General features: G+C 46.8%; 2 protein-coding genes and 1 pseudogene across 2 annotated transcripts; 2 read left to right on the top strand and 1 right to left on the bottom strand.

Annotated features, from left to right (window-relative positions):
• Window positions 1-11,577: 11,577 nt before the first annotated feature.
• On the bottom strand, window positions 11,578-95,398 carry LOC144097333 (thromboxane-A synthase-like). Its single transcript, XM_077630075.1, has 15 exons — window positions 95,312-95,398; window positions 54,380-54,454; window positions 51,713-51,809; window positions 48,138-48,190; window positions 44,737-44,833; window positions 40,753-40,878; window positions 39,255-39,489; window positions 33,335-33,474; window positions 31,548-31,680; window positions 28,915-29,008; window positions 22,798-22,906; window positions 21,100-21,188; window positions 20,140-20,280; window positions 18,306-18,471; window positions 11,578-12,253 (listed from the first exon to the last, which is right to left on the bottom strand). The coding sequence occupies exons 1-15, from the start codon at window positions 95,320-95,322 to the stop codon at window positions 12,176-12,178; spliced, it is 1,644 nt and encodes a 547-aa protein (XP_077486201.1). The 5' UTR covers window positions 95,323-95,398; the 3' UTR covers window positions 11,578-12,175.
• Window positions 70,975-72,816, top strand: LOC144096826 (uncharacterized). The gene has a single exon (XM_077629691.1). It carries the CDS (start codon window positions 70,975-70,977, stop codon window positions 72,814-72,816), a length of 1,842 nt encoding a protein of 613 aa, XP_077485817.1.
• On the top strand, window positions 74,885-76,297 carry LOC144096825 (uncharacterized; annotated as a pseudogene).
• Window positions 95,399-128,742: the final 33,344 nt, after the last annotated feature.

The following is a 128,742-nucleotide window of genomic DNA, read 5'->3' as shown; positions in this document are numbered from 1 at the left end:
GGCACGAGGGGCTCGAGGGAAACGAGGCCGCGGACAGTCTAGCTCGAGGATATACTAACCGAGCGACTAACCTCCCCGACCTCACCCCTCTCCCCTCTACGTACGGCGAGCGCCTCCTCCTTCTCCGAACACAAAGACAAGACTATCCCCCACCACACCGTAAGCTAACGGCGGCAGAGGCGAGGGAATGGCGACAACTACAGACGAATACCTTTCCTAACCTACACAAGTACCGCATCATATTCCCCGACAGATATGACAGCATCTGCCTCTGGTGTGGCGGAATTCCAACAACATATCATGTAACATGGGGCTGCTCCGGTCCCAAGCCCCCCGAACTAGACAAACATCACTCCGAGGAACAGTGGGAGGCTGCCCTGCTCAGCTCTGACTTGGCGACGCAGCGAAAGCTGATATCCCAAGCAAGAGCAACTGCGGTGGACATTGGGGTCCTGAAATAAGGACTCCACCCGAAATCTGTATTTTCGCCTCTCTATCCTACCTTTTTGGGATAAATGTTTTCTGCTACTACTACTACTGACGGCGAACAAAAGGGCTCGCATTGTTAGTCGGTGTGGAAGAATGGGGTTGAGAAAGATAAACTGGGAGGAGGGGGCAGGCTTGATAGCGCGTGCTTTGTGTGCCTTGTTTGACAGGATATTTGCGTAATAAAGTTCTTGATAAGGGCACATAAGAACTTAACGTAAGGACAACGCAGCATCATCACAGCAAGCTCCACTACAAGCTTAGGATTGAGGTACACAGGGTGTCTAATCTAAAATTTTACACAATTTTTAAAGATAGGCTTTTGAGTTAGAAGAGCGCTTTTTTCGGTATAGCGTTGCCAGCGGTGTAGTACATCAGAATTCAGCTATGATGTGCTAACTAGCAGGCTGGTTAACTATTAATGAATCGTTAACCGTTTAGCTAATACTGTCAGGCTCCTTAATTACTGAGAGGCGTGTAGGCCACCTCAAGTAATATCCATATCAGTGTAAAGCGTTAGGTGAAACACCCTGTATATATGGTACGGTTTGGTATCTCATGGTGTTCTATGGTATGGTGTGGTATGGTATGGTATGGTATTCTATCTTATGGTATACAGAGTTTAATAACCAAGAGCGGTTCGTGCAGTGTGCGGGGCACCACAAAGGCTAGCTGCGGATTAGTTTTGAGCATCTGACTTTTTTTAACGTGCACTGACGTCGCAAAGTACACGGGCGTATTTTCATTTGGGGCCATGGAGGCCAGTTTTCGGTCCTACGACGTTGGGCTACGCCGTAGAAAGCCAGAACATTCAGCTGATAATGAGTCTTTATTGCGAAAGAGGCGTCACCGCTCCCTTGAACCCCCCCCCCCCCCCGTTCACGTTCTTGCTAAGCCTTGTGACGTAGTTGCAGCATTTTGGTACGGCTTCTTGGCAGACAACAGTTAGTACGTGGACAAAATAGAAGGCATACCAATATGGGAACAACATTCTTAAGACCACCTAACTTGTACAATGATGGCCGGTGCAAACAGGATTTCTGCAGCGTTTTCGAGATCGCGGTGATGGCGGAGCATCAGCAGAAAGCAGAATAAACCAGCAGCAGAAACCAGCAGTAGCATGCATCAAACAGCGGCAGTACCGAGCAGGAGCAGCAAGCAGTTGCTGCTGCGCCGCTGCTTGTTCCTTATCTTTCGCTTGCGCTGTCCTCGGTGTGTGTGTGTCGTCCGCTGCAGACCACACCGGGAGAGCAGTGCAAGCCCTTCACACGATCTTCCAGGTCCGAGTGCACTTGGCCGCAACGCCACGAATCCCAACTTGACCATGCCTCGAGGCGAGGGCCTGACACTACAACTGCCCTGCTCCCTTAGCCTCCACAACCTCATGCACTCTATCATATAGAATCTTCAACCGGCACCTCCTCACGCGCGTTATGCTCGTGTGGAGGCTCTCCACCGCAGCCCGCAACAGTGGAGCATTGCGAGCCCTTTCGTGGTCTGCCTGATTGAAGTGTGCTGGACTGCCACGCCGCGAACTCGCCTTCGACCATGCCTCGTGACAAAGATGGCAAAGACGCGACTGTGATGCGCGATCCGCTACCGTGATACGCTTTTGCGGGACTCAGCCACGTACGCGCTGATTGGTCCCGACGCGGTAGGCGCGCACGCAGCTGACGGGAACGTTGCGCCATCTGGAACCTCCATGGCGTTCTGCGCACGCGCAGTGGCGCCTCGCGGAAACGGATCACGGTAGCGCTTCGCGAATCGCGTTGTTCTATAACTCTCCATTGCGAACTACCCTCCCTGCATAGCCTCCACAACCCCATGCACGCTTTGGCCTAGAAGCTACCGCCGGCTCTTCCTCACCCTCACGAGGCTGTGGGTGGAAGAACTCATTAAATATCCCGTGCGCTATTTCGTCTCCGCGCGTCAACAGTCATCAGCGAGATTCCTTGGAAGCACCACGGATCTGCATTGCGCTCAAAGGGTCTACTAATGGCACCGTGAATTTGTTAAGAGCTTCGGAGTATTTTACAGCGATAGCGGTTAGGCGCCCGTCCCTGGCTTGCGCATCGTGGTCATCCGGCGTCATCGCCGTCAACGTCGGCGTAACCACCTCCCAGTGCAGGGGTGCATCACTTGACCACACCTGTGCGATATGAGATCACTGTATCTTTTCCGCCTCAAAATATCCGCATAACTAAACGCCTAAACAGCTATCGCTGAATCTCACGTCACTTAGTCGTAACCATCCTGTGAATTATTTAACAGCTCCTGCTGTAAAAAAATGATGCCGCCACCGTCTATAGACGTTGAAGGAACAAGCCTTAGCCATTTGATAAGTTGCGTCGCCAATAAATCACAAATTGGATACATCGGTGACATTACCAATCAATAACCAATTGGGTTGCTATTGATTTCCTATGGCGGCCGCCATCTTGAATTTATTGGTGACGTCACCAATTAGCGGCCATCATCGATTTATCAGTGACGTCACCAATCAATCGCCAATTCGATATAATAATGACGTCACCAATCAATCGACAATTGGGTTGCTATATCAATTTACTATGAAGGCCGCCATATGGGATTCCTCCGACTTAGAAAATTTCACGCCGGAGGTAGGTGGTAGCAGACTCCAAGAAATCGAGAAACCTGGTGAGTAAGAGCTAACGCTCTTAAAAAACAACTATTTCGAACCCAGCTGACAGCTCATTTGTGCCCTCCGTCGACCTGACCTATAGCTTGTGGGAAACAGGCGCTGTCTCCTACCGATGCATGGCCGCAAGCGGCCGGTTTCAGAAACACAGTGCGATGACGTTGTGCGTTTTTATTGTGCGTGGATCTCTGATAGTAATCTACGCCGGCATACTCTCTCGGACCGCTATCACGGAGTCCATGATAGTCAGAGCGTTATCATCAACGTCACGAGTTTGGATAGAGTGGCGGGGAAAAGAAAAATATCTATCTTGAACACCAAATTTCCCAGGGACGAATAGATCTTTTGATTCCGAACGAGCCCTGAGAAAGCAAAAAAGAGCTCACAGGGTGTTTACGGCAGTCAGTAAAGCGTGATTGCAGTGAACCTTTGGTTGATGATTTCTGCGATTTTATGGAGAAGTGTTGTTCCTTTTTATGCTTATTGTAGTTGCAAAGACACTTCATTAAGACGTTGCAGATATTTTCGCATTCAATTTATTATTTGTGTTTTTTTTATAGACTTGAAGGAATTCCTTTTCAGGAAAGTTCTGCAGAGTGAACAGGGCCGCCTTGTGGTCTGTGAATGAGCATTCGGGCGCTCTTAGCGGACGTACAACGTTCGATCCAAACTATCTAAATTTGAACCAGATTCTCAATAGTTTGCCTTGAGTGTCGCATCATGTACAGTCGTGCCTAGTTAACATTTGCAGCTTCGTCCCAGAGGAAAAATGTTCATAAAAGGGGCCTTCGTAATAAAGGATCGCGGAAACAAATGTACAAAAAACACTTAGTAATTAAGGTCTGCTTCTGTGCATAGTGGCCCGGTCGTATAGTGGAAAATAAACGAAATATTTGTAGCTGCATGTGAATTATTCTGGTTGCTATTATCTTTTAAATGATTCGGCTTAGTATGAAGCGCCTAGCTGTACCTCAGAAGCGTGATGGCGTCTCATGGCGCGATGGCGCATGGTTTACTGTTTACTGCTGCTCGCATCCCATGAACCCCTAGCACATGTCTGTACTCAGTCGGCTGATAGCTGTTTAATGCAGCTTACAACTAGCTTAAGCTGCACAGAAAGTTTTCTTCATATCAATGGATGCAATACGTTGAAAATTAAGGCAGACCGACTCGACATCCTATAACACATGAAAGCACGAAAAAAAGGGCTCTAAGGCATTTGTACTTTAGAAATGCTTTCGCTGGTGCCCTGCTTTCTTAGATATTGGAAAGAGAGTACCTGTTTGGAGCTCTTGAAATTATGTTCCCATCGCTGCCAATATTAACGCGAAAGAAATGACAGAAATACATCGGGCTCATAGGCTCTGTGCATTTTGACCTCGTCCATTATTCGCACACCGAGTTTCCATTTTCACCAGGCCCAAATACACTGGAAAAGTTTGGTCTGCAAAAAACTGTCCATAGTTCCAGCCATCGATATTGACGGGGCGAGATTTTTTGTCTCAAGTGTCACACCGTACTGTTAACCGAGTCAGTCACATCCTCGGTAGCCATGCGAGGTTTCCTTTATCAGTGCCTTATGAGTGTCTTATCAGGCTTTCTCAGTGCCTTGCCGCGCAGCGTCAACTGTGAACTGCAAAGGCGAAGCTGCCACTGGTGCGCGATTTTCGCTTGGCCTGGTAACGCGATCTGCTTAAATGCCACCGCCAACACAGACGCTCAACCAGCAAATGAGCCTATAACAGGATCGCTGGAAAATACAAGGATTCGAATTGTACTCGCAACAACAAAATTTCGCGAAGTCGTTCTCACTCTGCCTTTAAGAGCCATGCGTACTGTAGACTGGGCTGTTTTCACAATACGGCGGCCGTATTCCGATATTCCGAAGGAGGCGACATGATAGAAGCCCGTGTGCTGTGTGATGTCAGTGCAAGTTAAAGAAACCCAGGGAGTCGTATTTTCCGGAGCCCTTCACTGCGGCGTCCCTTATAGGCTGAGTCGCTTTGAGACGTTAAACCACCATAAACCAAATTCACAATTGTATAACGCGTTTTATAGTATGGGCCTTTTATACAGGTCGACTTGGGCGAGAATTCTTTAGGGGACGGAGGAGGTGAGACATCATTACGGCTGCCCGTCGTTCTTCTTCCCCCGGAAAGCGGGGAAAAGTTGTGGAGATTGTGGAGGTAAGCTGGTGCAACACACACGCCGCTGTGTTTCGTGCGAGAGCACTACTTCACGAGGTCAAACCGGCTCACCGAGTTTTCATGAAGCTCGACCTTGGTCAAACCATAAATAAATAAAATAAACACTGCCGCGACTGGGATTCGAACCCTCTGTGCGAACAGATAAGCCTCGTTAATTGGCCACTGCAAGAGTGCATTATGCGTTCGTCTCAGCCGATCACCCATCGTGTTAAACTGCAGAACTCTCGCGCTCTGCATTGCACCTGGCCTTCATCAACTATTACTACTATCGAGCTAATATCGTCACCAGACGTGCCGACGAGTCAGCAATGCAAAACCATCAGCCAACCAGGCTAAACACACGCTCTTGCACGTCTACTCAGTTTAACTACGTTAAAACCCTACCACTTTTTTGTCGAAAGATATTGCGTAATGCTTGTCATTATGGTTTTTATCCAGCAGGGATTTTTAATAGTTAGCGATTTGTCCTCGTCTACTTTTCGAGGCACGCTCGCGGTGACGTCACGGTGTGGGGGCCACGTGGGCATTTGAGTGAACTCTGCACCAGACGGCCCCGTTTAAGTTGTCAAATCGATCTGTCACGCGGCCGGCGCGAGACAAGTTGACTCCACGGTAGCTTGGAGCGCTCGCTGTGGTGACATCATGATGCTGGTTACATGAACAGGCTTGCTACTACGCTAGCGGTGACGCGTACAATAGGAACGATCCAACAGCTATGCTGTAAGAACAAAGGTCAAGTTTTATAATCGCCTTGGAGCCTGAGTTATTAGTACAGGCAGGAGCAGACTGTACTGCGCTGTTTTTAACGCGACAGCGTTAAGGGATCCATGTCAGAGAAATGCCGACGTCGTCGATCGTGTCGGCGTCGTTGGTCGTGAGCGAGAAATGCACGAAAAATCCCCACAGGAGCAACCTAGGGGGCAGGTCGGCCACCTAGGTGACGTGATCTCGTGGCGTCGTCAAAACCTGCCCACCGGCTTGTAACCAAACTGACCATCGTGGCAGGTGGCAGTTAAACTAATGATTGGTCGCGGAGGTTCCTCCGGAAAAGCAAGCAACCTAGGTCTCACAAGCCCCTCGGATGGCTGCACCTACCGTCACAGGGCAGTGGGGCATCGGTATTTAACCGCTGTACCACTGCGCCAGGAGTGGTATGAGGACTCCCAGCGATCTATGAATGTAGTTCGCACTTATAGGTATTAACCCATCGGTGAACTCGTTTTAACTTTCACGATGAGTTGATTTTAGTGGCTCAAAGGTGTCTTTACTACATGCGTTTGGCCTGGACGAGTTTTGGTCGAAGACATACTTTTTCAATCATTTCACTGCAGACAAGGCAATAATAATAATAATAATAATTGGTTTTTGGGGAAAGGAAATGGCGCAGTATCTGTCTCATATATCGTTGGACACCTGAACCACGCCGTAAGGGAAGGGATAAAGGAGGGAGTGAAAGAAGAAAGGAAGAAGGGGTGCCGTAGTGGAGGGCTCCGGAATAATTTCGACCACCTGGGGATCTTTAACGGGCACTGACATCGCACAGCACACGGGCGCCTTAGCGTTTTTCCTCCATAAAAACGCAGCCGCCGCGGTCGGGTTCGAACCAGGGAACTCCGGATCAGTAGTTGAGCGCCCTAACCACTGTGCCACCGCGGCGGGTAGACAAGGGAAGCAAGCGCCGGTCTAGGGAAAAGCGTCCACCCATTTGAAAAGCGGGGCGTACACGGTGGCATTGGAAATAGAATCCAGCACTGTTCTATTCCAGTTTGCTCGCTTCGATTGAAGCACAACACGCTAGCTAAAAAATATAGACAATTAATGCTAGCTGGTACGTAATGTTGAATGGAACAGTGCAGAGTCTGCGACCCTTTGAATTTTGTGTCGTGCTAAGAAGTCGTCCAAATTGTAGCCTCTGTCTTTCATCCTGTTTTGTCAAAATTAACGCTGTCCCATTCAACAAAACTGGGCTCCTTTTATTGCCTTTCCTCCTGCAACAGCATTGTTGACTAGCAGCAAACACTCGCCCTATCGCCTGTTAAAAGAAAAGGCGCCTCTGCGGACAAGTTTGCACTCACTTATCAGTGTGCGTTTTCCCTCATTCAAAAAGGGGGCACGCAAGAGGTGGAAAGCTAGACGAATGATATCGATGACGTGCTTTGATAATGACCAGTTCCGTCGAGACCCAAAAAGAAAAAGAGGTGGCAGAGAGTGCAGTTGTACCTTCTCACCTCTTGTGCCCCGGCACCCCAAGTGAATGCAATCAGTGTAAACAGCATGTCGCTGTCACTACGCGTCCACGCACAGGTCTTATTTCCACGCCCATTCTCGCATTGTGACTACACGTTAATCTGAATGGGTGTGTGCACAGGCGTGTTGCGTCACGTGTGACGTCAGTAGATGAGTGACAAGCGTTATCTGTTAGCAGAGCTATATCCTGGGCTCTATTGTTGTTTCCGTCCCAAAAAAGAACGCGCTGGGAGCGCAACTCATGTTTATCGACGCACACGCATCTGACACATGAACCGTGTTTGGCGGCGCCTATCTTCTTCCCGCTGAGATAATGCCAAAGCAATGTCACATGCAACCTCGAATGGGCAGTTTTATTGTGTAAATGCCATCTGCAAGTCGTTGTGCTCAATTTACGATACGGTGGTCCCGTTTCGATGGAGGCGAAATGCAGAAACAACGCTCTTTAGTTGGGTTCTGCGATTCAGTGCACATTAAAAGAACTCCAGGTGGTCGAAATAATCCGGAGCTCTTCATTGCGGTGCCTTTTCCTCCTTCCTTTTTTCAGCTCCATGCTCATCCCTTCCCTCACGGCTAGGTTGAGTTGTCCACCAAGAGTGAGGCAGTTCTGCACCTTTCATTTCCTCACGCCAATTTATTATACTGTCATTGTAAACAAAAGAGTGGAAGCTATTTGACTGGCGAACGTTTTTTTTTTGTTGCCGAGCACTCTAATTGGTAGGAGAACGCTAGCAATTATGTACATCCTGTGTTGAAACTTTAGGAACTCTCCTCCTGTTTTATTTAAAAATGCACAGGTGTCGTTGTCATTATGTCCTATTGGCGGAGCGCTAATCTTCCAAACCACCCTTCTGATAATCTAGATTGCTGCGGTGGCTCCGTGTTTTGCGTGTTTCGACAACCTCGAAGTGCAGCCTGAACGGTGTGTGGACTCCCAAATGTGACAGCTTTTGATAACAGATTGATGCAGCCATGCTCATTTCGTGATATAGTAAAACATTTTACGGTTTTATGGGGTTTAAAGGGACTATGCAAATAATTCAATGTCGCTTGTAAATGTTTTCTACGTTTAGAAATGATGCTAATGAGCATTCACACCAAGCATAAGTCTTCGAAACTGAGCCGGCAATTTATTGTAAATAAAAGAAAACGTGTTTTTTAAAATTCGCGGGCCGATTGGTCTGCTCGTAGATACCGATTTTGGAGCTAAAATCGTGGAAGAAAGACGTCACTGTACCATGACTTCGCCAGGCCACCACACGCTGTCATTCGCTGGAGCCACGGCAGCCACGAAGTCACGGGCACACTTCCGGTAGCCGTGAAAATCGTCTGCTCGTGCCGCCGCGCGACCCTCTCGGGCAAGCGTGGGCCAAGGCATTGCCTTCGCGCATATGGTTTCAATTTTCCTCTGCCGCCTCCTTATGTCGGGAGTTCCGGAGCCACTCGCACGGCTCTTCGTGGGCACGCATAGGGCTCGATGCCCATCGCGGCCGTAAGAGCGAGGAGTCGCACCTCGAGGTCCGGGTTTATTACTGCTAACTACAACAGACGACAAGCAAAGAAACCCGACGCACGCCGCAATCCAGGAAGGCGAAGAGAGACCGGAAAGATACCGCCACACCGCCGACGCTGCTGCTGGGGGGCTTGGAGCGACAACCAAAAGTTGCAAAGCGAACGTCATCTGATGATGTATTCAAAGGCGGGGCCCAGTCCCAGACCTGTTTTCTTTATTTTTGTCTGGTGCCCCGCGTGTACGAGTCGAGGGGGGAGAGGAGGAGCATAATTTTTATACGTCTATATTTTCGTTGTTATTGATGCTAGCTTAAAAATCCTTGCGTTGGGGTGACGAGTGATGAAATGCCTATCTCTCGTCTGCTTTACGTAATCTCAATTAATTTATTGCATAGTCCCTTTAACGTCCCAAAGCTGCTCAGGTTATTACAGACGCCTTAATGGAGGACTCTGGATAATATCTACCACCTGGGGTTCTTATGCGTGTACTGACATCGCACAGTACACGGGCCTGTAGCATTTCGCCTCCACCGAAATGCGACTGGGAAAGCCAAGGTCAAATCCGTGTCTTTCGGGTCAGCAGCCGAGCACCATAACCACTGAGCCACCGCGGCGGCTTTACAGTGCAAGCATTCGATACCAGAACGGGAATTGGGCACCTTCTGTTCGGAAGCCTTCTTTGGCGTATGACATGAAATAGTTAAGTGCCTTGAGAGAACCCACCCTTTGCACTTCTCAAGGTCGGGTCGTTTTATTAACCTGTCCAGAAAATTCCTTTAAAGCGAAAGCTTTAATAGCCTAACGGCGCAGAATTCGTTGTGTCTGCACGAATGACCTTGAACAGAAGGGGCGAAGCTGCGTAAGCAACGACGTGGCGTACCAAGTGACTCGCCGCAGCTGCAGCCGCTGCGGACCGCTGCGCGCTGCCTATCCAGTGTCTCGCTATGGACGAAGCAAGTCAGCCGGAGCCGACGTCCTCGAGAGTGGGTACTCACGAACGTCGGGCCGAGTCTGATAATCCGGTCGGCATTGCCAACCGTGCGAGGGATTCAGCAATCGATAGGGAGCGTATAAATTTGCCAAACTGGCAGCCGAAACCGATTAAGAGCGGCAGCTTCGCCTGGCTCAACGGCGAGCGAAAGATGCCGAAAGAAGACAGCGACGAGCATTGCAAGCAGCCGCGGCGGAGACTGGCGAGCCACTGAAAGTGAGTTTTCGCAGTGCGGAACGGACAACGAACCACGTGGTTATGCAAGCGTAAGCTTGCATAACCAGGTTACCTGAGCTAAGCCACAGCCATTTTTTTTATTTGGTCATTATGGTGTTTGTTTTCGTCATCTTCATGTTTTTCTTCTTTTTATTTCGCCCAGCCGGAATAAACTTCGTCAACTTCTGGTAGCTGTTTGTGTTGCTACCGTTTTTGTCCTTGTCTATTATTCTTCGAAATAATGGGCGTAAATCAGTCACCAAGAATTAGCAACTTGCCGAGGTCCTCAGTTCGTCAAGAATTAGTTACAATATCCTCTGGCAGGCTAGACAAGGCCTAGCACACCAAGTGTACTTCATTTTCATCACCTAAGTGTGGCCTGCGTCGAGGTAAGAAGGGCTCAAATGTAACAGTAAAAATGTGGCTCACTATACTGCACCACTCTTTCTTGCCGGACTATATTCCAAGTGAATGAAATCTTGAGCAACGCGGGATAAAATGCACTGCGCTGAAAGCACTGCATTGCTATACTGCACATCTGTCTTCCCACACAAATCACTCACCTGAAGATAGATATCACTGCTCTGAAAAGCATAAACAAGAACCCTACACACCATCCGCAAAACCCGCAATATAAGGCCCTCCAGGGAGCCAACATGAGATATACAATTGCTACACACAGCTTTTGGCCTCCTCACATGTTCTGTGGAATAACCCAGAATCCAAATACCTACTGCCAGAATAAGCAATGGCGTATTACTCCTCGTATTCGAAACTCTCTGACTCGTGGTACAACTTTGAGAGACCGCTAACCTTAGCCAAACGCATGAAGCAAGTATAATGATCAAGCGCTAGGTCTCAAACCAGCTAGACATATAACGCTGCCTGTATACGGTATCTCACGTCACTTATACTTTTCAATGTATTTGCATCTTGTTCTTTTGCAACTGTTTTTGCATCTGTTTTGTCCAGAGACTTACCGTCGCACGGCAGAACGACACTTGAGAAAATGTTACCCTGGCAACTGAATTTGAATGAAAAATAAAACGTGTATTTCACAGCATAAGGTTCAAAACTTAATTTAAAAACGGCTGGACAATTTACCGACACCCGCTGCAAAATGTATTTGCAATGGCGTCTCTCGTATCATGGGACAGAGGTCCCTCTCACGGCGAAAACTTTGCTTCGTTATTTAATTGAACTTCACTACATAGTCATTGTTTTTCTTTTTATTGATTTGCAGAAAGTGGCTTCTGCCACACTGCGGAACCATCATCTATTACAAGGTTATTTTCAAAAGTATATTACACACTATTATGGCCATATGAGCTGTCGCAATGCACAGCTGTCTGCAACTGGCGCTTCTCTGTTGCCATGACCCTAAAGAGGCGACAGAGCCCGAAAAAATCAGATGACGGGCACAAAAGCAGTTTTGCGCGCTGTCACCAACTCACTTTCACACCAGTTTGCAAACCGCGTGGGTCAAGAAATAGCGGCTTGCCCACATGAGATTTTCATGCTCGAGACGAGGGTTACTATTCTAGGAATGCGATTTAATTTAGCATTTATACACTCGGCAGATTTTGTGGCGTTGGGAGAGCTATAGGCACAGTTACTCTTAGGGGGCTGCATAAAAAGGGCTAAGGAAGAGAAACGAAGGGGAACATAAGCACGAATATTCCTTGAAATTCTTCGGTCCGGGTGCGCGCATGGAAGATGTACCCGCTATTGTATAGTGGTGCTCAGAGTAACGCCAAAGAGAAGAAAAAGCAAATTTGGCGCACATAGACAACTAGGCAGCGATGCATAGAGATCCACGCTGAAGATGTGACGTCTTTAAGCTGCCAGTCTCTGAGGTCACAGGGGCACTGCCCGGACTTTGACGCCGTTTTTGATCTTCAGGATGATCGGGTTCATCTCAATACGAGGCGGGTCCTGGAAGAAAGATAAAACATGGTAGCTATGTTTCAACGTCAGTAATGGAGCACAAGATTCAATATCTAGATCCAGATCAGCTTATGAAATGGCGAGGTAGCGTATTATATGGCATGCACACAGAAGAACAGCCGCGACCGCAAACCCTAATACGGGGAATGCAAAGTATTCACCGCAATCTTCAAGGATACGGGCCGAGCCGACAGATAACTTTCAAGAAACAGTGCTTGTCATAAGAAAAGGGACAACCTAGATAGCAGTGCCAATGGCTAATAATTTGCAGGAACACCAAATTTCTTTATGCGCGGGCAGCGCGATAGCATTTGAAGCTGTTGATGCCTTTAGTGGGAATTATTTCACTTCCGGTCTGGTGACGTCACTTCTTATTGCCAATGGGCGAGTTTTATGACATGGACATTTTTCTCTCCATGAGGCTTTTATATATATAGCTGTCGTATGAAAATACACTATTGCGGGAAGTATATCAAGTAAAAGCTTGCCGCCAGCCCAAAAGTCGAATAAGCGCAGACAGTCATTAGAGCTATTGTACTGTCGTGTCCGAAATTAGCAACACTTTTATTTGGTCCACGATGTTGTGCAATCAGTGATCATTATAGATGATAACAGAGTGCGAATCTCGGAAGAGGAGCACACGACGTCGAGGCCTGTGGCTGCATGAATCGCGACGAAAGAGCCATCTCACACAGCAGAGAGACAGGGACAAAGATGCAGGGTACATTCTTCATAAAGCCCGTATACCGCAGTAGACAAAGTACTCACAAAACGAGTCAAAGAGCTTGCGTTTGGTAATTATTCCTTTTGAGTGTGTAAAATGCACGCGCAGTTCAAGTTATCTTTTCTGAACTGATAGTTCAGTCAAACACGAATCGCTAGATTGCTACTATGAAATGCTTAGATGCATAGGCTGTACGTCACATTGCAGGCACGGCATGAGGTAATGAGAACCAGCCACCTACGTCTCGAAATGATAGCTAGGGTCGTCACTTGGCGGGTGGCCGAAACGGTGCATCCGAGTGTGACGGGAATAGCATTCGTCACTTGCGGTGGCTCTCTTAAAATGTACTGTCTTGTAAATTAAATAGGCGAATTTGAAGCTCTGCTTTAGCTTTATGGCCTTTACCCACGCGTTAAGCTGCTAACGGAGACCTGGTTGCATGATGCAGTGTTTGACAACAAAATTATCCCGCGTCGTACAAAATTCTGAGAGGTGACTGACGCTTTCAAGGGAGGGCAGTTGCAAGTGTCGTTAGCATAAATGCGACAATATTGCCTGCTATATCTAACTATGAAAGACTCTCTCGTTAAATAGATTCCTTACTACATAAAGGCTGGCTAGTTGGTTGTGAATACTTAAGACTACAGCGCAGCTCCAACGCGGACAAGACAACACGGGCAGGTATTTTGTACGACAGGATGTAATTTTGTTGTCACACACTGCAGCATGCAACCAGGTCTCCGTCACCAACATCAACCGTGGGTAAAGCCCATAAAGCAGTGCTTCAAATTCCACTATATAATTTACAAGACTGCACATTTTAAAGAGTAACAGCGAGTGCTTGTGTTTGCGTCCTTTCCTCGTCTTGTCCATGTTTCAACGGTGCTGTGGTCATTACAATAAATTTCTGCGGTAATTGCATTGCTTCGATGTGATATACGTGCCTCATACGGCCGACGTTCGTTTTCCATGATTATGTTCAGCGTTTCTGGGGAGAGCAGAGCACGCTAAATTAATTTTAATCAGAGATTTTTGTCTTCCCAACATCGATTTGGTCAACCACGAACGCAATTGGTATGAACGCTACCATTCCTGCTATTGTTTTGCACACTGCATTCTCCTTTAATATAACTCAAGTTGTTGCTGCACTAACCAAAATTACTGTCAGAGCTAGCCATATTCTTGAATAAATGTTTATGAGCTCCGCAAGAAGGTGCACTTCTGCTGAGCTAATGAAAGGGCCATCAGATCACAAGATAATATTTGGCTCCTTTTCAGTTGTGCGCTGGCAAAGCCAAGGCCGTGATTGTCGCAAAATATTTCAATCGGAATGTTCTGTGGCGCAAACTGAGAGAAAATTGTCTTCATTGTGTTACTACGGCTGTTCCTGACAAGATAAAAAAGAAACATAACCCTTAGGTTACAAGGAAGATAACTGACATGAAACGAAAACTGAAGAGAATGAGGCGCTCAAGCTAGTCTCGATATTCAGCTACCAAAAGACTAAGCACTGCGCTCAAGTTTAAGGCTAAATAAGCAAATTTCTCCATTATCACTTTAGACAACGTACTTCATCACAGATGCATCAGGCAAATTTTGGAGGCGCATGAGCGGCAACAAACCTAACTGTATTTTGTTTACAGATGACAGCTTAAAGTTCGAAATGATAACTGTTGCAGATAATAAAATCAACATTTTCAATCTGTATCGACTCGTTACTTAGCCAGAGGTGTCCTTTTTTTTGCCTGACGTCGTAGTGGGCCGGGAGGGCATTTTTTAACTTGCTGCTTAATTTGGATGTTAAAAAAGCAGATGACCCCTATAACATACCTGCGGTTACCCGTATTGCGCTGGTACTCCGAATGCATCGCGCTCTACTATTTTGTCATTCGTAGCGATTCGCTAACCCAATGCGCTTTTCCGCTGGACTGGAGGACTTCTCGCATGATACCAATATTGATGCACAATCATCGATAATATGCTTCTTACAATCATCCACTTTTCTTTGCCTCAGTAAGCTGCAGAACATTAGCGTACATAAATAATCTGCTTGCTCTTGACCGTATTACTGGAGGAAACCGAAATGCTATAAGACGCCCAGCATGGGTTTCGGTGGAATTTGTCGACTGTGACGCAGCTGCTTACCACATGTCGTGGCTTTCCATACGCGATTATTAACAAATAACGCGTCAGTGAGTTGATTTTGATAAAGTCCTAGTGACAAATTATTGCAGAAACTTCACACCATCTGGATAAACAGTACACGAATCGACTTTAATAGGGCCTGCTTATAAAAAAAAAAGGTATCAATATGTTCAAGTTCACAACTACTGCTCAAAGACTGTGCAGGTTAAATCAGGGGTACCACAAGGTTCAGTATTAGGGCCAATTTTATTCCTTATTTATGCTAGTGATATCGTAAATGTCGTAGACACTAATGTTAATATGAAGCTTTTCGGTGATTACTGCGCCATTTGTACCTTTGTAAAATATGTAGTGAACCTGGGAGAAGTTTCAAGTTGGTGCAATAAATGGGGCATGTTCTTAAACGCTGGTAAGTGCTTAGTCCTCGATATTTGCTAGAATAAATCCGTTTTGCGACATTCATTCTTATTTTGTAGTTAACATTACAGTTTAAGAATCTCGGGCTGTTAAATAAAGTTACTTTTACAGAAATTCTAAGTGGAGATGTCTACATTAGTGATATCTGTACCGAAGCTTTTAAGTTTTTTTTTTAAATAACGCTCACTGCTTCATTGCTCCTCACAACTCACATACATGCTCACATTTTGACAAACAGAAAATGTTTCGGAAAAACAGGACCGTGAAGAATACATTAAATTTTTCATTTATTTCAATAAAATGAATGAAATAAATTACCGACCCATACTGCTGGCACTTCCAGTGTTGTTTCGTTTAATGCAAACTTGAAGAAAATGCATATGCGAAGCTGTTCGTATATTTTGTTTTATTGCAGCTGTTTATGTGTTTATTTGCTGTATTTCGTGCCTATTGTTGTTGTGGACATGTTTTTTATGCTTGTGATTTTTATTCGTGCTCACTCCTTGTCTGACTCAAGCGATACTGCAGCATTTTGTAATAAATATCCTGGCTGTAAGTGAAGAGCTGCTGACAACTGCGTCAGAAACCAATATTTTATCCTCGTGGTAATTCAGATGAGATTTTGCATTTTCTTACTTACTTTTTCCTCTGTCATTTCACTGCTTCCTTCTCCAGGCACTGATGACACGATACATTGATTTACGGATTGAAAAGCAAGTGTACTGATGAAGAGCAGGAACGTGATTAGAGTTAAAACATTCAACTTGCATAAAGCACGAGTATAAGTTTAGCAGTTGTCAGTTTTCTCCTTCCTGTAGCTAACTTCCTAATTTCTTTTTACCGTACGTTTTTGAACAACCAAAGTTAGCGGCGCTATAATTTCTAGAAAAAGTTATCCTCTACTGCCTAAAAATAGCGAACACTGTCGAAGGATGCTAAAGTGCAGTCGTGGGGCCTGTAATGTAATGTAGCAAATAAGTGATCAAAGCCCAGTCCACCTTTAAGTGGCACCACAGTACTCTTAAGAGTGGCCATAAAAACTCGTGTGTGTCTGCTCCTCCTTCGTCTCATCTTTTTGCGCTGTTTTTGTCGAAAATGTTCTGTCACCAACTCGCCCAGCAATATACTTTGATGCCTCAAAACTCACTCTGGAAAACAGCCGAATTCTTCGTTAGAGCAGTTTCCAAGTGTATTGTAAACCATTACACTACTTTTCTTAAGCTTCGGAGGTCGAAGTATTGAAACAGTACCGCGACGTCGTGCCATGCGTGTGCTGACACAAATGCCAGGGAGCCACGTAGCTCGCATACGTGAATAACAAGGCATTCTGTAAGTCGCCACCTTATCTGGCGAATAGAACCTAAATAAGTTGAGCTCCCAGGCCACTATCTAATGCAGCCGCTAAAGCAACTTGGTGATGGGCATCTGGCAGACTGCGCCTACTACCGAGTTCCACACCTGCTTTAGAATGCATATCAACTCGCACGAGCTCCTCGAGCTCGGAATCCACAAGCAGTAGCCAAGGTGAAGAAAATATAGAAGATTCTTTCCATTTTACAGAAGGACGGTGGTACTCTCACCAAATGAAGCGAAGCACCTGCTGATGGGCGTCCGACACAGACTATTAGGTAAATTGTCTGTAACAGCACCGCAGTTTGGCATGGTTGGAGGCAGCTTCATGTAAATAAATTATTTTTCCGTCCAAAAAATCAAGTGGACACGGTCGTGGCATAAAGAGATATGATTTATGAACTTTCTTTGTTCGTTTAGTTTTTTAAATTAATAATTTATTCGCGGCATCAAAATTAAACACGTGGATGTGCGCGATGTGCAGTGATATGTAGTGGAGTAAGACTTTTTCACGGCCTAGTAGGTTCATGATCTTTGAAATAGGTGTGCGCTTAATAGATGAAGATAGAAATGGACAGAAAATATGGTACAAAGGCGTAACCTCACTTGAAACTTCAATGACGCCACATGAAGCTAGCTATCCGTTTAAAACAGCCGAGGAAAGAATGGCGATGGACTTACAAAGTGGTGGATAAGCAAAAAAAAAAAAAAGAACGGTAAATGGGCGTGTCTGAGGAAAACTTTCTTATTTGTTATTTGCTAGCGATGTTATGAAGTTTTCACCGCATAAATATGTTTTGCGGCGAAATGTTTCGTTTTATCTTCACCTTTGTACATGTCGTTTCAGCCCGCCTTTGCTCATTCTCCATTGGATACGCCCATCACGTGATTTTTTTTCAGCTGCTATAAAACCACGCATGGCTTCATACGACATCAGTAAAGTTGAAAGTTGATCCCCTGTCCCACCTTTCTGTATTTTCTGTCTTCGTCCATTAAGCGTTTCGCACTTTGCGAAACTTTTACGTTATATTTTATTTTGCCATTTGTCTGTGCATCAATTACATTTGATTTTTGTCTCTTCATTTTTATGGTGAGAGCCGTTACTGAGACCCCACCCCGAGCGGTCGTGTAACGGAAGCCCGTTGTAGTAGCAGTATCTCGTGTACAGATCCGCAATCCAAGTGAAGAGCCAATCCAAGAGACAGAACAGGTAGAAGAAGAAGGCGGAGGAGAAGGAAATGAGTAGAAGCGAAGAAGGAAAGAGAACGGAGGGATATCTTGGTTCTCGTTGAATATTTCACCTAAGCCGTAGCCCAGTTTAGCCAATATTTTTTTTTTTCACGCAGCATCCGGACGTGTGCAGTGCCGCAACGCCTTTCTGCCGACGACAACCACACCACCCACCTTTTCGCTGTTCTCTGTCTTCTCCAGCCGGTACTTGCGCAAGATGTGGGCGAACGTGTACCGCAGCTCTATTTGTGCGAAGCGCATGCCGATGCAGTTGCGCGGCCCGTTGCCAAAGGCTTGCATGGCCATGGGGTTGATCTTAGACTTGTTTTCAGGCATGAATCTGCGAGACAGAGCGACAGTTGCGTCGAAAGTTTGTATGCGTGTCCAGGGTTTATTTGAATGTTTGTTTATAAGCAATGATATAAACTGAATTGTAATTGTACAACTGGCAATACGAAAGTCAAGCTGTAGTTGGCACGTAATGACGAGTACCCAGGGAGAGATACAGCTCGTCCAAGATGCCCGTGCAGGGTCCCTGACCTCATCCTCCAAGTCATGCTCAGCGGCACAGACAGTTTTCTGCTGCTACTACTACTACTACTACTACCACTACTACTACGACGACGAGGAACATGCGTCGCCCGGAAACCTTCGCACTAACAGCTAGCGCTGTGAAATTCTCAAGTTTGCATCCTACAAATTATAGCTCTCTGCACACTCGCTAGGAGCCGTCAATCCTACATCATCATGAACAGATAGATCAATTGTTTACTAAGCATGAACTTATCGACGTACCGAAAACGCTAGAAGCATTGCATTAGTGGAGCAGTGTGCTTGGTAAAGAAAAAGAAACTATCGTGTATATGAACGGAAAACAAAAACTGTGCATTCGTACGCCTCCTGCGCCAGAACAAGTGAACATTTTGTTTTTCTAAAATAAAATGGGCTACAGACTGGGTGGGAAATGGCAGCATGTAGCCATACTAACATGCAGCGCATAGCAATAAGTGCTTTTGCTCGGCGTAGGTTGTGAGGTCCTTCCCAGGGGTAATGAATGTCGTCCGCTGCATACTATGAAATAATCACGTTACCGGTGACAAGTATTAAGTTCAATTGTCTGGGAGGATATCAGAATTCGGGCGCATAACCGCCTCTTTGGATAGATGTCAAGAAATTTATCATTAACGTCAATAAGACTAGGTGACGGATTCTCAGTACTGAAGCGCACCAGTACTACAGGCTGCCGTTTCGGAGGCGTCGGGACGCTCGGCAGTAACCAAAAGTTAAACCAACCACTTGCAATAATCTTTCCGAGGAAATTAAGACCACTTAGCGCCCACAACACACCACACGCGTGGGCACGAAGTGTCCCCTGGGTTACAGCTCTGTAGTTAACTGCAGAAAACTGCGACCCACATTTACACGATAAGTGAACGGCCGACATGCCATTCGAAAGGCCTGATATAATTAACAAATTCAATTTATCTCGTGCTATGGCACATACCCAAGTGAGTCCTCAAGCGTCGAGCTTCGGCACACGCTTTAGAAGATTCATGTTATGCAAGCCGGGAAGCCGGCCTCTACGCCAGCTCTGAGCCTGCACTCGTGTGCGGTTGCTCGAGACGTGGGTGTGCGCAATGCGAATGGGCTTTCACTCCAAGTCCGTGCTAGTAATTGATCTAGGACCGGGCTCCTACTGTCTGTTGCTGCTGCCGATGCCCTAGCACCAACTGGAGGGGCGCCCGTTGACAGCCCCAGGAACGCTCTTACAGTGTCGCCAAAAACTCAGCGACGACTAGACCCTCTCGTTCAGCGTGTCTTGTGATAACTAATGCGCACACTTTTCTAGCCACGCGTTGAATAAAATACACTTCTTTCACGGTCTTCAAGCATGCAGTGAAGTAGCTCCGGCGTGATCGATAGCCTGTAAGGACTAAAATGTTCCCAGTGGGTTTTAATTAACTATGTCTTACAAGCAAAGGCGCCCAAGACTTCAGCTGCCCCCTACCTGTCCGGGTTGAATTTCTCCGGCTCATCCCAGTGTCGGGGATCCCTGTGGATGTATTCAGAGGCCGCCATAATAGCAGTGCCGGCTGGGATGCGTATTTTGTCGTATTGTTTGTCCACCACGGCTTCACGTGTCACGAACCTGCATAATAAAATGAGGTAGAAGGTCATCGCTGACACGATGGTGAAGGTGGCTTAGATCGTATGGCGTACGTAGGTAGGCGCAGTGTAGAAAACAATCAATGCAAATTGAATATAAGTCTGCGTTCTACAACTCAAAACATTATTTGCAACCGGTCTGCGCAGAGCTGGTTCCAAGTTGGACGAAGCCCTTTTGTGAAGCCTGCCGGACTGCACTAGAAGCTGGGACAAAGACGCCATTTTAGTAATACTAGAGACGCGTCCGGCAGCTAAGTGGCTCGTACGTTTGGGATGCTTCGTATACACGGTTTAAGCCGGCTCAATATAGTTAACGTTGCCAGCCGGAGGCAAACTACTTCCCGTGTAGGAAGCAGTTGCCGCCGCTTGCAGCAGTGCAAAGGCCCTTGGTCCTTCCGCAATACCCGGCACGCCTTGCAGGAAAAGCAGCTGCTGGTCGCTACGCATGTGGCCAAGGGCTCATGCAACACCAGAGGCATCGAAAACTTGTTAAATGCAATGACCTTATACAACGCATTCGAACGCCCGTCCGACACCAACCTGGATTTTACAAATTCTACCGGTGGCAGAGCCTGCCAACTTACGCCGTACTTTCGCACTGTGTACGAATGTTGTAAACATTCTTTCTCATTTTTTCTTTTGGTTTCAACTTTTCATTTTATACCAAGTTTTCAAGCAAAACAGAGGGCATTCGAAAGAAACATTCCGCATTCCTACGCCATTTATACATGTTCAGTTAAAAAATGTGCTACTCAGCGCCACAACCATGAATGCGCTCTGCATGCGTCATGTTAACACTCACGCGAAGGCTGGTGGGTAGAGACGCATGGTCTCTTGTATAACGCTGTTCATGTAAGGGAGATCTTGAATGGTGCTGTACGTAATTTGTTCCTGAAAAGAAAGCAGAAAAGACGCGAGCACATCGCACAATATTGTAAGCGCCTTCAGCCATGCAAAACACTGGCTCAAACTTTATTGAAGCAGGCTTAGGAGGCACCCACGTATTCACAATACACTCTACACACAAATACGGCTATATGGGAGTAAAAAGGGGGTAAGATGTCCTCTACTCGTTTTTTTCTCTTTTTAATCCTTTCTTTTTAGAGTGGTAAAGGGTTAAGAAATCCTACCAGAAGTTGAAGCTTGTCTCGTGCTTAAATTTTGCTCCCTGAAATATGTTCACTGAAAACTTGTTAGGTTATTGGGTGCATTTGAACGAAGCGTTGACGGGTTTTTGTTCGCAGAAGTTAATTGAGCTACATGTGTGATGCGTGCTATAGTGTGCTACCTTAAATTCTGCGAACAAGAACTCGTCAACGCTTCGTCAGAATGAAGCACGCAGCCTAAAACGCAACAAAAGCAGATTAAAATTATCCCCATGGGCAGTGATAGATGCTAATGTTGAGATGTCCGAAAAGCATTATGAAAATTTGTTTTTCTTACTGGAGCCTTTCTCTTCATGTGCCATTGGTTCTAGGTGGGCGGGTTATCTTCTTTTTATAGGTCCTGACTTGAGCGTTAGGCACAAATAACCTGTGCCTACTAGACTTAATAGAATACTGAGGTATTGCGTGCAACAGTACAGTCGCAAGTAACCGGACGATTTTACAGTGAGCGCAGAATCCACACCGTGCCGTGCACCTGCTTGAATATAATCTCCATAAAGTAACCTGATTTGTGTTAACGAGATTTCAAAGCCTTTGCATCGGGATCATGAGCGCTGCGACTTTCTTATTTGGTATGGTCTCATTGTGTAAGCTACAATGATGTCCATGATTGCAACGAAAACAGGATTAGCAGCCAGTCTGAAACATACCTAGAAATTCTGGATTAAAGCATTTTTGAACAGGAATTTTTTTATGAACACAGTCTTTTTTTATATCGTAAGATTCCCCTATAAAGATCAATACATCCGCAGAACTCCCTTCTCAGGCTTGCATTTTTTTCGCTATAAACGTTTTTTAAATCGTCCAAAACGTCCCCCATCGGTTTCTTTTTTATCTACTCGATGCGACCGCTGGACACACTTTAAAAGCTTATTGCCTAGAAATAGCCCATTTAATGGCCCATTACCTGCAATAATTTAATAACAGCACCCTGCAATATTCCGCGGTTTCCTCGCAATTAAAATTGATGTCAAAGAATTCTGGACTCGATTACTAGTTTATTCAACAAATACCCCATCAAGTGAGCTTAGATTAACAAAAATTGTAAACTGTCGGGTTGAACGCACCGAAGCAACACATCGGTTATAAGCGGCGCTTTAGTGGAAGGCTCCAGTATAATTTCGACCAACTAGGGTTTTTTAACCTGCGCCGACTTCGCGCAGCACACGGGCGCCTTTTTATGGTTTGCTTGGATCTAAACGGCCGCCTCAGCCCGGATTGAACGCGGGTCCTTCTGTTTAGTAGCAGAGCTCCCAAACCACTTTGCCACCGGGGCGGGTTTGCTTATCAGAAACAAAAAGGAAAGAAGCAGAGTGTAAAGACAGGCTACGGACGTAGGGTCCCAGAACCGAGAGCAGCTCCTCCCTCATCTTCTCCTGCACTTCCGGGTGGTGCGTCATCGCGTGCGTCACCAGCGCCATGGTGTTGCTCGTTGTCTCGAACCTGTGCAGGAAGGGTAGCAAGAATGGAAAGACGGTCAGGTCAGTGACGAATGCGTAAAGAACGGTAGTAACGATTGTGGTTCTCATTACCCATTTAGCTTCATTCGTGTAAAAAGGCCATTGTTTCACGATATCACCATTTAAAAGATAGTCTCTCTTGTCTAAGTATGAAATGCTTTTAGTTTCATTGCCAGCTAATTCAGCCAAACATCGCCCGGAAACTGCCGCGAAACTAATGCCGAACGTAAAGCTGAATCCGAGGCCGAATATGTACCCGAATCAGAGGCCGGCCAGACATGAAGCTGAACCAGAGGCCAAGAGTGAATTCGAATCCGAGGCCAAACATTTCCGAAGAATTTAGAAATTTTCAGTTAGATTTTAGCATTCAGCGGAAGAAAACTTCAGTCTCGCTTGAGGATCAAGCCAGCGCCGGCGCAAACACAGAACTTTCGTTTAATGATGCCTAGACGTACTCATCAGTTCTGGACAAAAGCATTAATTGGTAGGAAACCAGTAATGAACTCAGTTTTTTCATATACTGTAATATTTCACTATAACGATCAATATATCTTCAGATCACCCGACGGCAGTCTTGTATTTTTTTTCCATTACCGTTTTTGCTATCGTCAAAAGCGATACCCATTGGTTTTCTATGGCAGTCGTAACTTTTCGATTCGACCGATGGAAACACGTTAAAAGAAGCACTTTGCTACATATGAGAAGAATGCACCAGTAACTTTATTACTTTCATAATAGTGTCTTACAATTTTGCAATTCTCGAAATTTTTCTCCGAGAATGTTGTACATGACTACTCGGCCACTGCCGCAAGCGTTCGCTCTGTGTGTTCTAAATAGCAGCCTGATGCGCTGGTTCCGCAGAAAAGCTGCTGTCATCGTCGTCGGCGTCGCTGACCGTAAGCGACAAATCCACGAAAAATCCCCACAGAAGCATCGGAGGGAGCAAGAGAGCTGCCTAGGTTACGTCATTTTGTGGCGTCATCTCAACGTGCCCACCGGATTGTGAGCTAGCTGCCCACCGTTGCAGGGTGCAGTTAAATTAATGATTGGTCGCTCGGAAAGAGCTACTTAGGTCGCACAATCCCCACGGATGGCTGCACCTGCCATCGCAGGGCAGGTGCGAATCGCTTAACCGCTGCGCCATTGCGGAAGGAGTGGTGTGCGGACTCCCAGGGATCCAAGAAAGTGAAATAGAGTATGACCAGTCTCGCATACATGGCCATTAACCTATTAAAGCTACCGCGTCACACCTATAAGTTGGAGCTTAGGTGTCCCCTCCAATCTTTATTCGTCGTCTTCGTAATGTTTCATTCCCTAATTATGGTCTTCCAAACAATCGTGGACAGTAGTGACAGAAAAGCTCGCCTGTGTCTCCAAAGGCAGCTTTGTGTAGCCACGTGCGAAGGTGGGAAAGTAGCCAAGGTGGCCTACTGCATTCATAAGAGCATAGAAGAGCGGGCAAGCGCTCCTCAAGCAGCGAGAAACGCCGAGTGCGCAGGCTACGGCGCTAGAAAGCTAAACTCTGAACGCAACTGCTCGTAAAGCGGCAAAAAAGGCACAGGAAACCGGGCGTGACTTCCGGCTGGACGACAAGTGGCTGATGGCGGCGGCTCGGAAGCGGCCAAAGAGGCCCATGCACTCCGCCGTGGTCGGAGAATAGAAGCGGGCGAATGCGGAGCCCCGTTCAGAATTGAAAGCGCCTGTCGAATATCCGAGAGCCTCAACCATCTGCGACACGTCCTAGAATGTTCTACGGCTTTACTGCTATTCATTTCATTGTTACGGTTATCCTCGGCGAGATAGTCTACAATATTAACGCGATAGCGTTAATGGCCCCATTTTCCGAAAAATCCGGTCACGCCGTTGTGATCGAAAAATCGCGAGCATGACTCTGGCAGGTGGTGCCCAGAGAGCAACCTAGGAGGCAGGTGGACCACCTAGGTCACGTGACCGTGCAGCGTCAGCCCAACCTGGCCGCCGGATGGTGAGAAAATTGCCCACTGTGGCAGGTGGCAGGAAAAATAATAAGGCGCTCGGGAAGAGCAACCTGTGTCGCACAAGGCGCATCGCTGGAAGTGCCTGCCATCGCAGGGCAGTGATGCATCACTTAACTGCTGCACCACTGCGCCAGGAAGGGTATGAGGACTCAGGGGAATCTATGAATGCACAGTAGAGAATGACCTTCCGCATATATGAGATGTAACGCATTACTATATCACGTCATACAATTAAGGTACAGCTTAAGTGTTCCCTCAAATTTCTTTTTACAACTAAGCCCCACCCAAGGAGGAAGACTATAAGGAGTGGAAACTCCCCCATCTGCTGCGACCAGAAAAGGTCACATCCCGCGGCGCCACTATCCTGCTGGCGGCGCCTGGCGCCTGGAAAGAAACTACTGAAATACAACGTCACGGCGTGCCCGCTGAAGCAAACACCCGTTTCGTCTTGCTTTGAGCGCGCGCCGCCGGAGAGCGCGCCGGAGCCGCCTACCTGGGTGCTGCATTTTTTTTTCCCTGCTGCTTCTACGAGGCGCCGCAAGGCGCCGCCACTGCATGCGCCCCCGTCAGCGCATACGTTTAATTGTGACTTTATCTGGTCGCCTGCGCTCGCTCGCGCAGACGGGAGTTTCACCTCCTGTATAAGCTTGCTCCGTGGCCCCACCATTTAATAGCTACGAAATATGTTCCACTCTGCAAGGCCCACAATGGCTGGAAGGGAGGGTGGTACAAAAACGGTCTTATTGTGGTTCGAAGCAGAAGTTGCCACAGCTGTAGAGGACCGCAGGTTTCTATCAGAGAATCTATATGAATACGCGAACACCACAAAAACAGTTTCACTTCTGTAGGGCAATCACATAACTTTAAGGCGAACTTCCATTTCGATCTATATATCAAGCCGTAGAAACATCGCTGCGTATTTCAGGTTGCCTCCACGGCCGACAAGGCGCTTACTACCTACATTTAAAAAAATTAGTCTGTTAACAGTGGCGAAGAGTAGAATGGGCAGGAAAAAAATCTAAGAGGGGGAACTCCGGGGCGATAACGTTGTTTCGTCCCTTTTTAACATGTAAATTCTACTACTTACAGAACCATTCTCTGGACCTGTTGCAACTGCAAGGTTTGATTAAGTGTATTTATGCAGGCTATGTGACAACCGGGGAAGGGCGGTTTGTCCTTTATGCAGTGCTTGCGCACGCGGTATACATTTTGGTGAACGTTGCAATTTTTGTAAAGATGAAAGAGCATGACGCCCCATGCCTATGTTATAAGTCGCAATCATAGCCTGGCTGGGCTTCAGGCAAGTCGTTTAATGGCGTCCGTGTCATTACCTGACATTAATTCACTGCCAGCGATTTCACGGTATCCCCGTTATCAAGAGCTTTCGTTGCGTTGCAGTTCACTGTATGATTGGCAGCTACATAGACGCCGAAGGTGAGAAAATTGCATTTGTCCCTTGAAATTCGTCTTTTAGATAAAAATAGCAATTATAATGCATGCCTCCAATATTTTCACTTATTCTAGTGGTTATGCTGCATGACAGTGCTTTTACGTAGCCTTAAATCCGCTTAACCTTTCTGCTGATTACTGTTTTCCAACATGTACTGTCTACTGGAATAATCTCAGCGATAATGATGTCCCGCAGAAATCATTATATTTCGTTTAAAGCAACTTTACTAATTCTTGTTAAATTCCCGGTCGTGGTACTGTCTTTACTGTGTGTCTAAATTTTTATTCTTTCTGTGATAGGGCTATGTGCTACTAGCATACTGTTATTCAGTAATAACAGCGTCGTGTATACAAAAATATCAGTAACCTTCCCAAAGCTTGTCTTTTAGCCGACGAACTGTTCGAGCTGTCGCTGCATAGGGGAAAAATATGCTGCCTATTGTCAAGTCATCAACTACGTAAAGCTTTAGAGACTACTCAGGGAGAATTATTTTCAGCGCGAAACAACTACTTAACGGGGTCAAAACCAACCGACAATCTTGTGTGAAGCCTTGGAGTAACTCGGATAAGCTCGGGTTAGTTCGGAGGAGCGTCGCGCCAGCTGTAGCCAATGGATGTGCTTCGCGCCAGCTGCCACCGAGTAGAGAGAGGGTGTGAAGATGAAGAGCGAGAAACGCGGTTGCGTGCACATGCAGAAGCCGAAAAGGAGAGGCGAAGAACGGACACATGCTTTCGCACGCCTACTTGGCTTAACTACGTCAAAACCCTACCACCTTCTTTTGTACGATTAGAAATTTCATAAATTTAGTTTTCCTTCCTAGGATCCGAACTAAAGCATTGCTCCATGATTTGCGCACAGTGGATGTTTGCAGCACGTTTTAGCTCCTCCATTGTGTTAGGTTGGGCACTCGTAAGCAATTGTCAAAATGTAGAACCCACTGGGATTGCTTCTTGTCCCTCCGGTGCGATTCGTTCTTTGCATCGTTAGCGTTAAAAATTTCTCAGCACCTTGACACCTTCGAAGCGCAGGACTCCCAAGGGTACCAGGAGAGTCCCAGAACGCAGATTAGACGCAAGCCTCTTGGCTGGACATTTTTGTCCAAGGGAGAGCTTGTCGGCAAAAACGCATGCGCTTTTTCCACGATTCCTAAAATTTACGCATGGAAGATGGTTGCGATGACATTCGTTAAATGCGCACTTTGATAGCCTATCTGCAGTCCTAATGAGTAGGCGGAGCTCTGTTAATGCTGCTGTCAATTTAAATTTTTCAGTACGCGACAAAACCCGAGAGGAGCCTTCCCCTGGGCATCGAAGATGCGAAATTTCTTTAGGTCGCGCCCTCCTACACCTTTCCTTCGCGGATGGGGCCCGTATTCAAACATTCAGGGCCAAGCATGCTATGAAGTTAACAGAGTAGCTTGCGATGCTGCCACAAATTGGCATCCAAGGGTTTGGTTTCTGCTTCGATGGTGGTCCTTAGACATTAAACTTGCAGAAAAAGTGAACCATTGAGACATTAGTACGGTGAAAAGGCGCGGCTCAAAAGCCACTTCAACAGTCCTAATGCATTTAGCCCGTTATACCTCTTGGCACTGGCGGGGGTATTTTTTGTGCGAAATTACTTCTAGCCGCGCTCCCCGCGTTTCAGCGGTACACCCCGTTATTTTTACTATTTTTTGGCCGTGCGCCTTTGCGCTTGAAAACTATGACCTGAAGTCTACAATACCAACTAGCCCAACTACTAACCCTACTCAAGTGTCTGTGTATGTGTGTGAAGCCTCTGAGTAGCAAGTGTAACTGGCTCACTAGATTGGTGGACACCTCAGTCTCGCTCTGTGTAGGCGGTGGCGTCCACCTAAGAATTGAGGTTTTTATCCGCCTTCTTTATTTCTAGTTCTTTTTCTGAGCCCTAACACACACACACACACACACACACACACACACACACACACACACACACACACACACACACACACACACACACACACACACACACACACACACACACAACACACACACACACACACACACACACACACACACACACACACACACACACACACACACACACACACACACACACACACACACACACACACACACACACACACACACACACACGCACGCACGCACGCACGCACGCACGCACGCACGCACGCACGCACGCACGCACACACACACACACACACACACACACACACACACACACACACACACACACACACACACACACACACACACACACACACACACACACACACACACACACACACACACACACACACACACACACACACACACACACACACACACACACACACACACACACACACACACACACACACACACACACACACACACACACACACACACACACACACACACACACCACACCACACACACACACACACACACAGTGTTTGTCCCAATGCAATGACCTTCTGTGCCTAGGCTTTGAGAGGATAACAAGATGTTCTGTGATTTAGTACAAGGGTAATACTACGCAAACGGCATTTAGTCCTCAAGGGCAGCTAAAACGCCTCACCCGGCAACGAGGACGTTGAACGCATTCTGCGTGATGTCGTCGTCATCCAGGACACCCTTGCTGAAGGCCGACTGGTTCCCGCCGCTGGAGGTTTCTGTGGAAGCGAAAAGGGGCGTAACACAGGAATTAGGCGAAATCGTAATGAAGCAAATGAACGAGAAACCGACTTCGCGCACATCGTGCATACTCAACAATTCTGGACAGAACGATTTTTGAACGGAAAAGAGTTTATGAACGCAATTTTTTTCGTATATTGTAAGATTTCACTATAACAATCAATATATTCACATATCTCTCGTCACAGGCTTGCATTTTTTTGATGCTAACGTTTATGCTATCGTCAAAAGCGTGGCCCATCGTTTTTCTATGGGGGTCTTAACTGCCTGATGCAAGCGATAGAAACACTACGAAAGAAAGATTGTGCTACATATAAGAGAAATGGGCCATTATCTTCAATAGTTCTCTATAGCGCCTTACAGTTTTTCAATATTCAAAGTTTTTGTCCAAGAATTCTGGAAAAGTGGGAAACGGAAGCCGAAAGTGGAAGAACCTCTCGAAGGAAAGGGTGCAACCGTAGCAGCCAGCGTTCTTCGGGTGCATTTTCAATTTTTTCGGAGGTAAAGTAGTTTTATAGTGTATGGGCAAAGTTCTTATGGTAGTTAGCCCAGATTAATTTCCTTTGAAAATGAGAAGCGGTGTTTATTTTCCGCAAGAGGGCGAAATAGATTTCGCGCTAAAAACCGGTTTAGGCTGCTATTCGCTGCAGGAAGAAAGGATATATTTCTCTAATTTGAGTTTTTACTGCAACTTAACATGTAGCACCGAGTGGCATTCGTTATAGTATAAAACGCGGATACGAAAGTCCAGCTTTCTCAGACAAAATTTTTGAAAACTGGAAAATTGTAAGACACTGTTACGGAAATATTGAAGGTAATGATCCATTATTCTGACACATACCAAAATCTTTCTTTTAAAGTGTTTCCAGAGATCGTACCGAACGGTTAATTCTGCCATAGAAAACCAATGGAGAAGGCATTTGAGGATAGCAAAAACGTGAATTGAAAAAAAAAAAAACAAGACTGCCGTAGGGTGCCCTGCGGATATATTGATTGTTATAGTGAAATCTTACATTATACGAAAACATTGCGTTCATAAACGGTCTAACGCTGAAAAACGGTTTTGTCCCGAATTGCTGGGTATGTTACAGCACGTATTACACTTTATTTTGTGCTCTGAAGCGGAATACCTCGGTTTATGGACAACTCGAATTCTTTGGTGCTTAACTCCAAGCTCATCTGGTGTCACTCATGAGATGGTACTGCGCAGACACAGACCTTTACCTGATCAGTTAGCATGAAAGGAAAATACGTTTAGGGTACTTGGCGACTTGACTGCATGTTTTGATTATGAGCCTCACTAAAATTACGCAACACTATGTCACGCAACATTCTACCGTCTTCGCGTGGGAGCACCCGCGGCAACAGGTCTCTCTGCACGGGGATTTACGCGACATAGCCCAAACATTAGCAAACCTGCGAGGAAACAGGTGATGTAGGCGTCATGCGCCACTACTTATGTAACTTGGACCCTCTGCCTTTTGACACTTGCGCTCACGGGATCAGCGGGACCGGATGCACACGTCACCGTCGGGGCAAATCGTAGTTAAGGTCCTAGCTGTAGAAATCTTGACTTCCGAGACTTGCATTCCATCTTTTAAGGTAAAACAGTCGCGTAACCTTGCACTATTGTAGAGAATGGCTTGAACATTACGTGTTTCTTTTTTTTTTTGAAGCGGCATTGTTCTTCATTCTTTTGGTTTCGTTGTTGAAATGCGAATTTTCTGGCGTGATGTAGAACCAAGCCATGACCAAACTTGCCTCTTATACAGCGTTGTAGAATCGAACTGGTGAATTTAAACCCGCGATATTACTTTACACGGATCAGGAAAATGACTCAGTACCGAGAAAGCAGCAGTGGTTCCCTTTTATGGTTTACTGCAATTACTGCGCAGAAGTTCTTTTAAGTGAAACTATCGTAAACGTTGTAAAGTGTTTGTAAGATGCACTTGTGTTTCTCCAAAAGTTAGCTGTCATCAATCATTAAAGAGGCACAGAGGGTTAAGGAAAAAAACATGGCCAATGAAAAATGCACATTTCATGCATTTTCTGTCTTCTGAAGGAGACCATTGATGAAAACTAGTGTTGAATAAGTACGTAACCGAGTGCAGGAAATCCAAAGAAACCACACGTGATTCCTGCGTCACTGTATGGCACGTGTATAACTATTTTACAGCCCCAGTTGCCTGAAATACTCAATACGAATTCGAATTTACCACTGGGCAACAATATTTCATCGAATCTACAAAACAACTTAATCGCGGTTCACCACAGTGAGGACATGTGGACACGTTTGGCGAAGAACTCAGGTGCTGCACAAAGTAAGCTCGGAGTCAAAAGATGTGGAAGAAATTAGTAAACTCCCATAAACACACTGTAATATATAAATAATTTTATAGAAATCACAGAGATCACCAATGAGAGCAGTCAAGTTGCCACGCACGGCAGACTATCCAAAACTGCACTGAATGTGAATGCACTCTTTCAGATTTATTGTTAGCATTTTTGCAAACTTACCGGTTTTCATTGTGTCAGGCAGCTCATGGTCATTGTCTTCGGCAGCCATGAGTTGACTTGTCTGCACCGATCCCATGTCAACGCGGGTGTGCTTCGCATCGATCATCAGCTGCAGCAGGTCCTTTCGGCGGAGCTTTTTGGTTCGGAAGAAGTAGAAAGACGTCTATGCATCAAAAGTCTGGACGAGCTTATTGACCGTACGGGTAAAACTAACCGCAATGCTGCATAGCGCTTCTACCTACCCTTTAAGTATAAGTTATTTGCAAGCTAACAGAGGTTCAAACATTGATATCGCTTGCCAGCCACCTCACAGACCCTGAAGGAAATGATTGGCAGTCTTTTATGTGTGTGCAATTGCAGGAAAACTTGTTTGTTAAACGACAACGTTTGCACCTTTATTCTCTACAGCTGTCATCAGTTTTTCTCTGCAGCAAGTCAAGCCAGGAGACGATGCTTTGTTTGCAGGGAAATGGCAATCCATGTCTTGGGTCAACTACTGGGCTTAGTCCGATAGAAGTTGCTTTGCTTCCATCCCTGAGCGAATTGCTGTCTCACGGTAACTTATACATAAGCGGATCGAGGAGATGCCAATATGGACGCTTCATTCCGGTGTAAGCAACTGCCCTTGTTGGCATGTTGGTGCCAGTGTGCCCTGACCTCCCTCCCCGTTTACTTTGATCCAATTATCCCAGTGTTTTCGTAAGGAGGCGCTGTTTCCTACTCTTGACAAATTCCGTTTGGGTGATGATTTACTGGGGCTGAAACGTAGGTACAGGTAAGTGAGCTGGTATCTAGCAGGTCTGTCAGGCATAATATGATTAGTCTAATGTCTGCAAGAAATGCGGGCCCTCCCCAAAAAAACACCTTCATGCGCGTCTCAAGAAGGCCGAAATCGAACGCGTGGCACTCTCACTCGGAGCCACTTTACACCGCAGAGTATTTCTGCCGAGCAGGAAAGATAATCATGTTATACAGGCTATTGAAGCGTTATACAAATCAAGCGGTCACACTCGCAAAGCTGCTCGCATGTTTGCTTACTTAAGTTGGGTTCGGGATTGGTGGATGCCTTAGATGCTGTATTCATGCAGTAGAGTATGTGTTAGCACTAATGTTCCCCGCGGACGGAACAGCCGCTGCTGCTCACAGACTCAGACAATCCGATCGGGAGGTGTGATCCCGTCCGTCAATCACCATGTGACATGCAGTACTTCCACTCCTCTCTCTCTCCATTCACTCCAGCAATCACGGTGTGACATGCAGCACCATGTGTCCCCTCTTCTTAGCCCTTGACTCTCATTGGCGACCTCGGTGTCCTGTTCATCACTGGTCGCCCCTCTCCCTCCAATTTTCCCTTTCCCACTTTTCTTCTCCCTCTCTTCTCCGCTTAACGTGGAGAGGGTGACTTCTCTCCCGTTTGCAGCCTGCCAACCAAGGCTTCACACGCCAAAGCCGGACTCTTTTGGCGATAGTGGGCGTTCTAATGCTAACGCATTAAATCAGAAAACTCAGGGTGCTTGGTGGGCGGAAAATATGCAGTGAACGCAAAGCGGAACGTTAACTGATCTGACTCGCAGGCATTACACGGCAGAGGATCAACACACATAAAGAAACCAGTTCCCCTCATAGGCGGCACAATTTATAAGATATGAAGTATTCTTCGCTTGCTAAAAATAACCGCTGTAGACTGCTTAGCACTGTACGACCAAAAATATGCATGAATTTTTTTATCGGGAGAGTTGATGCAAAGTTACAAAGTTGCAGTTTATCGGGACGAGTCAGCTACTTACCGAGGAGTCGACCTGTCTCTGCTCTACAATGCGCTTGCACTTTTCTTGCACCTCAACGAAGGGGTGCACGCCGTTGTTCTGCCAACGTAGCAGGCGAAAGTTGATGAACTGCAGCAAGCCTGCCGACCCTGGGAACGCGGCTGCGGGTGAAAATGTTATGAATCTGGAGAGCGAGTAAACTTTTTGGCGTTGGCGCAAATTGTAGTTAGCCTGTGAGGAAAAACTGACGCTAGGGAAAAAAGTGAAAAGAGCGCTATCGATCTGCACATGGCCGCAATCAGCAGCAAAATTTTTACAAGGCTTGATATAAGTTTCCATGCATGTCCTGTTTGAAATGCAATGTTGTTTTATTCTAGCATTTGTTTTACGACGTGTACTTCGATGACCCGCTTGGCCTGTAGGTATATCGGCGAAGCAAGTGATTTGGTTTGGAAGAGGGACTGTTTAGATGCCAAAGCACTTAATTAACGAACATTGTTAAACACGTCCCTCGAAGGCACTGGTTTGTGGATGTTTGCCACAGCTCAAAGTTTTCCTGAACGCGAAATTTTCCGAGCGCAAAGTTTTACTTTCCGTAAAAAGCGTGCTGTAAGGAACGGAAGCAGATTATTGACCAGACAGACACGACCCAGGGCCAACTATCCAGTCATTAACAGCAAGTCATTCAGTGCGCGTGTGAACAGCATCGTGTCACGGTTGCATGACAGCATGAGTTTGTTCATGCAGGTTAGTAATGACGCTCCTGTGTTTGCTAAGAAGTCTAGCGATGTTTGTCTTGTGATGTTCTCACGCCCACAAGTGCTATTAGGTTTGGTTGCGCAGTCATTTGATATGTGTGCTCAGCTGATTCTGCAGTCAGGTGACGTCGAGCTTAACCCTGACCCTGGTACGCGCTCTAAGGACAGTGAAACAGATGCCTCTGTTCAGAAAAAGCTTAATGACATGTTAACTTTATTACAGAGCGTTAACTCGCGCACCGCTAGAATGGAAACCGAGCAGTCACATTTATTTGCTTCCATATCTGAAATAAAAGAAAATAAAGAATCTATGAAGAAGAATGTCTCCGATATCAATGCGAGGCTGACGGCAGTTGAAGCTGAAACTTTTGCTTTTGACGATGCTCAACAAGAGCTGCTGACCCTGCGTGAACTCGTTGATAATCTGATGGAAGACAGGCAGCGGAGAGACAATCCATTGTTTTTCGGCTTACGTGATAGTCTAATGAAAACGTGGAAAGGAACGGAAAACAAGCTTTTGGACGTGATCTCAAACTGCTTTAGTCCGGTGCTTACGAAGGATGCGTTTGAACGTGCTCATATGATTGGTACATTTTCGGATGATAAATGCCGCCCGGTTATCGTGAAGCTCTGCTCCTTCAAAACAAAGCAACTAATTCTATCTCAGTCAGCCAAACATAAAAATGAGGGTATCAGCGTAAGTGAAGATTACCCGCTAGAAACACGCCAGGCCAGGAAAAAGCTTAGGTAGTGCAACAAACTGTACATTAACAACAAATGCTACACTTATAACCCTGCTGGCGACTGCGCTTTCATGGAGTATAATCTTCGGGCATCAGCAACTTTTATTGATAGTAACTCAAGCCACGTTGTCGCTGCTTCGTCACATACTGAGCAGACTGATCGTTTGTTTCCTTCGCCAGTCCATAATCAGCAGTCACCAATCACCGTATCTCTGGCTTGACATACGCGTCGTAGGGCTGCGCGAGGAGCAGTGTGCCGGTGTGTGATACTGGTAACTTGCTTTCTTTTCTATTTTCCAACATACTAAGCTTACAACGCAAGCGCGACGGACTTAATCCCATCATTGATTCATGTGGTGCTGATGTCATCTCACTGATCGAAACGTGGCTTTCTTCCAAGACAGCGAACATTGAACTATTTGACTGTAAAAAATGCTATAACGTGTTTAGATGCGACAGCAGTGAGAGAAGAGGAGGAGGTGTTTGAATAGCTTTCGCGGAAAACTTTGTAGCATCGCCTATTAATATTCCATCCAGCCTGGAACTGGTTTGGGTGGAACTTTTTGTACGTTTTAAGAGAATGATTTTGGGGTATATGTTACCGTTCCCCGTCCTCGAGCCCAACATTCTTTGATGAATTGCATGATGCCCTTAACATGATCACTGTACGATTTCCGAGTATACTTATTGTCTTAGCTGGCGACTTTAACTACCCTAGTATCGTGCGGACTAATACATCACCTTATCTCAGCTCTTTCTCTACAGTGTAAAACGCCTTTGTCGACTTGTATCAGTTAGTCTCTTAACCAACTCGAACTACATTATCTGCATGTAATGCTTTAGATATTGTTTAAACTAACGTGTCTGATCTCATCTCCTCGATTTCTTACCTACTTGGTCTCAGTGATCATTCTTTGTTGCATTTTGATGTCAAAATTCCTGTGTGTAACCGCGTCAGTCAGACAAAACACATTAGAGATTATAAACGGGCTGACTTTAACGCCATAAACTGCGAGCTAGCTCGTTTTTTTTTTGGAAGATTACTTACCAGGCTTTTCAGAGCGTTCTCTTTACACTAACTTGGAGTTGTTTGAGTATATCGTCGAACATCTCATGACCGTTTTTGTGCCATTAAGATCTTTGAAGTGCGAGAGGGAATCACCTTGGTTTAATAAACATTTAAAAAGACTCGCCAATAAAAAGAAGCGCTTTTTCCGCTCTGCAAAGTTGTTGAATTCTAAACAACGATGGGAGGCCTACTTTTTCGTGTCTGCAGAGTACAAAGCTGCGCTAAAGAACGCAAAGGAGACATTCTTTAACCACACTCTGCCTGCGATGCTGGTCAATAATCCGAAACAATTTTGGATTGTAGTCAACAAGAAAGACCCTTCCACAGTACTACTTACTTCTGACGGTGTTGCTTTTCCTCCAAACGAATATGCTTCTGCTCTAAACAATATATTTGCTGCGGCGTTTTCTAGTAATGTTTCTCTTGTTCATCGCGTGTGCCATGTTTTTGATACTGTGCCTATGGATCCCGTTGTATTACACGCGTCAGGCATCCAGTGCATCATAGAAAATCTTAAGGTTTCCTCTTCCCTGGTGTTGACACCATTAACCCGAAGTTTTTAATTAATACACAGTATTGTTGTTCCATAATTCTTACTAAATTGTTTGAACAGTCTGTTGAAACACGCTGTATTCCCAATGATTGGAAAATTGGAAAGGTGATTCCACAACATATGTCCGGAAGTGAGCATTCTCCTGATAACTTTCGACCTATTACGCTCACTAGTATGCCGTGCAAGATCATGGAACACATCATATACTCTCATCTTATCTGATTTTTAGAATCTAACTTATTTTATAGCATTGCCCAGCATGGTTTCAGTAAGTCTTTTTCAAATGACACTCAGCTAATATGGTTCACACATGACCTTCATTGCACCATTGCACTCGGGTCTCAGGCAGACTGCATATCTTTGGACTTTTCGGAAGCGTTTGACACGGTTCCTCATGAGCTTCTCGTTCTCAAATTAAGCAAACTTAATGTAGACCCTTATGTCCTCGCATGGCTGCAATGCTTTCTTTCTAAACGTTCACAATTCGTAACAGCGAACAATATAAACTCACGTTCTTTGCCTATTTTTTCCGGCGTGCCTCAGGGGTCTGTTCATGGACCCCTCCTCGTTTTCATCTATATAAATTACTTACCAGCCTTCATTTCTTGTTCAATTAATATTTTTGCCGTTGACTGCGTCATTTATCGCGAAACTAAAGATGATAATGATGTCTCTTGTCTTCAATCCGACATTAACGAAGTTCTTGACTGGTGTTATATTTGGAACTTGCAACTAAACATTAATAAGTGTAAGCATGTACGCATTTATCGTCAATCTAATGTTTCTTCTACTTATAATATTAACAACGTGTCTCTCGAGACCGTGTCGTCTTATAAATATCTGGGTGTCTAAGTTTCTTGTAACCTGTCTTGGGAAACTCACGTTAAATACATAATAAATAACGCTGATTGCATGCTTGGTTATCACAGAAATTTCTCACGTTCATCAAGTTGAATAAAATTATTACTTTACAAAACATTGGTACGGTCCAAGTTAGAATATGCTGCATCTGTCTTGAGCCCGGGCTTAGATTCACTTGTTTCAGATTTGGAAGCTGTGCAGAACCGCGCCTGCCGTGTTATTTTTTCTAGTTATCACCGAACAAGCAGTGTAACAGCCATGAAATCAAGCTTGCCCCTACCACATCTTCCCGCCCAGATCAATAACTTCATTGTGTCTTTTTAATAAAATTTACCACAAGAGCTTTCTCAAAGAAAAGTTACTGTCGAGACCATGTTACATATCAGCACGCATTGATCACCGTCATAAAGTTGAAATCCCATCTTGTCACAAAAAATGTTTTCATGACTCATCCGTACCCCGAACTTGTATCAGCTGGAATCACCTTCCCCACGACATCGCAGGTATATCTGACAATTTTACATTTTCAAATGTCATTAATGGTTCTCTCTGAGTATGTATTTGCTTATTACTGTATAATGTTTGCCTTTCACTGTTTACACACTGTCTTAATATATTCCCACTGCATTTCTATGTAATTACCTTCCTGTGTTTGTACTTATTATGTATTCCTGGTTTATTTTTGTTTTCTCTCCTCCTTGTTTTTGCTGTTTATGCTGAATTTGCGTCTCCCCACTCCCCCCTGTAATGCCTTCGGGCCCTGAGGGTAAAATAAATAAATAAATAAATGTTTAAAGCTCAAGTGGAGGCATTAAGAACACTGAAAAAATGATGGATGTTATTGATGCGGCGGAGTATGCGTTAGCATTAGTGTTACCCTCGGAAGGAGCGGTCACTAGAGACATTTAGTATAGCGTATTAGCGCTTACGTACGTTATACGCAAGCATTTAGCGGGAGGTTACAGTGGAATTCGCATGAGCACTTTTATTTTATCGTATGCCCAACCGAGCGCAACGATAGCACTGGCCGCAGTGGCGCCATCTGGTGTTAAAATGTGAAAATATTTTGCGACACATTTTTCGCACTTAGCCAAGGTTATCCAAATTGTAGCGCGCAGATAGCCAGTCCACCATCAGTTCAGTCGAGTCAGGGCCTAATTTCTATTAGCTAATTGAACCCAGCAAGGTTTTAAAAACGTCATGCCAAACGATTGCGTTTGGCAAGACTATGACTACCTTGTAGTAAAAATCCAAGCCAAGCCAATCCACAGTCGGCGGTGTCTTGTTAGGGTTAAGAACAGCGAAATCGTTACACTGAATCTAAAATTGGGCAAGTTTATCCCTCATTCGTTATGCTGTTGGTGAGGGGAGGTAAAGCGAATATCACGTGTGCCATTTAAAGGCAATGAATAATCCTAAAAAACCCAATAACTATGACGAACTTTCTCCGAAGCGGATGACGTGGGCGCCGCCATCTGGACAACGCTATTTTTCGTAGCGTACGCAAGAGGACGCACGCTAAATTCGAGAAACAGCGTACGTAACGCGCACGTACGCTAAACCTCGGTTTGGAATAGCGTTTGGCGCATGCGCAGTACGAAGCACGCTGTTTTATAGCGTACGCTATGCCTTTGCGTATGTCTGAGTACGCTATACTAAACCTCTCTACTGCCACTGAGGTCTTTAGACTGTGCGAGCGAGTCCCGCGATCTCTTCCGTGAATCACCAGTGACATGCCGGGTCCCGTCTCCTCTCTCCCTCACCCGCCAACCGCCGCCTCCTACCCTCTTCGTCTTTCGTCTCTCCACTTGGCCCCCTGCCAACAGAGGCTTCAGACGGACGGTCGCACAGGTTTTTTCAACATTGGGGTTCTAATGCTAACGCACTGAAACTGAAAATTTTCGTCGTATACATGGAGGTGAAGAAGCGAAGGTGGCGGTGTTGTTTTCCTACTTACTGAGCAACACGGCGATGAAGGAGAAAGCGCATCCGAACAGGAGTCTGCAGCAGACCAAGAAGCGGTGCCGCGGCTGTTCCTGTAAGTTGTAGTCGATGCCCATGGCGCTCTTGCAGACCACGTCCAGGGCTAGTGCAGCGTACATCTCTCCGGCTTCGAACTCCTCGCCCGTCTGCGCCTTCCGGTCGATCTTGGAGACCAACATCTCCACGGCTGAGATGATGCCCGGAGACATCTTGGGAACGGAGAGCAACAGTAGGACGTGTGATAAGTGGAACGAGGAAAATATGATTTTATCAGAACGTTGAAAAAGAACTGGTTAAGGCGGAAGAAACTCACAGGGACTCCTGACTACATTGTGTTGCCAGTGCAATAGCATTAGACACTGGTAATGCCTTTATCAGAAGCCACGTCACTTCTGGTTTGGTGGCACCATTTTCTGTCAGTTACGCCATTTTCCCCCAAGCCAATAGACACTATGTGGTTTCGTGACGTCACTTCCCTAGAGCCAATGGCTGAATTTTATGACTGAAGACGCATTTTGGCTTTATGGGGCTTCTAATGCGAGCGAATTAAATCATAACTAGTATTGAGGAATGCTCTTCCGAATGAAAAGGCCGCTGTGGAAACTACCCGAATGCTGCCGTCACTTCAAACATATGCATATGAACGGAAAGCGCACGTGCAGGATTTGCTCATGCTGAGTGTGCGAGTTTTGAAGAGCCGCTAATGCCTGTTGAGATAGCCTGACCGGTTGGTAATCAACGGTGAGGCGTATTTCAAGTGTGGTGCATTAGCAGGAGGTCAAATGTAACATTCCTCCACTGCTGCCGCTCAGCCATCTTACTGAATGTTCATTTCAGTCACGCACTTATTCCAATGGCGTTTATTTGAACAAGAGTTAACTTCCTTATCATTAACTGGTCGACCTAAAAAGTACGGTTTGACTTAAAAGTTACGTTTGCGTCAGGTATTCTGAAGCACGCCTGCAAAAGTTGGTTATTTGCTTTTATTCTGACTGAGGCTTCGGGTAAATATTCAGAATGCGTAAACAGGCTCAACATTTACGAAAAACTGGAGTCCGGAAAGGGACGTGCTCGGAGGAGTCCCAAAGTGCCTTTTGCATATTTGTGCCCGAATTAGAGAGTGATTACTAAGACACGGCAATCATATCACGAAATATTTAGCGATGAGTTTTTTAATCCTCAAATATTCGTGTTTGCAAACGACCACAGTAATTACACTTGAAAACGGGCGCATAATATGTATTGCAGCATGGCCGAGTTAATTTATGACTGAAAACCGTTCTAGGGAAGGATGTGTTATAGGGTAACGTGTGCTTGTGCACTGATCAAATTGGAAAGTTTGTCGAAATGTTGTTGCTCAAAATAAGGCGAAATGTAGATAAGGTGAACACTAACCAAAGAATTGTTTTTAACACCTCAGACTTATTGCAGAGAACTCCAGCGAAACTGATGGCAATGTGATGAGTACTTACAAGTCTAAGTTTGTTGGTGGTAAAAGAAGGCGTCAGGACGCTGCGCACTTCCCTCCAGCGCGTAGAGGTCAACTGAAGGAGGCTTTTGTTGTGGGGACTTGGAGGGCGTTTGGCTTGGAACAGCAACTGCAGAGTGGAAAGGGACGTTAGCTGCACAGAAAAAAAGGCTAAATATTACAGAAAGCGCCCAACCCACCATGAGAACAGTGGCCGCGAAAAAGTAGGCTTCACTGCACATACTTTGTCACTGCATTCCTTTCTTTCTTTCTTTCTTTCTTTCTTTCTTTCTTTCTTTCTTTCTTTCTTTCTTTCTTTCTTTCTTTCTTTCTTTCTTTCTTTCTTTCTTTCTTTCTTTCTTTCTTTCTCTCTTACTTATCTCTCTCTCTCTCTCTCTTTCCTTGTTGTTTCTTTTATTTGTTTCTTTTTATTTCCTTCTCCTTTTTTCCTTTCTTTCTTTCTTTCTTTCCTTCTTTCTTTCTTTCTTTCTATGCCGGTAATCAATAGTTCCAATATTCATGTAACATGGCCGAACTCTCCTCCTTTCCTCTCATTAAAATTCCCTTCTCTCTTTCTCTCTCATGTAACATAGTCTCCGAAAATATTGCGGTCAGCGCTAAATGTAGGTATAAGGATGAATGAATTTAAGTCTTGAAAGATGAGGTCACGGTGCCTGTGCGAAGGCACAATTCATCCATTAATGCATATACGATCACTGTCGTCCATAAAGTTAAGGCTTTGCGGCGTGAAAGAAAACATAACTTCCGTTTCCGGTGACGTGCAGGAGGTGGTCAGGAATGGGTTACTTATGGTATGAGCCCATAACGTAAGTCAGGGAGCAGAAGTAGCCTACCGTTAGTGAAAGCCGCCTGAACGCAGATCGGCTCCTTTCTGGTCACGTGGTTTATGTTTACAGACATATTTGAAAATTATCTGTGATCAGCTTACTGCACAGTTAAATGCATCGGACGACTATGCAAGCGGTTGTGTGATCTGTAGCGTGGAATTGTCGACATTCACTATTAGATTTTCATGAGGATTCATTAGGGAGCCGACCTATGACAAGCCAACATATCTCATGGCCACGGGTCGTATGTGCGCGTAGTGGTGGCCTATGGACAGCATGCATCACGGACGCATTGAAAACGCTACGTCCCTGATGACATGAATGGAATCCTCTGAAATTCAAGATCCTCGTCTTGTCAGCGCCCAGTCGGTTAATAGCCCAAAGAAACACTTCTCAGAGTGCTTTCAACTTTAGCCCGCGGCCTGTGGGCGGACGCGGCCCGTAGGGAAGCGAAAAGACAAGACTATATGATGATACTTTCAGCGATGCTTCTTAACTTTTTGCGAGAACTGCTACGTTTAACTCACATGTTCGGTATCCACGTCTTAAATGCGCTTTCTCACATTCTTCTCCTTCATCTAGTTGCTGTGCCATCTCTTTCCGCTGTTTGCGTCACGCCCGCGATCAGAAATGGCGCTAGGCGCCCAACGACCATGCCGAAGACTGTAGTCTGCTTCACTCCTCTTCGGCTGTTACGCGCTGCGATCGCTCAGAGGCGCTTCGGTTTTGCATCCAGACGGCCGCCGCTCGGGCTCTGGAATGTAGGTCACGCAGCTATTGGTGCAAAATCTGGAGAAGTTATTTCAGTTTTTGGAAATCCTTGGGAATCTTATCGCGGTGATCACTGCTCGATCTGTGCAATGCGCTGTAGGTATTCCTCGGTTAGTATTGGCTTGCGAGTCATTTTCATGCAGCTACACTGCGAATAAAGACAGAAAATTTTAAATAGACCTCGAAAGTACTCAATTACTGTGCACTGGTGTGAGGAAACACTAATTCACAAAACTCAAACAAACTAATCTTGCTACAAAATAAGACAGTACCGGCAATAGAAAATGTCCCATTCAAGGAGCACGCTAAAATGCTCTTCCATAAATGCAAAATAATGAAAGCCGCTAATATATATACAAGTACAAACTAATAAACAGTAATACTAGAACGATACAGGGGTAGCTCTTTCTTTATTGTCCTTTGTAACACATCCCAAAAATAAACCCCTTCCCAGCAATGCAAAAAAACGTGGTCTATTGTTTCGGGCTGTTTACAAATTAAGCAGTTCGATCCCCACGGTAAAAAGAAATCCTTTCCTTCCAAAAACTTTTTAACTGGGAGTGTCCCGGTGTGTAATTTAAAAAAGAAGGTCTTTACTCCTGGTGGCACCTGCATTTTCTTTACCCTTTTTAAAACATCAGCTCCAGGACCTCCACTGTACAAGGCCCTGTACATAAGGAATTCGTTATTTAAGCACAGACAATGAGGATGGGGTACCATTTGATCTCATAATGCTCTTGGGCCTCCACAGTATATGGCGCTCCAGAATGGCAGGCTATTATTGTGACAAACACGCACGACCTGCCCGAATTTATTTTCGGGAAAGAATGGACTGCTTTCTGGCCATCCAGAAAGCAGCTAAGGAGCCTCCCGAGTGGCTCTCGAGGCTAGAGCCGCTTTGTATGCTTCGTGAATTTTAGTATGACGAAGCCAGACTCATGATGGCTGACCACGACAGTGTCGTATGTACATAGCGTTTTGTGTGTTTTTTGTTGAGTGTTTTTTGTGTAAATGTTGTGGGTCAGGGCCGGGCAATAAAGAAAAAAAGAACGATACAGGGGAAGTTAGATTCATTCCTCTTACTCGCTAATCTCCGAAAATAAGAGTACATCTACACTCATCGCCAGCAGCTACCACGGAAAATCCCTTTTACACGCACGGGCTGGGACAGCCATTGCGTTGATTACACTCCACCCCGCACGCTTACACTTTTCGCGGAGCAGCACACAGACGTAACGGCACTGAACAAAAGTGACATAAAGGAGTTATTTCTACAATCGACCTTTTAGCTGTAAATAGAGACTGCTTTTGCTTTGATTGTTCTTTTACATGCTGATTTCCGCGGATGTTTTGTGTACTGTGGCCAGTTTTAGAGTACAACTTTAAACCATTGCAATCCTGTCATTGTTCCCAGAATGTAAACCGCCTGCCAAGCTGCTACGGTACAGCTTTTTTTTCCTGGTCCCCTCTTTCATCAGGTATCTTTTCTTCCGTGGTGAAAATAAAATCGATTGGTTGATTGATTGATTCTAAGGCGTTCGTTAATGCAGAAACATTATATGTCCCATTAGCACAAAAGCCGGCATCCGTTGCCGTCGATGGAACGAAATTTATCAGTGACGTCACCATGTTTCCGCATGACGTCAGCTGTACCCTATAAAGTAGTGACGCTGACGCCGAAAGCAAAAAAAAAATTTTCTTCCGAAGTTGCGGATAATGGAACCAAGGACATTCAGACTGCGAGGTGGGCACAAAAACATGCTACTTCTTGTCGAATAAGGTTGAGCCTAGTGTATGCGTTTCCTTACTACTGTATGCAAATGAGTAGGTGTGCCATTACAACCGAAAGAATTTTAATGAACCTGACAACAGAGGTCATGATGAGACAATGCTTTCGCATTCAAAGCACATAAGCAGTCTTAATTTCCCTGAATAATTTTTACGACCTCCTCTGGCGGGGACGCAAAGCTGAGCTCGCTTTGGCTGACTAGCTTCTTGCTCCTCTACATTCTTCTTCTGCGCTCGTTGTCGACCCAAAGCGCGTGACAGTATTTTCTGGGAGAGAACGATGCATGCATTTTTGCAAAGCAAGGGAAACATGTCCGGCACGCAAATTGCTATAAAAGCTAGAGCATACGCTATCTTCACATCTTTAAATCCAATTTTCTCAGCAATAAATGGGTCTTATGATGCCAGATAAACGTCGATATAGCCACAAACAGTTGCAGAATCGATTTTCACTTACGACAAAAATTGGTTGGAACTGTCTTTAGTGTCCCGTTAAGCATCCTCAGTAATGCCGCACGTAAGTCATGTTTGTCTTTTAGTCGGGTATTTGTCGGTAATAGTTCATTTCATGCTCGACTCACGCCTCTGTCCGAGAAATCATTGAAGTCTTTAATCTGGATCTGGCGCAGCAGGTCCACATCCGCAACCAGGATCACTGGCCGATAGCCGTTGAAGTACCTGCGGGAACATGCAGATAAGAGGCACCCGATCATAACTCACTTTTATGGCAGTTGGTGCTTGCTTTTGGAAACTTTTCACACATCGGTCTTGATATAATGAAGCGGCGAAGTGAAAAGGAAGAGCAAAAAAAAATACGAGATTTTTATCTAGAAAAGGGTGAACAGCTTGGTAGCAAAAAGCACGGGTGTGGTCTACTAAATCGGCGACAGCGTTACACACAAGCGGAAGGCCGGGTAAGGGGTGGGGCAGGGCCTACATTATAAAACTAGAAACGCCTCTCAAATGGTGCCATCTCTATGGAACGCGAAACTTTAGCGCTTGCCAAAAAATGTTCGCAACCAGCTTTGTCGTAATCGGGTGGGATGCGCAGTTGTAAGACGCCGCCAAACGTTTCTACACTCCACGCCGGCGCTGGGCGTTACAGGGAGGTTGTGAGACCGCGAACAAACAGCGGGTCGAACTCACGGAGCACGCGCTAGGAGCTCTGCCCGAAAGCGCGTTGCCCGACATCTTCAAGTGACTGCTCCAAAGATGAGCAAAAATTAACAACGTTTATGCCTTGCTGTGTGCTGCGGGCATGTCCGGCAGTCTCGAACAAAAATTTCGAAAATTGCAAAATTGTAAGACACCGTTAAGGAAATATTGAAGGTAATAATTCATTCGTCTGATACGTAGCAAAATATTTCGTTTAAAGTGTTGCCTTACATCGACTGCATCGAACAGTTAAGACTGCCATAGAAAACCAACCGAGAACGCTTTTGAGAACAGCAAAAGCGTAAATAAAAAAGTAACAAGACTACCGTCGGATGATGTGCGGATATATTGATAATTATTCTGAAATTTTACATTATATGAAAAAAATTGCGATCATAAACGCTTTCCCGCTCAAAAATGCTTTTGTCCGGAATTGATGGGTGTATGACGCCGAGAGAGCTGAATCACCGATCCTCCCTGGGACCGCTTCCCACTTTATCTCTCGCTGAATTTCACAATTGACGAAAGAAGCGGAAACATTGTAAACCGTTACTTACGAACTGACCTGCAGTAAAATGCTAAAAATTAACTGCAATAGGAAATTCTTATTTAGGGTTCGTTCTTCGGGTTCCACCAATAAGGTGCCCCACCGTCTGAGACGGTATAACAGACGAAATCAGGCAACAGTTGACTTGAGGGAAGGTAAACTGAAGCTTTATACAGGAATTTACATATTTACAAAAGAATAAACAGCGATCATGATTACATGGAACTGGCTAAGGGAAAATCTTCCCTCCTTGGCATCGCCGAAGACGCAAGGGATCTAAATCTAGCTCAGAACAATTTTCCAGGCTCCGGAGCCCAGTTTCAAAAGACCTAGGAGCGTGGCCCAAATTTTGCATCTCCCAATTACAACAAACCAACACATGGTTGGTTCACAAAGTGCATGGCACGTCTTCCAGTTTCGGCAAGGTTCAAAACGCTCCCCCTAAAATACCCAGTACGAAAAGAACATCAAAATTGCTTTAAAAAAAAACGGCATTCAGGGAACAGGCCCTCACAATCATTGCCCCACTATATTTACGTGCCACACCCTATATTTGCATCGTATTACTCATTCCCTTCCAAACTAATAAGAGAAACACACGAAAATGCATCAAAGCACTCTCACGTGTCGTCGGCTTCCTGAAAACTTGTGACCCTGGCGCCTCCCAGCATTCGGGCAACTATCGATCTCCACCGAGACCTTACTGCCGCGAGCTACAAAAGGGAGCGTTGAACCATGTTCTTAACTACTCGTCTTCGTTACGACTGCTGACAGGCGTCCTCCGAAATCCGTAAGTGACAAACCCTGCCGTTGCTGCCCTTGAACGTGAAACGCCGTCATTTTGTCCAGCTGCCTTTTGTTATGCCAGCCAGTTTCCCGAGAGCTGTTGGCATACAACGTCCTTGGGCGTTGGAGCCGATGCGTCATCTAGACGCGTCCCGAGCGATACGCTTAATTGCTTCCAGTAAAGAGTGAGCGTCCGGACCCGTCTCGTCCGGCGATGTTGACCCGCCAAAGACTCTGCCGACCTTCCCACATAGAAGGTATTTGTTAGACGCGAAGCAACTCCGTGGAGGGCAAATAGCGAGCCTCGCGACCCATACCGCATCTTCGCGCGCAGCCGCATCGTTCTCTCCAACGGGGACTTGGGGAAGTTCCGGAAAAACGTTCTCCGTTTTTCAACTCTGTCGCGGCCTTCGCTGGTCAACGTCCGCCTGCCTCGCCCTGCACACTTCTTGCCGACACATCGACGGCAATTAACAAGGAAATCGCCGCTTCAAGGCGTCAGGACAGCAAGAAAAGGACGGATGGTCCTAACAAAGAAGCGGGCATCCACCGATTCTTTACATTCTTGATTTCAAAATATTTCGTCGGGCCTCTGTCAACAGGCGTTCTTTGCTGAAATGTTCAGGTTCGTCGATTCCTCCTAGAAACAATCATAAAACCTTAAACCTAGAATTATCAGAGACCAGCAGCGGACCGCCGACAGACGCTACAACCTACGAAGACGCGACGCGAAATATAAGCCAGGAGACAGAGTGTGGGTTTGGACGCACATTCGCCGCCGCAGATTGAGTGAAAAGCTTTTGCGCCGCTATTTCGGCCTGTGCACAGTTCATCGTCGGCTACGTGAACTGGACTGTGAAGTCGTCCCTGCCCAAATGACTGCATCCCAGCGAAGCCGTGTACGACCAGAAATTGTCCCATGTCGACTGTCTAAAGCCCTATTAAGCGCGCCAGAAATTAAGGACGCTGTGTATCAACATTCGATATTTATTTTGTACAATCCGTTTTGTTTCTATTCGCGTTATGTTTTAAAGCATCAGGTCGATACTTCTTTGAGAGGGGAGAAATGCCGCCAACCTTTGCGGTGTTTGTTTGCGATGCAAGACGCGACCAGATTTATCTCGATTGATAGCATCCAGGCGGAGCCGATTCTGCCTCGTTCCAGAATGTTCTAGTAACTTTGCACGGTTTATCTCGAATGTTCGCTATCAGCTTTAAATTGAGCACGGCCGACAGCGGCGGGCTTTCTGTTCGACGATCGTCGCGCACTCTTCTTGCTACGCCGCCACCGAGTGATTCAGTCCATTGTTGGTGCAAGTCTGCCCAAATAAAGAGTTTTGTTTAGACATCATTTTCGCTGTCTTCTGCTCTCCGGACTGCAGTCGCCGCTTCGTGACAAAATACTCTAAAACGAACCTTGTCGTAAGAAATTTCGTCTTTCGCACTCAATGCACAATTGTGATGAACGGAGCCGCCATACGGAAGAATTCATACCCAACAACGTCGCCGTACTTGTCAATCCATTCCCGATAAGCCTTGGCAGGAGACTGGAAGAGGAAAAGTGGAGAGAGAAGTTACTTGCGTATTACTACGTATTAGTAATACGCATTACTACGCATCAGTACGAACCCGAAGACAGAAGATTATGGGATCTGCCAGTACATACTGGTCATATTGTTATCGGAATGAGTGCCGAGTACCTGAAGTGCGCCCGTTGAGGGGATGTATGTTTTCAAGGAATTTATATGTTTTGTTTCAAATTGCCCTGGCGCAGATATTTCAGTGCAATTTGCACGACAGATCAAATTTTGGTGATAAGTCGACAAAGTGAATAGGATCATTTGCCGATGTTTTACAAGAATTAAGATGCTAGAATGCTTTCATTTTTCTATACTTGCCAGGGGTCAGCAAACGGAACAAAATGTTGTTTTCTGACAAAATATATAGAGTTTATGTTCGTTAATATATATATATATATATATATATATATATATATATATATATATATATATATATATATATATATATATATATATATATATATGTCATAAACAAGCCCGTATTTTAAACGCATCTAGACCGGAGATGCGTTTTCCAGTAAATAACGATCACTTTGACAAAAAAAAAGGAACGAACAACAAAACAACGAACGAAAAACAGGATGTCCGTTTTTTTTGTCCCTCGTTATCGCCAAAGTTGACATTATGAATTGCAGAAGGAAGTACTAACCATATAGTCCGAATATTCTCTCTTTTTGACGGACACAGGTGGTTGACCTTGTTTAGAACTGGCCAAAAGCACACAAAAGAGCGAAGAAAAAGCTCCGAATTACGTCATCTGATACGAAACCTCCGTGCGACTACAGTGTCAGGCTTTAGAAAAATCCTACAAGGGTCGAGTTTCGGTCGAGTTGATTGTTCTTGTTAAGGCTTGTGACAGCGCTGAAAGGATAGCGCGACTACCATAACCGGACACAAACTGCGCTGTGTGTCTGTCTGCACGCTGTGCCCGGTTCTCGTGTTCGTGACCAACCGTAAAGAAAACCTTAGCTTGTGCCAAACTCTACTGCAACCACTGGATTACTCAGGAATAGCACGAATAACCGCATTCAACATCGGGTGCAAAAATTTACATCAAGTTGCCGCACTTAGTAGAGTAGACTGCGGGAGGCGCCATCGCGGAGTCGCAGAAATGTGTTACGTGGGGATCGCGCGCATCACGTGCAGCTGCGCCAGGAGGCCCGCGGAAGAGACGGCCTGCGCTCGGATCTTCTCCACTCGACGATACCATGGCGACCATCTCACAGTATAGTGACCCAGGCATCTGGGAGAGGAAGAGACGGCCGGCGCTCGGATCTTCGCCACTCGACGTTACTATGGCGACCATCTCACAGTATAGTGACCCAGGCATCTGGGAGAGGAAGAGACGGCCTGCGCTCGGATCTTCGCCACTCGACGTTACCATGGCGACATTCTCACAGTATAGTGACCCAGGCATCTGGGAGAGGAAGAGACGGCCTGCGCTCGGATCTTCGCCACTCGACGTTACCATGGCGACCACCTCACAGTATAGTGACCCAGGCATCTGGGAGAGGAAGAGACGGCCTGCGCTCGGATCGTCTCCACTCGACGTTACCATGGCGACCATCTCACAGTATAGTGACCCAGGCATCTGGGAGAGGAAGAGACGGCCTGCGCTCGGATCTTCTCCACTCGACGATACCATGGCGACCATCTCACAGTATAGTGACCCAGGCATCTGGGAGAGGAAGAGACGGCCTGCGCTCGGATCTTCTCCACTCGACGTTACCATGGCGACCATCTCACAGTATAGTGACCCAGGCATCTGGGAGAGGAAGAGACGGCCTGCGCTTGGATCTTCGCCACTCGACGTTACCATGGCGACCATCTCACAGTATAGTGACCCAGGCATCTGGGAGAGGAAGAGACGGCCTGCGCTGGGATCTTCTCCACTCGACGTTACCATGGCGACCATCTCACAGTATAGTGACCCAGGCATCTGGGAGAGGAAGAGACGGCCTGCGCTCGGATCTTCGCCACTCGACGTTACCATGGCGACCATCTCACAGTATGGTGACCCAGGCATCTGGGAGAGGAAGAGACGGCCTGCGCTCGGATCTTCGCCACTCGACGATACCATAGCGACCATCTCACAGTATAGTGACCCAGGCATCTGGGAGAGGAAGAGACGGCATGCGCTCGGATCTTCGCCACTCGACGTTACCATGGCGACCATCTCACAGTATAGTGACCCAGGCATCTGGGAGAGGAAGAGACGGCCGGCGCTCGGATCTTCGCCACTCGACGTTACCATGGCGACCATCTCATAGTATAGTGACCCAGGCATCTGGGAGAGGAAGAGATGGCCTGCGCTCGGATCTTCGCCACTCGACGTTACCATGGCGATCATCTCACAGTATAGTGACCCAGGCATCTGGGAGAGGAAGAGACGGCCTGCGCTCGGATCTTCGCCACTCGACGTTACCATGGCAACCATCTCACAGTATAGTGACCCAGGCATCTGGGCGAGGAGGTCGTGCCCGGGCCTCCTTCGTGTTCGCGGCGGTGTTGAACACGTGCAGTATGCGGTTAGATGGCGGCCGCATACAGGAAGTCGGGAGCCCCCGGAGAGTGTGTCGCGATAGGCGGGGTACGTTGAGACAGGGTTGACAAACGCGGAAGCCAGCTACGGTTGATGCTCGAGAGTAGGAACGGCACTAATTACATCATATAGGCAACTCGGATATGCACGGGAGCATTCACTTTCGACAAGATGAAGAATTGTGTTGTTACTTCAACGCTGATTTAGAAAATCGCCCTTGTGCATTATCTGTCTAGAGGAAAAAATATTGTGATAAAAGGGAAAAGCGTGCATTTCTCTTATATCTTTGAAGCAATAAATCGTTGAATGCGGAGGATGTGTTCCCTTCCATACTGGAGGTACCTGTGTTCGTCGGGAAGGAGGTGACGTAAATACTGAATGTAGAAAAAAAAGCAGCGTTAACACACGGTACCACAGAAAGAGAGACGGAACTATAGACACAAGCACTGTTACGCTGTGTTTACTCTCTCGTTCTGTGGTTGCATGTGTTAACGCTGTCATATATTTTAAAGAATAATCATGTGTCAAGTCGTCTAGAAAGAAGTTTTCATGACGTAAAAACACCGGAGAGAATCGCGTAGCGTTCCCTCTCTCAGATGCGGTAGGGAAGCCGGCAAAGACATCCTGCTGCTGCACGAGCGTGACGCGTCCGACGATTTTAGTTGTCGCTAAATGTCGCGTTTCATTGCAGAAATAGCGGTGCCAATTTTCGCATGAGCAGTATCGTAATTTTTTGTCTTCTACCCGCATGACCTAGTGAGTTTTAGAGCGAGGCCGTTTACATGATTCCTTAGAAAAAAAAAACGCTTAAAAAGAACAGAAATGGGATTCTTCAGAGAAAACAAAGCATTGTAATTCCTGTCTCCAGATAATTTTTATCAGAGATTTCGTATCTGCAGTGTGGTTAGTAATCGGGTAAAAATTATACCTTGAAAGAAGAAGCTTACCTTCCTGTACATCTCCAGTATGTTTCCGAAAATGATATTCGGTGTTGGCCCGGGTATGCCTAATTTTCGGAAGAAATTAAAATGTTCTCTTCTTTTCCTGCAAAATAAATGTGCAATTTTTCACTTTCTGAATAAAATTTCGTGTGATTTTTCAGAATGAGAGGGATAAGGCAAAAGATTCAGAACAAATTGTTCGGAAATAATCTCTTTAATGTTTGCAAGATAAAAATGAGCGTAAAAAAGCGGCGGCCTTTGTGGCGGTAATGGAGATATCAGTTTTCTCGAACGCGTGCTTTCTCAAACAGATGGCGTGGCGGTAACTTGAGAGCAGTCGTTTAGAGACGCAAAAATGGCTTTTTTCCTCTAATGGATTCTAACCTAGATTGCAAGAGGGGAAACCAATATATTTCTGACATAAAAGAAACTGCAGTAGCGCGTTCTTCGCTATTTTCTTCACCGGTTAAACAATAACAGTTTCTTTTTGTGCCTGTGAGTTTGTCGGAGTTGCATAGAGGGACACAGGGTGCCGAGATTATTTAACCAAAACGACAAGCTTCTTTCATGCGTATGTTTGCGATATTAAAGGGGGTAACCTTATTAACTGTCTTGTGCTTCCGCAGTATCGACCCACCGGAAGCGCAGAGCGTGCAGTTGAAAAGAACTTCTGTGCGAGGCTATCGAAAAAAGCTGTTTACAACTTGCTGCTTAGAGGACGAAACACTTTAGGTCGAAACTGCTTCAAGACTTTCTCTTTTTAGATAAGTGGTTGTACTTACAATAAAGCCTCGCCATCGCTGCTAGTTATATCTGGGCTAAGAGTCTGTTCATTCATAATATTTCGAATAACAGTATTTGAAACACTTTTGTAGGACAGCAGTACTCGGTCGGTTTTCGTGTAAGAAACTAACTTCATCGTATAAATTCATTACCCGTGTAACTCTTGGCTTTCGAGCAGTAAAAAATTGCGAATTGCGGGTTTAACGTCTAGAAGTGACTTAGGAGCCATGACGAACACCGTAGTGGTTCTCCGTATTCCTGGCATTCTTTAGCGCGCACTGACGACGCCTAGGACCAGGGCGTTTTTGTCCTTCGCCTTCACCAAAATACGGCCACCGCGGCCGGGATCTAACCCGCAATTTTTGAATTAGCAGCCGAAAACCAAAGCCACTGTGTCACCACAACAGGCAAAGTAGCGAAGACCATGTAAACAAATATCATACCGTCTTAACAATTGGTATAAAGGTCAGAGACATGTTCGAATTCATAGGTGATTTTGGAAAACAACAAACTATTTCTTCCTTCTCCAGTTCCTTTCGAGCAAGCAGAAATTTAGGAAAATTAAGCAAGTCTCCTACTCTTTTATTCTTTTAGAAATGAGGAAAATGGAAGGATGGATAGAAGGTAGGAGCGTCCTCTTTGAAACGTGGGGATGGCAGTTGCCACCATACCCAGCTTTTTCCCCTTTATTTTTGTTTAACTGTGTAGTAAGTTGTTATTAAAATTCACCAATTTCTTTAAATACGACTTTTTACACATCTAATCTTATGTCCCCTCTCTGCTTTTGAGCCAGCAATCTTCCAATCGCTTCTTGCTAATTTCCGCCGCAGATTTATTTACATGACCATTGTTATCTCTAAACCCTAGGGCCACAGGAAAAGTGACTGTGCCTGCATGGACATCGGGATGGATACGATCACATTTAAGCATGAGCTGTTCTGTTGTTTCTACCGATTTACCACACACAGAACATCTGTCATCTTCTTCGTTAAATTTCTTTTTTTTTAGCTGCGCGTTCTAAGACATCCTGGCCTAGCTTCAAAGAGTTGGGCACTTCCTCCTGGGTTATCATAAAACGCTTCCTTCCTGATCTGCATTTTCCAGTATCGATATAATTCTAGAGTATCCTTTTTTTTATTGAATTCATCCAATTTTTCACCTTCCGCGTTTTTAACCTGTCGTTTAATGCTCTTTCTCCGTCCTCGTGTCCGACCTACTAACTAATTAGTTTCCTATTTTTTATCCGCCACTGTGAGTCTACGCTCATTCTGTAGAGGTATTTAAATACCTTAGCTGCCCGCCTGTTATCATCCAATTTCCTCAGGCGTTCTTCGTATAGTATTTTACTTTGAGCTTCACATGCTTCGAACGGTGCCCAGCCCGTATCCCCCTGTACTGCCTCGTTTGTGGTTTTGCCGTGGGCACCTAGTGCCAATCTTCCAACAACTCTCTGATTTACTTCTAATCCAGACGGAACTTCCCCTCTGCGCAGTGCCCTCTATAGCTCCGCTTGCAGTTCGAGCTGCCTGTAGTTGTGCTTCTTTGCTGTATAAACTAAAATTTTACAATTTGTACCTGAGCTGTAAGCTAGGTCATTGCTTGTGTGCACGGACATTGTTTTGTGTAAACGGCTGAGCTGAAGCTGCGCAAAGAAAGCCAGCATCAGCAAACATCTAAGCAGCAGACCCATGGTCTTGCTTCAGCCGCGCACTATGCCATCAGAAAACCAAGACTAGGATATGCAAGAAGGAGTTCTGGTATGTGAGGGAGTGTTTCTTTGTTGCGACAGCTCATCAGAATTCACCCGATGAATTTACGGTTTGCCAGGGAACACTCGCGAAATTTGTATCTCTGCTTAAGCTGTAAGAATACGCAAGGGGAGGGACTCACACGAGCCAGCGCCCAATGAGGAGGACCACGGTGGCGATGACCAGCTCCCACATGGTGAGAAAAATTGCTTTTATCCTGCAAAAAATAAGAATAAGCGGCATGACTAGAACAATTAGAACTGCGCCCAAAACAACAAGAGGTGAGAATGTGGGGGACTTCGCTCTTGTATAACCGCGGTCTGCATTGCTGTGAAGGCCGTTTTAAACTTATATTTTCCACACTCACAGTGACCAGGCCGTGTGGGAAGTTACACAGCCTTTTCACGTGTAAAAAGAACGTTGCAGTCTTTTGGATGAGTCATCACCAGTTATGTTTCGGAATTGTTCAATGCCACACTTGGGGGCGATATTTCGTGATGTTTCAGCGCAATCAGCTTGCTGTGAGGTCAGCTATGCACACCGGTATCCGCGAAACCTCTTTGTGTTTGAAACTGCTAACTGGCTGTCAGCGCCCTTTTGTGCCCTCTTTGCGCTGTCTCTTCATTTTATTTTTTTATGCCATGTGTGTCGACTATACTAGGCAACTCGGCCAGCCTTGTGCTCACTGCACTGTAGCTACGAGATTCACATGTTAAAATAGAAGGTCCCCTCTGCATCAATATATTCCACTACACGCACAACCTATGGTTCTTAGAAGTTGTGCGTGGAAAATGTGGCATTTCCTATGGATAAACTTTAATCTGGCGCTGTTTCAAACTAAATTAAAAGTACGAAACGATTTATGTTTGTGAAGAATACATCTACGACGGGTAACTTCGCGCTGCAAGGTGAGGTGGGGTTTATTCGCAGAAGATTCTTAACGGAGAACAGCCAACAGCGGTCTGAGGGCAGCTAGTCCAGCCAGAAACGTGCACCAGGCGATGGCCATGCGCCTCGCGCGTATGCTCGTCGTCTTCCTTACAATTGCCCCCGAACAGAAGCGGCGCCATCCTGGCGACTTAAGGGGCGGACAGGACAGCGGGATCGTCGTATCTCTTGAGGCTCTGGATATGGACAGTCTCACGGCTGCGGCGTCTGAGATCGGGTGACGGAGTGAGGGGCTTCACAATATAGTTGACTGGAGATGTTTGCTCCAAGATGCGATATGGCCCTTGATATTTAACGAGCAGTTTCCAGGAGAGGCCCGGAGCACTGGGAGGTATCCACAGCCAGACAAGAGAGCCAGGCGAGTAATGCTGGGGACGTTGATCTTCATCGTGGCGCGTTTTTTGAAGGAACTGGGTAGCTGTCGTGAGCGACCGGGCGTTATGGCGGCAATCTTCGGCGTGCCTGGCGGCTTCGGAAACGTTAGTGCACTCAGATGTGTCTGTGTGGTAGGAGAGAACAGTATCAATGGGAACGGAGAGATGACCGCCATAAAGGAGGAAGATAGGAGAAAATCCTGTCGTAGACGGTGTAGCAGTATTGTACGCGAACGTAATATATGGGAGAATAAGGTCCCAGGTCGCGTGGTTCGAACCGACGTACATAGCCAGCATGTCACCCAGAGTGCGGTTAAAGCGTTCAGTGAGGCCGTAAGCAGTGAGAGTGGTAAGCAGTGCAAGTCCGATGGATGACGTTGCACTCACGGAGCAGAGATTTGATGGCATCAGATAGGAAGACACGGCCTCTGTCGCTGAGGAGTTCACGAGGGGCACCGTGTCGAAGGATGAACCAAAGCAGAAGATAGGATGCTATATCCTGTGCCGTGGAAGCAGGGAGCGTGGCTATTTCAGCACGCCTCGTGAGGTGATCGACGGCAACAATGATTCATCGTTTGCCAGAAGCAGTATACGGGAAGGTCCCATATAAATCAATGCCAACGCGGTCGAAAGGGCGAGGTGGACAAGATAGCGGCTGCAACTCGCCAGCAGTACGGTTAGAGGGTGTCTTGCGGCGTTGGCAGTCGAGGTACGAGCGGGCGTATTTCAGAACGAAATTGTACATGCCACGCCAGTAGCAGAGGAGGCGGAGGCGCGTGTAAGTCTTGAAAAGGCCCGTGTGACCGCATTGTAAGTAAGCGCGAAAAAATTAGCAGATATAGGCCCGGAGGTGGCGGGGAATGACGAGGTGCCACTTTCGTCCATCAGAATGATAATTAGGGCGATTAAACAGCTTATCTCTGATCTCAAAATGTGAAGCTTGACGGCGCAGCGCGCGGGATGGTGTAACCGCCGATGGGTCGGAGAGAAAGTCGAGAAGAACACGAATCCAGGGATCCTTGCGCTGTTCAGAAGGCAGGTCACTGATGGTGGGAGACGGCACAGGGGCTTCGATTTCGCAGAGGCTGACAAGTTCGGCGGGAAGCGGGGAGCTAGACAAGGCGTCGGCGTCCTGATGCCTACGGCCCGACCGGTAGACGACTCGGCTACTATATTCTTGAAGTCGCAGCGCCCATCGCACCAGGCGGCCGGAAGGATCTTTCAATGAAGAAAGCCAACAAAGGGCGTGATGATCCGTAACGACGTCGAAAGGACGGCCGTACACGTAAGGGCGAAACTTGCCTAATGCCCACACAATGGCGAGACACTCTTTTTCAGTATAAAGTGAGCAGGCGTGAAGAGACGCCGTGAAGATGACACCGGCATCGCGAACACAGTCACAGGAGAGAGGCACAATCACGGAAGAGCACGCAGGAATATCGGTATTGCCGGCGACAAAAGCTTTGGCAAAAACAGGGGCACACCAAATTTCAGTCTCTGGCACGGGATTCGGCAACGTAGAGAGCGCTACTTGAGCCCGAGCACACTCTATGACCGCGTCGTGAGGCGATAGGAAGTCCCAGCCCAAGATGATTGAATGCGAACATGACGGCAGAACGATGAACTCAACCAAATATAGAATGTCTTCTATGACTACTCGAGCAGTACACGCTGCTAATGGCTGAATGAGGTGCGCACTTGCAGGTCGTAAAGACAGGCCAGAAAAAGGCGTCTTCACATTCCTCAAAGACCGGCAAAGGGCTGCATCCACGACAGCAACCGCAGCACCGGCATCGACAAGCGCCATCACAGATACGCCCTCTACAAAAACTTCAATTAAATTAGCGGCAGACAAACGATACCTTTCAAATTTAGATGATTGCGCAGTTCTCGCCTCAGGAACTGGGGCACCTAGTTTTCCCCTTGAGTGGTCGAGGGACGCCGTTGCATTGGAGAGATGGAGCGCCGACGTGGAGAAGGCGAACGGCGTCCAGAGAAGGCGGTGCGCTCAGGAGACAGAGAACGGCTTAGGGGTGGCTCAGCAGGAGGTGTGTACCTGACGCTGGAACCAGTAATCGAAAACTTAAGGAATAGGTCGTGAGGCGTTCATGCGTCGACGGCAAAGCCGCGCCACATGACCTGGCAAGCCGCAGAAGTAGCAGATTGGGCGGTTGTCAGGCTTGCGCCAGGAGTTTCCCAGTTGAGCAGGCGGTAGATTATTATCAGGCGTGCCCCAGGAGGTTCGCAGATGAGCAGGCGGCGGAATAAAAGCAGCGGGCTTTCGAACGGGACCAGGAGGCGGAGCATACGTAGGTGGGCGAGGTCGTGCAACAACGTCCGCCTATGTCAGCGGGGCCGCGATAGGTGTGGGTTGAGGGGCTTGCGGGAGAGCCTCAGCGACCTGTTATTGAATGATTTGCCGCAGATTAGGAGTTATTTGTGGTGATGGCTCTTGATGGCGTCAAATAAGCGAGAGCTGCCGAGCAACTTCTTCACGGCTAAAGCTCTTGATGTGCGGCAGGAGCGATGACTGGTCATTGCATCGTTCAGGCCACCAAGCGGGTCGACGTTCGCGGTGTGTTCGCGTGTCAGAGCCCTCTGCTTGCGCAGTTCGTCGAAGCTCTGACGTAGGGTGACGACTTCTGCGACGGTGTGCAGGTCTCGCGCCAGCAACATCTGAAGGGCGTCGTCATCAATGTTCTTGAGGATATGCCTGATCTTGTCGGCTTCGGACACCTGTGCGTTCACCCTCTTGCACAGATCGACGACTTCCTCGATGCAACTCGTGAAGTTCTCTCCTACCTGCTGCGACCGCGCACGTAAGCGCTTTTCGGCACGGAGCTTTCTGACAGCCGGACGGCCGAATACCTCTGAGAAGTTTGCTTTGAAAACGGACCATGATGTAATGTCCGCCTCGTGGTTCCGATAGCACAGATTCGCAACGCCCGTCAGATAGAAAATCGCATTGGTCAGTTTGATTTCCGTGTCCCAATTGTTGTATGCGCTCACCCGCTCATACGATGTGAGCCAATCCTCAACATCATGGTCTTCCGTGCCGCTGAAGTTAGCGGGGTCACGCTGGTAGCGAGAACCACCACCGACGACGGCGGCCGGGCTCACATGTACGGCTTGGTGGTTGGCATCTGAAAGCATCGCGGTAGGGGTAGCGTTCAGCTACGGAGTTCCAGGGCGAGAGGATATTGTAGCGATAGCTACATTACGGTAGCATTTCGAGCCTTCAGCGTAGCGGCGCCGCCACCCTGTGGCAATGCGCAACCCTGTGGCGGCGCCGCTACGATGTCACGTGGTCGGTCGCGTGGTGCGGAGCAGCTGCCGGCGGCGCGGCGCCGTGGCTGATCGCGTGGTTCGTCACGTGGTTGGTCACGTGACCAAGTTATACTCAGCCAGCTGTAGCTATCGCGTCACTCCAGATTTAACCAAAGCTAAACCACCGCCAATTTTACCCAGCACCTCCACCAAATGTAAAGTGGGGTTTATTCGCAGAAGCTTCTTAACGGGAGCAGAGCCAACAGCAGTGTGAGGGCAGCTGGTCCAGCCAGGAGCGTGCACCAGGCGATGTCCATGCGGCTCGCGCGTATGCTCGTCGTCTTCCTTACAGCGCACATGTTTCTAGGCAGCGCGAATCTCGAAGTTTCTAAACTCGCTTTTAAGAAGGCAATTGACAAAAAACGTTGAGTCGAATTGGCACTCGCGTTCAGCCGAGCGTAATGTTGCGCATTTGCAAAAAAAAAAAAAAACTGAGTGGTTAAAAGGCTACAGCGATTACTGGCAAGGTAAACGCAATGATATACGGCAGCAAGCCTTTTCGTGGCCCTGTGCTACATACTGGCACGCTGTGTTAAGTTGAGGTTAAGCTAAACGAAGATAAGCTATGGTGGTGGATATCCAATTAGGAGCCAAGAATACATTGCCCAAAATGCTGAATTATCCTCGTTATTCGTGCGAATCAGCACTACTCTGGAGCTTCAGAGCCTAGCAAAATCGTGTCATGTATGTGCACTTCGGGAACAAAAAAAAGGGGGGGGGGCAGAAAAAGCAACCGAAACAAACTCCCACGACTGGGAGTCGAACGCGCGACAGCGCGAAAAGATCAGCTTCAAAGACTGCTCTGTGAGATCACTGGGCTATCGCCGCAGGTCTTTTCATCTTTATTGCGTGAAAATAGCGCCGAAAAGGAAGATTTGAGCATGCTTATGCCACAAAACACCGGACTGTGCAGTATGACTCCAGCATACCCCTGCACGTCTCCACCTTCCCAAACATCAAAAGTCTTGGAGGCACCCACGTGCTTCTAAACTGAGAAACCAGCTAAGCGGCTTTTCCAAGGCACCATACACTCTCCGCATCAAAGCTCACTGCTCACGGAACAAAGATTTCTATGACCGCGATAATTCGGCTTGGCGGTCCATCATACTGCTCTTCCAGAGACTAATTAGTCCCATCGACTTAAATAGATCAGATGGCACAACACAGTTTTTCTCAAAAGGCAAAAAAAAAACGGATGCGGTTCTCCTCCCTGTGCATTTTTCTTCATGCTATCGCCGCAACCGAACACGCCTTCTGTTAAAAGGCAGCACACACTCGCGCTACGCAATGCAGAGCGTAATCCAACTTCCATCTGCGGTGCGAACAGTTTTGCGCCTTTCCTTCTCTCCAAACCAGCGCAAGGTTGAGACTCCGTTGATTCTGAGTAAAGGAAAAGCTTATAACTCACTGCCGTAGGTCAGTGGACACTTCACCCGGGCTTTGAGCTAAGTGGCGGTGGTGTCCACCAGCAGAAAACCGTGCTTTCGCGCAGTATGTCGTGCATAACAATGCTAAAGCGCCAGTCATTGTTTAATGGAAAGGACGCGAAAAGTATAGAAAATCACCTACATGCCGGTTGGATGACAGTCTGAAATGAGGAAAGATGAGACATTTGAGGGTAAAGGGAGGAGGGGGGGTGCAGAAAGCGACCAATGGTGCTCGTGAAGTGACGAGAACAAACGCTTCTAACTTGAATACGTATGTAGTACTTTCCGTTATTAATGCATCCAAAAAAAGACGAAACTTATTTGATGACGTGGTCCAACCTGCGTCCGCTTGCTCAGAGAAGAGCAAAAGATGAGGGAGGAATGTAACAAGTGAGAAGCGGATGTATGAATACCCACGCATGTCACTAAGGCAACAACATTAACAACGTATTAATACTGACAAAAAAAACAATACCTCAAAAGGGCAACAATTCCCAGAACCCATGAACGACCATATCCGGTTAATATTGTTAATTGGTTTTGGGGGAAAGGAAATGGCGCAGTATCTGCCTCACATATCGGCGGACACCTGAACCGCTCCGTAAGGGAAGATATAAAGGAGGGAGTGAAAGAACCATATCCGGGGATTTTTAAAACCAATTCGTAGCATTGTGCGCTCTACGAAGGATTTAGAACAGCTTAGTCATCACAATGAAGTTACGGAACTAGGCAGAGTCAGGTAGACGTTTATAACCACGAACATTGTTCCATGGACACTAATAATAATAATAAGTGGTTTTTTGGGGAAAGGAAATGGCGCAGTATCTGTCTCATATATCGTTGGACACCTGAACCGCGCCGTTAGGGAAGGGATAAGGGAGGGAGTGAAAGAAGAAAGGAAGAAAGGAAAGGAAAGGAAGAAAGGACTGGACTTGTGTAATCATCGTCAAATGATATTATTGGTTAATAGTGCAGGTCATAGTGTCGTTCTATCGTGCACTCTATGGTTGCTCGAAATATTTCGCTACCCGTGCACTTTTATGTTTTCAATGCCGGAGTTTTACAGAGTCAAATGGGTTTTGTATTTTTTTTTGTCAAGTGTGCCGTCTATGATTGTGTATTATTTTCTTGAAAACTGCGTTAGCCGCGGTATTTAACGCTGGCTTTCGGACCTCGGTCAAGCTGCTTACGGCCGCTTTGAGTCCAGGAGACCATTAGGAGTACTTGCAAGCTACTGTGGGAAGTAAATGTATTTAATTCGATGTGTCCTCTGAAGGGTATTAAGAAATTTAGCATTTAGTTAACCTTTTCTGTTTCAGGAGCTCGTAGACGTTAGAATACTACGTGTTCTTCATGATATAATCTGTTTTGTTGCGGTTTTTTTTTTCAAGGCACACAAACAACAAGGCTGTCTTGCGCCCGACGGAAGGTTGCCAGTCGATAGGATTGAATCTCGCGCAGTAATCGAGCTTCTTCATTTTAAAAGGCAGCTGTGATCGCCTAATCTATGACGCAATTAGTGTTGTTTACGGTGATTAGAGCACATCATTTGATACTCATTCGAGGAGGAGAATAAACTTTTAGGGTCGACAGGAAGAACATCGAACCAAGAGATACTCATGGACGGATGGCCATCCTGAGACGATGAAAGTGGAGACTTTCGTCGTCGAACAAAGATGAATTAGTATTTAAATGATCGTACTTTGCTGTGGTGTTGCGTTTTATTGCACATAGGCAGTTAAGGCCATCATGCGCCAAACACAATGACCGTATGTGGTGTTGGTTTTAGCTTCTGAAGGTGAGTAAGGCATTTGCCACTAGTAATTACACATACAGTCGCGCCCACTCGTGTTCAACATCCTGGGGGAAACATTTTGAAGATTGGAATATAATATCATTATAGAAATATTGATTGTAATGGTCCATTATTCTGATACATAGCAAAATCCTTCTTTTAGAATGTTTCCATCGATCGTATTGAACAGTAAAGACTGCCGTAGAGAACCAATGGGGTACGCATTTCACGATAACAAAAACGTTAATAGAAAAAAAGCAAGACTGCCGTCGGGTGATCTGGCGATATATTGATTGTTATAATGAAGTATTGCACTGTATGAAAAAAATTGCAATAATAAACGGTTTCCCGCTCAAAAAATGCTTTTGTCCCGGATTGTTGGGCATATATAACGGACCTGATGGTCACGCGGATGGCGTTCGTTGTATCCGATGTTCGTGCTAAGTGCACTTCCCATATAAGAGATGAAAATACTAAGTCCCACAAAAGCAGCGTTTCTTTCTTAAAAATACGTTATGGGTGTTTACTTATTCAAAGCAGACCATATCGCGGCGCTTTGCAAGATCTCGAAAGTGGTCATTCTCTATAGCCGAGATCTAAGCTGCCAACAGTCTACTTTAGGGACGCGACATACACGCAACTAATCACGATTTCAGCGTTCACTGCACCTGGTGGCAGGTCGACCTTCTCAATTAAGCTCCTGACGATCTTAGAGGGCTCGTACATCGCGTATAATGGCTGCATTAGAGCACATCTCCATATGTCAGCGTCCGCATACCCAGGCGACATCCGGCCACCTGCGCATCAACGACGTGTCGACACAAATTCACGTGCGTCTGATCGCGTACGTTTTGCGACAGCGGCATCTGTCGATCCTAGACCCATGCAACGACGAAGGCTGCGCAGCGCACGTGTGCACGTAACGTATAAGCTGCACTGTCTGCTCTCTGCGTGCTGGATACTTGAGGTAGCACACAAACAGAGGGCAGTCGGCTGGACAGGCGGCGCACATCCAGTGAACAGAGGGGCTAGAGCGGCGTTAAAGGGGCTGTGAAGAGGGCTGTAATAAAGTTGCGGCATGCCTGGGATAATGAAGCACGCCGCTTCACGAATAGTGTCCAGCAAGGATTTTTAAAATGCGCTTTGTAGAAGCTGAGTTATGTGTAGTTAAAATTTGAATTTAAGCGTCTTCGCGCCTTTTTCTCTCCTCTCGTCACCTTTTGCACGCTGGAAGGTAGGCGTTCCTTCGCCGACCCCCCTCGGGGAGCGGAGCTTCCCGAACCGCCGGAGATAAGCGGCTTATTGGCCGCGGCCACGGTAGCTGCTTGACGTCTGAAAGAATCTAGCCAATGGCCACCTCTCACCTTGTCTACGCAGATGCGGGGGACGGAGGAGGGCGCGAGCATGAAAATGTCGCCGGGAAGGGCTCGCCAACTTTGACGCGTGATTGTGGGTCGTCTGCTGCGTGTAGAAGAGTATTATTTTGCTGTGGTTTTCATGACAACGCAGTGCAGTGATTAAGTGAGTTAATGTGCTCTCCTCGGAAGGCATTTCAGAGCCCCTTTGAAGTACACAAATCGCTGCTCCTGGTTGATCTCCGCCCATGCGCAGTACACTTTCAGCGCCGCCCCCGCCTCGCGCCCCCCGCGCTGCTTCTTCTACGCTTTAGACGCTTTGCCCAGCCAGCACTCATGCACGCAAAGACTGTCTATGCATAGACCATGGGCGTGCGCTTTGCCGGCGGTTTTCTAGAGTTTGAACGTCGTCTTCTTTATTTATCTTTTCGGTCCCCATGCTCTTTCCAGGGTGGTGTCATGGGGGTTCAGACACGTCTTTAACTCGGCTTTCGTGCTGGCTTGAAGCTCGAGTGTTTCGACTGCGGGCGAGTTTACGGCGCCTCCTCGTTCATTTTAACCGAGTGGTGCAGCCACAGTTGGTCGCTGTATCTGAGATGCATCGCCACCGTCCTAATACATATTTTCACGCTAGCGCCACCTGGAACGTAACAACAGAGCGGTCGTTATAAGTGGGCCTGACTGGATGTTTAACCAGCCATTTAGATGGGCTTTGCCCTCCTTGACACCACTGCAGAAGAAAACCCGGCACGAAATTTGGCAAATTAGTTTGACTCTGTCGGACAAGGCTGAAGAGGCTTCCTTCGCACGTATGACAGTCATGGATGAATGCTGGGATGTTGCCGCAACGAAACAACGAAAACATTCAATCCTTCAACCTGTTATATCTTTTCGCGTTTTTATTGATAACGAAGGAACAGTAGCCGCAGTAACTTTTTCATGCTCGTATGTTCTCCCCATTTTTATCTATTAGTGATTTTGTGCGCGTTTCGCGTTTTTTTTTATGTGTGAGCAACGAGAGCAGCGCACCCCTTCGGGCGTTCTCCAAACCACCCTTTCAGAAACATCAGCACCTTCAATGTACAACAAAAATTTGGAGGAGACTCCGCCTTAAAGGAATGAAGCCGCAGCGTTAATGGTTTTTCTACTTTCTCAATTAATATCTCTTTCTAATTACACACACAGATCAGCGTACATAAGTGGGCATGCTATGCCATGTGATACGCCACAAGACACACAAGCTCTCTTCTTGACCCAGGTTTAATGAACGTGCCTCAGTGTCATAGACAACCCGATAACTTGTGTTTCTTGAAACAGTATTGATTTTCTCACGTGAGTGAAACGAATGTCCGCTCTTGATGTTAGAGACTGCAGCGCAGAACAGGTTTGTGATCTGTTGTAAACTGTCAAAACTTGCAATAAAGACAAAAAAGTGCCTCAGTGTCATAGGGGTAGCGTGTATGACTCGTAACCCAAGGTTCATGCGTTCGATCCCCAACTGATAATCCCATTTTATTTTCAGCGCAGCTAATTTACTTTACATCCCTACTTGTCATAGTGACAAGTGAGTCATGCTACGACCTCAGAATCACAATTTAACTTGAATTTTAATCATTTTCTTTGCACAGCCGAAACGTGTGACGTCATAATCCTATTGACCAATCCTGAGTTGGTGTGTCAACGCGCACAGCCTTTCCACCGAACGTCCTCTCTAACGCTATCGCGTTAAGTACCGCACTGAGGCTCAGTTGTATCTGGAAAGGCAGCGACGGGAAGAGGGGAGTCAAACTGCTACTCTTAAAAGCATACGTCGAAAAATGGCGAGTGTTTTGCTTTTCGCGCTTGTGGATGACGTATTCGTGCTAGTGTCATCGTGAATGTTTTGAGAAAAAAACTGTGGCACTGGAAGAGCTCCCTCGGTTTCACTCTCTGGCTACGGAGTCTCAGAAGGAGCCTCTCGGCCCCTTAAACTCATTCCTGCTGCTGCTGCGCAAGTATGTGCATTTTCGGATTGAAGTTCAGTTTTCTTGGACTTCAGGTTTAATTGTGAGGCAACTGTGGAATATTGTAAGGATAGCGTTTTTGATCATACTGATTGGAATGCCCTAGCGATGCATAGTAAATTCTTGCTTTTGAAGACCGCTCTGCGCTAGCCTCGATCAGATAGGACTGCCACACAAAACCAATGCATTGCGTTTTCGACAATAATTGTGAGGAAACTCTGGAATATTGTAAGGTACTGTTATGAACATATTGATGGGCATGGACTATTATTAGTAGAACAGCCTTGCTTTTAGATTTAGTCCTGCTCCCTTAATGAGTTGTTAAGACTGCCGTGGAAAACCAGTGGGGTGCGTTTTTTACAATAAAGAGCAGAAAACTGCAAGAGATCCCGAAGAGGGATTGGCGGATTTATTGATTGCCATGGTGCAATCTTACGATATGCGAACAAAAATGCGCTCATGAGCAACTTCTCTTTGAAAAAATGAGTTTGACCAAAATTTCTGGGTATGCCTCGACTTGCTGCAGGCATCCGCGAACGGACGCCCAAGTAGTGGCGAAGCCGTCTAACATCGGACGTGAACAGAAAATCGAAATTGAGTTAGAAGGCCAACAATGCTCTGGTGGCAGCGTGGGTGGTATTCTGCGCTTGTCGCTTTTTTCGACATGCGTACTTCAGTCCGCGCCGATTGGCTCGAGCCGCAAATCCGCGGGCCCTATCCAATCGGCGCAGACTGATGTATACGTGTCTAAAAAATTACGAGCGGTTTAGCTTGCGGTTAGCCACGAGTTATCGTGCACTAGCACGGTTAGCCCCGGTTTTGCATGCTTTATTTCGACTTTGTATAGTTTTGCTTGATTTCAACTGTTTGCTTCCGTTTATATATTATATGATGCAAGTTTGAGGGATACTACATCCTTTTCCAATTGTACTGCAGTAGAAATGGTCATTCTCTACATTCGTAGATCTCTGGGAGTAGTCATACTCCTTTTGGTGCAGTGGTGAAGCGGTTAAGCGACGCGCCACTGCCCTGCGACGGCAGTTGCTGCTACCGGTGGGGCTTGTGAGGCGCAGGTTGTTCGTCCCGAGGAGCCTATCGCGACTAATGAGTAATTAAACTACCAACTGCCACCGTAGGTAGTTTGCTTACTGTCCGGTTGACGCCAAGTTGTGACGGCGTCACAATGTCAAGTGGCCTAGGTGGCCCACTTTCTACTCAGGCGCCTGGTACCTAGCTCTTCCAGGTCGCGGGACCACCAGATAGACAAACAGACAAAGGCTTGTCGGCAGTGTGGAAGCCCTAGCGCAATAAAGGGCGACACGCGCAGAATACCACCCGCAAGGACTCACTGGAGCGTGTAGAAATATACGAGTTGTATGGGAGAAGTCGTGGCAGGCAGCAACGAATATTAGAGGGTTCCGGAAACCGTCGCGTTTTTTTTTTTTGCTCGCTTTGTCGCGTGCTTATAACACTGAGAGCGCAGCGTTGTTTATGAGATCTCCGGCTGTAAATCGTGGGTTTCCGCTCGTACAGTACGTAGCGACTCGTCATATGTTGCCCTGCCCACCTGTCAGCGCCTGGCGACAGCAAAGAAGGGAAGGAAACCCTGTGGTCAAGGAAAGAAGCTGCAAGCGAGAATATTCCTGTGAAATTTGAGTACATTGAAGCGGTGCTATGATGTGAATGTCTGGCGGTGTAAAAACTGTCAAGTTGCGGTATTTTCATCGTGATGGGAGGGAGGTGGGGGAGAATGGAGGGCGGCGCTTCATGGTTTGAGAAAGGAGAAACTAAAGCGCAGTCGTGCTCAAGGTTCAAAAACATGACACTCAGATGCGACGGAGGGAGCTGCAGACATTTTTGTTGCATTGCAAGAGATGACCAAAAGTTATTATATTGCTTCAGTTCGGACAATACGCGTCATTCGACATACGATATGCTGAGACTTAAAAGAAATGAGAAAAATATGCATCTCAGCTGGCATCACTCATCATTAAAGAGGCTTTGTCAAATATATTAGAAAATTAAAGGGTCAAAAGGAAGGCAGAGAAGAAGATATGTTATGAGGTGGTAATTAATGAAACCAGCAAGGAAAGGTGCAATAGTACCTTCACAAAGGAAGCAGGTCCGGGAAGAACCTTTTGATCTCCCCTGGGAAAATGCTTGAAGGGTTAGAATGTCGAATAGAGGACTCGAGGTAAGTGTTAAGGGGGTTATGATGGGGAGAGCGGGGCTCCTGATGCGATGATCTTAATGAAATTACAATCCTTTGCAGCTCTGCGAACAGATACAGCGCGGCTAACCTGTAGCTAATTCTGCAGCTCATGGGCATCCAAGCGTGCGCTGACGATATCAAACGTTTGCCGGGGTTTCCACCAAATGAAGACATTATGCCAAGGGAAAGAGCCTTGCTACAACCAAGCTCGATTCTGCAAGCCCCCCCCCCCCCCCCACTTTTCCCGGTAACAATCCAATGACTGCCGGCTCAGCTGGTTTCAGGAGGAGTACCTCCGCCCTTACTCCATGGTACAGAAACCAAACGGCAAGCCTTTCTTCAAATTCAGGCCAGAATTATGCAGGACATAATTTAAATATCTTTAGGGCAGATGACTGGGAAATAGAACACACAACGCAGGACTGAGATTGCCATGCATAGCAATTTGGTTTAGGTTAGTTGGTACATGTTCCTAACTTATATAATTTTACTGAAAAGACAGGGACATAGAACACATAGCACAGGACTGGCGCCAGCCCTGAGTCGTGCGTTCTATGCTGCTGTCCTTTTTGCTTTTCATGTCCCCCAACCAAGCAACACGAGCGTCTTTTGATCCGCAGCGCGATTTGCTTAAAACGGTAAGAAAGCCTTGGCCTACTCCGATGCTAATGGGGTATGTCTGGAAACATGCTTGCAGGAGTGACTACGGACGGCACTTTAAATGTAAGTGTTGAATACAGAAATAAAGCTAATGATGTTTTCTTAGGGCAGCTTTCTGAAATGCCATAATTTGGATCCGCATAATATGAAAAAGGCGCTGTATGTTGCACTCGCAGTCCTTAACAGCTATTTGAAAGCAATGGTATTGAATTTCGTAGTGTCAGAATTAATGTTCCTCGAGCGTGTTTGTGTTCATGTGTGTGCATTCATTGTAGAAAAGCCGACCACAGTGGCGGCCTTATGGTCGTATGCCGAAGGTGCAAGGTTCGGTCCCCAGTGCATCCGAGCACTCACCGGTTTCCGGCGGATAACAGCTTTTCCCTGGCCTGGTGCTTGTAAAAAAGGACCCCATCTTGCGTTGACCAATTACCTTGTGCAATGGCACTGTTTTGAAAAAGCTGCCCTTGCCCCAGTAAGATGGATAATCACCATCATCATTGCTTTGTGATTTGTGGATGAAATTTTCGCGTGCCTTCTAACAGTACAGCCAATAAGGTCACTTTACTAACTTGACACACAGTGCCGTCATATGCCGAGGGCCGGGTATGACAAAAACTGGCAATATTTCACCCCTGAGCTCTGGTTCGAAAAATCATGTCCACGAAGTTTTCGAAGTGAATTTCAGGACCGTCATCCTTGTTGATTAATTTCTGGCAGTTGGTCCAAACAAAACGCATCGAATATTGTCAGAAGCCAGCAGCTGCTAATAGCAGTTGTATGTGCTATGTTAACTAGAGGTACATCACGTTTCAATAATAATTAAGTGATTGAAATGCTTACCGCTCTGCTCATACATTTAAAGTATACTTCCTGCGCTGCTTTCACATTTTTCAAAGGTAAATGTTCGTCTATGAATGTTCGTGGTATGATTTTATTGAAATTAGTGTGACTAGAACCCATCAGTTTCAAAATATGCTGTGACGATCCCAAAAAATTTAGCACAGCTAAAGTTGTTTTAAGGAAGCCGTGGCAAATGGTACATTGTGTCCGTGCGCACATTTCTTTCGCTTCGGTTGCTGCCCGAGATTTTAGTGCTAGGGTAGCATGTAAAAGTCTCTTCTACTTCAGTGCGTGTTTTGCATTTTTATTCTCATCAGTGTTTTTCTTTTGTTTTTCAGCCTGCATCATAAGATATATCCTGAGCTGCAGCACTGTGTCATGACGTAATGGTTGAGTACCAGCTAGATGAGTGCAGGAGAGCAACTCCTTAAGAATGAAGAGCTCCTTTCATCAACTCTGCCTGTGAGATGTTTATTGCCGGTTTATTCATTCATTGCAGTATGTATAACGTGCACTATAATAAGCTAGTTTCATGGAAACCATTACGGCTATTTATCCAAGGCTTCAAGGTGGCAGAAATTTCAAGAAAGCCTCCTTTGAGAGCAGAAAGTCCTAAAAAAAATACCCCCGAGTAAGTAAACTCACGTAGTGACCTTATTAAACCCTTACTTATTTGTAAAATGAAATCTGAAAGGTTTCCTTAAAAAACCTCTCTATAGGCGGGAAAAAGAGACTCAGCTATCCGTGGCATCTCTTTGAAGGAAGCGATAAATATTCCTATTTATCATCATTATCATCAGCCTGTCTAGGCCCACTGCAGGGCAAAAGGCCTCTCCCATGTCTCTCCAATTAACTCTGTCCTTTGCAATCTGCGGCCACCGTATCATCGCAAACTTCTTAATCCCATCCGCCCACCTAACCTTCTGCCGCCCCCTGCTACGCTTGTCTTCTATTGGAATCGACTTCGTTATCTCTGGGCAAGAATAAATTATTTAATTTTGATGGAATAAAGGTAATACCCATTAGGGAGTGTGCTAGAGGACAACTGATTTATTCCCATCTAGGGATATGATTGGCCAACAGTGTGAGAAAGTGATAAGTTATCTACTCGCCGCGGAAATAAAGGAGCATCGCCTTTAACCGCATTTAAAGTCTGAAACACTGTTGCTGGAATGGTATACTCATAAGTAGCTATGGCAGTCATATGGCACACATGTGAACACATCGCTATCTTTACCGAATGGAAGGGCATAAAAGGCCTCCCTTAATATTGTTACGTGTCCTGATGTCTACGCAGGCACAAGGACGACCCGAGCACAGGGCACAGATCACAGCGAACAGCGAGCGGATAGCGCGCACACACCAGATACTTCCTCCACGTCGTCTTTACGGAGACTATCCGTTGCAATATAAACAAAAGCATTCAGGCGTGGCCATTGCGTTCGAGAAATAAAATAATTGTAGATAGGTATTCACGCTAGGCTTAACCTCCTGGAGCTTCGCACGTGATACCAGTGGAGGTCACCGGATTAAAATTTCCGCCAACAACTCGAGGCGGCGTCAGCAATCCTCCCCGGGAGCGGTCGCATGCCGCGTCGGCTCCGTGACAGATCGCAATCAATTGCGATACACCAACTTTTCCCCCTGCAAGCCTGGTATCATCGTCTCCAGGAACCTCAGCGGCACCCGTCTACACCACGTTTGTTAAGGTGGGGCCAATTTTTGACCACTTTTCGGTCATTTGAAGCTTTCGTCACGCCGCGGTGGTGCTAAGCCTAACGGCGCCGGGGCCTGCGATGGCCCCGGTCGGGGATCCCTCGGCTCTGGCGGCTCCAAATCAAGTCACCGGATACGACCCGCAGTCCTTGCAGATCGTAAGAATGGATACCCATCAATCCGAGGATACGACTCAAGGCGAGGATCCTCTACCAACCGAGGACGATTACCTCCAAGATATGGTCCGCGTCTGGCGCGGAAAGAAGAACGCGGCGGCGGCATCAAGGGACGCTGGTACTGGTGCCACCCAACAACAGGCGCCGGCTAGCTCTGCGCATACGCAGGGCGCGAGTGCGCTGAACGCAGCCTCGAAGAGCTCCAAGCAACTCCGGTGGCGGCCGCAGAACACGCCGTGCATTGAAAAAGATGACATCGTCGTGGTGGTGAAACCAAGAAACACGGTCGACCTCAAAACAACTTTTGGTCCTGGACGAGCCGGCGCTGCAGTCCACAGCATCCTCGGGGACGACGCAAATGCTGGACTTGAGGTGTGGCCCGTTTGGGACCAAAACGTCCTTGTATGTGTACTGATATCTGTCGACGCCGCGGAGAAGCTACTCCGGGATATTGTGCTGCCGGTAGGGGAACGCGAGCCACCGTTCCCGGGACACCGTAAACTCTCCGGTGCGTTCTGTCGAGGCGTCGTGACTGTTTCGCCAGACGAAACGTCTGAAAGCGTTAAACGAAAACTCAGTGCGGAACAAAATGTGGTGTCTGTGCGCAAGCTAGGGGGAACCCCGGTTGCGGTGGTCACCTTCGCGGGGACCAAGGTGCCACGGATGGCGTTGTACAGCTACGAACGGCTCCCTGTTCGCCTGTACAAGAAAACAGTACCAGCATGCCACCGCTGTGGCACAGTGGGCCATCGGGCCGATGCGTGCCCGCGACCGCAGCCGGGCCGCTGCAAACGCTGCGGAGTCCAGGTTCCCGATGCCACTCCTGACGGCCCTGCAGAACATGACTGTGTTCCGAGCTGCCTCATCTGCGGAGGCGGCCACCCTACCGGAGCTCCTGGCTGTGTCGGGCGGTTCCAGAAAGCCATCAAACCGAGCTCCCCATCCGGATCCACACCGAAGACAAAGACGGGGCCCAAGCAGGCTCCTCCGCCCAAGGCCAAGAAAGCGCCAGCCGATCAGGAAACCAAGGCCAAACCCGGCACATCGAAACCTGTCAAGTCCGTGACCCAGGCGGTGCCCCCGGTCCTCAACGCCAGGGACTTCCCGCCCTTGGCACCGGTCCAACCACAGGTGAGCAGTTGGAGTAGGGCAGTCTCCGGGCCCCCTACCCGTCCCTCCCCTACCGAAACCGCCGTACAGCAGCAAGTAGAGGAGCTCAGGTGCCAGAACCAAATTCTAGCGCACAAAATTCAAGAAATAGAGGCCGAACAGGCCGGGTCATCCGGACCAATGCAAGAAGCTGAGCCAGATGACGAGGATGACGGATCATCCGTAACATCTTGCCTCACTAGCGTCTCGAGGCAGTGCGGGGACACGGTAGTTGGATCTGCTGGTCGCGTCGCCGGCCTAGAGGCACTGCAGCGCCAAACCGAGCAACTAAAGGAGCAAGTGGCGGCCTTCCCGAATCAAATCATGTCAGCAGTCCGCGAGTCCTTCCAGGACATGTTCAAGGCAGCTTTAACGCAAGCACTTCCCGACCTTATGGCCCAGGTCACTGACTCGGTCCTTAGAGCCGTGAAGCCCTGGGTCAGCACCCAAAATAAGAACGCCACTAGCTGCGAATCCCCTCACCTCAAACGTAAGACAGCCTCCCGCCAGGCAGCGGAGGAACATGGTTCACGCTCTGCAGCTGGTGGGTCGGTGCGGCCAATCGCTGGGGTTGCGCTGGCTCCCGGCCAGAGCTAGTCCGCTCGCCCGTAAATAAATAGCACAAAATGGCTAGCAGATCTAATAGGAATGATAAAAACCTGGAAAAATTCCAGATCATCCAATGGAACTGCAGGGGTTTCAGAGCTTAGAAAAAACGGTCACACCTCCAGCTCTACCTGCAGTCCCTAGGAGACATGCCGGCACTCACTGCCCTGCAGGAGCCCGGTATAGACGCTAAATTATCAGGCTACAGCACCTTTCAGGGGGGCGCCTCTACGTGCATCTTGGTGAATAAAGCTTAAACCGTGGTTCAGGTCGACTTAGCCTTGAGTACCGAGCAAGAATATACTATGGTCCGGGTGCTGCCTCTCAGACGCCGCGACCCGTCAATACATATCCTCAACATATACTGCCCTCCGCATAAGCCGCGCGTAACTTTTAATTAAATCTTCCTTCGCGCGATAAAAATGGCAGCCAAAGAGCCTCTAGTGATCGTTGGAGACTTCAATGCTCCCAGCCTTCATTGGAGCTACCACTTCGAACAGGCAAGAGGACGTAAGCTGGCGGAGCTCATCTCCACCCTCAGCCTCACGTTGCTCACGGACCCGGCGTATCCCACCCGAGTGGGGAATTCGGTAACCCGCGACACGTGTCCCGACCTTTCTCTCGTTAAAAATGCTAGAGCGGTTGCTTGGGAGAACTTGGGAGATTCTCTAGGCAGCGATCACCTCCTTCTCCGGATTACACTCATGGCGAAGGCAGCGCGCAAAAAATGGGGTCAGGCTAAGCTGACCGATTGGCACAAATTCCGAAATCACACTATCCCTCCCGTACTATTTTCCGGCAGCTACGCGGAGTGGGCTAACCACATATACAACATTCAGAAACAACACGTCACAACACTACAAACCACCGAAGAGATCGCCGCAGTGGACACCCACCTCCTGCATTTCGGGGGGGGGGGGGGGGAGGGGGGCGCCGGAGCTTAACTAAACGGTGGAAAAAGCAGAAAACTAATCGCAAATTACGCGAACGCATAGCCAAACTCACAGAGCAGGCTGCAGCGTATGCTGCCGAACTCTCAGATTCAAATTGGAAAGCACGCTGCGACGCCGCAGCTCATCAGACGAGCTCGAAGGGGACGTGGCGTCTCTTTCGCAGTCTAATCGACCCCTCCCAAACGAGAGGGGAGACGCAAAAGCAGCTCCGGCGGGCTCTGCAAGGGTATCAAGGTACGACGGCGCGGACACTCTGTGCGACAGATATCTCTGTCGTACGGAGGACCCGCCTGGGCCTGAGTACATGTACTCGGCAGGCCTAATGAAACACTTGATGCCCCTTTTGAGTTGCACGACCTTAAGGCGGCCTTAGCAAAAATGCGCCAGGGTACGGCTCCGGGACGGGATCACATAACAGTGAACCTGTTGGCGAACCTACGGGACCCAGCCTACCTCCATTTATTAGAATACATCAACCAGATCTGGGACGGGCGTCCACTCCCTCCCGAGTGGAAAACGTCACTTGTGACGTTTATCCCTAAAACAGGTAAGGCCGTGAATACGGACAACCTGAGGCCCATATCACTGACCTCATGTACGGGCAAGCTTATGGAGACGATGGTTCGGGATCGCCTCTCTCCATACCTGGAGAGTAAGGGCGTCTTTGCAGTCACCCTGTTCAGGTTTCGCCCCCACATGTCTGCACAGGATGTCCTTCTCCAGCTGCACAGGGATGTAATACGACCCACAACTATGCAACACAATGACAAAGCCATCCTCGCCCTTGACCTGAAAGGGGCTTTCGACAATGTTTATCACGGAAGCATCCTGGCCAACTTGAGTTCTACCGATTGTGGGGCTAGGGCCTACGCGTATGTAAGAGATTTCTTGACTAATCGCCAGGCCTTCCTTCGGATTGAGGGCGAGGAATACGGCCCTTACATGCTGGGAACACGGGGTACCCCTCAGGGAGCGGTGTTATCACCGTCCTATTCAACATAGCTATGATGTGCCTCCCAAGTCAACTGGCCCGGGTGGAAGGCATTCAACACGCGTTATATGCAGATGACATTACAATTTGGACCACTGAGGGGAGCCTTGGGGACATGGAGGCCCGCCTTCAGCAGGCCGCTTCCATAGTCGATGCGTATGCTATGGACTGTGGGCTCCAATGTGCTCCAGCGAAATCAGAGCTTCTGCATGTCAAAGCGAACTCAAAGGAGAGGACAGCAATTCACATCTCTCTGTCAGGAGGTCCTATCAGAGAGGTGGAGGAGCTCCGTATTCTGGGCCTTTTCATTCACCACAGACTCAGACCGGACTCCACCATTGTGAAACTCAAGAGAGTAGGCGACCAGGTAGGGCGTATGATCCGCCGCGTTTCCAACAAGCGGGGCGGTCTGCGGGGTAGGGACGCGCTTCGGCTTGTCTATGCCTTCGTGACTAGCCGGATCCTCTACGCCGTGCCATATCTCCGCACTACTAAGCAAGACGAGGCACGAATAGACGCCATCATCCGTAAGGCAACTAAGCGAGCCCTGGATCTCCCGGTGGCTACCTCTAATGCCAAACTGAAGTCATTGGGGGTGCTAAACTCCTACCAGGAGCTGCGGGAGGCCCACCTCGTGAACCAATACACGCGGCTCATGCAGACAGCCCCTGGGCGCCGCCTGCTAAACCGCTTACACATCCAACACGACTGCACTCCAGAGGAGACGGAGCGTATCCCGGTACTGTGGCGCCATATATGCTCTGGGTCTCCCCGCTCCCCGTAACATGGACACCGACATGCATGAAAACAGACAAGCGCGGGCTCGGGCTCTTGGGAGACAACACGGCTCCCGACCCGGTGTATATTATGTAGACGTAGCAGGGCCGTCGCCCACGGGATTTTACACGGCCGCTGTTGTTCACCAGCAAATGTACGTGGATGGACTCTCTTTTCGAGCCCCGAATTCAATGCGAGCCGTGGAAGTAGCGATAGCGCTTGCTGCCGCCCACGCCAATTCGAGAATCATCATTACGGACTCCCGAAAAGCATGTGATCATTACTTGGCTGGGGAGATCTCCCCCTTAGCTGCTTGCATTCTAAGACGGACCGCCACACTGATCCAACACCGAAAAGGATCATTTGGGCTCCTGGCCATCAGGGCGTACGAGGTAATGAGGCCGCTGACGCGGCTGCCCGAGCGCTTGTTTACCGGGCTCCTCATCCCAGCTCTTCTGGCTCGGAGACTAACCAGCCGCTGCTGCGATTCAGGGAAATAATAACGCATTATAGCGACAACCACCGCCTTTTACCGGCCCCTGCCAAGGGGCTGAGTAAGACGGAGGAGCGAACTTTAAGGCGCCTGCAGACAGGTACTCTGCTCTGTCCTGCAATCTTAAAGCATTACGATCCTAACACGGATGGGCGATGCCTGCACTGTGGGGAGAGCTGTGATATCTTCCACATGGTGTGGGCATGTACTCAAAATCCCCACCTCCCCCCTTCCCCTATCCCTTCCAGAGAGGCATGAGAGACTGCCCTCCTCAACTGCTCCTGGCTTGAGTCCCAAAGGGCTCTGGTGAAAGGGGCGAGAGAAGGGGCATTGTCATGCGATGTCCCGGACTAGGGACGCCGACCATGCAACGGGGCCACTCTGTGGCTCCCAAACTCTATTGCAGCAATTAAAAGTTTTCACCACCACCAACAACTCTTCTTCAACGTGCACTCACATCGCGCTGTACACAGGCATTAATACATCTCGCCTCTCTATAAATTTGCTCACCAAAGCCGAGGTTTGATCCCACAACCATATGCTTAGCAGCCGAACACCAGAGTCACTGAGAAGTCATCGTTAGTACGCAGGCATAATTATGCTTAGTGAAGAGCTGTTGGCGTTGCTATCTACTTTCCTGAAAAGCCTGGTAACATATGCGCGCGTTATTTGTAGGTATAGGACCAAAAAACGTAGGAACCGTGTGCTGCCAATTACATTATCTTAAACCACTTCCGCGGAAGTGCAGTGCAAAAGTATATCTATGTTTAGGGCAATCCCCAATGTAGAGTAGATTTGTCATGAGCGAGTAATTATTCATTAGCGTCCACCCAAGCGCAGCCATACAGCTACAAATTAAAATTATGCAGCCTACACAAAAGCTTCGTGGTTAAAGAAAAATTTCTCCTCCCCGTGGCTCGAACCAGGGACCATCCTCTGGCCAGGGCAGTTGCTCTCTTATTAATCTTCAAAATTTAGCAAACAAGTTTTAAATCAACCGCATTGTCATAGTCCCAATGAATTAGCATTATCCCTCAGCCACCTACCTCACCTGGTTTCGTATTTCTTGTGCACTGGTCGCAGGATGGACGATTTCGGCGACAGTCGGCTTCGTTAAATATACGTTTGGAGGGCTTAGTCTGAACCTCCAGAATGCGTTCTGATGGAGGGCTGTGCTAAAAGGAACAAGTTGCCTCGAGTGCAGTCTTTACGACTCCGGGGAGAACGAACTGCGAGTGTTTGGATAATGATAATAAAACTTAATGTTGCCCTTCCGACAGGTGAGACGGAAGCGGTGTGGCTCTTCACATGGATAACAATGCACCGGGAACATTTACGGCGCACAAACTCGTGCCGGAAGCAAGGACGGTGCCATAGGGGGCAGTGAACGTCGCTCTTCGCGACTGTGCTATATCTCGCAGTGTGTTGGCGATACATTCGCCAAAAAGGAGAAACTGAATGATTTCATTAGCAGAGTAGTTTGTCGAGTTGGCTGCGATGCATGGTGCAGAGTACTGACGGTTGCACAAAAAAAAAAGAAAGCGAAGACGACAAATGGAGAAACATACAAGGCAGGACAGGCGCCGCACATCCGAACTATTTTATGTAGAAAAACTCAAAGCTTATGCGAGCTCTGTGTTCGTGACGTGCGCAGTCGTTGTCCTCGAAAAACGAGAATTCATTTTCTTGCAATGACAGCGACGGCGTGCTCACACAATTGTCAAGCGCTCTCTTTTATAATAAAAAAACGATGTGGTCTCGCGTTCGAGCATGCATTTTGCGTGCCCTAGAAACTAGTTATTCTAAAATAGCGGTTTTCATCTGCATGCGACCGCAAGCAGTGAATCTGTACATGCGTGAACATTCGACCAGATTAGGTATTCATTCTTTTTTACATTAGAGGCAGGCATGTTTTGTCTAAGGTGGCATTGAGCAGTTCATCTCAGTGCCACATTTGGCAATCTTTGAATGGGCGTTGTTTTAAGAGAGAAATGCCTTGTGCGATTTAGAGATGTAGGTCCAGCAGTTATGGTTACTATAGAAAGAAATTCTCAGGTCTAGAAAACTCCACGCTGTTGCCGCAGGAAGATTCACAGGAGAATTTTAAACCAACTTCAATGACTTCAATAGACGCGAGGAGTCCTACAGCTACGTCATTCAGAGAAAAATCATGAGCTTTGTCATAGATTGCCAAGAAATCGCAGAAATATCTAGTGTTGCTGTGCTGGGTTTAGCGTTCCGAAACGACGCATGGGCTGTGAAGGACGCTGTAGGGAGGGGTTCTGGATTATTTTGTACCATTTCAGGTCCTTTAACAATCGCTGACATCGCACAGCAATGGGGCGCTTTTTTCCTTTCGGGTCCATGAAAATGCAGCTGTCACAGCAGGGAGTCCATCCCACGATATTGAGATTAGCAGTCCAACACCAAATACCCATCTAAAAATCTCTTTAGCATGCGGATGTTTTAGGTGAGAACATATGTCAGCACGCCCCCACTGTAGTTTAAAGAAAGAATTGGCGTTCTTGGCGGACAGCGATTAACTTTGACGTCACAAACACTGAACGTATTTAAGCGTTGCCTTTTTACAAATAAAATCTGTAGGAAGGGCAGTGCCTGTTCTGTATTGTATGCCCCTCTCCTTGTAGTCTTTGTCTTTATCGGGCTGCGATAACTATACACCATCCTTCGTAACAAACTCGCACAATCTACCGCGCTATTGCAACCTATTCTTTGTACGCTGCGCTCTTTTTTTTCTGTCTAAGCTATGCACAGTCCGTCTATTTCCTCTGTGAAACAGCGCCGCCACCACTTGCCAGTGCAGCCTAATATTTTTCTGCATCAAGCAAGGTGCGGCTCCCCTTCATTTTTAAGCTAACCTTGGTGTTATATGACCATCCTGGGGTCACTAAAGACGGTTGTGCAAGATCTTCAAATCAGAATATTGGCTAATGCTAACATCTACAACACTGGCTACGCGTACACGTCTGCGAGAAAAAATACCCGTGCAACGCCTCAAGAAATTCCGCCGTTCACAAGAAGTTGGCTGCACAGCGCACAAAATTCATCCTGCAAAGGGAACTGCCATTCGTTCCACCACCAAAAACAACCCAGGTCTCAGCCAGCAAGGCCATCGTACTTCGCGACGCCGTTCTTTAGTTGAGACATGCGCCACAGTGGAGAAAGGGTAAAAGTTATCCTTTGAGCCCGCTTCAAGAAACCATTAACTACTAGGCCAATGTGCCTCGCATCTCTGGAGAATGAAACGAACTAGACAGGGACAGAGTCATCAGCCATGGCGCCGATTCCGTGATAAAAAAAAACGTGAGTAGCAGTTCAAAACATCTTTCTCAGCATAAGAAAGTTGGCAGCTACCTAAAGTAGAACGACCTCAAGGGAGTCCAAACCGATAAAGAAGGAAGGTTTGTAGTGTTACGCAAGGAGAAACCTTTCAAACCATGATAACAAACTTCAACCTAACTAAACGCAAGAAAAAATCACGCAAATTTAACACTGATCTGGTTGCTGAAGTATGCACGCCTGGATTAAATCGGAAGTCTAGTAAAGAAAGATTAATGCGTGGGACTGAGAAGAGACCTGAGTGACTACAGAACATGCTAGAGACAATAGAACATGTTTTAGTGGCGTGTCCAGCATATATGCACATGGAAGACTCATGCTCGCATCTGCTTTGAGGTGATCGTTTCAAAACTGTACACGCAACGCGAGCGCTCCCAACGCTTTTAAGAGCGCTAGCTCTTATTTATCATGTTTGGAGATTTCGTGGGGTTCACTACCGGATGGAAGGATGGATGGAAGGTAGGAGCATCCCCTTTGAAACGGGGCAGTGGTTGTTGCCGCTATGCTCAGTTTTTTTTCCTTTATTTTTGCTTACTCTGCTGTAAGTTGTTAATACAATTCGCAATTTCCTTTAAAAAAAACGTCTTCCTACACTTTAAAACTTATGTCACCTCTCTGCTTTTGTGCCACCTATCCTCCAATCGCTTTTTGCTAATTTCCACCGCAGATTTATTTACATGACTATTGTCATCTCTAAACCCTAAAGCCTCAGGAAGAGTGACTGTGCCTGCATCGACATCGAGATGGATACCATCGCATTTTAGGATGAGGTGTTCTATTGTTTCTACAGATTTACCACACACAGCACACGTGTCATCATCTTCGCAAAATTTTTTTTCTGTAGCTGTGCGTTCTAAGACACCCTGACCTAGCTTCCAAGAGGAGGGCACTGCTTCTTGAGTTATCATAAAATGTTTCGTTCCTGATCTGCCTTTTCCAGCATCGATATAGTTCTACACTATGCTTCTTTCCCATTGAATCTATCCAATTTTTACCTTCGACGTTTTTAACCGGTCGTTTAATGTTCTTTCTTTCTCCTTCCTCGTCTCTGGCAAACTTACTGGCCAGCTTTCTAGTTCGTTTCCGCCACTGTGTGTCAATGCTCTTTCTGTACCGGTATTTAAATACCTTAGCTTCCCACCGGTGATCATACAATTTCCTCAGGCGTTCTTCGTATAGTACTTTACTCTCAGCTTCTCATGCTTCGAACGTTGCCCAGCCCATATCCCCCTGTACTGCCTCGTTCGTGGTTTTCCCGTGGGCACCTAGTGCTAATCTTCCGACAGTTCTTTGATTTACTTCTAATCGCGTCTGAACTTCAGCCCTTAAGCATAGAACCGCATTCCCGAAAGTAAGCCCTGGTACCATTATTCCTTTCCAAATACCTCTGAGGACTTCATACCTGTTGTACCCCCACAATGCCCTATGTTTCATTATCCCGGCATCTCTTCGCCCTATTGCTATGAGAGACTGTTCGTGTTTTTCCGTGTACATATGCCCGTTGTTTACCCATACCCCGAGATATTTGTATTCGCCCACTCGGGGTATTTCATGGCCTTGTATTGTAAGCTCCTGATCAGTTGTGCTGTTGAAAACCATCACACCTTACTTAGTTGAGCTAATACTGAAACCTAGACTGTCTCTTTCGTCTCCACAGCAATTAACCAGAGTTTGAAAATATTCCTGGCTATCTGCTAACAGTACAATATCGTCCGCATACATTAAACCCGGTAGTCGTTGCTCAACATCCTTTCCGCCTAATGTGTATGACGGATCATAACCTAGATTGCTTCCTTGTAGCCTTCTTTCCATACTTATTATATAAAGCATGAACAGCAGCGGTGATAGAGGACAACCTTGCCCTAATACTTTGTGTATCTGGACAGTTGTTGTACTCTTAATTCCTTCCCATGTTACTTCAACTTCCTTTTCTCGATATATTTCCTGTAGAAAATTAATTACCTCATGACTGACACCTTCGCCTTTTAATATGTTCCACAGGAGTTCCCTGTTCAGGTTGTCGTATGCACCGCTTACGTCCAAGAAGGCTAAATACAGAGGTCTGTTTTCCGCCTTAGCTATTTCTATGCACTGGGTAAGCACGAACATGATGATTATGATTATGGATTTTTATGGCGCAAGGGCATATAAGGCCAAAGAGCGCCATGACACAAGGTATTTTTATTTTTTCTCAAGGTGGGATCAAGGACCCGTTTTCCAAGCATTTCACCCTAAATAAGCCGAGCACCAGACCAGGGGAAAGCTTGTACCCATTGTATCACCGGTGGGTACCCGGCGGCACTGGGGATCGAACCCCGCACCTCCCGCATGCGAGGCGGATGCTCAACCACTTGGCCACCGCTGCGGTCGGTAAGCACGAACAGGCAATCATCTAAGCGCCTACCACTTCTGAACCCGTTCTGAAGTTCTCCGAGTTTACTATTACCTTCTACCCATGACCGCATTTTATTTTCACCACTTGCATCGCCAGCCTGTATGTAACTGATGTTATCGTAATCGATCGGAAGGATTTTATGTTCGTCTTATTGCCTTTTCCTTTATGAATCAAATTCATTTTACTCTGTTTCCAGCTGTGCGGAATTTGCTGATTCGTTATGACTGCCTCCAATACTTTTATCAGCGTTTCCTTGCCTCTTGGGCCAAGTTCATTAATTAGCTTGATTGGAATTTGGTCGATCCCTGCTGACGTACATCTTGGAATATTTGCTTCCGCCTTTTTCCAGTTAAGATTCGTCAGTTCCACGGTGTTTTCTATTGTGCGTTCCTGTGTTGCTCTCTCATTTGGGGTGATTACTCTATCGTCTTTCTTAAATGACTCAGCTATAACTGATGAAATGTAGTTCACAGCGTCATCTCCCTCTAAACATTTTCCTTCGGCATCGTGAATCTGTTCCTGCTTTCTGTGATTCGCTTTGCCCAGCCAGCTTATATGGTTCCAGAATTTTCTTGGCCCCCCTTTAGTTGCATCGCGAACTTCAGCCAGCCAGCGATCAGAGGACTGCTTTATTTTAGCCTGGACGAGGACCTGCAATTGCTGTTTCGTTTGTCGATAAGATTCCCATTTTCGGCCTATTTCCTGTTCAGATAACTGTGCCCTCTTTGCTTCTCTATGTTCCCGTGATGCCAACCGTCGTTGTTCGATGGCCTCCCTAATTTCCTTATTCCACCAACTTCGTGGCTTCCTCTTTCCTCTCCAGCGGTTTACTCCGTTTACTTGTTTTATTTTTGTACTAATGAGGAGTTATAACTTATTATAATCCCACTTTTCCATGGGATGTGTCTCTATTGCTTCCTCTATGCACGCCGCTGTTTGCGCTATTTGTTCGTCATTTTATTTTCCGCACTCTTTTTGACTGCCCTTCATTTCTCTTTTGAGCAGGGCTCCAAACTGTAGACTAATACGCTTATGATCACTACCGAGGCTGTACTTCCCCTCTTCGTCTATTGCCATCATTGCGAGCTTGCTATTCATCCCCTGCGAGATTAAGCAGTAGTCAATGGTCGTTTGCCTGTTACGCGATTCCCACGTGATTTGTCCCTCACACTTAGTTTCTCTATTTACAATAACTAGGTTGTTTCGCTCACAGAAGTCTAGCATCAACTTCCTGTTATAATCTGTGTATCCATCCAGATCCTCGATGTGACCATTCATGTCTTCCAATAGAATTATATTGGCGCCTTCTCCAAACTGCTTTATATCGTCAATGAGACACTTAACTAGATCTGTGTTCTCTTGCCTGCATTTGTCCCCTGCCCCTAAATAAACTACTCCTAGCCATGTCCTTTTACCGGCAATTGTACCCGATGCCCAGATATGTTCTTTGCAAGTTGATTTTATTCTTTGCCAATTTGTTCCTTGATGTATCAGCATACCTACTCCTCCTCCCTTCCTCTGTGTTGTTGTTCTGTTGCTCCCTTCCCAGACGTAGCCATCAAAAAATGGTGGGTCATCTAGATCCCTGAGATGTGTCTCGCATAACGCGTATACACCTACTTCTTCGCCCTTCAACTGCTGTTCTATCTCTAACCACTTCGCTCTCTTTCTACCGCCTGGCATGTTTATGTACCTGATCCTAGTGTTAAATTTCTTTTTTGTAGCTTTCTTCCGGGACCTCTTAGTGGCCATTTTATTGGCGTCAGCCTTCATTGCTACACTTTCTACTTTGCTTCTACCTACCCCTATGCCCTGAGCCGCAGTGGACCCCCTAAAAAAAGCTACTGCCCGGCCTGCCAGGCGCCACCCGATCTCGGCTCCTAGCCTTCTATTAAAGTGGATGCCATCTCGTGTAAAGCCTCCGACAAAGCCGGCTCTATGCCCTTCCCTGTTTATGTCTGCCACTTCAAAGCCTTTCTCCTGGCTTAACTTCCATATCTCCCGATTAACAGCCACAACGTCCTTGGCAATTTCTCCATTCCGTCCTTGCACTTCCGGCACTGTGCACACAACGGTCTGTGCTATCTTGCTGTGCTATCGCCCTTAAATCGTCAACTCCCTCCGCTAATCTTTCCACTACTTTGCGGCTTCACCATTCAAGACATCATTTAGTCCCGCCGCTACCACTACCAAATTGCGCTCTTCAACATTCTTAGAAAGTTCATTTTTTGTTTCTCTCAGTACTGCGTCCATTTTCTTGCCTGGGAATGCCCCGACGGGGGCGCAACCTGGCGGCAAAACTCGACAACGGGTAGACGTGCATCATAATTTTTCTGATAGATGGCGCTAGGCGTCGATCGCTTTGCTAGGTGGAAAAGTTCGTTTACTTTTCCCAACCGCTCAGGGATTTCTTCACTGGCCCCGCTGGATGCGGAAATACTTTCGTTTTACGCAAGGGCGATAAAGCTAACGCTCGTTACTTCAACGTCTTCCAGACGGTGGCGGCCTTTTTTTTTTTAAGCGACACAAACATTGGCTAGCGTTTGCAATGTTAGAAAATGTGCCAAGTTTTTTCACGTATTTTTTCACCTGCCTCCTCCCATCGTCATCATCCTCCATCATGACCCTTTTTTTTTTCTCCTCTTTCCGTTCCCCAGTGCAGAGTAGCAGGCCCGATATTTGTTTTTCAGGCCAACCTCTCTGCCTTTCCCGTCAATAAACCCACCCCTCTCTCTCTATTAAAGAAATCTGCAACGGGATACCGCGGGTTCGATCCCGGCAGCGGCGGTCTAATTTCGATGTAGGCGAAATTATAGATGCTCGTGTACTGTGCGATGTCAGTGCACGTTAAAGAACCGCAGGTGGTCGAAATTTCCGCAGCCCTTCACTACGGCCTCCCTCATAGCCTGAGTCGCTTTGGGACGTTAAACCCCCATAAACCAAACCAAAGCAAACTAAACGGAATACCTAGGAGAATTTTTATCTTTTGAGACACACAAGCCAAATTGCCCTTTTCAAGCCACAGTCTCGGAAAAGAATAGCTGGCAGTTTTCAGTAGGACATCACGTGCCACGACAACTGACAAGGCTGAAGATTGAAGACGCTTTCCTTGCCAGAATTGTCGCGCTAGGGCGTACACGCACTCAGGTAAAACATCAGCACAATAACTATTGCCATGACAGGGTTCTCAGTTGGTGTGGAATTATATTGCTTATCGGCAACAGATTGATAAAGATAAGATGGGAGAGGAGGTAAACCATAGTCTATGAGGGTAACAGAGTAATTACGTCCACATCTCAATCACACAAAAGCTTAATACTACACACACGTGGAAGTGTCCCGTCAGAGATCTATGCAGGCGGCGAGCGAGTTCAGCGTACAGCTGCACATGAACAATTTACACAGTGCGCGCGTGTGTCGTGCCCTGTCATAGTTTATCATGCTCGCGGTTCACTGTTCCCCAGAAGCCGGAGTGGTGCTGAGGGCATTAACTCCAGTTAGCCCTGACGCTGTTGCACGTTTCCGGGGAAGCATATTTAACTGACACTGCGGGCGGCATTGATGCAGTTGACTGAGCAATAAATTCGTGTTCCCATGGACACACAATATCTGTTCGCACGGAAATGGGCCCGGCACCCGCCTTAACCACTGTGCAGTATGTTATACTCTCTGTCGGGGGCGGTTGAACGTATGGCACGTGATGTCGATTTTATATCCATTTTATCTACGCTGTTTCAAGAAAATAACAGCAGAAATGAATGGGTAAACAAGAGAGCAAGCCTCGCCACTATGAAATAGACTCTCACCTCGATATATGATTTATGACAAAAATATATGGTGCTCTGCGAAGAAAAAAAGCTGGAGTTTCCTGTTGTCTAAGGTGTTAGGCGGAAAGCAAGTGCACTTATCTAGTGGTGTCTAGAAACACGCAATGATAACACTTCTCGCGTCACTGTAAAGTCTACAATGGTCGTTTTAGAGAAACAAGAATAGAGGCATAAAAATCTTGATGGGACACTGAGGGCAGCTCCGCCCAATTTTAATTCTTAATAAACAATTTACTGTTCTGCTCACTCTGGCAAGGTTGCTGGTTCTTGGGCAGCAAAAACGCATTTATCGCTAAGAAAAATGAATTTAGAAACGGAGTATTTTCTCTGCCACCATTATATTGAACTCGCAGTGTGAAGACCTAGACCATGTAATCACGGTCTGAAAGTGAATTGCAGGGTAGACTCACCCTAGAGATCCGCGCACAAAAATAGGTATTGACGCCATCGCAGTATGCTTGTAAAAACGGTCCGGTGCAGGCCACACTTGCATCGTAATTTCTGGTCTCTTCTAGGTTTTTACTTACCCAAATGTGCATTGAGAGTAGTGGCTTTATAGAACGCGGTAGTCTAGCGGTACTGTTCAATTTAAATTTGTCCTCAATATGTATTTAATTCATTATGTTGGTAAACTTAACCAAATGTACACGAATGATGTTCCTCATCCGCATCACACGGGCATGACAACAATATGATTGTGAGCAGAGCGAATTGCAGTTGAGCCCGGACGTATCGAAGCCGGATATTTATGATTATTTTCTCTAGCGAACCCACAGATTATCGCCCTGAAAATCCTACGTAAATGTATAGAAAATTTTCTCTTTATGTCTAACTGCAATTTCGCCGCTCCTTCGATATATGGAACTGCATGACGCTCTTTAAAGTGGCGCTTCTCTTAAAGGGACACTGAGAATAAACTGAAGCTCGCCTGTATCGACAGATTACCAGCTCCTAGCCACAAAAATAAAAACATCCTTAATGAAAACAAAGCTCTAGTAAGGTAGAAAAGAGCAAAAATTTAAATACAAGTACCGCCACCACAGCCAATCTCGCACGTACAGTATGGTACACTGTTAAAGGGAACATGCGGTCGCGTGAAGTTGACTTTCCGCGAGGCGCTGCTGCGAAAAGCCGGAAAGAATGCCGAGCTGATTATGGTCCGGACTTTTTTTCGGCATTCTGTCCCCGTGCATGGATCTCATTTTTCTCACCCACAACGCATCGATTACCTCTTCTCGCTGCTGAATTGGCTTTTTCCATTCTGTGGTCGCGTTTCGTGCGAAATAAGCAGCGTTTTCACCGGACTAGATTATCCACGTGTAAGCGACTTGGTTCATATGTCACTAAACATGTACAGTACACGTTGAGTGGCACATGAACCAAGCCACTCCCACGTAGATAATCCAGTCCGGAGAAAATATTGCTTATTTCGCACGAAACGCGACCAAAGAATGGAAAAAGCCAATTCAGCAGCGAGAAGAGGTAATCGATGCGTTGTGGGTGAGAAAAATGAGATCCATGCACGGGGACAGAATGCCGAAAAAAAAGTCCGGACCATAATCAGCTCGGCATTCTTTCCGGCTTTTCGCAGCAGGGCCTCGCGGAAAGTCAACTTCACGCGACCGCATGTTCCCTTTAACAGTGTACCATACTGTACAATTGCGATGACGAAATACCGAAAAACAGCGTTAATATCTGAGGCTGACAAACGTGCATGAAGGTAACGCATTTGAATACTAAATTATGGTTTGTGTTGAAACCGCTAGAGCAGTTTTACCGCACGAGGAAGACGAAAAAAAAAGACAACCTGAATGTTGGAAGCCAAAGAAAACCGATGTATATATACTTGACGGAGCAACAGGCGGCCAGCTGAGTTTCGGCAGGCCTTGTTGCTTCGCGGCTGTGCGCTTTGCGTTCCCGCGTGGTATCGTTTTCTGACGCACCTCTATTTACAAGCGGAGCAGCAGAGGAACTCCATCAGCCCCTCCAAGTGCTCGACGGACTAAGTTTATGCTTCGGCACGCACCTGCGACGAGGAACCCACAGGTGAGCCTCCACGCCAGCAAATGCACCACTCAGCGTGTTCGTGTCATCCACGTACCAATCCCAAGAAGCTTGGCTGCATAACCAGTAATACGAGGACTGTTATTACAGAACTGAAATATGTTCGTACGTACTAGTCTGTACTCATAAGTCGTGGCGGTGACTCGGCGGTGCGAGCTGCCGCGCTGCTAGATTGAACTGCTGCTGACACTCCCGCCTCCTCGGCGCTCGGACTACACTGCCAGACCCGTCGCCTCAGCTCTTGAAGGCATCATCGCACGCTTTTTCGGGATGAGGTCGCTGACCTGCCGTCCTGAGTTCTTTGTGAGAACTTCACTGCCGAGATCGGGAACGGGATCCATCGCAATGCTGGTGGAAACGTAAACGAAACAGCGACGGCTGATAAACGTCTTCAACGCCCAGCCGGCCGGCTGTAGTTTTCATTTCGACTGTTGCTAGGCCGCACCGCTCCATGCCAGCAATCAGGCAGTCGCAATCATGGGTCGACCCGCCGCGGTGGCTCAGTGGTTAGGGTGCTCGACTACTGATCCGGAGTTCCCGGGTTCGAACCCGACCGCGGCGGCTGCGTTTTTATGGAGGAAAAACGCTAAGGCGCCCGTGTGCTGTGCGATGTCAGTGCACGTTAAAGATCCCCAGGTGGTCGAAATTATTCCGGAGCCCTCCACTACGGCACCTCTTCTTCCTTTCCTCTTTCACTCCCTCCTTTATCCCTTCCCTTACGGCGCGGTTCAGGTGTCCAGCGATATATGAGACAGATACTGCGCCATTTCCTTTCCCCAAAAACCAATTAATTAATTAATTAATTAATTATTCATGGGTCGGCAGCGCGGCCTTGGGTACCTAATGGCAGCCCATGCTCTGTGAAACCTCGTGCCGAGTGAATGTGGCATGTGCCTGAGGGTAGCTTCCAGTAACTTGCACTTAATTTTTTGCGCCACATCGCTCTCATGCGATGAAGGCAGCCTATCTAAATCCTAACGGCTGCCCTCGCATGGCGTGCTGTGCTTACCAAAGGAGTGGTTATTCTATTTATAGCGTACTGGTAATAATGAGTCACTGACGCGTTGGAAATCATCGACCATAAAGAGCTCGATGCGAAGCAGGTTAGGCCTAGCCATGGCCATTGAAAGCGTCGTGTTTGGAAACAAAGGTTACGCTGCAGTCGGCTGCCGCTCTTAATCCATCGCACTCCACCAAAATCCACCTTTAATCAATATCAGTCCACCGTGATCGAACTTAATATGTCCTCATTGAACTTAATTAAATGTAATCCACTCCTAATCCAACAAAGTCCAACTTAATTTTACGTAACCCACTCTTAATCCACCGCAATTCTCCAGAATGCATCCGTAAAATACTACAATTCACCCGACTGTAAACGTAATCCGCTCTTAAACCTCCGCAATCCACTATAATCCAAGTTAATCCGCACTACTGGGACTTAGTCCAATGCAATCCATTCTTCATCCGCCACAATACACTGTAATGCAACTTAAGTGAACATAATGCACTCTTGATCCACAGAAATCCGCCAGAATTTACAAAAAATTTATTACAATTCACCGAAATGCAAGTTAATCCACCCTAATGTAACTTAATCGACTTTAATACAATTTTATCCACCCTACTGCAACTAAATCTAATATAATCACCTCTTAATCCAATGCAATCACCCAAAATTTACCCCGTGATCTGCCACAATCTATTGCAATCTTAATCCTATGTAATGCACACTTACTCCACCAGATTCAGCTGGAATCTAGCCACAAACCCTAACAACCAGCCGCCATCTAAGTAAATCCTACTTAATCCATTCGGCCCATGTCTTCGAGCACAAAAGAGGTGACCTGTACGCGTATTTGCAGCGGTTTGAACGGACAGCTCTAGGACAAGGCTGGAAGCGGACTGAGTGGGCGACGGCATTGAGCATGTGTTTGGTAGAGGAAGCGTTGAATTTGCTCGGGAGGATGCTTGCCAGTGAATCAGTGGATTATGATAAAGTCATAAAAGCCCTTCCCCAAAGATTCAGATTAACGGGAGATGGTGTTCGTGAAAGGTTTCGCTGTGCCAAACCCGAGGATTCAGAAAGGGCCAGTTTTCCTGTCGGCTCGCCAATAATTTCGACAGGTGGCTAGATGTGTCCAAAACAGAAAAAGAAATTGACGACACTTAAGACTACTTACGTGTGAGAATACGAAAGCATAACTTTTCTTGGGTGTATGGACAACCGCGCAAGCACATACCCCCCCCCCCCCCCCCCCCACATACACACACTTGTGCGTGTGTCACCACCCGGAACACTATGACGAACGGTGGCATCAATTTAGATATGAAAATTGGTTTTTGAGGCAAGGAAATGACGCAGTAACTGTCTCACATCGCAGCTGACACCTCACCGCCCCTTAAGGGATGAAGTAAAGAGTCTAGGAAGGCATATACAATTGAAGGTGCATATGTCGTCGGTTCGAATCCCTGTCGCAAGCTACCCTCCAACTTGACTAGCACATGGATGCTCTATGCAACGAGAAAGTGTGACATCACCCGGAACGCTGTACGACAAACGGCTGCGTCTCAGTGTTCGTACGAATGTTGTCGGGAAAACTGACGCCATATGGAGGTCGGCCAGTGGTGGTTATGTATAATCAAATGACATGTATATGATAGTCTGAATTCGCACTGCTCGGCTTGCTATGTGCGGCACATGCTGCTTGATGACTGACCTTGTCTTTCTTGCTATCGCTGGGATTTCTTGTACCATTTGCGGGAACACACACACGCCGCTGGCTTTTCTCGTAATGCGGCTAGTAACTCTTTCGCATTAAAACTTGTGAAGGTGTACGTCATAGGCTGGTCACAGAGCAGTTGTCATGTTGCAGCCAAAGCTTGCAGTATTTTTGAAGGATAGTTGGGCTCCCTACCTAGAAGATTTTGCCGATTTTGCGGAGCACTCGGTAGCGCAGTTAACGAAACATCTTCAATAGGCGACGCAGAAGTGCTATGATGCAAAATCGGGCTATAACGCGCTGTAGTAACGCGCACACGCAGTGCTATCTCAGCTGTGACACATGGAAGTTAATTCACGCTGAGGTTAGAGTTTTGCTTCAACGCGATAGCGTTATGGAGCTCGTGTCGCAGAAAAGCCGGTGTCGTCAGCGTCGGCGGCGCTGACGGCGTTGTAAAATGAGAACCTACAAATAAAAAAATCTTGTGGAGATACGGGGAATCGAACCCAGGTCATTCAGATTGCGAGGCGAGCATGCGCAGAACACGCTCCGAAAGCTCTTTTTTGTCTTTATTTAATTATTTTATTTTATTTGCGAATACTGCAGGCCCTTCTCGGGCCCATGCAGGAGTGAATACAAGGCACAAAAAAAAATTACAATGGCGCATCGAACAAGGGAGACAGGTATATGCACAATACATAATACAATTTCATCAGTACAGAAGCATCACGGTGAGAATATTGGATGAAGGCGATTAAAATGTTGTAAGAAAGATTCGACTGTGCTGCAGTTCACAACAGTGGATGGTAGTTTATTCCAGTAGTGGATAGCTGAAGGGAACAAGGAATATTTGTGAACATTAATGTGGCTTATGGGTTGACGAAGTGCTTTCGTATTGTTAGTCTTTATTGCTGTTTTGTGACCGTGAAATTAACGCACCGACCGATTCGGCCGACGGCAGAGAAGCAACCCAGTTGGAAAGGTGGGCCACTTATGTCACGTGACCCTGTGGCGTCGTAACAGCCTTCGCAGCGGATTGTGACCAAACTGCGCAGCGTGGCGAGCGGCAGCTAAATTAATCATTGGTCGCGAGAGGTTGCTCGAGGAGAGCAACTTGGGTCACAGAGGCCCTACCCGTGGTGTCACCTGCCATCGTATCACTGCCGGCGCAGTGATACGAGGACTCCCAGGGATCTATGAATATAAAGTAGGGAATGACGAATTCCGCATATATGGGACTAAACCCCATTTGCGCTATCGCTTCATACCCTTAAGGCTGAGCTTAAATGTCCCCTCCAGATTTAGTGCGAGAGCACAACTTAAGACGGTTCTAACCAAGAATCTTGTGCGAAACCTCGTAGTAACTCGGGTAAGCTCGGGTTAGCTCTGATTAGCGTCGCGCAAGCTGCAGCCGATGGGAGGAAGCTCGGTTAAATCCGGAGGAGATCCGCGCCAGCTGTAGCCAATGGGAGGAGCGTGTTGCTGCCGCTGAGTGGAGAGAGGGTGTGAAGATGACGAGCGATAAACACCTTTGCGTGCACATGCAGACGCTAGAAAGAAGAGGCGCAGAGTGAACACATATGCTTTTGCACATCTCGTTTTAACTACGTTAAACCCCCTGTACTACTTTTTTTATTCTCTTCACTGTGAAAAATGACCGGGTTAGAAACAAAACGGGAGTGTTGTGCGTCATTACATTTCTTCATTTTCTGGACAATGGCCTGGACAGCGCAATGTACGTAATGAGGAAACGAAGAAGCACTTGAAATTCGGACTTTTGCTGGAAATGACGTGGTGATGCAGCGACGGCCGATGCACCTGTACTAGGCACATTTGCGTGTGCGCTTCGTGACATTCGTGTGGCAGAACGTTTCATTCGGTTAAAATACGTACCTTAATGCAGTGTGCATAACGCAGCTTTTTCTTGCGATTTTTGAGGAAATTTCACGGCACTGGAACACCAAACTGATTTCTTGACAGTGCTCGTGCATACAGGTCTCCTCACCTTACAAGCCGGGAAAAAGGGTGGCATTGAAACACGACAAAAATATCACCGTTTCAGGCGCACACGGCTAAACACACAAAAAATTGACGCCAAAAACGTGAAAGCAAAATTCTCACGAGAAGGCTTTAATATATATGGTTCCAGTACAGAGAAGGCTGCGAAAATAGACAAGACGCTGTCTTCTGGCCATGGCCTTTCTTTAGTTTCAATTCTGGCATTTTCATAGCTGCAACATTTCTTCTCAAGTGCAAGAGCTGCGCGTCTATTGCTGAGTCAGATGTGTCTACGTAGTAGGAACAATATCGGCATCATCATATATCACACCCCCTTTTTTTGCACTGCAAGCTCAAAATACCAATCGCTGGGTTTGGGGTGTACTGGTTGAGGCAATTACGAAGCACGTGGCAAGGCGCAAATCTACAGCAGTAGTTTGCGCAAGCATCACGAATAGTTGCTAGTAGCGAACAGTATACTTTATAATCAACCTGACTGCTGTAGACATCCTCAACTTGGCCTTACGGTTGGTTGAAGCGGCGAGCTACACTCAACACGACACACCTTTGTCCTGACGGGGGCACAACTGGTCGGCAATGGGTGACGACAGAACTAGCAAGAACGCTGCACCTAAAGCGATTATTATTGTTTCACTTCCATTCTAAATCTGCATTGCAAGAGTTCTTGATAGTTATTTAGTATGGCAATAATATTTGTGCGCCATAAATCGTGATGTACTTTCCAAACATGGTCCACATCCCTTGCTGTGAAATAATGTAGCGGAGCCCTTAACGAAATTCGTCGCAGTGCGTTGTACCAGTTGTTCCAAAGGACTCGCGTACAATAGTAAGCAATAGTGCTCTTACGGCGAAGTAATTTCACCTAGATGCCTAGAGGCCACACTTAAAGTATAAAAGATAATTTTACGTCAACTACCCATTAGAACGCACGTCGCGACACACGCAGCACACGATTTGGGGCCCCTCTTGGTCCCACGTGGGCAAGTGGGGCTGCGGCAACCCCTCCAATTCCTACGTCGACCCTTGATGGGGATTAAGTGGGCAAGCCCAACTTGGGCTTGCCCCTGTTGATTGTACATGTCCCATATCGGTGTTGCTAAGGCTAACTCAGTGCACTTTCCTTCATTTATCCCACATTGGTTCTTTGTAGGGAACTTGAGGGCAGATGCGGCGCAAATGTAGGCTCTATGTGAGAAAAACTTCCTCAAGTCGAAATGGGACTGCCCACAGTAAAGCGCTGTGGGTTTCTCATCGGCTGCAGCGGGGCAGGAAAACGGGCGTGCCCGCCTGCTGCCAACAGCGGTCTCTTGCGGCTATTTGAAGGCAGGTGCAAAATATATCAATCTCTCTGTAGAGAAACCCTTAGGGGCTGCCCACGGAAAACCGCTGCAGTTCCCACATAAACCGGGGCTGTAAAAGGCGCGTGCCCGCATGCTGCCTATATCAGTCTTGTCGGCGATTTGATGGCTAATGAAACATAAATGCGCGCTCTATGTTCGAGAAAAAGCGGCAAGCCCAAATGGGGCTGCCGATGTAATGCCGTAGTCAGTCCTATACATTGGCCTTAGGTGGGTACACACATCGATGTGCCTACGTGCTATCATGCATGCCTGCTTTCATTTCGATAATTTGTATTATGTATGCTTCTAATTGCTCTTCAAGTTATTTATATAAAAGTTCTGGGCATCTTTACTCGCTTGCCAAAATTAATAGGTTATAAATCCTGCACTTATGTAAATTGTAAAAAAATAACTAGAACATACTCAGAAATAATTTTGCTAGCTTACTAGGCTGCGATCAGCTACCTGCGGGTCTCCAAATAATTGTATTTCCAAACATACACACATGGGCTGCCTGTAGTATGCCCGACATGCAGTCGGCTCGGGCTGTTCACATTACCCACATCACTAGCATTTTGGGCTGCTTGCATCAGCCTAGCATATAAAAATTTGAAAAAATTAATGTTTGGTCTTTGGGCCTGAGGGTTCGATGACAGGAACTGGATCTGGGCCTGCCCCCAAACTGCCCACATCCGGCCCCTGTGGGGAAAATGAGGCTAAGCCCAAATTGGGCTTGCCCGTGTAGAACCGGCATCGGTCCTATTCCGGTATTGAACCTATTTTACGTCCTCAGTGGCAGCCCACGTCTCTCTAAAGTACGACCACTGGGGGCGCTGGGTGGGTTTCCCGCATAGCGCAATGTGGGCTAAATGAGGTCAGCCCCACATAGGCTCCTTACATCGGTCCCAAATGGGATCGATCGGGATGTTTGCGGGCAGCCCACTAGAGGCCCATGTAGGCCCCCGTTGCAGAACCCCCATTGAGACCACAGTAGCTAGTCTGCATTGCCCACATCGGACCCACGGGGGCCCAATTTGTAGCCCACTTTGTGCTACTGCGGGACGGATAAGAAACAGCAGTGACTACTATAAGCCAACACCAAGCGCGTCTTTGTTTCTCTACTGACTAACAAGACTCAAAATACAGAATTCTGTATAATCAGAAACACAAAAAGGACGTGCCAAAACTGCTGACGTTGACACGTCGACACTAAAACTTTCTCATTGTTGCCAAACCATGAAATTGGCTCAGCCATATGGCTTCGAGAGTTCGGTTAGACGCGAAAGAACAACGACGCATCTCTCATGCAGCAAAAGACTGCACACGGTAAGTTCGTCGAAACGCAGCCAAAACGGCTATGAACAAAGCAGGCGACGGCCGCACAATGCGAATGGCTAATTAGGAACTGTTCGTTTGGAAGTGTCTGCGGTGCATGGGACGGAAGAAGTTGAGCATTGATTTGATCAACGTATCACGAGACATGAAATTCGTTGTTTACAAGTCGGCAATGTGCGGCATTTTACAAAGAAATGGAGTTCACCTACCAAATCTGCATTTTCGGATGTATGGAGTGGCGTTGTGGAGGACCCCGGTTCGAGTTTCAGCGCTTGTCGCTGTTAAGCGGACCCGGTAGTTATTGCACGTGCCCAATTTAACATTTCGTGCTTGTCGGAGAGGCTGGTATTGTTGTCCCGCATTTGACGCGTTCTCAGTGGCAGAACGCCCATTTCAACCTCAGTGGGCCTTGTAATACTTACGCATATGTGAAACAGGTGTGTCAGACACGGAACTAGTCCAGGGTCACCTGTACCAACCGTCAGGCATAGAAAATATCAAAGCTACATGTCTATTCCAAGCTATGTATTTTTTGTGTGCCTGTATCTTGCATCGCTTGAAAAATAAATGAAAGCATCGGAGTATCGGTATCGAAAATACATTTTTTGAATTTTAACGCGGCACGATACTAAAAAAATATCGAGAACCGAGTGAGAACATATCTATCGCAGGAAAATGAACAACTTTTTCTCGCGAGTTATAAAGAATGGTTGCAGGATAGCGCAGATAAGCGTGGTTATGCAAGCGAAACGTTTTGTTATGCTTGGTTTTGAGTGGTTTAACCCTTTCAGCCCTGGTGTCCTACAAAAAGGAGACGAATAAAAACAACGAAAATCAGGACTTAAACAGTGTACAAATTGAAACAATAGCCGAGCCGCTCTTTCATGGCAGCCGCATAAACGTAGGCATCACTGATTTCGTCTTCATAAACGTAGCTACGCCGAGAGTAAAAAAAGATGCCGGACAGTGAAAGCAGCGGCTGCACTGGTAAGCGCATCTTTTAGCATTTTTTACTCAATACCTAAAGGTGTGTTCACGATTAGAATTTTGCGTATTGTTTCAAAGGTACCCAAGGCCTTAACAGTCGCGGAAAGTTTTCTCTGTGGTTACTACACTTCTGCCAGCACGCCGCCATATGGGCGTCCTATATATAGGACACTAGGGCGAAGTAGTTATAAACGCTCGCCGCTTGTTGCATATAGAGGCAGAGTATGTTTTTTTTCTTTCTGTAACGTCTATTTTGCTCTTGTTTTTGTCTTACAGAGTCAGTATTCCAACCGTATTATTTTATTCTGCGGCAAAGGGGCCTCGATTAAAGCAGCCGCGTTTCAAGATTTAGACGTTTTGTTTTATGAAATAAGATAAAGATAAAGGCGAATTTTTTTGATGGAGCAAGACAAACAGCACTATGTCACCAAGGCAACAACAACAACAACAACAACAAGACAGCACTTACAAATATTTGAAGCATCGCAAAGTTGTCTGCGAGTACAACGCGGATATCGGAGGCATGGACAACACAGATTTTTGATAATTCTCCACCGAACGCCCATCCACGGACGAGAATTATCACGGCGAGTAATTGCACATTTCATTAATATTTTCTTGGCAAACTCATGACTTGAATAGAGCCTTGAAACTGAATTTCACAGACTAAGCAAGATGGACACGATAGGTTAATGATAATAATAATAATTACCGGTTTTGGCGGAAAGGAAGAGGTGCAGTATCTGTCTCATATATCGTTGGACACATGAACCATGCCGTAAGGGAAGGGATAAAGGAGGTAGTGAAAGAAGAAAAAAAGGAGGTGCGTAGTGGCCAGTTTTGGAATAATTTCGACCACCTGCGGGACAGTTTTCCTACCCGTTTTAGGATATTTTTTGATCAAGGGGAAGGGGAAGCGATGAGGGGGCGCAACCAATCTCAATGGCCGCCATCTTGGATACAAGAAACCGAAACTATGCCGCCATTTCTTCCCCTGACGTCATACTCACATCGTTCCACCTCTGTCCGCCATATTGGACCGTGACGTTATTATTGGCACGCGGCATTTGTTTCTACGATGCTATTGTAGATGGCGCTACAAGTCTCAATGCGAGATGCGCTGTTTTCTAATTGCAGCCACAGATGGCGCTGTGATCGAGGATAGTAGCAGACCCCACGAAATTTTGAGACGTGATGAGTAAGAGCTAACACTTTTAAAATCGCATGGGGAGAGGTCAGGCCAGTATGGCGGATGGGGAAGTACACTAATGCTTGGCGAGAAAGTTTGTCACGCTGAGAGCAGTGTGCGGCCTTGCGTTATCGTGGAGAAGGCTTCATTGTCCAGATGCCCAGAATTCAGGGCGACGGCGTCGCAGTGCATCACGCATGTGTTGGAGCATGGGGTTATAAAGCTCCTGATTCACCGTCTGCCCTTGCGGGACGAACTCGTGGTGTATGACACCTCTGGCATCGAAAAAAAAGCTATCAGCATCTCTTTGTTTTGGTGCTCTGTCGCCGCACCTTTCTCGATGCCGGAGAGCTTGTGGACCGCCATTCGGCGCTCTGCCTCTCTGTTTAAGGATCTAATTGAAAACACCATGTTTCGGATTCAGCAATGATGCTGTCGACGAATGCAGCATCCTTCTCTGCCTCGGAGAGCAAATCAGCGCTCACTAATGTCCGCGTGTCCTGGTCCTGAGTGAGGGAGTGCGGCATAAGTGTGGCATTCAGCTTTCGTTTCCCCAAGTTCTCACGCAAAATTTGGTGCCAAGTTGTCTTACTAATGTCGAGAGCATCTGACAGCATGCGGTCTGTAATGGTGAGGTCTTGCTGTAAGATTTCTCTAATCCGAGCCACGTTGTTTTCATTCCGTGAGGTCGAAGGGCGCCCTGCCTTGTGTCGTTCCTCGAAACGAACCTCTTGTGCCACTCGAAAACTCACGCCCGCGATAATGTCTCGTTGCCGTAAGCGTCACTGAGGAGCTCATACGTCTGTATGGCTATCTTGTCAAGTTTTTTCACACAGAATTTTTTGTTTACACGCTGTTCGACGTGGTCGTCCATCTCTCCACATTCACTCAAATTAGAATGAGCAGACGACTAGTGACAACGTATTTTCTACATGTAGTGCTATCTAGCGGCTGCCACAGCATTTAACATAAATAGCTGAGGTAAGCCCGAAAAGATGGCGCTACACATACGCACCAACATTTGTTTTGGGGAATCATTTCTAGAGAAGAAAATAAATCATTTTTGAAACCTTACGGACTAAGGTTGTATAAGTAGGGTCGTCGCGGCTCTCCCGAGCCGCGTTGTGAGCGGACTGGTTCCCGTTGTAATCGTCCGTGTGTCCAGGGATCCACGCGAGGCGCATGCGTACGGTGCGCGTTGAGGGCGCTCTGAATATAGAAGTAATCTGCTATGCAACTGGGTGCAACGAGAATGGTTTGTGGAGTTCATGCACGGCTTCATGTGAATCAGAGAGGCGTGTTTTGTGCCGAATTAGTTTCCTCAATGATTTTGTGTGCAGGAGGAAGGGCCACCGCTTCCTCTAGAGCAGTGATGCGGGTATGTGATGGTAGAACCGTTATGGTGTGCAACGTGGTCCTTTGCAGGAGAGCCAGGTCTTCATGGATTTTCGTGGTCAGTTCGTAAGCGGGGGCGCCGTAGAGAGTCTTGCCGACTGCTAAAACGCAAGCCAGCGTCTGACAAGCCTCCTGCCTTTCACCAGCATACTTGTTTGACATACGAGCGATGAGGTTGTAGGTACTCTTCCAGGTGCCCTTGAGGCGTTCGATCCAAGTACGAGTGCTGTTACAGCTGCTGACGGGCACACCGAGAAGCTAGAGCGATCCGTTATGAGATGTGAGCAACTGGCCTGCCGTGAGAAGAAGCAATTGTTGGGACGGATTAGTACGAGTCCTGCCATCAATGCTGAGAAATTCAGTCTTGTCAGTTGCTAGTTCGAGGCCCAGTTTTGTTATTGAGATCTCCAGGCTATGAACTGCTGCCTGCAGCTCGGCTTGCATGTGAGCGGCAGACTCAAAATCACTGGCTTCGACCCACACTGTCACACGGAATCAGCAGATCTTCATTAATAAGGTTATCGCCGATGCCGCCACTCCAAACATTATCCGTAAATGGCTTACCGGCCATCGCTGGTATTAAGGGGACAATGCAGACGTCATGAAGTGCCCGTACTCCGGCTGTATGTGTAGTGCTGACCTGTGCAACCTAGTTTGGCATTGTTCAGAGTTCCGCAAGGGACGCGACGACCTCGTCGCCAAGCATTGTTTTCCCATCAATGGAGAGGAATTTCTTGCATTGACCAGAGCCGGAGCGAACGGCATCTGGGAAGGTATTGGTAAATATACTAATATAAGTGTCCTTTGCAAAGCAGTGTAAAGCGCGGCTAGAGCGCCCATACCGCCCCTTCATGTACGAATAGACCCCTACTTTTCCGTTCCTTAAAGAGACAGTGAGGAGAACCCAATCAATTTTTTTTGTTAGAAACATCTAATAGTTTAGTATTTTATACCTTTGTTGGTGCTTGTCCGGGAGCAAAAGATGCATTTATTTCACCGAAATTTGGATTTGAAGCTGAAAAGTTTTCCCGCCCTCCGATTCAAACTCGGCGCACTCTTATGACGTCACGGCGTCCTCTTATGACGTCACATGTCGGAGTGATGTGAAACATGAAGTAAACGCAGACTCCGTGATTTCTGGCGGCTAGCGGTGTGGTCTAGCAGCAGCCGAAATGAAAGCTGCCGCCGCCGCACGTTCAAGGCATGTATCGGGGTCGCTGCCGTCTCTTCGTTTACGCTTGCACCGGCGTCTTGCCAGCGTTACGATGGATCCCGTTTTCGAACCGGCCAACGAAGTACTCGCAAAAACTCTGGCCTGCATTTCAGCGGCTTCAGCCCCACAGAGCGTGCGATGTTTTAAGGAAACATGGTTAGGTTATATAGGCGCCGGCGGGTCGTTTCCGCCTTCCTCAGTGAGCAGCCGTTGCTAATTAAATATCTTAACCCAGTGCGGGGAGTCGCGAGGGGCGAGGACAAGATCGGCACGTCGCGCCCATCGGAGGCTGGCTGAGGCTTTGGAGACAATGGATTGTGATTCCTTGAAAGGCGCTGTTGCATGGTGCAGCAGGCGGCGTCGAGGAGGTTTGTCACGGTTGTAAGGACCAGGTTATTTATTTTTTTTTGCCACAAAAAAAAAAAACAAAAACGAATGGGTGCTCAAGGGCGCTCGCGTTTAAAGTTGGCGGCTTGAAAGTAAAACCGACGCACGCCGCTTCAACGGGTTCCGCGCGTTTCCGGAGGTACGGGGTTCACTGGATAGGGTTCTCTCGCCCCCTTGCATGTGCCTTCATATGTGTACTGTGAATGGATTAAATTAGCCGAGAGCTCGAAGCGAACAGCTCCGACCAACTGCCGAAGCAATTGAAAGGAGTCGCACACAAACGAGTTGGAGGAGAGCGGCGTCACGGTCTCTGCAGGTTCCAAATCTCTTTTAAATCGAAAGCTTTACTGGCCGCGAACTTGCGATTTCGCCGTGGCGGTGCTCCGAGGAGGCACACGACGTCACAACGCGCGCCTCGTAGCGGAGCTGAACGGGTCTGGCCGAGCCGGTGGTGGCTGGCGCACTCGACGCGAAATAAAGACGTGCTCCAAGTCTCCGCCAGTGCGGAGAGAGTGCGCCGAAGCCGCCGAACGCGTCGGCGGTCAAGCGCAGTTGGAGTATAGAGGGTCTCACTTTGGCCGACGTGACGTCGCCGTGCAGCGCGCGCGCGCGCTCGTTACGCCGGGGTATAAACGCGCCTTACCAAAGCCTGCGCTTAACCGCTAACCAACGTATTCGGTGGCGGCATCTAAGGGAGCCACTGAAACCCCCCGCACACTCACTGAATAAAAAAAAGAACTGTGCCGCGACTCCGAATCGAACCAGGGCCTTCGGTGCTTGAGGCGGAGACGCTACCACTCCGCCACAAGACTCACGCTTGAAGCATGAATAAAGGCGCATCTACTGAATGGAGCCTTCCGATGCAGAGGTCTCCGCACTTTCGCTACGTATATCCTGGCCTAACAAGGGTAGGCCATCGGCAATTTTTTCTTAACTGCCTTGTATCTTGCATAACGTCCCTAATAAACGATTTCCTTTAAGTAGTTCGAAGTTGACTGGCACAATCGGGAACGTTTCGCCGGGCAAGCGTACGCAGACACAAGTGCGCTTTATTCTCCTAACTGCCTTGTACGATCACCGACCGTCGTGCTATCATAGTTTTTCATCGACCGTGGCGATCATTTGACCAGCCTTAAAGGGGCCCCGAAACACATTTTCAGTTCATTGTTTTGCCTGTTGGTTGCATAGAATGAGTTAGAGTGATGCTATTAGCATCGGTCGTACCGCGTAAACTGCGGTTTTTAATATTTTAATTAGCTCGCAAAAACAAATTCATGGCGCTGACGGTGTCACCACAAAGTGGCGGTTTTCAGTAGCGGATATGACATCACTTAGTGGGAGCTTGATTACTGGACAAAGAGTAAATATACAGCAAATTGTGTTAATAACTACAGATGTGTTTTGTAAAGTTTTGTGTTTTATATTACATTAACATAACCAACTTGTTTGCCTTAGATAGAAGCACTGTAAAGCAAGTAAAAAAAACTACACCACCAGAGGCTCTGGCAACTTTTTGCACCGAAGGGCTTTGCGCCCCTTTGTAAACATCCTACGACCTAGCACTCAACACTTATGGCTGCTCTCCATGGCTGCGTTCCAATACTCCCAAGTAGACGGCTACTTAGACGTCTAGCCGGACAGCCGCCATCTTGGGACGCGTTCCATTTCTCGGCGAAGCAGTCTCATAAGACTGCTTCGCCGAAGTCCACATCGATGCAAGCTAACTTGCTGTCTAAAGATGGCGGAGCTGATGTACGCGGATGAGCGAGTCGTGCTCTTGCGGGCGTCGGACTGTACACTGAGTATAGGAAAGGAAAAATGTGAGTCATTCTATTATGGTATTTGGTACGCAAACTAGTGGCTAATTAATCTTCGTGGACGTGCGATTCCTAGAAGTGAATCACGCAGGAGAAAATCGTGCAGTTGAGAGCTTTGCTACAGCAGCGGACGCTGTAGGTCTGTTTACGTGATCCGGCATCTGACGATGCCGGATCTTAATTAGCACCTTTATTTTAGAGAATACTGGTCGCTGTCGTTGGTTTCCTCGACGGGCGTTAAGACGGCTGGCGTGACGGTTAACAATTGTTTTCTTCTGTTGCTCTATTAGTTGCATCAACTCTTTCGCGTGCATTCTTTTTTAACTCTACACTCTCAGAACAAATACACCGGCATGTTGCGAATTGATTTTAGTCTTTGCAGGATTAAAGATCGCTGCTGTATTTAGGTCTCTCGCTGTCTCCGAGTGCCACGTAGGGCAGACAGCAGGTTTAATGTCACGTATGTGTTTTCCTTTTGCAGTGTATATTAGCCGTATCGCATTTCGCGCATATTGATTACAGTCTTTCGTATTCTTTCGTATGTTTACAGGACCGTCTGAACGAGCACGTTCGAGGAGCATGTACAGTTGAGCATCAATAATAAAAGAATAATCGCATATCTCTTTAGCGTCGTCTTCGGAGAGCGGCCCCGTCTGCTACAAGTAGACTGACCGATAGGCACATCCACCAGTCCGGTTTACGCGCAAAGTCATTGCAGAAGAAATGTGTAAACTTGTTGAAAACACGTTTTTAATTATCGTTATTGCTCACTTTGTGAAAAATAGTAGTACAACTGTTCATAAGCTTTAGTTACATTATTATGCCGCGAGGCGGCGTGAGCAGTAGACAAGTTCCAATACATGGACATGTAGACTGCTTCCTAGACGTCACACTGGACGTCTTGTTAGACGTATAGAGTATTGGAACGCAGCCCATGTATTTGAGAGCAGCTTTGCGGAATCGATCCGATCGAGCCATTGAACTCTATAAGCGTTAGTTTCGGTCCCTAGGAAGGACGCGCTCGTTTCACATTTAACAGGGAGTGCACATCGTCAGCTTCTGGAGGATCACCGGGCGGCGGCGCCAGATGGCGCCACGTTCCCGCCAACAGCGCGCGCTCCTTGCTCGCCGGGACCAACCAGCACAATAGGAGCGACGGGCGATGGTTGGCGGTAAGCTGTAGCGGTACGCGCAATGCTAAATGTGTCTGACATCTTGAACAGGCTGTCACACCATCGCAGTATCTCGCGCTCGAGTTCGGTTCGATAAGTAAGGGAACGTCACTGATCAGTGTTCCCTTCTGCGCCGTCGACGTGACGATGAAGCATCGCTGGGTGAGCTGGGCGTTCACATGGTTGTTGTAACCATGCAAACGGCGCTGCCAGCCTTGGCATGAACGAGTTACAGAGAACAGGCAACCATGGAGTTGAATTAACACTCTTGTCTGGGTGAGTTGGTTCATTTCTAACAAAGAATGTACTTTCGCAAAGAACACAGGACACAACAAAGTAACACATACGACAAAAACAGTGCCCTCTGTTCTTGTATGTGTTACTGTTGTGTCCCGTGTTCTTTGCGCAAGTACATTCTTTGTTAGAAACCATGGAGTGAAAACTTCCGCCACGTGGTCAGATAGGCTGCTTTGATTGGTCGCACTAAGTGTCGTCATTTGGAGAGTGAATGGGAATGGGAAACTGCGCGAAAATCGAGTCGAGGGCAGCATTTTGTTTGCTTGTATTTTGAAAATTCTTCATTGTATAACTCCATTTCCTATGCATCGATTCTCGTAACTCTTTTTGAGTCAGCATCTGTGTGACATAAAGAATTCATCTGAAGTGTAACCGGCATCAGTTCAAGCGGTGTTTCGCAGCCTCTTTAACAGGCTCCTTCAAAGGTTAACTAGCACTTGAAGCGGCACTTGCAGTTCCTCTGCTGTTCGGCGCTTGTGAATCGAGGCGCGTCAAAAACAAAACCACGGGGCACGCAAAGCTCATAGACATGAAGCGCCATAACAAACCGAAATTCTCCTGGCCGCCTGTGGCGCCACCAAGCATCGGTTTTTTTTGCCTCCAACATTCAGGTTGTCTTTTGTCTGTCTTCCTTATGTGATAAAAGTGCACTATCGGTTTCAAAACAAAACTTCAATACTGAACCGCGCAACCCTCCTTTGTCAGCCTCAGAGATTCGTGGTAAATGGAGTAAGGTAATTTCCTCCAAGGTGGCGTCTCTTGTTCTATGACGTCATCACATCTGTACTTGCGAGATTGGTCTGTGACAGCGATACCTGTATTTTGGATCTTGCTGTTATCAGCAAGCTTTGTTATCAGTAAGAGTGGCGTTTTTGTGATCAGGAGATGATATTCTAACGATGCAAGCCAACTACAATTTCTCCTCAGTGTCCCCTTAACAACACAATGCCCGACAAACGGCCTTGAGCCACCCTTTGTAAATAAACAGCTCATTCATTCATTCTCGTCCTTACTGAAATTCCCAGGGCACCAGAGAGTTTCTTTTTTTCCGAGCCGCGCGAAGCCACTCCGATGCCTTCTTCAGCGGATCCCTCGTGGAGTGGTGTCTCCTTTCCTTATGGAGGACACCCGAGCGGCATAGTCCTTTCCTGTGCTCCTTGTTTGGCCCGCTTCAAAGAGTAGGCATCTTCGCTTGTAAGGGAGGCGGTCTAGCCTGGATTGTTTTGCCGCAAACTGCCTCCGCGCAGGAAGTAAGGTACCTCTTAGTCATCATGGCTTCCCGCCCTAACTAGAAGACTGATGTAAACCGTGCAACATGATATATTGTTGCATGTATGGTTGTCAAAACAGCTGCAGGAATGCCGTTGGGAGGCGGTCACAAATAAAATTTTACCGCTGTTTCGACAGGGAGCAGCCGACTTGGAGAAAACATAGCAGAAACATTATTTTAATGGCGCTCTTTCACCATCTTGTTTAACTAAATCCTGGTCTCCTCTGCACTTAGCTTTAAACAGTGCTTTCATGGCCTCTTACAGGCCCAACGTTGCCCGTAATGACTGTGTCCGCTTTGCACAAGGCAGATCCGTGAACGATTTGTGCTTGTAGTGGTTCACAAACACTGCTAGTGCAGCCGCGGGTTTACACCAAACCCGACATTCGGCGTTGCAGGCTGGCATTGCGGTCCGGTAATATTTTGTGGATTTGTACACATCTGAATGAAATTATGAGAAAGTATACAGCAACATTTTTTTCCCCTGCAGAGAAACGTGTACAACAGCTGCATCTTACCGGTACTCAGCTACGGGGCAGAAACGTGGAGGCTAACCAAAAGGGTTCAGCTCAAGTTAAGGACAACGCAGCGTTCTATGGAAAGAAAAATGGTAGGTGTAACGTTAAGAGACCGGAAGCGGGCAGAATGAGCGAGGGAACAAACCCGGGTTAACGAGATCCTAGTCGCAATCAAGAGGAAGAAATGGGCTTGGGCAGGGCGTATAATGCGAAGGCAAGATAACCGCTGGTCCTTAAGGGTAACCGAGTGGACTCCAAGAGAAGGCAAGTTTAGCAGGGGGCGGCAGAATGTTAGGTGGGTGGATGAGATTAAGAAATTGCGGACATACGGTATGCGCAGCTGGCAAATGACAAGGTTAATTGGAGAGACATGGGAGAGGCCTTTGCCCGGCAGTGGGCGTATAGTCTGGGTGATGATGGTGAATGAAATGAAACTGAAATATTCATGCGATCAACAAACGATCTGCAAAAGAATGAGACGCGGCTCCAACATGACGTCATAAAGACTGTTCATTTCGGCCGCACACTTCCTGAAAATGTTCCAAAGCCCCATTGCACTGAGAACATTTTCCCTCACTTCGCACTCGTGTTTCGCCTGGAGCGATTCGCGAACGCGTACAAAACAATTCTTTTCTAAAAATGCGTCAACATGTTCGGTAGGCTGAAAGCCACAGAGTAGCACGCGCTCAGGTCCTTGCCCAGCCATGCCTGCTGTTCTTCTGTAGTAGACTGCGCATTTAAATGTCCCCCTCTTTCAGCATAATGACCTATTTTCACTACGCGTGTCAAGCACTCTTCTACACACGGGTCAGTGAGCTCGTCTTCGGCTGCGGAATCAAATGTATGAACTAACGCATTCTTTGCGTTTGGGGCAGCCAGCCAGCGCTACCCAATTAAGCATTGGCTCTCAAGAGGCGCTAATGAAGCGAGTTTTCAGTTCGAAAGCACCACCACACAAGGCAAAACCGGCTCACCGATTTGTGTGAAGCGTGAACTTGAGGGTGACCTCGGGCAAACCATAAGTAAATAAATAAACTAAATATTGCCGCGACTGGAATTCTAACCCACGGCGGCACGAACAGATCAGCTACGTTGGCCACTGCCCGAGAGCACTGCGCTATCGCTGCAGCTGATAGTGCCTCGCGTTAAACTGCAACACAGTCTAGTGGTGTGCACTGCACATAGTCTTCTTCAACTAATGCTGCTATCAAACTAATATTCGCGCTTTGAGATGTGGAGCGGTAATGACGGAGAGATGCGCTCTGCATGCTTTGGCGTACGCAACGCTATGGCAGAAACACGGCACTAGAGCAACACGCGTAGCGCTGACAACATTGCTGCAGAAACGCGGCACTCGAGCATAGCAAGGCTGAATCGCGGGGCATCTTTCCGAACGGCAGTTTGAGCAAATGTCGTTGCTTAAGACTTTTAAGTAAAGACAACATCGTTACTGCAGAGACTGAAATGTCTTTTTCAGGTTTGATTGTGTTTTTAATTTCATATTTCATTTACCTTTTTTTCGCTTACACTTCGAGACCTTTTGTTTTTGTTGCCTTTTTTCGGTTTTATACACAGAATGTTCAACTTGGAACGTCTACGAAACTCACTACCGAAAAAATAACTTACCGGCTTTTCCAAACACGGCAAAGACAGAGGCGAATGCTGCATGTAATGAATGAATACTCTGAAGAACACTCAGGTCACCGTGCTGGTCCACACGCACACAACAACGCGCACACTGGCAAGTTGCAACGCCCATCGACCAAGATGGCTCCGTCTCGCCGCGCCGTTTTTTAGCTGCGTGCGGACGCGTCCTTGCGACCGTGCGCATAAATGGGGCGCATGAATGCATCCGCCCAGGAGCACGAAGTTGGTCAACTTCAGCTTTTGGACGCACGAGCGGATTGTCGCATCACGTTATTGGCTGCTCACCCGTGACGTGCCACGGCGCACCAGCCGCGCTTCCTCGTTTGCAAAATGGCCGCCCGCAAAGCGGAGTGAGAAACCAGGCCTAGTAGGTGGCCGCTATGCCGAGAAACATAATATTGGGTGCATGTAACATTACGAGTGTTGCCAGCGACTTCGAAGTTCGTCGTACGCAACAGCAGCGAGCGAGTTTGCCTTCAAGTCATCCTGTCGCCGTCTACGCTGAGTTGACCGAGTGACGTTCAAGCCTACGCTGAAGCCTACGCAGTATGTACAACAGTGCCGGTGTCGCGATGTGTTTATTTGGAGGTGTTTATGATAGTTAGAAGTGTTTTTTACTGTCGCGAGGATCTTCGCGAACAGAAGTGAGAAGCAGCTCCCCAGGGTGAATTTCCTGTGCATACAGTAGGCTTCACAGCGTTGTGAGTGTAGTGGGAGTGATTGCAGTCGGAACGAGTTCTGCAAGCATGATTGCGCTTGAAAAGTTCACTAAGCACGCCTTGTTTTCCAAATACTACAGTACACTTCGAGCTTTACAGCAGATCGTGGTTTGTTTACATGCGTGTGAACTGCTTTTGACAACTGCCGTGAGTACGACGTAATGAACTGAACTTCGAGCTAGAGTCTCCAGCTAGGCGCATTCGTTGCTGCGGTTGCAGTGATCGCTTGTGCAAGTCGTTCCTGCGGCTTACCATCCCCCATATTGATGGCGGTGGGTGTGTACTGTCTTAGACAACCGCCGTGAGTGCGACGTGACCATTATGAGACCTGTGTCTTGCGTATGCGGAACGACCTCGGCTGCACGGCCGTTGAGCTGTTTTCTGCCAGGACTACAGAAACGTCGCAACCGTTCTGTAACATTGTGCTGCATAAAGTGCAATTTTCGACTATGAGTGGCCGGATTACGATGGCATGCCAGCGGCCCTGTGAAATCTGTGTGAAAACATCGGTGTGCATGGCAGCTCTCCCTTCTGGAGCGTGTTTTATTTCCTGCCAGCTATGCGGGCCTATGTCTGCAATAAATATTTGCGTGGCAAATCGAATGAATCTAACTTCCCCTGCTTGCGATCATGGCCTGAGCCAAGGCAGCAGTGTTAGGTTAGCACTTTGACGTATTTATCACCACACAAGAACACTTATCTACTATCAAAAACCATCGTCGCAACTCATTCACGGCTGTTCACACTGCACAAATCTCTAATATGCGCAGACTAGTGCAGCTCTTTTTCATGAACTTTTCATTTGATGTGGTGCAAAAAAAAAAAAGACCGCAGCAGATGCTTACTCTTCTCAAAGCAAGCAACCTGTGTACAATTGTGCCATATTAATATCAACACTTTGATTCCAGATCAGAACTGTACATATAGCTTTCATAACAGCGAATCGTGATTAAAAATGAAAAACATTGTCAGCAAACTGCTGTGATTTCAATTTATTTTTTGCTGAGATGCATGGAGTGAAGTCAGATTTTAGGCTTGCGATATAAAGTGCATTTTCGCGGTCGCCATGAAATTTGGTAAAATGCAGGTATCCTGAAGTGCTTTGTGAGCCATGACAGGCGGGATAGAAACTGTGCTCGTTGAATCAGCATCTGATCTCATATTTGCTGTTGCCTTCAACACACTGCTGTCGCCGAGCTGCTCGACAATTCTGCTTTATACGTGACGAACCGTCGTTAAGCAGTGCTTCCTAGGTAAGCTGTACCAGCTTGTGCGGGACATTCTCGAAGCTTTTAGAAGCATACACAATCAATGCACACGCACACCTGCATCTGCTACGTTCATTTACCTTCGAGTGCCGGCAATGAACATTTCCTGCTGGGTGAAGCCGATGGAGGGCATATGAGAATGTGTTCGTCAGAAATGTAAAATGGTTCCCAGATTTCCTTAGCCTTCCTTGCATTTGCTGCATTCCTAAATTGTTTTCCTTGAACTTGCGCTATCCACAATGCTCAGCTGTAAGTTTCTGGGGACACTTATCTATTCACATTTGTCGTATGGTCGTGACAGGGCAATTTTTGTGCATATTGAAAAACCACGTTAACAAGCTTTATTTTGATTTTTCAAATTGTGCTATGCGCTATTGGACTGTGGCTTGCTTTGCAATGCTGACATTGATCCAAGTTGAGTTTCCCCTTGCGGTGGCGATGAGAGGAAACTACTTGATGATGAAATCAGGGTTTCTTGATGACCCGGTAGTTCTACTCGCAAACATTCACATTACTCAAGGAAAGGAGAAGGTTTACTATTTATTTACAACATAGGTAAAAAAACGAGAAGAAACAAAGCAAGGAGAAAACTATTTAATGACTAAATCGTGGATCAGACGAATTCAGCCCCCGCTCAACCCAGAGCGCTTGGTTTTAAACCCTCTGTCTCCGCCCTTAGCGGGGACAGCAACCAATAAGATAACAAACGACCCATCTCGCCAATCAGTGGTTAGGGAAAGGAAAATAAGGTCCGCCCACTGATCAGAGATTGGGGAAAAAGTACTGATTAAACATTTGGGAAAGGAGAGGTTGCAATTAAATAGACAAACAACACAAATGCGACTTCCGTTCCCCACGCCACCCACGGCACCACAGACGCTAGAAACATGTGCCGACGAGGCGATGACTCAGGTTGTTGACAGCAACAAAGAGAACACAGTCGTTAAGGGAAGTAGACAGTCGTTACAGGAATAGTGGGTTTCTGGTCACTCGGCTAATATCTCGTGCGCCCCCGAAACCTCGTCAACCCCTTAACAACCACATGTCGTCAGCTGTACTTGGTTCGCGTTTTTCCCGGCGGGTCATCCCCGTGACGGCGCGGCATAAACGAGGACGTCCGCTGCACAAAGGGGAGGCAGGGACGGGACGAGCCCCTTTGTTGGGGACTTCCGACCAACACCCTCTCAATGCTAAGGCCTCTCCACCGGCCGCGTGACGTCACGCCAAGGGACCGTGCAGGCCCCGCGCTCCGCGATTTCAGCGCGCCGCGCCCGTCTGCACTATTCGGGTACTGCCGTACGTAGCTGCCTTATAAGTGATTCCTTCATTTTCATTTTTGTCGTTGCTGCAGAAAAGAAATTCGCTAGTTTGTGCGCGCCTTAGGCTATCATTTTATCTGCTTTATATATTTTTTTATTGCAGAACACCTTATTGTCAAGAAAGTTCGAGCTGCTAATACAGTTTTTTATAATAAACAATTTAGCATACGGCCGCCAATTTCGCATTATTGGTCATTATAATAAAAAATTGATTAGTTAATTTCAATTAATCATCTAATTATTAGGTTCTATCACGTACATGATGTCTGCCGTGCGGTAAAATCCATCCGCACAGACCGCACATGCGTATATCTAGTTGTTAAAGTAGAAGTTCGTGAACATTGAAAAAAAAAACACCGTCTACTGCGCATTGTGTTAGTTTTATTCTGTATTGTGTTTTGCTTAAAGCTTTCACACACAGCAATAATGACACTCACAATAATGTTGCGCTGTTGAGTATTTGTACAGCTAATCTGACCCTTACAATAAAAAACGACGAGACACCAGCAATGAAGTGTGCGCAAAGCATTTTTATTGCTTGGGAATAAAACTTACTTCTTCTTAAGCGTTGCTGCTTTCCGGGCTGCGGCCTTCTGCTGCGCATTGTCTTGTATGGCATCATTTCTTAGTTTGCAAAAGTTGTTTAGAACAACGTTGGTTGCAACGCGTACTACCAAGCGCAGGAGAGTTTGTGCAGTGTGGCCATTTTCACATGTCTCAATGTCGTGTTCGTCCAGGAGGGAAATCGTCTGTGAAATCACGACACCACGTTGATTTCTACAGGAGAGAAAATCTTCCGCGGTTGCTCCAAAAGACAACTTCTCTGCAACTAGTTTAGTCATCAGTACCATGTGAACTGTGCATGGCTGGGGAAACTTCAGCCCTCCTCTCGACAGGTTAGCTATCATGGCAGTATTTTCCGCTTCGATCTCTCGATTTTCAATCACCAATGTGCTGAAGCAAGCAGAACATGAAAGCTTCTTTAAAGCAGCATGAGCAGCGTATCCTGCAATGTAGACAATAGCATCCATGTCAGAGTGGGCGTGTGTAATATCGTCGTCGCTGACAGCCACAGAAAAGTTGCATGGGACAAGATCCTCACTTACGTCTTCAAACTCTGTTTCCTCGCGTGGAAATGTCAAAAGTTTTTGAAGACGAAGCTTCTTCTCACATTCGTAGAGCTGACGCACGGAAATGTGGTACTGTGATCCTGCCAGCTGGCGGTAACGGCCGAACCGGTCTTCTAGCGCATCCGTCTGAAATTTGCCCAGCAGTACGTACTTGAAGTGAAGTTCTTCTAAGCAGTAGCGCGAGAGTTCTACCAGAGAATAGCATGTCAGTCGCAAAGCACTGTGAGTCTCTTTCGTCAGCGAGCCACTGGTGATGTTTATTCTTGCCCAAGCGTCCAACCAGTTCACAACGCCGCTCAGGAAAGCTAACTGTGTGTCATCAACAGACCTTACAGGGTCTTGCATGCTGTCCCTTAGCCTCTGGCCTTTGCAAGGGGTCTTAACATTGACTATTTGCCACCATGTGAGGATAACGTCAATGAAAAGAGCAGTCGACTCAGCTTGAGGAATCTTGAACGCGGAACCATGTGTCCTGAGGGCATTTGAAACAAACTGATTAATGACGTCGAGAGCGAGCTTTACATTTTGCCGCTCCATTGAGGTTGGATTCACGGCTTTTGCGTTCAGTCTGTAAGCAGCCTTCACAAGCGACGTCTTCTCTGAAGAATAAAGCTGCCGCACAGCTGCGAAAGAAGCAGCTTTCATACGAGGAGGCCCTTCGGGCATTGCTCCACTCAAGTCCATTTCAGGGAAATAGAGGCATGTTCCAGGGTTTTTCTGGTTAATCCAATTGTTCCTAATGCACTTCAAGAGATGCACAGGATCGACCACGTAGAAAAGAGGGCGAGCGTTATCGGCTGGATGGGGATAGACAATGCTCACCTGAGGACTTGTAGCAAATAACGACATCATCTTGCGGTTCAGAGCATTGTTGTCCGTTATCACAGCGATAATTTTGAGCCCCATTTTCTCAACATTAATGATTATGTTCTTGGCATGATCGTGCAAAATTTCTGCGCTCAGTTTGCTCACAGGTAATATGTGAATGACGTCCTTGTTTGCAGAAAGGAGTGATTGTACCATGAACACATGGGCTGTTGTTGCTGGTTCCGTTGAATGAACCGACGATCCTACTATTGTGCCCCCTTTGTAGTCGAAGTATGGTTTTATGTGGATCTCATCGATCATCAGGGTCACTGTCTTCTCGTGGTCTTTCATTGATTTGACTCGTTCTCGGATGTAGGAGAGACAGTGCGGTTGATTTTGCTCCACAAGAGGGTCAGCTTTGTAATTTGAGCAAACACGGCGCAGTGTGGAAGGATGGGGCAGAATGATTCTTGATGCAGCTCTTGTGAAGTGATATGCGTGAGGAGAAATTGAATTCAAAATACTGGCGAATACCAGCAGCTCTGCGCTATACACATGCTGTTTCGCGAGGAGAAGCTCTATCTGCTCAACCAGAAATTTCAGCAAAGAAGACTGTTCTTTCGTCGTATCACTGTCCTCAATGAGGTCTGCAAGCAGTGAACCGACAAACTGCAATACTTTAGTATGTTTCGACTCTTTCGTCACCTCAGGTATATTATGCAAGCCTATCTCGAGTTCTTCTAGCAGCAAGGACAGGCTGGAGGTGTCGCATACTTGAGCTGGCAGAATCCTGCCTGAAGGAAGCGACAGAAGCTTCACTCCATTCAAGAAAACAGAAAGTGACAGATCAGGGAGAACTACCAAGGCGCATTTCACATTAGGTGAAGGATCATTCTCGATGAGAAGGAACCTAACGCACTGCTCATCGACAGAAACGGTCCAGAATTTCGTGTTGCAGATTCCAGGCAACTTAGATTTGAACTCCTCGTAAGATGAAACTTTGTTTCTTTTCTGTTCAAGCTCATTAGACTGAAGTGACTTCCTCATAGCCTCCTGCAAAGCAGCGTTTTCCCTTCTTGCTTTTTTCGTCTCTGGCGATTCACTCCGTCCAGGCGTTGAGGACAAGTATTTTGGGCAGTTTGGAAAAACAGAAGGCGCAGCATCAATCTTCAACTGTAGCCTGTCACGCTTCACCTCTATTATTTTCCCTGTCAGTTCATCTTGGTGTGACAACGTCGTAATGAAGTCGCCTGCGTGGAAGTGCAGTTCACACACCTGCACGAGAAAATGAAGCAAGGCCATTCGCCATGACTCTCCATTGCCTAAAACACTAAGTAAAAAGAGTCTGAATAGTGAACAGCTTTTACATATTTACACAGCTTTTACACAAGCCTTATGCACATCCACAGAACTAAATGCTTCCTGGACAATTCATACATAAGTGTAAGAAGTGATATCATTGCCTACAAAGACAGCATGCCTTTCCGGGAGCGACAGCTCACAACTAAGATAATTACCAGCGCCTATTAAGCAATATTTCAGAGTCTTACCCTCGAATGCTCTGTAGGTGTGAAATCCTTCCGTGGAATGGCTCGCAACCAGGCTTTTCTTCGTACTTCGTCTCTTGGGAAGCAATAAACACGTACTTTGGGACCATTCTGGTAGTTCCCGCGGCACCCGGGAACACAGCACCGGCCCATGTTTCACGAAGTTGCACTCGCTACACGGCAGGCAATCAGTTTCCCATTCGTGCGCTAGCACAGGTACGCACGCCACACAAGAAACGGCCACACGAAACAGACACAGCCGTGCGAGGAGCGAACGGAAATGCACCCAACGCCAGGCTGAAAGACTCAAGCAGCAGCTAGACGCTCACTGCAAGACTGCGTTCGTGTCTGTGCTTGCCCGGGCAAGCGCGAGCACATCGAGGGAGACAACCGAGCGGAGCGGAGCCGCGCTTGGTGAGCAGCCTGACCGGACACTTGGCGTGACGTAGCGCGTGTGGAAAGGAGGGCCTGGAGAGGCCTGAAGAAAGTATTTAGAGGGTGTTGCTTCCGACCCCGCTGGAGCCGCCTTCCTTGCGAACACAAGATCAACGAGTTCGCGGAACGGTCAGCGAACTCCACAATCCATTTTTGAAAGTCGTGCAGTGTGAGTGTAGCCATCGGCCTGTCGAGACTGAGACCACATTTAATTCTAACTCATTGGCTTAATGTTTGGATTGTATTTGCAGATTCCTTGCCTTGAACCTGTGCTAAGTTCTCCTCCTGCCCGACATTATTTTAACTAGAGTAGTTCTTTCTTCTTGCCGCATGCTCTGTTTAAAAAAAAAAAAACAGAGAAGGCTGGATTTTGCAAGCAAAAATCTGTAAGATTGTAACAAAAAGGTTACACTGTAAGCGAGCGGCTTAATAATTAATTTGTGCAGTGAACAAAGTGCGCCAGGAAATGAGTCGTCGAGCTTTTCAGTGTCAACGATTTTGACACCCGAAACGGAAGTGCTTTGTCAGTCAGAAAGTGCGAGCGGAGAGGGCCGGTGTGCCTGGCAGTTCACGGTTAAACAAAAAACTGCATGCTATGCTACAAGTGGTACGATGGCAATTCCAAGGTGAAACAGCCATATGATTCAGTCTGTATTTGTCGCCAAACACTTCTAACAATCCCAGTGTTGTGTAATAGTATCAAGTTACCACAGTTCATATGTTCGCATTGTAGTCCGTATTACTCAACAAAGATATGCGGGTCCCAATAAGCTTTGTAAATTTAAACCCTGTCATTTGTCCAAACAGCAAGTTTCCACGCTAACAAGGCTTGCATGCTTTGAGAAAGTTTCGGCCCCAGAAAAACTGTCTATAATTCAAATCATCATATTAAAGGGCGGATATTAACGAGGCATGGCTGCTTTTTTATGACTAGCATATGTTCGTAATCAAGAAAAACATCATGCACTCTCACACTGCCAGATATTTCTGGCCCATTAAATGGTTCCTTCCAAATCGGCGCGCTGTTTGTAAGGCATTTCTGTGGTAACCAACTTGTTATTCTTCGTGGCATACAATTGAAACTTGGTCTCTTTAACAAAGCATCAGACAAAGTCCCTTATAGAAAAATGCCTTGAATCCTACTGTTCTGAGCTGGATTTAAGTAATCCTAGCCGGCTGTCAGCAATTGGCCGGTGCTAACTCTAACTCCTTCTGCTTTTCTTGTTTTGGAATCTCAGCAACCTCAACGGTACCGTTCTTGGGCCTTCCCGATTTCTTACATTCATTAATTACCTTGTTTTCAGTGTTTCATTTAACTAGTCTTCATTGATTGCTATGTGGTCTGCCATCCTGCTGTCAATACCAGCATTCCAACTCTCCAGAAAAACCGTCCGCGTGCTCGAGAATGGCTTATTTGCCAATGTTGATAGGACTGCACTAATAGTTTTTACTGTAAGCCATACCCGTCTCCATTACAAGCTGATATGTGTCAGCTTTTCCTTTGTGCTTGTATCCTACCCAGTGTCAAGCGAAGCAATGCAGAAACTTTCCTTATGTGATGTGGTTAAAATGCTAGGTCCATATGTTTACGCATGTGACTTTTGTATGCGTGCGTCATTTTATCCTTATGCTCATCTGAAATGGCCAGCCTGGTATCCTATGGGGCCAGAATTCACAGCCTTTTTAAAGAAGTGCCTCCTCCTCCTCTATTATAAGGTTAAATTGCACATGCAGTTTTGTCGGTCTCAATGAATTCAGATTACAGATGCAGTGATTTTCTTACATTGACGGCAACGAAACACGCATAACCACAAACCTGTACTCAATACTAATTCACTCATAGAGTTGGTGTTTTCTTTATATTAGTGACACGAGTTTTCATGCAAGGCCCTAAAGAGGATTATCATTTTGGTGCATTATTTTGTTAGAGGAAGCCATAAAACGGCATTTGTCTGCCCAATTACATGCAGCCATTTTAGCAGGGTTTATATTCACATAGACTCCCTACAAGAAGAAAAAAAAAACTAGGCACAGCCTAGGCAAAGAAGTTCAAGTAACTTAGGTTAACGAAAAAGTCATTTCAACGTAAGAATGCTTTAAGATAATTGTGGCAGTTTGAAAACCAAACTGGGAATGCAATAACCCTTACTTTGCTGAAGATGTTGGTAATAAGCAACTGATAGCGCGTTCTAAAATTTTTTGTAGAACAAGTAGTGTAGACAATGCCCACTTTGCTGTTTAGGAACCAGAATCCTTGTTACGATCCCTCACTTTTTTTTTCGTTCAGAAAAAAGTGTTAAAGATCGCTTTAAAGCTACACGAGATGACGTATGCATGTATGCCCCATAAACCCTTAATGCACATTTTTTATTTCAGTTTATTTTTTCGACAAGGTAGCTTTCGCCCTATAATATATTTCTGCAAATTCTGCTTGAGATAACCACTATACATGGTAAATGTACTGTGTTACCCACAATATATGAATTATTCGTTCTCACCCTCAACCAGGAGCCGTCTAGGAGATGTTAGCCAGTCTGCCACATCATGCTATGTTTAGAAGAGCTACTATGGGGGCTAGTCGGTATGTCGTTGTAAGGGTTCGGAAAGGGAAGGTGGCATGTATGGCCTTTTAATAAGTACTAAGCAACCACTGGTTTTATTCACATGGGCGCTTTTAGAACTTTTTGGAGTTGTAAAGACATTGTAGTTTGTTTCTGCATGTGCCAACACTAACTGGCTCTCAGCGCAATCCTCCAAGCTTGTTTGCACTGCTGCATCCCAGCTTGTGCAATTCTCATTGGAATATGAGCTAAGGAATGACTGCTAAAACAAAACTGGTGGCTCGCTGTCACTTTGCAAAAAAACAAAGCCGTGCATTTCAGAAGAGTGATACATGGCTTGGCATCTTTAATTGTCACCACACTGTGCTATTTCAATACATGGCTTTTCTAGTGAACTGAAAAACATGAGAGTAAGAAATCAGCATTTTTGAGCGGTCACTTTTCTTTGAAATGCAGAGCTGCTTTAGTTGCAACTAGTTTTACGTATTCAAAATTACTAGGAATATAATTTTCTCCGTTTTTTAATGAAGGCATAATTAAGACACTCACTTCTTATAACAATGAATAAATAAGTGTCTTTTGCAGTAACAGTTAAGAGGGAAGACAGCAACTGGGAGGCCTGTTCACATGGCAGTGACAAGGAACGTTTATAGATGGCAACTTTAGTGCGCATGAATTAATGAAAAAAGCTACAAAAACAGACCATTAAATACACGTCAAAAGACTGCAGAGTGCTAGTTAGAATAACTGATGATTTAACTGGTACCTGATCTTGGCTATGTGAATTTCCCGGCCGTAAATATAAACGTTGAATATATACTGCTAACCTAGCTTGTTCTAGTTCAGTCTCTTTGGCTCCAAGAATTCGCGATACGCTTCGCTTCGTTGTTCTGAAATCGGTATTGCACGTTTGGGCATAGAGTGGCTTTCAATGGGGACACTTCAAATATTAAACGGAAGAATTTAGACCATTGCGAGAAGGGTTACATATATATGGACCGTTTTTAGCGGAGACTAGCCTACTAACGATCGAACGAGTTGTGTCACAATCGCGATGTGGTGCCTTTTTTATTTCCTGGAGTAGAAATAGCGCAAGCGTTAATCGTTTCCCGCCACGCTGTTTCAGATAAAGCTCGCCTGCCATGTTGCAAGGTTTGTTGTGACTTCGTTCGCGGAAGGTGAGTGTGGGCCGCGTCGAGATTCATGGCTATCACGGCCGATCGCGGTTCTAGCTTCTACGGAAAATCTCACTGTTAAACATGTCTCGAGTGAGCCTCAATCAATGTGGGTATTCGTACCGCAAGATATCTTCATGTTTTGCTACGGCACATATGCCTGTGCTGCCGCACTGGCGACAGTGCAGAGGGCGCCAATCACAACGCCGGAGTCGTGCTCTCGGTCGCATGCATCAAATTTGATCGTACAACACCTCATCCGCCCCGTGTCCTCACACGCCCGTGCGCACGGTCACAAGGGCGCGTCCACATGCGGCTCAAAAACATTCGTTCACAGGCCTTAAGTCACCGCCTGGTGATTACGATGGCTGACGCATGTAGTGCCATCTCTTTGAGCAGCATGGTACTGCTCATGAAGCAGCTCCTTGGGTTTGTTTCCGGCGCTGCCACACATTCCTTACACACTTTAATGATTAAACGATTGTAGTTGAGTGGTCACAGACAACTTTCGGGAAGAACATTAGCTTTAAAAAATATTTTGCTTTTCTACTAAATATGACCCTACATTTTCCTTCATTTGTATGCTCAATTAAATATTGCGTCAGTATAATGCTTAAGTTCTAAAGAAATCAGCGGCGCCAATGCAGCACCTTGAAGAAATTGCAGCCTAATCAAATCCGTGTGGCCGTGCTAGTTTGAGCCCTTTAAAAATATTTTATTCTAACATTGTACGCACTAATGATTCCAGAAACCAGACAAATAACTGATCATCGCATTATTGTTTTTAATTATGTATGGAAGTATCGGAGGTACAGCATCTAGTACCTTTATTGAAAGTCAGTTCTTTAAATCTATCCTTAATCGGTATCGAAAATAGTTTTTCAGGGTGTCGGCTATTGGCATCGAAGATACTTATTTTAAAGTAGCGTGTCCAGGCCTGTCTACTGTGAACATACTCTGCCTCCGTTCTTAATTCGGCATGTCTTCGCCAGTTTCAGAGAGGACTAGTAAGCAGACTTGAGGAAACCCTGTACCGAGCGTTAAAAAAAGAAACTTTTAGCGAATCTTACGGTGGATAGCTTCAACGCGTTAACATTTTCTGGTGCTGCTGATTGTTGCTGCTGATTGCAGCTAATACCAATATATGCGGAATTTTCCAATCTGTACTTTACGGTCATAGATCACTGGGAGTCGTCATACCCATCCTGGCGCAGTGGTGCAGCGGTTAAGCAATGCGCCACTGCCCCTGCAGGTGGCCGTTTCAAACACGGCCACCATTGGAACTTGTGAGACCCAGGTTGCGCTCCCTGAACAACCTCTCACTGTCAATAATTAATTTAACGTGTCCACCATATTCTGAGTAAACTGCCCGCCTTTGCAGGTGTTGTTGATCAGGAGATGACTGGCTATACCCCCTCTCTCTCATTCCCCTTATTCTTCTGCTGTAATTCTGCATATACAAGGCACCTTCACACAAATGAACTCAGTTGATAGTTTGCACTCTTTCCGTCTTCTTGGCCTTTTCCTGTGTTTGTCTCTTTTGAATGCGCAACGTGGTTCTTCAAAGCAATGCACCAACTAGCCCAGCAAGAAGTTATTCTAAACTACCTGATGTGCACCGAGGGCCCTTTTATGAATGTTCCTCCTTCACCTTTACAAGTCAACGCCTGTGTCAACTTCATCGTCAATGCTACATGTCAAGCCAGGTACATCGCCTTCTGCCTCCGGAAGGGAATCATTCTTGAAGAAGTAAGTTCACCGTTCGGTTCCATCAAGCCGCGAACGACCATTCTAAAACGCATTTACAGATACTTAAGATCGGAAATTTGGAGCCAAATACCCAGGTTCCAAGACCTTTTGCGCTCGCTTTGCTATGCGATTGACCCGACCTGGCTAGCAGAAATTAAGCTGCATTCCACCAGAAAAGTTTCCGCCCAGATGACTGAGTTTTGGTGGGCCCGGTGTCTTCAGCAGACTCTGGCCCGCAGCAGAACGACGAGCAAGACTCGTGGCGCCTGCAGCCTTGTAGTACCGAATGGCGTGGTATTGCCAGAAGACGCTGTAAGCTTACTTAGCAAAGGTCATAAGTACAGTCCTGAGCCTGTAGTTCCAGCCCACGACCTACTAGCAATCAACCGACGGATTTCAAGCCAGGCTGACCAAGAAGACCAAGAAAGATGCCTACTGGAAGGTGTGGAAGCATCGACCAAGACGGTCAACATGGGGTCTATCAAGCATGCCAAAGACCCAACTAAAAGGGTGGTCTCGTTCTTCAATTAAAACGAGTTGCGCTTGCTTCAGGCAGACAAGAAAGGAGTATTTGTCGTACTACACGATGAAGTTTTCAACGAGAAGGCGGGCCAAGCCATCGCAAAGAACTTCGTCTGTGTGAAACCTAGCGCTGCAAGGATAAAGAGCAGAGCCGCTGCTTTGTGCAGTGGTCTTGGACTGTCCAGGCTTGCTAGCTCAATAACTGAATGTTAAACGAATGCGCTGTCTGTATTCTTCGCTGCAAAAACGCACTAGGACTCAATGCCGTTTAGAACAATCGTTAGTGAGAAGGGATCATGGCAGTTTCTGATAAGCCAGTATTTACTGAATCACCTCAATGCTTTACAACTTGAAGACCCCTTTTATACTAAGAATTCGACTGATGTAGTAGCCTTCTTCAATTCAAATGATCATATCAGCTACGCCTTTTCTGTAGATGTTGATGATTTGTTTTGCCGCATCAAGGGTTGTTTGTAGCTGTCCGAGATTGCATTGAAAGAAGTGGGATAATAGGCTTTCAAAACTCAGCTGGGGTATCAGCAGATGGCTTCATTTCTTTGCTCGTATTTTATTTCAAAGCCACCTTCATATCTTTTAAAACAACTTTTACATTCAACGACAAGGAATTTGTATTGGTTCTTGCGTTGCCCCTGTTCTTAGTAACATAATTTTAGCCGCCATTTACCGCTCCCTAAATGACGAGTTTGCTAATCTGGGGGTACTGAAGTGTTTTAGACATGTTGACGATTTTTTTATTGTTTTATCCAAACAAATAAAATTGACTTAGACTGATTCAGTGAGTATAATTGTAACTGTCTTTAGACAGTATGGACGAGGATTGACTTTTACGCATGAACTTCCTTCTAATGGGTCAATGCAGTTTTTAGATATTAACCTGAACGTCGGCTTACAACACGCCTGCTGGCACTACGCGCCACGAGGAAAAAAAGAGCTACTGCCATATGATTCCCCTCATTCGAAGGTAGTCAAGAGAGCAATTGCAAGCTCGAGCCTGGAATCTGCTCTTACCAAGTCATGCCCGCATGCAATGCATATCAGCTTTAATAACCAAATTGAAAGGCTGCTTTGAGCCGGCTTCCCCTGCGACGTCATAACAGCTTTTAAGGAAGATAAAAAGAAGAGATCAAGTTAGCGCGAATGAGCCGCTGTTAAAAAAGATGATCGTTGTGGTGCCATATATACACAAAGTGGCGCACAATGTAAAGAAAGTGGCCAAGAGGCATGGTGTCCCCGTCGTATTTCCTGCCCCACAGAAACTCGCAGGCTTGTGCCCCTAGAATCAGTAACCAAGGAGCTAGAGGAACTGGATGCAGCATAAAACATGCTCAAACGTTTGTCAAATGTTCCACGGGTGTGGTTTATGAAATCCCGCTCAAGTGTGGAGGCACCTACGTGGGACAAACAGGCCGCTGCGTGAATTAACGCGCAGGGGAACATGCCCTATCAATTCGAAATCAAGAAGGAGCGAATCTGCCCGCTCATTGCCTTGCCTGCAGTGGATGCGAGCCTCTGCTTAAGAAGATAAAAATTCTATTAAAAAGTAAAAGAAAACAGCGCGTGAGCTTCTGGAGGCCTACGACATAAAAGAAAACGGTGATAAATGTATAAGCGACACTTCTGTCAAATTGTACAAGAAGAAGAATTTTCTGCGCACATGTTGTTGATCAGGAGATGACTGGCTATACCCCCCTTCCCCTTTCTCATTCCCCTTGTTATTCTGCTGTGATTCAGCATATATAAGGCACCTTCACACAAATAAACTCAGTTGATAGTTCGCGCTCTTTCCATCTTCTTGGTCTTTTCCTGTGTTTTCCTCTTTTGAATGCGCAACGTGGTTCTTCAAAGCTGTTTGTGTCATCCTCGATATGTTGCCGTGCTCATACTTGATTCATGGCATAGCTCAAGGCATGAGCTTCCTTGCTGGACTATTATTACCGAGAGCTCTTTAGCGCCAGCTTTATTAACTGTAGCGTACCTGAGGTGGTGGTGATAGCGACCGCTATAGATACTGCCGAGGGCAATAGACAGGGCCAATCCTTGAAAATAAGCTGGCACTCAAAGAAGGCCTGCCGCAACTTCATAAAAGGCAGCCTGTACAGCTGAACCTTAAACACCCTGTTGCAATATAAGTCTCAAGAGATGCATCATAACATTATATGGCCTCCAGGGCACGTCGACCGCAATGGCAACAATGAAGTAGCCCATGCCATCGCTCGAAGCAGCACCAACCTAACAGCAAATGGCACATTGGAACCCACATCGCTCCCTCAAACTTGCTGAGCTCTCTTGGAACATCGGCAGGAACCCCACATGCGAAGTTCCAAACCACACCCGGGAGTCAATGGAGAACAATCGATTCACTGGAGACAATTGCAGACAAACACTTTGCCGAATTTCCAGATTCTAAGCAACATTCAACCCACACAATATCAAAGCTCATGCACCTAGTCCAGTTTGACCAGCCTTATGTCACACTGCTCGGTGCTGCTTAAATTGAAAGGCAGCTCCCAAAATACGGAATGCTACCGCGGAGCAATGGCAGGAAGCGCTGTCCAGCAAGAGCCTGGAAGAGCACCGAAACAGGGACCCTAGCGTAAGGGCTTCACCCACGTGTGACCGAAACTTTCAAGCGAAATTCCCTCTATCTTGCTCTGTTGAGTCCACAGAGAGTGTGGGTCTTTGTAAGGGCTCTAAGGAGTTAAAGGAGAGAGAAGCAATGGTTTGGTTCATGGTTCACGGGGTTTAACGTCCCAAAGCAACTCAGCTTATCGGGGACTGGGACGCCGTAGTGAAGGACTCCGTAAATTTCGACCACCTGCAGTTCTTTAACGTGCACTGACATCGCACTGTGCGCAGGCCTCTAGCATTTCGCCTCCATCGAAATGCGACCTCCGCGGCCGGGATCGAACCCGAGTTCTTCGGGTCAACAGCCGAGCACCATAACGAGTGAGCCACTGCGGCGGCGGCGAAAAGCAAAAGCAGACTCACAGGAAATGGCCAAAAAGAAAGGTAAACAGGAAGTCACCACTTAAAATTATTGCAACAGCAGAGAGAGAGAGAGAGAAAGCACGGCACGGTAGTATCAACACTTGTAAAACTAGCATTCAAAAGAAATTCGTGCAAATAAGTGAAGCCACGTACCCGCCTTCGCTTCTCTGCTTGAAGTGCCACGGCGCCTTCGAGCCGTATAACACCAAGCCGTTAGGAGTGAAGGAATTTCAACGTCGGCTACAAGTAAGGATGGCCCTCTCAGCAGAAGTATAAGGCTTGTTCTCAGTGCTGCACACTGCTGCAACCCACGTCAACGAGAGGTGCGAGTCACAGCTTGCTCCACACCTGCCTTTTAAGCCTCTGTTCTCATGTTGCTACAGTTGCACACACGGCCAGCTGGCTTTCTAGGAAAGTGCTTGCAGTGCTCAAGCAATCGTAACGAACTGCGAGGCGTTTCGTAAAGACACGGAAGTTTCGGGGATGTCTCATTAGCGCTGTTACGGGTGGAACGTGTCTTATTTTGTAAAAAGGCTATAAAAAGGTTGCCAGGAACGAACCTTTTAAGCCTCCATAAAGCGCAAGCCGTATACATGTCTCACATGCATACAAATGGCAAAATTGACCTTAGAATGACCCTGAGGATTCAACGAAATCACTTTCAAGACTTTTCGATCTGTGTCTTTGTAGAAAAAGGGTACACAGTTGTACCCAACGTTTCGTAAAAAAACTTGAAAACCCGTACCTTAGTAGTTTTAACGACGCACCACAAAACTTGCGTTACAATTTAAAATTACTTTAAGTATCATGAGGCAGTTGAATGATAGAGAAAAGCTCAAAATCGCAACAATTAAAAATTGTTTGGAACACTACACCCGTTCAAGTAATATCATACAAACCAACAAGAAGACCTATTCATCATCTCCTTCATCATTAGGCTGACTACACCCACTGTAGGGCAAAGGCCTCTCCCATGTCTCTCCAATTAACCCTGCCCTTTTCCAGCTACACCCACCCTATGCCTGCTAACTTCCTAATCTCATCCGCCCACCTAACTTTCTGCCGCCTCTGCATGCTACGCTTGCCTTCTCTTTAAGGACCAGTGGTTATCTTGCCTTCGCCTTACATGCCCGGCGCAAGCCCATATCTTTCTCTTGATTTTGACTAGGATGTCATTAACTCGCATTTGTTCCCTCACCCACTCTCCCCGCTTCCGGGCTCTTATAACGTTACACCCATCATTTTCCTTTTCATAGGGGAAAATAATAGCACGCGGAATAATTTGTTTGATAGTTCGGTAGTATTCAGCGCTCATATATAAGGTGCGTACGTACACCGCGTTTCGTTTACACATTAGGATGCAAAAACACAACTCATTTTTGTTCTAAGCCTTTGTAGCGCAGCGGGACACATGTATCTTGCTGTATTACAGAGTTGAACTAGGAATGCGTTGTATGGCCGTCCGAACACCTGTCTAGGGCGCTAAATGGCGTACCGTGGAGTACACATCTGTTGTTTATGAGTGGCCTAGGGCTCTACACCTGATGTTATTGTGCTCGAACATTCCCTTGGGTTATGTTAATTCATCTTTTTACGATCTGTTTCCGTTCCGACAGGCAGCGGCTGTTGTAATAAACGCACAGCACAGCGCGTCGTTCGAGCGCTGTAGACTTCAACAAAGATAATAAACCAGGTTGAGGAGGTCTTAGATTTTAGCGCTTCATTGGATACTTTCAAAAAAGAGCTTACCGCATTACTACTAGCCGATGTTGATTCCTTTTCTTGATCAGTGTCATTCTGTTCTCTTTCTGTTTGTTTGTATGTACGTATATATCCGTTCACAAAATGAATATATAGAGTGCAGTTGTGCTATGTGTGCATTGTGGCTGTGTAGTGTGCATTACAAGTGTAATATGTTTGTACTTATGTAAATTCTGTACTTTTGCCTTTTATATGTATTTCCTGCTGTTATCACTGCTTTCGAAACTGCTTACTGTAGGGTGCTGAGACCTTCCGTCAGGTCATTGGTACCTTGAGTCCCAGTCTCCACTCGCTATGACGAGAAATAAATTCATTCATTCATTCATCCAGACTAGTGTGCGAACGACTGTACCATTGGGGCCAGAAGTAATAACTCCCCCCCCCCCACCAAGTTCCGTTCCGTGACACACACACACACACACACACACACACACACACACACACACACACACACACACACACACACACACACACACACACACACACACACACACACACACACACACACACACACACACACACACACACACACACACACACACACACACACACACACACACACACACACACACACACACACACACACACACACACACACACACACACACACACACACACACACACACACACACACACACACACACACACACACACACACACACACACACACACACACACACACACACGCACGCACGCACGCACGCACGCACGCACGCCACGGCATTCCCGCCTAAAGAGGGCTATAGTGCTAACGCAGTAAAAGGTGCTATTTGAGATTTCAGAAGGAACACGACATTGACGAATAGCCTGTCCATATAGCCTACTCTTCAGCCGATTTCTGGATATGACTTACCACAAGGACACAGACCTTGCAGAGAGCATACCGTACAACATGGGCTGTGAAGATATCCTGCACAGACGTTCAACGAGCTTGAAAGTGAAAAAGGAAGCTGCGGAGTGAGCACTAGACAAAGGAATGGTAAATGCAAAAGAAATGGTAAATGCAATGGTAAAGTAAAATGCACGCTTGCTAAGGGAGGTCCCGTAATATGGAGTGATTATCGGTGCAGTCGTCATTTCTTAGCATTATATGCATTTCTACAGTAGCCTAGCCGCTGTGGTGTTTTGTGCCTGAGCCCAGCGTGATGCTGGGATGAAATCCAAGCCTCGGCGGACGCATTTCAAAAGAACCAAAATCCAAAAACACCTTCGGGCTGTGCTGTGCACATGTGAAGAAACCCAGGTGGACGCGACTTAATCTAAAGCCCAACACCGTGACGCCGCTCATAATGGGCGTTTCACATAGAGTGTTATGCTTTGTTTAAAAATTGGTTTTCGGAGCTAGAACAGCGCTTTTTGGCTGAGTATTGTCAGCTGTTTTGGGGATTTCATTGACTTACGTGCACTGAAGGGGTTGCTTTGCCTGCAAGCTTTATGAATTCTGTATGTATTCTGACGCGATGTATGCAAAGTTTGTTGTACGAAACAGGTGAGGGTAATAGCACTTTCGAAATTCTAAAAACTGATATGGGTACTGCTTACGGTGGGCTGCAGGCATCTTAGTAAATCAACAGACTAAGAGTATTTTTTAAAAAGGCAGCTATTCAATATTCGTTAACCAACCCATTCATCTTAGCTGTATTCTGAAGCGCTATACCGCTCACAATGCCATGCCGAACAAAACACTCTTCTGAATAAAAATGATTGTGTTTAAACAGTGTAGAACAAACACCTTAGGCGAAACACCCGCTATAGCTTACGTGCAGCACTTTGGGACTTGAAATCCAATAGACCGTGCCTCATGTTGAGTAGACTAATTTTGCAAGTACTTATCCTTTGATGACAATAAATGCGGAAGCAACAGGGTTTTTTGTCTAGTTCATTTCGAATTAGAGAAGAAAAAGCGCTCAAAAACATGAGGAAATAGAAACATAGACACATAGTGCTCACAAATACATTCCTACAGGAGTCTGCTGTGGCAATAGCAAGGTCATGGCTGCTAGTTTTTTACGCATCCCAGTAGCGTCCAGAAGTGCACTGGAAAGCAAGAGCGTGCTTTTTCGTCACTTCACGCCAAACAAATCTTGTTTTAGCATCGTGACGTTGAAAATCGGGGAAAAGAAGAAACAAGGAAAAGCTGGAATATGCTCCCATGCGTTGAAGCAGAGCGCAGCTCTTGTTCGTCGCTTTGCCGTGCAAGTGCGGCTTCAGTGGCGGTACGCGGTATGCATCATCCTTTCGCGCTCCTTTGCTTTTTCGCCTATGGCGAGCAGTATAAGCGCCGGCTCGGCGATAGTTACTCGGGCCATACTTCCTCTGGGAAGTATATTGCAATGCTGCCTCCGGATTATTGAGTAGAATTTTATATAGGCTCTGGTACTAACTGTGGCAGAGACCGCAGCGGTGGCCGAGCGGTTGAGCGTCCGCCTCGCATGCGGGAGGTGCGGGGTTCGATCCCCAGTGCCGCCGGGTACCCACCGGTGATAGTTGAGAGTTAGTGAGTTGAGATAGCTGAGTGGAGTTAGTTGAAGCATTTCTGATAAGGCAGGAGTCTGAATCTTCTGTCGCTTCGCCTTCTATCAATCTGGTGGAAAAAGAGATTCACGCTCTTGGGGAATGTGTGGCGACAGGGTGATAGCTGGGTGCATGTCATGTGTTAAGATTGCTGTTGTGCTTTGTTAAAATGAGGCGATTAACCTCCCACTGCGTGCACGTACGGTTTACGGACTATCGCGATTTTATGTTCTGGGTTTTTTTGTGTTTTTTCAATTATTGGTTTGGTGCCTATATATATCTAACCTTTCTAAAATAAAAGTTCAGTTAGAAAAGCGCTCGTGTCGTCTCATGGTTCTTCCTCTTATCCTGTTTTTCGCGCTGCTTAAAAGATGAGGAAGTAGGGGCTTTGCTAGGGCTGCGTGGGACACCTTGCTTCCAGCAGCTATGGCATTCTCTCTGGGACATTCCTCAGACATAGCTAGTATGTTGTGTGGTAAAGGCACCGATACTACCAGTGTAGGAGGAGGCATATTGATGCACATGTTTGGCTAACGATAGTAATCATGTGGTGGTGCTGCTTTTTATCTCCGCTCGGGTATTATGCATCTTTGAGTAGGACCAGCGCTAATACCACGTAATGTGGTGAAAGAAGATTCAAGTTTCCTGTCGCACAAGAAGTTCCACCGTAACGCAAACAGCAACCGGAAAAGTTAGCAGATGTAGTAGAAGATATCAAGAAAAAAGGGACAAGGTGTATTCGTTAAAAGGGGCAGAAAACAAGAATAAATCATGACAATTTCCGGGAGAATGTGCGTCACTATACGTCATATACTCTACAATTATTCGTTATAAAACCGCTGCATCCTAACACCACCCTAGAACCCCCATCTGTTTTCTGTTACTGTACCCGTATACCCCAACGCTCTCAGCACCACACTCTCACACCAGTCTTACATATCTCGAGAGAGGTATTATGCATGAATGAGCGACCGCGAGTGACCATCGGGCTCAGGAGGGAGCAACGCCTATCCAGTGCCCCTACCCGGCAAACACACCCCTCTAACCTGAGTTTCTAAGCAGCCTCACTGGCATTAGGAACTCGAAGCATCTCAGCTGTGCAGTTACTAGCCGTCGTCGTCGCAGTCTGAGCATGGCGCACCTCGGCACCACGTGACTGCTTATCACACCCAGCTGCACCAACACTGTCAACGCCATACCGTCGCTCCCCACACTCGTACGGTCGTCTTGCA

This window comes from Amblyomma americanum, chromosome 7 (genome assembly GCF_052857255.1).
Source record: "Amblyomma americanum isolate KBUSLIRL-KWMA chromosome 7, ASM5285725v1, whole genome shotgun sequence".
Lineage (NCBI taxonomy): Eukaryota > Metazoa > Arthropoda > Arachnida > Ixodida > Ixodidae > Amblyomma > Amblyomma americanum.
The sequence above is the reverse complement of the archived record's forward strand: the minus strand, read 5'-3'. Positions and strand labels throughout refer to the sequence as shown.

Bases quoted from the DNA above. Each gene is read 5' to 3' on its own strand.
- LOC144097333 (XM_077630075.1), bottom strand. The intron at 44,834-48,137 runs GTATGAATTCTT...ATGTTCCCGCAG, and splicing joins AAGTACGGCGACGTTGTTGG to GTACTTCAACGGCTATCGGC. The intron at 18,472-20,139 runs GTAGGGGGCAGC...TCTGTCTCGCAG, and splicing joins GAGAAATTCAACCCGGACAG to ATTCATGCCTGAAAACAAGT.
- LOC144096826 (XM_077629691.1), top strand. From the start codon at position 70,975: ATGGCCCCGGTCGGGGATCCCTCGGCTCTGGCGGCTCCAAATCAAGTC.